Raw genomic sequence first — 142,055 nt, 5'->3', positions numbered from 1 at the left:
TCCTCCCAGAGGCCTTCCCAGACTAAGCCCCACTTTTCCTTATCTCCCATTCCCTTCTGCGTCCCCCTGAAGTTGCTCCCTTTACTCTTCCCCCCTCCCAGTCCCTTAGCACTTATGTTCACATCGGTAATTTTATTAATTTGTGTTGTTGTCTGTCTCCCCTACTCTGGACTATAAGCCCGTCGTGGGCAGGAAATGTGACTGTTTATTGCTATATTGTAATAATAATAATGATGGTATTTGTTAAGCGCTTACTATGTGCAAAGCACTGCTCTAAGTGCTGGGGAGGTTACAAGGTGATCAGCTTGTCCCACGGGGGGCTCACAGTTTTCATCCCCATTTTACAGATGGGGTAACTGAGGCCCAGAGAAGTGAAGTGACTTGCCCAAAGTCACACAGCTGACAGCTGGCGGAGCCGGAATTTGAACCCATGACCTCTGACTCCAAAGCCCAGGCTCTTTCCACTGAGCCACGCTACTCTCCCCAGCGCTTAGTCATCATCATCATCATCAATCGTATTTATTGAGCGCTTACTGTGTGCAGAGCACTGGACTAAGCGCTTGGGAAGTACAAATTGGCAACATCTAGAGACAGTCCCTACCCAACAGTCTAAAAGGGGGAGACAGAGAACAAAACCAAACATACTAACAGAATAAAATAAATAAAATAGATATGTACAAGTAAAATAAATAAATAGAGTAATAAATAGGTACAAACATATATACATATATACAGGTGCTGTGGGGAAGGGAAGGAGGTAAGATGGAAGGAGGTAGTCCAGTGCTCTGCACCCAGTAAGCGCTCAATAAATACGATTGAGTGAATGAATGAATGAACTGTAAGCCCTGAGAGGGCCAGGGACTACTGCGCCTGAGGTTATTGGGATTTATCCCCATCCCAACACGGTGAGTGGGGTCAGAGGTGGGGGTGTCCGGGATCTGACCGGAGACACCCTCTAGGTTTGGACCAACTTGGTGCATTTCTGCGAAATTTCCCGTGTTGTGACATCCTATCACGCCGCACGCCGGACGTAAGGGTGTGATGATGGCATTACACACACCAGTCAGGTGTTCTCAAGCTCCACCAGTGAAGCAGCGTGACCTAATGGATGGAGCTCCAGCCTGAGAGTCAGAAGACCTGGGTTCTAATCCCGGCTCCACCACTGACCTGCCATGTGACCTAAGGCAAGTCACTTCATTTCTTCTTTGCCTCAGTTACCTCAACTGCAAAATAGGGATTCAACACCTGTTTCCCCCTCCTTCTTAGACTGCGGGGCTTTTGGGGGACCTGATTCTTTTGTATCTAGCCCAGCACTTAGTACAGTGCTCTGCACACAGTAAGCGCTCAATAAATATGATTGAATGAATGAATAATTGTGGTGTTAAGCGCTTACTATGTGCCAGGCACTGTACTAAGCGTTGGGATGGACACAAGCCAATCGTGTTGGCTCAATATATACGATAGAATGAATGAATGACGCAGTCCCAGCCCCACCTGGGGCTCACATTCTGAATCCCCATTTTACAGATGAGGTAACTGAGGCACAGAGAAGTGAAGTGACTTGTCCAACGGCAGGCAAGTGGCGGAACCAGGATTAGAACCCAGGTCCTTCTGACTGTCTGGCCCATGCTCTAGCCACTAGGCTATGCTGCTCCTCAATCATTACGACCAGTGGTCATTCTAGGGGCCAATTTCACCCTGGCTGAGGACCACAGAGAATCAATCAATCAATCGTATTTATTGAGCGCTTACTGTGTGCAGAGCACTGTACTAAGCGCTTGGGAAGTACAAGTTGGCAACATACAGAGATGGTCCCTACCCAAACAGTGGGCTCACAGGCTAGAAGGAAGAAGAGAAGCTTCTGGAGAAGCCAGGAAGGCGAGCCGAGAGGAAGGAAGTGGATGATGAATCGGAGATGGGAGAATGCTGAGAGATGGGAAATATGAAAGAGAGGCCCTTGCAGGACGGGAAACCTCATAAAATAATCCAAGGGCTCTCCACGTATGACATTGTGAAGTACTTACAAGGCTCAGTAATAATTATGATATCTAGCAAGCACTTACTATGTGCCAAGCACCATACTAAACCCTGGAGCTCAGCAAATATGACAGTAGTTATTGTTGATCAATCACATTTATTGAGCACTTACTGGGTGCAGAGTAGGAAAGAAGGAAGAGGAAACAAGAGAACACTAAGGACAAGCAGCATGGCTCAGTGGAAAGAGCCCGGGCTTTGGAGTCCGTGGTCATGGGTTCAAATCCCACCTCCGCCAGTTGTCAGCTGTGTGACCTTGGGCAAGTCACTTACCTTCTCTGTGCCTCAGTTACCTCATCTGTAAAATGGGGATTGACTGTGAGCTCCGCGTGGGACAAGCTGATCACCTTGTATTCCCCCCAGCGCTTAGAACAGTGCTTTGCGCATAGTAAGCGCTTAATAAATGCCATCATTATTATTATTATAAGCCCTCCTGGACCTTGGTTAATTTCGATCGTCAGGGGAGGGGACTTTGGGTGTGGAGACTAAATGGGGAACGATGACTTCAGAAAATTGGATGGGGTCCAAGGACTGAGACACAGAGAGAAGCAGGAAAGAGGAGAAAACAAGAGGACGTTGAGGAAATAAGCCCTCCTGGGTTCAAAAATGTGCTCGATACTCAATCCTCTGAGTCAGGGCCCGCTCCCCTGAAGCTCCACTTTTGCAACCCGTGATGCCGGAGAGTTTCACTGCTTCACATACCACTCATGCTAACACATACACGTCACACACATACACATATGCATGCAGTCACAGAGAGAGACACAATCATAGGGAGTCACTGAGAGACAGCGGCAGAGACAGGAGCAGATACGTGGACCCACGCAGTCAGAGAGGCAGAAACGGGGAGACTGAGCCAGAGAATCAGACTCCATAGAGAGTGGGGAACAAGAAGAGATGGATTAAAATAGACACGAAGAAAGATACCGAGTTGGGGACACAAAGAGGAAGAGATGGAGCGGCAGACAAAATCCCCTCACCCTGAGCAGAGCGCTGTGGCCTAGTCGAAAGAGTCCAAACCTGGGAGTCAAAAGACCTAGATTCTAATCCCGGCTCCTCCACTTGTCTGCTGTGTGACTTTGGGCAATAATAATTATAATAATTATAGTATTTAAGTGCTTATTATGTGCCAGGCACTGTTCTAAGCACTGGGATATATACAAGGTAATCAAGTCGGACACAGTCCCTATCCCTCACGGCGTTTACAGTCTCAATCTCCATTTTATACATGAGGTAACCGAGACACAGAGAAGTTAAGTGACTTGCCCAACATCACACAGCAGACAAGTGGCGGAGCTGGGATTAGAACTCATGACCTCCGACTCTCAAGCCCGGGCTCTTAATGATGATATCTATTAAGCGCTTACTATGTGCAAAGCACTGTTCTAAGCGCTGGGGAGGTAACAAGGTGATCAGGTTGTCCCATGGGGGGGCTCACAGTCTTATACCCATTTTACAGATGAGGTAACTGGGGCACAGAGAAGTGAAGTGACTTGCCCAACGTCACACAGCAGACAAGTGGCGGAGCCGGGATTAGAACTCATGACCTCTGACTCTCAAGCCCGGGCTCTTGCCACTAGGCACACTGCTTTTCATGTCACTTCGCTTCTCCGCACTTCAATTCCCTCATCTGCAAAATTTGGATTCAATCCCCTTTCTTCCTCCCCTTTAGGCCCTGAGTCCCATGCGGGACTTGATCATCTTGTCCAGTGCATAGTACAGCGCTTGGCACAGAGTAGGCATTTAGCCAATACCACAATTATTATTAAGAGAAAGCTATGGGATCGGAGAGGGAGACACATAAAGAGAGACGGAGCGGGAGACAGAGGCAGAGAGAGTTCCCAAAGCCAGGACTCTGGGCCAAACTAGTGCAGGGGCTGGAGGAGCCGAATCCATCAATAAATCAATCAATTGGATGCAGAGAACTGTAGTAAGTGCTTGGGAGAGAACTGTATAGCCCGCAGACTTTGCTTCTCTAATGTTAACCTTCTCACTCTGCCTCCATCTCATCTTTCTCACCACCGACCCCTAGCCCACATCAATTAATCAATCAATCAATCATATTTATTGAGCGCTTACTGTGTGCAGAGCACTGTATTAAGCGCTTGGGAAGTACAAGTTGGCAACGTATAGAGACAGTCCCTACCCAACAGTGGGCTCACAGTCTAAAAGGGGGAGACAGAGAACAAAACCAAACATACTAACAAAATAAAATAAATAGAATAGATATGTACAGGTAAAATAAATAAATAAATAGATAGATAGATAGATAGATAGATAAATAGAGTAATAAATATGTACAAACATATATACATATATACAGGTGCTGTGGGGAAGGGAAAGAGGTAAGATGGGGGATGGAGAGGGGGACGAGGGGGAGAGGAAGGAAGGGGCTCAGTCTGGGAAGGCCTCCTGGAGGAGGTGAGCTCCCAGTAGGGCCTTGAAGGGAGGAAGAGTGCTATTTTGGCGGATGGGCAGAGGGAGGGCATTCCAGGCCCGGGGGAGGACGTGGGCTGGGGGTTGATGGCGGAACAGGCGAGAACGAGGCCTAAAGGTGAGGAGATTAGCGGCAGAGGAGCGGAGGGTGCGGGGTGGGCTGGAGAAGGACAGAAGGGAGGTGAGGTAGGAGGGGGCGAGGGGATGGACAGCCTTGAAGCCCAGGGTGAGGAGTCTCTGCCTGATGCGCAGATTGATTGGTAGCCACCAGAGATTTTTGAGGAGGGGAGTAATCCTGCCCCTGTCCTGCCCCACATCCTGCCCACATCCTGCCCCTGTCCTGGAACGCCCTCCCTCCTCATATCCAACAGACAACGACTCTTCCCCATTTCAAAGCCTTACTGAAGGCACATCTTTTCCAGGAGGCCTCCCCAGACTAAGCCCCCCTTTTCCTCATCTCCCACTCCCTCCTGCATCCCCCTGACTTGCTCCCTTTACCCTTTCTAGACTGTGAGCCCACTGTTGGGTAGGGACCGTCTCTATATGTTGCCAACTTGTACTTCCCAAGCACTTAGTACAGTGCTCTGCACACAGTAAGCGCTCAATAAATACGATGGACTGATTGACTGATTCCCCACCACCCAGCCCCAAAACACTTACATCCATATCTAGTAAGTAATAATAATGATAATGGTATTTGTTAAGTGCTTACTATGTGTGCAGCGTGGCTCAGTGGAAAGAGCCCGGGCTTGGGAGTCAGAGGTCGTGAGTTCTAATTCCGCCTCTGCCTCTTGTCAGCTGTGTGACTTTGGGCAAGTCACTTAACTTCTCTGGGCCTCAGTTACCTCATCTGTAAAATGGGGATTGAGACTGTGAGCCCCACGTGGGACAACCTGATAACCTTGTATCCCCCGCACCGTGCTCAGAACACTGCTTGGCACATAGTAAGCGCTCAACAAACACTATTATTATTATTATTATTATTATTATCATTATTAGGAGAAGCAGCATGGCTTAGTGAAAAGAGCCCGGGCTTGGGAGTCAAAAGTCGTGAGTTATAATCCCGACTCCCCCACACATCTGCTGTGTGACCTTGGGCAAGTCACTTCGCTTCTCTGGGCCTCAGTTCCCTCGTCTGTAAAATGGAGATTAAGGTTGTGAGCCCCACGTGGGACAACCTGATTAACTTGCATCCCCCACCAAGTGCTTAGAACAGTGCCTGGCACATAGCGCTTAACAAATGCCATTATTATTATTATTATCATTTTATTTATTTGAATTGATGTCTGTCTCCCCCCTCTACACTGTGAGCGCATTGTAGGCAGGGAAAGTCGCTGTTTATTGTTGTATTGTAGTTTCCAGCAGCGTGGCTCAGTGGAAAGAGCTCGGGCTTTGGAGTCAGAGGTCATGGGTTCAAATGCCGACTCCGCCACTTAGCTGTGTGACTTTGGGCAAGTCACTTCACTTCTCTGGGCCTCAGTTCCCTCAGCTGGAAAACGGGGATTAAGTCTGTGAGCCCCACGTGGGACAACTTGATTACCTTGTATCTACCCCAGCGCTTAGAACAGTGCTTTGCACATAGTAAGCGCTTAATAAATGCCATTATTATTAGTAGTAGTAGTAGTACAGTGTTCTGCACACAGTAAGCACTCAATACATACTATTGAATGAATAACAGACACATTCCCTAATCACAATGAGTTTACAATCTAGAGGGGGCCCAGGGGCTCCAGACTGAACATCTCCCAACACCCTTCCCTCCAAGAGGTGCTTTTAAAGACAGCCGACGGTGTACATTTCCCTCCCTCTACTTCCCCCACCCACTACAGAGCTCCCTCCCTGCTCTGTTGCCCTGGGCTGTGGCTGGAATCTGTTCTGGTGACCCTCACTCAATCATTGGTATTTACTGAGCACTTACAGTGTACACAGCGCTGTACTAGGCGCTTGGGAGAGTATAATACAACAGAGTTGGTAGACACATCCTTTGTCCTTCTAGACTGTGAGCCCACTGTTGGGTAGGGACTGTCTCTATATGTTGCCAACTTGTACTTCCTAAGCGCTTAGTACAGTGCTCTGCACACAGTAAGCGCTCAGTAAATACAATTGATTGATTGATTGATTGATTGACTGATTGATTGTCCACAGTATAGAAGCAGCGTGGCTTAGTGGATAGAGCCCAGGCCTGGAAATCAAAAGGACCTGTGTTCTAATACCGGCTCCATCCCATGTCTGCTGTGTGACCTTGGCCAAGTCACAGCACTTCTCTGGGCCTCAGTTATCTCATCTGTAAAATGAGGATTAAACGCGTGAGTCCTATGTGGGACAGGGACTGTGTCCAACCTTGTATCTACCCCCGTGCTTAGAAAAGCGCTTGGCACATAAAGAGTGTTTAACAAGTACCGTAATTATTATTATGAGCTTTGCGGTCTAGGGGGAACTTATTCATTCATTCATTCATTCAATCGTATTTATTGAGCGCTTACTGTGTGCAGAGCACTGGACTAAGCGCTTGGGAAGTACAAGTTGGCAACACATAGAGACGGTCCCTACCCAACAGTGGGCTCACAGTCTAGGAGGGGGAGACAGAGAACAAAACAAAACATATTAACAAAATAAAATAGACTAAATATGTACAAATAAAATAAATAAATAGAGTAATAAATACATACAAACATATATACATACATACAGGTGCTGTGGGGAGGGGAAGGAAGTAAGGCGAAGGGGATGGGGAGGGGGCTCAGTCTGGGAAGGCCTCCAGTTTAGAGTTAAACTTATAGTTTAGAGGGGAACTAAACTCCTGGCCCAGCCACCTCAGAAGACCCCAGCTCAGTTTTGGAAAATGGGAAATAATAATAATAATAATAATGTTGGTATTTGTTAAGCGCTTACTATGTGCAAAGCACTGTTCTAAGCGCTGGGGAGGTTACAAGGTGATCAGGTTGTCCCACGGGGGGCTCACAGACTTAATCCCCATTTTACAGATGAGGTGACTGAGGCACAGAGAAGTTAAGTGACTTGCCCAAAGTCCCACAGCTGACAGTTGGCAGAGCTGGGATTTGAACCCATGACCTCTGACTTCAAAACCCAGGCTCTTTCCACTGAGCCACATCTGCAAGGAGGAGAGCAGAGCTTTTTTTTGACTGGGGTAGATACAAGCTGCCCCTCTCAGGGTCGCACCTGGAGAGTTTCCAGTCCTCTACCAGTCTCAACTACGGGAGGGAGAGTCAAGTAGAGGCCTGCCCACTCCATTCCTAGCTTGGGCAGTGGCTAGCGAGTGGAAGGCAATCTGCTACAAGTTAAAACCCCCCTGTGCTGGGCAGCAGCGGCACGGGAGAGAGTCCAGGGGAGAGACTCATTTACTGCGCGGAAGGAGGCAGTGGTAAACCACTTCCAGATTTTTACCAAGAAAACTCTCTGGATCCACTACTAGAACGACTGCAGATGGAGATGGGGTTTTTCTGGGAGAGATGTGCCCACGGTGTCGCTATGGGTCGGAGACGACTCGACAACATAAGACAAGATCAGGCTGGATACTCGGGGGCCCACAGTTTTAATCCCCATTTTACAGATGAGGTAACCGAGGCCCAGAGAATCGACTCTTCCGAAGTCAAGTGGCAGAACTGGAATTAAAACCTAGGTCATTTAGAGAACACACCCTCACCTGTTCTCTCCTCCCCTTCCCCTGACCCCAAAACCCTTGGCTGCAAAGGAACGGACTTAAAACCACAAGTGCTGACAGCCCCGTTTGCAGTCACTAATTAGCAAGTGCAGGAGAGCTATGATTCATCATCATCATCATCATCAATCGTATTTATTGAGCGCTTACTATGTGCAGAGCACTGTACTAAGCGCTTAGGAAGTACAAATTGGCAACATATAGAGACAGTCCCTACCCAACAGTGGGCTCACAGGCTAAAAGGGGGAGACAGAGAACAAAACCAAACATACTAACAAAATAAAATAAATAGAATAGATATGTACAAATAAATTAAATAAATAAATAAATAGAGTAAAAAAAATGTACCAACATATATACATATATACAGGTGCTGTGGGGAAGGGAGGGAGGTAAGATGGGGGGATGGAGGGGGGACGAGGGGGAGAGGAAGGAAGGGGCTCAGTCTGGGAAGGCCTCCTGGAGGAGGTGAGCTCTCAGTAGGGCCTTGAAGGGAGGAAGAGAGCTAGCTGGGTGGTTGGGCAGAGGGAGGGCATTCCAGGCCCGGGGGATGACGTGGGCCGGGGCTCGATGGCGGGACAGGCGAGAGCGAGGTACGGTGAGGAGATCAGCGGTGGAGGAGCGGAGGGTGCGGGCTGGGCTGGAGAAGGAGAGAAGGGAGGTGAGGTAGGAGGGGGTGAGGGGATGGCCAGCCTGGAAGCCCAGGGTGAGGAGTTTCTGCCTGATGCGCAGATTGATTGGTAGCCACTGGAGAGTTTTGAGGATTCAGAGAAGTGAAGTTTGGGATAGACGCTGAGCTCTATTAGAACAGTGCTCAGTGCTTAGAACGGTGCTTTGCACATATAAGCGCTTGACAAATGCTATTATTATTATTATTATGTGGCAAGATGGGAGAGAGAGGTGTACGGGGGAGCTAATTTGGTATCAGGGGAGACTCCACGTCAAAGAGCAGATCGGTTCAGCCCAGGAGTCAGCTCTAATCAGAAGTATTTGTTGAGCGCTTACTGTGTGAAGAGCATCATACTAAGCGCTAGGAGAGTTCAACACAATATAACAGACCCCTTCCTTGCCCACAGTAATAGTAATAATAATTGGCATTTGTTAAGCGCTTACTATGTGCAAAGCACTGTTCTAAGCGCTGGGGAGGATACAGGGTGATCAGGTTGTCCCATGTGGGGCCCACAGTCTGTCTATTCACAGACAATATCCTCTGTCTCCCCCTTCTTGACCGTGAGCCCACTGTTGGGTAGGGACCGTCTCTAGATGTTGCCAACTTGGACTTCCCAAGCGCCCAGTCCAGTGCTCCGCACACAGCAAGCGCTCAATAAATACGATTGATTGATTCTCCGTGCCTCAGTTCCCTCATCTGTAAAATGGGGATTAAGACCGAGAGCCCCAAGTGGGACACCGTGATCACCAATGAGCTTACGGTCTAGAGAATGTGGTCATACACGGGGTAATGTAATGGTGTCACACATCACGCGGAGACCTACGAAAATAAAGCAGCTACAGTCCCACAGAGAAGTAAATATGGTCCTGCCTGGGAAAAAAACTGGGTGTTCAAAACCCCTAATTTGGGAGGTGAGACATCTGATAGAGAGGAGTTGAGAGTTAAGTTCCTTATTTAAGGGTTTCCTCCACTTCCCATTTTTGTAATCCTTTACACACTGACTTCCTGTAACTTCACTAGCCTCAGCTGGTCCTCCCCTAGCAACGGGCCTCTCCGATCAACAAGGATGGGAAGAAGAAAGCGGCCCCTTGGCCATGTTCTGGGCATGGGGCTCCATCCGTGACCTCCTTCGCCTTCCCTGGCACTTTGGCAGGTGGAGGGGTGGGAGGGTGAGGGTTCAGGAGGCCTTTCCGGGCTCTTCTTGGCCTGGCTCACATCTGGAGCGCTCACCATTTCCTGGACGGGAAGTGAACTCAGTGATTAGCAGCTGATGGGCTTGGGGGGATGAATCAGGGGGACTGAGTGGCCATAAAATCCAAATTGAAAGACCGTAAGCCCGGGCCAGGAGTCGACACAGGCAAAAAGCCTAAATTTGCCTCTGGCCGCCCGAGCCTCCATTTCCCCTTGTGCAATACAGATTTGATTTGAGACTTGTTTTGCCTCCCCAGTTACACACTTGCGAAATTATTCCTACCCCACTCCCCTACACTGATAATACTGAGAGGCGGCGTGACTTAGTGGCTAGAGCCCAGGCCTGAGAGTCGGAAGGACCTGGTTTCTACTCCTGGCTCTGCCACATGCCTGCTGGGTGATCTTGGGTGAGTCACTTCAGTTCTTTGTGCCTCAGTAACCTCATCTGTAAAATGGGGATGAAGACTGTGAGCCCTAGGTGGGACAGGGACTGTGTCCACCTGATTAACTTGTAACTACCCCAGTACGGAGAACAGTGCTTGGCACACAGTAAGCGCTTGACAAATGCCACAATTATTATTATTAGGCTCAACTCCTCCAGGAGGCCTTCCCAGATTAAGCCCCCCTTTTCCTCAGCTCCCCCTCCCCTCCCCATCGCCCAGACTAGCTCCCTTTGCTCTACCCCGCCTCCGGCCCCACGGCACTTGTGCACATATGTACAGCTTTATAATTCTATTTATTTATATTAATGATGTGGGCAGCATGGCTAGAGAAGCAGCATGGCTCAGTGGAAAGAGCCCGGGCTTTGGAGTCAGAAGTCATGGGTTCAAATTCTGGCTCCGCCAATTGTCAGCTGTGTGACTTTGGGCAAGTCACTTCACTTCTCTGGGCCTCAGTTACCTCATCTGTAAAATGGGGATTAAGACTGTGAGCCCCCCGTGGGACAACCTGATCACCTTGTAACCTCCCCAGCGCTTAGAACAGTGCTTTGCGTATAGTAAGCTCTTAATAAATGCCATCATTATTATATCTATCATTGTATTTTTTTTATATTGATGCTACTGTTGCCTGTTTACTTGTTTTGATGTCTCTCTCCCCGCTTCTAAACCGTGAGCCCGTTATAGACAGGGATTGTCTCTGTTGCTGAATTGTACTTTCCAAGCGCTTAGTACAGTGCTCTGCACACAGTGAGCGCCCAATAAATACAATTGAACAGGAGAAGCAGTGTGGCTCAGTGGAAAGAACCCGGGCTTTGGAGTCAGAGGTCACCCTTTTAGACTGTGAGCCCACTGTTGGATAGGGACTGTCTCTATATGTTGCCAACTTGTACTTCCCAAGCGCTTAGTACAGTGCTCTGCACACAGTAAGCGCTCAATAAATACGATTGATGATGATGATGATGGGTTCAATTCCCGGCTCCGCCAATTATCAGCTGTGCGACTTTGGGCAAGTCACTTCACTTCTCTGGGCCTCAGTGACCTCATCTGTAAAATGGGGATTAAGACTGTGAGCCCCCCGTGGGACTACATGATCACCTTGTAACCTCCCCAGCGCTTAGAACAGTGCTTTGCACATAGTAAGCGCTTAGCAAATGCCATTATTATTATTATTATTATTGTTATTATTATTATAAGGATGCCAGAAAAATCCGGGGAGAACCTGGCTGAAGAGAGCGCTGTGGGCCAGTAGGTGGCGCCGTTGGAGAGAAGATCACACCTTACTGAACCGAAAACCAGCTATAATAATAATAATAATAATAATAATAATGTCGTTTATTAAGCGCTTACTATGTGCAAAGCACTGTTCTAAGCGCTGGGGAGGATTCAAGGTGATCAGGTTGTCCCTCGGGGGGCTCACAGTCTTAATCCCCATTTTACAGATGAGTTAACTGAGGCCCAGAGAAGTGAAGTGACTTGCCCAAAGTCACACAGCTGACAATTGGCAGAACCGGGGTTTGAACTCATGACCTCTGACTCCGAAGCCCGTGCTCTTTCCATTGAGTCACGCTGCTTCTAATAATAATGGCATTTGTTAAGCGCTTACTATGTGCAAAGCACTGTTCTAAGCGCTGGGGAGGATTCAAGATGATCAGGTTGCCCCACGTGGGGCTCACAGTTTTCATCCCTATTTTACAGATGAGGTCACTGAGACACAGAGAATAATAGTAATAATAATAATAATGGCATTTATTAAGCGCTTACTATGTGCAAAGCACTGTTCTAAGCGCTGGGGATGATACAAGGTGATCAGGTTGTCCCACGGGGGCCTCACAGTCTTCATCCCCATTTTACAGATGAGGTCACTGAAACACAGAGAAGTGAAGTGACTTGCCCAAAGTCACCCAGCTGACAAGCGGTGGAGCAGGGATTTGAACCCATGACCTCTGACTCCAAAGCCCGAGCTCTTTCCACTGAGCCACGCTGCTTCTCAGATGGATTAAAGGGTCTGCAGAGGAGGCCGGAGGGCGTGAAGAAAGTGGGGCCATGGGCCCGAATTAGCTGGCAGTGAGAGATGCAGTGAAAGCAGAAGAGATTAATCCTGCCAAGGAGTGCCTATGTCCTGTTCAACAGCACTTAGAACAGTGCTTGGCACATAGGAAGCGCTTAACAAATACCATTATTATTATTCTTTAGTGGTGCCATGGAGTGACAATTATAATAATAACAATGATGGTATTTGTTAAGCTCTTCCTAAGTGCCAAGCACCGTTCTAAGCACTGGGGTAGATATAAGGCAATCAGGTTGTCCCACGTGGGGCTCACAGTCTTAATCCCCATTTTACAGATGAGGGAACTGAGACACAGAGAAGTGAAGTGGCTTGCCCAAGGTCACCCAGCAGAGTCGAAATTAGAACCCATGCCCTCTGACTTCCAAGCCCATGCTCTTTCCACTAAGCCTCGCTGCTTCTCATGATACTCAGTAAGGTGCTGCGTGACCTTGGGCAAGCCACTTAACTTCTCTATAATAATAACTGTGGTCTTCGTTAAGCGCTTACTATGTGCCAAGCACTGTACTAAGTGCTGAGTTGGATACAAGCAATTAATAATTAATTAATTAATTAGTAATGATAGAGACAGAAACAAAAATTGACAGAGAGGCAGCGAGAAGGCAAAGATGGGACATAGAAAGGAAAAAGAGAAGGGAATTAATGATGAATATGGGGATAGGTAAGATACCCCAGAATGTCATCTCCCACAAAAGCCCGTTCCTGGGCTTCCTAGAGTCAGGGGAGAATCCAACTTTCCACTGTAAACTAAATAATCCTCTTCCTTATTTTGCTTCTCTCCCCTCCTTAGCTCCCTTTTTTCTCCTTTTTTCCTTTGTCCCATTACTTATTTCTTCAATTTGCCACTGGCTTCCTCGGGCACCATTTAAGTTCACTAATGGCCCTCGGGGCAAAGAAAGCCAACCCTTCCAAGAAAATCTACCAAACCAAAATAAATTGATTCAAAATAGAATGCAGTTCAAACCAGCTGCTGGTTTCCAAATAACCAGATGATTTTCTTATTCTTCAGTATCAATATTGAATGATAAAAACTCAAGGGCAAGCGGCATGGTCTTCTGGAAGAAGCAACGGGCTGGGAGTTGGGAGACCTGGTTTTCTAGTGCAATCTGTCGATGACCTCCTCGGTGACCTCTGGAAAATTACTCAGACTGCCTGTTGTCTTCGCTCATCTGTAAAATGAGGATTATAATACCACGCCCTGCGCCTGCTAACCTCGTGTTGGGTTGTGAGAGTGAAATGAGGTAAATGGTGTGAAAGTGGTTTGGAAAATTTTTGAGTGCGCTACGCATTCAAGGATATTATGTAGTTAATTCTAAGGGCTTTTATTTCTGATCCTGTGATCTCATTAATGAGGTTTCACTAAACAGGTGTCAGGATGCAGCCACGATGTGTTCTTTGAAAACGTGTATCGAGGAAATGATTTCCCAAAGACACGCAAAGTGTTAATTGGGATCTATTCCAAAACCCCCCGGAAACAAATACGAAATGTCTTTATGTGTCATAAACTCTTACCTTGAGCATCACTAAATTATTGTTTAATCCTTGTTAAAGTCATTCAAACCATCACATCACAGCATTAACTAATGAGGGGCGGTGACACGATTATGAATCTTTGCGGGAGGCTGTGAAAATAGAAGCTTGCTTAGCTGACTGGGGTAATCGTTTTTCAACTTTTGGGAAAAAAGACTGAACAACAGGCATCTTCTTAGTCTTCATAAAATACTTAAAAAGTAAACATAAAATACATTAAAAAAGGAGCCAACCAGCTCCTTTTTCATACCTCTTCAAGCCTTTGAACTCTCTCTTCAAAGACTGGAGAAACAGCGTGACCTAGCAGACAGTGCACGGCCTGGGAGTTAAAAGGACCTGGGTTCTAATCCTGCACTTGTCTGCTGTGTGACCTTGGGCAAGTCACTTACTTCTCTGGACCTCAGTGAGGTAAAATGGGAATTAAGACTGTGAGCCCCATGTGACCTATCCGATTTGCTTGTATCCACCCCAATGCTTAGTACAGTGCCTGACACATAGTAAGCACTGAACAAATACCACAATTATTATTATTATTATTATATGCAGAGCACATAGTAAGCACTGAACAAATACCACAATTATTATTATTATTATTATTATTATTATTGTTATATGCAGAGCACTTGGAAAAGTATAATACAACAGAATCAATCAATCAATCAATCATATTTATTGAGTGCTTACGGTGTGCAGAGCACTGTACTAAGCGCTTGGAAAGTCCAAGTTGGCAACATATAGAGACGGTCCCTACCCAACAGTGGGCTCACAGTCTAGAACAGAATGTCACACTATTAATAATAATAACAACTCTGTAAATCATCTGTAAAATGGGGATTAAGACTGTGAGCTTCATGTGGGACAGGGGCTGTGTCCAATCCGATTTATTTATACCCTCCCCAACACTTAGTACAGTGCCTGGTACATAGTAAGCACTAAACAAATACCACAATTATTATTATATGCCTAGCCCTTGGGAAAGTATAATACAACAGAATTAGCAGATATATTAATAATATTCTCTGTGCCTCAATTACCTCATCTGTAAAATGGGGGTCAAGGCTGGGTGCCCCTTGCGAAGATACCCTTCAGTCATTTTTATAAATTCATTTGCTTTCTTTAAAAGGGATATAACTTCTCAGATCCCAAATTTTAAATGGTGGTAGAGAGAGCATCATTTCTTCATCCGTTTGGTCATTTCACAATGATGCACTGAATTCGCGGTATCAAACCCAGAGGTTTTATCACTAGGATTATACATGTCGTGGTCTGGCTGTAACCCGAGGTATACCTGTATGTCTTGTTGAGTAATTTGAATAGCAAGCACTTTTAGTCATCTATATTTTCCTCATAAGTAATGTAGATTCCTTCAGATTAGGAAGAGATCATTTACAGGGCAACTATTTTATCATCTGTGTGCGTGAGGGATTACTACAAATGAAAAATGATCTCCGGACTCCTGCCTTGTGGGGCATAAACTCTTACCTTGAGCATCACTAAATTATTGTTTAATCCTTGTTAAAGTCATTCAAACCATCACATCATAGCATTAACTAATGAGGGGCGGTGACACGATTATGAATCTTTGCAGGAGGCTGTGAAAATAGAAGCTTGCTTAGCTGACTGGGGTAATCGTTTTTCAACTTTTGGGAAAAAAGACTGAAGAACAGGCATCTTCTTAGTCTTCATAAAATACTTCGTAGCCAACCAGCTCCTTTTTCAGCTCTGATGGAAAACCTGGAAAACACAGAAACAATCCAAAGATAAAAGAGGCAAAGCCTCAAGAGGATAATGCTAGAAATCTAAAGCCCAAATTACAGTGATTATACACAAGCGCTGGGGTATGGGACAGATGATAGGAGTTGAGAAGAGAGTAGGAAAAGGATTTTATTGTGGAGAGGCTTTGCCTGGATTACTGCATCAGCCTTCTTGCTGACCTCCCGGACTTCTGCCTCTTCCCACTCCAGTTCAGACTTCACTCTGCTGCCCGGATCATTTTTCTACAGAAACGTTCAGGACATGTCACCCCAATCCTCAAAATACTCCAGTGATGGCCCATCCACCTTCGCATCAAACAAAAACTCCTCACCGTTGGCTTTAAAGCACTCTACCACCTTGGCCTCTCCATCACCTCTCTTCTCTCTTTCTACAACTCTGCCTGCACACTTTGCTCCTCTATTGCCAATTTTATCACTGTGCCTTGATCTTGCCTCTCTCGCTGCTACCCCTAGCCCACCCCTCGCCCACATAATAATAATAATGATAGCATTTATTAAGCGCTTACTACATGCAAAGCACTTTTCTAAGCGCTGGGGAGGTTAACAAGGTGATCAGGTTGTCCCACGGGGGGCTCACAGTCTTCATCCGCATTTTACAGATGAGGTAACAGAGGCCCAGAGAATCAATCAATCGTATTTATTGAGCACTTACTGTGTGCAGAGCACTGTACTAAGCGCTTGGGAAGTACAAGTTGGCAACATATAGAGACAGTCCCTACCCAACAGTGGGCTCACAGTCTAAAAGGGGGAGACGGAGAACAAAACCAAACATACTAACAAAATAAAATAAATAGAATAGATATGTACAAGTAAGATAAATAAATAGAGTAATAAATATGTACAAACATATATACATACATACAGGTGCTGTGGGGAAGGGAAGACGGGGGGGTTGGAGAGGGGGACGAGGGGGATAGCTATGATAATAGTATTTATTGTTATATAATATAATCATTATTTGTTATTGCTATATCGTTATACTATCTTTAATATAGAATATATAATAATTATATGATATCAATATTATAATATAGTATATTATATTATAATTATTGGTAATTGTAATAATAACACTATTTTTTATAAAAATGTGATAATAATAATGATATAACTATGATAATATCATCATCATCGTCAATCGTATTTATTGAGCGCTTACTATGTGCAGAGCACTGTACTAAGCGCTTGGGAAGTACAAATTGGCAACATATAGAGACAGTCCCTACCCAACAGTGGGCTCACATCATCATCATCATCATCAATCGTATTTATTGAGCGCTTACTGTGTAGTATATTATATTACAATTATTGGCAATTGTAATAACACTATTTTTTATAAAAATGTGATAATTATAATGATATAACTATGATAATATCATCATCATCATCATCATCAATCGTATTTATTGAGCGCTTACTATGTGCAGAGCACTGCACTAAGCGCTTGGGAAGTACAAATTGGCAACATATAGAGACAGTCCCTACCCAACAGGGGGCTCACAGTCTAAAAGGGGGAATAATAATAGTTATTATTGTTGTTGGTGTTATTATTATTATTATATCCTCGACTGGCCGTGGGGTTGGGCCCTCCACGCCCCCTTCAGAGCCCTCAGAGGAGCGGGAAGCGGCCGGTAGGGGGAGCGCGCGCACCGCGGTGGTTTCCCGCGCTTTCTTGGGGGCGCGCGCCCCGCGCCGTCCGCCCCTCCTCGCCCCTGAACTTCGAATAGCCCGCGCGCGCGGGAAGGCCGGCTCGCCTCCTCATTGGTCGAGAGGACCTCGGACCCCCCCGCCCCCCCCATGGTCGTTTGAATTCCGTGAGGGCGGGGGGGGGGGACGGAAGGGCTCATGTGGATGGACTGGCGGGGGGGGACGGAAGGGCTCATGTGGAAGGACTGGCGGGGGGGGCGGGGCTGAAAAAGGGCGGGAGACAGAGCACATGTGTGCGAGAGAGACGTGGCTCGGTGGCAAGAGCCCGGGCTTTGGAGTCAGAGGTCATGGGTTCCAATCCCGGCCCCCCCCCCCTTGTCAGCTGGGTGACTTTGGGCAAGTCACTTCCCTTCCCTGGGCCTCAGTTCCCTCATCTGTCAAATGGGGATGAAGACTGGGAGCCCCCTGTGGGACAACCTGATCACCTTGTTTCCCCCCATTGCTTAGAACATATAGTAAGCGCTTAGCAAATACCATAATTATGTTCCCCCCAGCGCTTAGGACAGTGCTCTGCACACAGTAAGCGCTTAGCAAATACCATCATTATGTTTTGTTTTGTTGTCTGTCTCCCCCTTCTAGCTTGTGAGCCCGCTGTTGGGTAGGGACCGTCCCTAGATGTTGTCAACTGGGACTTCCCAAGCGCTTAGTACAGTGCTCTGCACACAGTAAGCGCTCAATAAATACGATTGAATGAACGAATTATTATTATTATTCTCTGGGCCTCAGTGACCTCCTCTGTAAAATGGGGATGAAGACTGTGAGCCCCCCGTGGGACAACCTGATCCCACGGTTGTCACTTAACTTCTCTGTGCCTCAGTGACCTCATCCCAGGCTGAGCCCCCTCCTTCCTCTCGCCCTCCTCCCCCTCCCCATCCCCCCCCACCTTACCTCATTCATTCATTCATTCAATCGTATTTATTGAGCGCTTACTGTGTGCAGAGCACTGGACTAAGCACTTGGGAAGTACAAGTTGGCAACATATAGAGACGGTCCCTACCCAACATTGGGCTCACAGTCTCCTTCCCCTCCCCACAGCACCTGTATATACGTATATATGCTTGTACATATTTATTACTCATTTATTTTACTTGTACATATTTATTCTATTTATTTTATTTTGTTAATATGTTTTGTTTTCTTGTCTGTCTCCCCCTTCTAGACTGTGAGCCCGCTGTTGGGTAGGGACAGCAGACATGTGGCAAAGCTGGGATTAGAACCCCTGACCTTCTAACTCCCAGGCCCGCGCTCTAGCCACTAAGCCATGCTGCTTCAACTTAATCAATCAATCAATCAATCAATCAATTGTATTTATTGAGCACTTACTGTGTGCAGAGCACTGTACCAAGCGCTTGGGAAGTACAAGTTGGCAACATATAGAGACAGTCCCTACCCAACAGTGGGCTCACAGTCTAAAAGGTGGAGACAGAGAACAAAACCAAAGATACTAACAAAATAAAATAAATAGAATAGATATGTACAAGATAAATAAATAAATAAATAAATAAATAAATAAATAAATAAATAAGCAACTTCTCTGGGCCTCAGTTCCCTCATCTGCTCACAAATGGGAATGGGGAATGTTAGCCCTACTTGGGACTGGGCCTCTGTCCAACCTGATTATCTTGTATCTACCCCAGCGCTTAGTACAATGTCTGGTACATGGTAAGCACTTAATAAATGCTTTATTAATATTATTATTACTAAGGCTGACTAATTCATCAGTCAATCAGTTGTATTTTTTGAGAGCTTACTGTATGCAGAGCACTGACTAAGCGATTGGGAGAGGACAATATAACAGTATAACAGACACGTTCCCTGCTTACAGTCTAGAGGGGGAGACGGTCATTAATAGAAATAAATAAATTACAGATATGGGCATAAGTGCTGTGGGGCTTGGAGGGGGGAGGAATACAGTGAGCAAGTCAAGACCGATCAATCAATCAATCAATCGTATTTATTGAGCGCTTACTGTGTGCAGAGCACTGTACTAAGCGCTTGGGAAGTACAAGATGGCAACATATAGACGACCCAGAAGGGAATGGGAGAAGAGGATGGGGGGCTTAGTCAGGGAAGGCCTCTTGGCCTATGTTGCCAACTTGTACTTCCCAAGCGCTTAGTACAGTGCTCTGCACATAGTAAGTGCTCAATAAATACGATTGATTGATTGATTGATTGGAAAAGATGTGCCTTCAATAAGGCTTTGAATGGGGGGAGAGTCATTGTCAGATACAAAGAGGGAGGGCGTGCCAGTCCAGAGGCAGGATGTGGGCAAGAGGTTGGCGACGAGGTAGCGAGATCGAGGTACAGCGAGAAGGTTGGCATTAGAGAAGCAGCGTGGCTCAGTGGAAAGAACACAGGCTTTGGAGTCAGAGGTCATGGGTTCAAACCCCGGCTCCGCCAGTTGTCAGCTGTGTGACCTCGGGCAAGTCACTTCACTTCTCTGGGTCTCAGTTCCCTCATCTATAAAATGGGGATTAAGACCGTGAGCCCTTCATGGGACGACCCAATCACCTTGTAACCTCCCCAGTGCTTAGAACAGTGCTTTGCACATAGGAAGTGCTTAATAAATGCCATCATTATTATTATTATTAGAGGAGCAAAGTGTGAGGGCTGGGTTGGAATAAGAGAGTGGTGAGGCGAGGTGGGAGGGGGTGAGGTGATTGAGTGCTTTAAGATGAGGAGTTTCTGTTCGATGAGGAGATGGATGGGCAACCACTGGAGGTTCTTAAGGAGTGGAGAAACGTGGCCTATACGCTTTTGTAGAATTAGGCCTGGGGCTCAACCTCCCCACCTTTAAATGCCCTCCCTCTGCCCATCCGCCAAGCTAGCTCCCTTCCTCCCTTCAAGGCCCTACTGAGAGCTCACCTCCTCCAGGAGGCCTTCCCAGACTGAGCCCCTTCCTTCCTCTCCCCCTCGTCCCCCTCTCCATCCCCCCATCTTGCCTCCTTCCCTTCCCCACAGCACCTGTACATATGTATATATGTTTGTACATATTTATTACTCTATTTATCTTACTTGTACATATCTATTTATTTTATTTTGTTAAAATATGTTTGGTTTTGTTCTCTGTCTCCCCCTTCTAGACCGTGAGCCCACTGTTGGGTAGGGACTGTCTCTATGTGTTGCCAACTTGGACTTCCCAAGCGCTTAGTCCAGTGCTCTGCACACAGTAAGCGCTCAATAAATACCATTGATTGATTGATTTAAAGAAAGTATACGGATCCACCGAAGGGTCCCTAGGCCGGGCCTCGGTCTGGTCCATCCCCCGGCTGAGGGGGGACGTCATCGCTCCCCCAATGCAGTCAGTGGTCCCTCCCACAAGCCACCACCTCCTTATCTCCAAGGGGCCAAGCTGGGCGAGGCTCAGCAGATGGACCAGAAGATGACAGAGGGTTCGGTGGGATGAAGGGCCAGGCCACTCCTCTCCCCCGCAGCGCTACTGACGGCCAAGGGCCGGGGGCATCCAGACCCTGAGGGATGCCCGGTCTCGTCCCCAGCACTGCCAGCTCCAGGCACCTCGCCAGACAGAGCCTTGGAACCGGAGGAAGCCCGGTCAATGGACTCCACCCCAAACCCAGCTGCATCCGTTGGAAAAGAGAAGCCGTGACCTCTGGACTCCAACCGGGGCTGGAGGATGCAGGGGCCCTTGAACCAACAGCTTCCCGGAGGCGACCGAATCCCTAGACAGCTGAGCCAATTGGACCTTCCCCGCCCTGATGGGTTTGGCAAAGCCCCTGGGTAAAGGACTGATGCCAGCCAAGCGAGAATGACCCCTTGGCAATCAATCAATCAATCAATCAATCAATCGTATTTATTGAGCGCTTACTGTGTGCAGAGCACTGTACTAAGCGCTTGGGAAGTACAAGTTGGAAGGTGGGGGGGGAGCGAGACGGCCACTCAAAGCCCCCAGGATGTCGGGGAGGGTGAGGTGAGGAAGAAAAAAAAGAAATCCTGTCCAGTTCCCTGGTCCCTTCTCCCCCAAGGATCAATCAATCAATCAATCGTATTTATTGAGTGCTTACTGTGTGTAGAGCACTGCACTAAGCGCTTGGGAAGTACAAGTTGGAAGGTGGTGGGGGGAGAGAGACGTCCACTCAAAGCCCTCAGGATGTCGGGAGGGTGAGGTGAGGAAGAAAAAAAAGAAATCCTGTCCAGTTCCCTGGTCCCTTCTCCCCCAAGGATCAATCTATCAATCAATCGTATTTATTGAGCGCTTACTGTGTTCAGAGCACTGCACTAAGCGCTTGGCAAGTACAAGTTGGAAGGTGGGGGGGAGAGAGGCGTCCACTCAAAGCCCTCAGGACTACCCCACTTCTGGCTCTTAGCATCGTGTCAGGTGCAAATGGGCACTTCCAAAATGCTGATCTGATTCCAAATTGGGTTTCCCTTCTGAGGCCAAATCCCTGCCAACGGCGCAAAGTGGAGAACTCTGTAGTGTTATGCCGTCCCAAGGGCTTAGTACAGTTCTCTGCCCAAGTAGGCACTCAGTAAATATAAGGGTAATTGACTTCTTTAGATTAATGTCTGTCTCCCCTCCTCTAGACTGTAAGCTCATTGTGGGCAGGAAATGTGTCTTGTACTCTCCCAAGCTCATAGTACAGTGCTCTGCACACAGTAAGTTCTCAATAAATAATAATAATAATAACGGCATTTATTAAGCGCTTACTATGTGCCAAGCCCTGTTCTAAGCGCTGGGGAGGTTACAAGGTGATCAGGTTGTCCCACGGGGGGGCTCGCAGTCTTCATTCCCATTTTACAGATGAGGGAACTGAGGCCCAGAGAAGTGAAGTGATTTGCCCAAAGTCACACAGCTGACAATTGGCAGAGTGGGGATTTGAACCCATGACCTCCGACTCCAAAGCCCGGGTTTTTTCCGCCGAGCCACGCTGCTTCTCCAATACGACTGAACAAATGAATGAATGAATGAATAAATATCATTGACTGATAGAAGAACAGAATCAAGATTCCACCTCTTTCAAGCAGAGTCTTTAAGGGCAGGCATTCTGCCTTGGGGTGCAGCTAGTCAGCGCTTAGAACAGTGCTTTGCACATAGTAAGCGCTTAAGAAATACCATCATTATTATTATTATTAGAAGCAGTGTGGTCTAGTGGAAAGAGCATGGGCCTGGAGTCAGAGGAACTGGGTTCTAATCCCGACTCTGCCACTTACTGCCGTTTCTCCTTAAACTCTCTCTGCCTCAGATCCCTCATATGAAAGGGGGTTCTTTTATAAAGGGGACCTGATTAGCTTCCATCTACTCCAGCACTTAGTATAGTGCTTGACACGCAGTAAGCGCTTAATAAATACCATAATTATTACTTTCCCAAGCGGCTCTGCACACAGTAAGCGCTCAATAAATACCACTGGCTGATCGAATGATTGTTCTGTGCCCTGTCAGTCAATTCTTTCTGATTGACAGCCCACTTTCAGACCCCACTGGTGATAGGGGAATAAAGTGACCTATTGGGTTTTTCAAGATTAAGCTGCTCACCTGGCTCTAGAGAAGCATATTATAAACTCTTTGGCAGTGTCCTCAATAATAATAAGAATAACGGCATTTATTAAGCGCTTACTATGTGCAAAGCACTGTTCTAAGCGCTGGGGAAGTTACAAGGTGATCAGGTTGTCCCACATTGGGTTTATGGTCTTAATCCCCATTTTACAGATGAGGTAACTGAGGCCCGGAGAAGTGAAGTGACTTGCCCAAAGTCACCCAGCTGACAATCGGCAGGGCCGGGATGTGAACCCATGACCTCTGACTCCAAAGCCCGGGCTCTTTCCACTGGGCCACACTGCTTCTCCATACGCCCGTGGGACTTTTTTTAATAAATGCTCATCTCCTGGATCTCTAGCCCCAAACCTTTCATCTTGGAGATAACTGTGAGTGGGGGATAAAATAAAATAAAAGGGCCTCCCAGATGAAATAAAAGCCTCCAAGGGAAGCCGCTTGGCTGGGGAAAGGACAAATGAAAGGGACAGAGTGGAGAAGTATGAGACGGTGAGTAAGCAGGGCTGTGTCTAGGATGTGGTGTGTGTGGTATTGGCCACAGGGACTCCCATTCGGGGGGCACCCCCGCCCCCCCGGGCCCCCTAAACCACAGCTGCAGGATTTCACCGCCCTCCCCTCTCTTTGCCCATCTGGGGCTTAGGTGTGGCAGCGGAGAGGAGGAGCCCCCCTTCTCCAGCGGTTGCGACCCACCTAGGGCTGGAGATGACTGTGGGCAGGGAGGGGAAAGTGGGGGAGGGAGAAGAGATTCATTCATTCCATCGTACTTATTGAGCGCTTACTGTGTGCGGAGCACTGGACTAAGCGCTTGGGAAGTCCAAGTTGGCACCATCTAGAGACGGTCCCTACCCAACAGCGGGCTCACAGTCTAGAAGGGGGAGACAGAGAACAAAACAAAACATATTAACAAAATAAAATAAATAGAATAAATATGTACAAATAAAATAGAGTAATAAATACGTACAAACATATATACGTATATACAGGTCATGGGTTCTAAGGCCGGCTCCGCCGCTTGCCTGCTGTGGGACCTTGGGCTAATCACTTCACTTCTCTGTGCCTCAGGTACCTCATCTATAAAATGGGGATTAAGACCGTGAGCGCTTGGGAAGTCCAAGTTGGCAACATATAGAGACGGTCCCTACCCAACAGCGGGCTCACAGTCTAGAAGGGGGAGACAGAGAACAAAACCAAACATATTAACAAAATAAAATAAATAGAATAAATATGTACAAATAAAATAGAGTAATAAGTACGTACAAACATATATATGTATATACAGGTCATGGGTTCTAACGCCGGCTCCGCCGCTTGCCTGCTGTGTGACCTTGGGCTAATAATAATAATAATAATAATATTGGCATTTATTAAGCGCTTACTATGTGCAAAGCACTGTTCTAAGCGCTGGGGTAGATACAAGGTAATCAAGTTGTCCCACGTGGGGCTCACAGACTTAATCCCCATTTTACAGATGAGGTAACTGAGGCACAGAGAAGTTAAGTGACTTGCCCAAAGTCACACAGCTGACGTGGCAGAGCTGGGATCACTTCACTTCACTTCACTTCTCTGTGCCTCAGGTACCTCATCTATAAAATGGGGATTAAGACCATGAGCCCCATGTGGGACAGGGACTGTGTCCAACCTGATTTGCTTGTATCCACCTCAGCGTTTAGTACAGTGCCTGGCACCTAGTAAGTGCTTAACGAACAGCACAATAATAATAGTTATTATGCCTCCCCCTTACCCCTGTAGTGTGGCCTAGTGGAAAGAGGCCGGGCCTGGGTTCTAATCCTGGATGCCCCTCTTGCCCGAGGGGTGACCGAGGGCAAATCACTTAAGTTTTCCAGGCCTCGGTTTCTTCGTCTGTTCAGATAGGGATTCGACGTCTGTTGTCCCACCCCATTAGATGGTGAGGGGGGTCCAGGGGGAATGATCAATCAATCAATCAATCAATTGTATTTATTGAGCGCTTACTATGTGCAGAGCACTGTACTAAGCGCTTGGGAAGTACAAATTGGCAACATATAGAGACAGTCCCTACCCAACAGTGGGCTCACAGTCTAAAAGGGGGAGACAGAGAACAAAACCAAACCTACTAACAAAATAAAATAAATAGAATAGATATGTACAAGTAAAATAAATAAATAAATAGAGTGATAAATATGTACAAACATATATACATATATACAGGTGCTGCGGGGAAGGGAAGGAGGTAAGATGGGGGGATGGAGAGGGGGACGAGGGGGAGAGGAAGGAAGGGGCTTGATCATCTTGATCTTCTTGTAGATCTGCTCCAGGGTTTAGTACAGTACTTAGCACATAGTAAACACCTAACATATACTATAATTATTACAATCAATCAATCAATTGTATTTATTGAGCGCTTACTGTGTGCAGAGCACCGGACTAAGTGCTTGGGAAGTACAAGTTGGCAACAACAACAACAATTACAGAGACGAGTCTTTCGAAATTTAAGCACGGGGATCTACGCCTACATTTCGGGGAGCAGGGGAATGCTCCCAGATGCTAAAAAAAACCCTCAAAAATTGCTGGTGTGGGGTTTCGCCCTCCTCTCCACCACCACCATTGTCCAGGAGAAAGGCTGCCTCACCTTTGCCTGCTTTCTCCAGATTTAGTGCTGTTTTGTCAGTGCTCTGCACATAGTAAGCGCTCAATAAATACGATTGATGATGATGATGGGAAATCTTCCTGGAGGTAGTTGGCAAGATGGAGCCTGGGCCTGCGAGTTGAGGTGGAAGATAATAATAATAACTGTGGTATTTGTTAGGCACTTACTATGTGCCAGACACGGTACTAAGCACTGGGGCTTATAGAAGCAAATTGGGTGGGGGACAGTCCCTGTCCCACGTGGGGCTCACAGTCTCAATCGGTTTCCTCATTTTACAGAGGAGGGAACTGAGGCCCAGAGAAGTGAAGTGATTCGCCCAACATCACACAGCAGATAAGTGGCAGAGCAGGGATTAGAACCCAGGTCCCAGTCCCAGGCGGTATCCACTATGCCATGCTACATGCGGTTGTTTAACCGAGGAGGCCCTGGGACCCTTATAGGAAAGTCTAAAACCCCAAATCAGCCCCAGGACCAGCTCAGAATCCTCTGGGTCCTTTGGCCTGCAGAAGTGGAGGAGGACACCCCAGGTTTCACTCAGCTAATCTGTGGTATTTATTGAACGCTTACTGCAGAGCACTATACTGAGCACTTAAGGAAAGTACAACGCAACAGAGCTGGTAGACACGATCCCTTGCCTCCAAGGAGAAGCAGTATGGCCTAGTGGATAGGGCACAGACTCGGGAGTCAGAAGGACCTGGGTTCTAATCCCCGCTCCACCACTTGTCCGCCAAGTGACCTTGGACAAGTCACTTAACTTCACTGGGCCTCAGTTCCCTCATCTGTAAAATGGGGATAGGGACTGTGTCAAACCTGATTAGCTCGTAACTGCCTCAGTACAGTAGTTTGGCACATAGTAAGCACTTAACAAATACCATTTTAGAGAAAGGATCTGGCAATCTAACAAGCAGAAACACACCCAGAGCTTTGTTTCGCTGACCAGGATGGTGCCAAGTTGCTGTGCCACTGCTGGGTGTGGCAGATCATAAGACCCAGCCCCTCTGGGGTTGCCATTTCAGGAGATAAAAAAAAAAAAGAATAAAACCTAAATTTTAGTTTGAGCACCCACTGGGTGAAATGCTCTCTGCTTAGCCCTTGAGAAGGAACAATAATAATCAATCAATCAAAGATATTGATTGAGTGCTTACTCCTACGGGCTTGGGAGAGTACAGTGCAAACAGAGTTGGTAGACACGTTGCTATTTCTTTTTCGTGGTATTTTTTCAGCACTTATTCAGCACTGGGGTAAATACAAGCTAATCAGGTTGGACACAGTCCCTGTCCCACGTGGAGCTCACAGTCCACATCCTCCTTCTACAGATGAGATAACCGAGGCACAGAGAAGTGAAACGACTTGCTCAGGATCACACAGCAGACAAGTGGAGGGATGGGATTAGAAGCCAGGCCCTCTGACTCCCTGGATCCAGGCTCCTTCTACTAGGCTATATTGCTCTAACCCACTTATTACTTATTTATTTATTGAATTATTTATTCTCGACCATTGCAATACCAATACAATTACAACCACTTCTCTGGGCCTCAGTTTCCTCATCTGGAAAATGGGAATTCAACCCCTGTTCTCCCTCTCTCTAAAACCGTGAGCTTCATGTGGGACAGTAATCGTGCCCAACCTGATTAGTTTGTTATCTACTCCAAAACCCAGAACAGTGCCTGGCACATAGTAAGCGCTTAACAAATACCATTTTTTTTTAAATGGAAAAATAAATACGATTGTTTGATTGATTCCAAAGAACATTCTTGCTTTGAAGGAATTTACAGTTGCATTTTACAAGAGTTCGCCCACCTATTATGCACTTACGATAAACCTAAGCTCTTAGGGTTTTCTTTAGTACTTCACGTGTTTATCCTTTTCCATCGGGAATTTGGATTTCTGGAATTCTAGAGGGTATCCAGGCAGTGGTCGGGAAGATGCAAATAGGAGCCGTTCTTCCTTCTCGAAAAAGACGGCGGTGGTTGAGTAAAACGTGATTAATCTTCCCTGATTGTTCCTGTCAGAAAAATCTGGAAGTTGATGAGTGAAACAACTGTAGAAAGCAGCTTTTTGGCTCAGCTCCTTGTGGTTTTGTGCCACTTGCCTGCATCCGTGTCACGCCCTATTTTTCCAAACCCTGGAAGAAGTGAGAGAAGAGGAAAAATAGCTGGTGACTCAGGCGATATTTATTCCTGTGGTCCACAGGGTGTACTCCCTGTGATCTAGCGCTTAGAACAGTGCTTTGCACATAGTAAGTGTCTCCATCCCGTCTCCCCCTCTCCATCCCCCCGTCTTACCTCCTTCCCTTCCCCACAGCACCTGTATATATGTATATATGGTTGTACATATTTATTACTCTATTTATTTATTTATTTATTTATTTTGCTTGTACATTTCTATCCTACTTATTTTATTTTGTTGGTATGTTTGGTTCTGTTCTCTGTCTCCCCCTTTTAGACTGTGAGCCCACTGTTGGGTAGGGACTGTCTCTATGTGATGCCAATTTGTACTTCCCAAGCGCTTAGTACAGTGCTCTGCACATAGTAAGCGCTCAATAAATACGATTGATTGATTGATTGATTGATTAACAAATGCCATCATTATTATTACCCCCCTTACTGATCCTGCCACCCCTCCTGCCGCTGTCCCTCTGTGCCCGCCACTGTCCGGCTAAGCAGAGGGCCTTGATGGATGATGGGCAAAACTGAAGGACCAAGGGAGAGAGGGGAATGTGTCTGCTATATTGTCATACTGTACCCTCCTGAGCGCTTAGTACAGTGTTCTGCACAAAGTAAATGCTTTAATAAACACCACCGACTGACTGACCCTTGCGCTTTAAGGCAGACTGACTGAGCCCCTTCCTCCCAGACTGAGCCCCTTCCTTCCTCTCCCCCTCGTCCCCCGCTTCATCCCCCCATCTTACCTCCTTCCCTTCCCCACGCACCTGTATATATGTATATATGATTGTACATATTAATTACTCTATTTATTTATTTATTTTACTTGTACATATCTATTCTATCTATTTTATTTTGTTAGTATGTTTGGTTTTGTTCTCTGTCTCCCCCTTTTAGACTGTGAGCCCAGTGTTGGGTAGGGACTGTCTCTATATGTTGCCAATTTGTACTTCCCAAGCGCTTAGTACAGTGCTCTGCACATAGTAAGTGCTCAATAAATACGATTGATGATTGATGATGATGAAGGCAGGGTCTTAGTTGTCAAAGCCCAGGCCAATCCCAGCTCTGCCACTTGTCATCTGTGTGACCTTGGGCCATTCACTTCACTTCTTTGGGCCTCAGTTATCTCACCTGTCAAATTCATTCATTCAGTTGCATTTATTGAGCGCTTACTGTGTGCAGAGCACTGTACTAAGCGCTTGGGAAGTACAGGTTGGCAACATCTAGAGACGGAAATGGGGTTTAAGACTGTGAGCCCCATGTGGGACAGGGACTGTGTCCGACCAGATTAACTTGTATCTCTCCTAGCACATATAACAGTGCTTGGCACATTCATTCATTCATTCAGTCGTACTTATTGAGCGCTTACTGTGTGCCGAGCACTGTACTAAGTGCTTGGGAAGTACAAGTCGGCAACAGATAGGGACGGTCCCTAACCAACAATGGGCTCAGAATCTAGAAGGGGGAGACAGACAACAAAACAAAACATGTAGACAGCCGTCAAAATCGTCAAAATAAATAGAATTATAGCTATATGCACATCATTAACAAAATAAGTAGAATAGTAAATATGTACAAGTAAAATAAAGTAAGTACTTAAGTACCACAATAATTATTATTATATTACTATCATAATTATTGCCTAAAACCCACTTCCCCAATCCTACAAATTCTGGGACATGACAGTGGCAGAGGCACACCACTTATGTACGTATCTGTAATTGTATTTATTATTTATTTTATTTATTTATTCATTTATATTCATTCAATCGTATTTATTGAGTGATTACCGTGTGCAGAGCACTGTACTAAGCGCTTGGGAAGTGTATTGATGTCTGCCTCCCTGACTCCAGACTGTAAACCCAATTTGGACAGGGAATGTGACTGTTTATTGCTGTATTGTACTCTCCCAAGCATTTAGTACAGTGCTCTGCACATAGTAAGCGCTCAATAAATACGATTGAATGAATGAGTGACTCTTTCCTGGCATATCTTTCCAGCGGCAGCTTCGCAACTGGTGAACAGAGCCTTGACGCGGTGCTGATAATTATAATCATTTAATAATAACTGTAGTATTTGTTAAGCGCTTTCTATGCGCACTGTTCTGCGCACTGGGGTAGGTATGAGGTAACCAAGTTGGACACAGTCATTCATTCATTCCATCGTATTTATTGAGCGCTTACTGTGTGCAGAGCACCGTACTAAGCGCTCGGGAAGTAACATATAGAGACGGTCCCTACCCAACAACGGGCTCACAGTCTAGAGGGGGGAGACAGACAACAGTCCCTGTCTCACAATCTTAATCCCCATTTTACAGATGAGGGAACTGAGATATAGAGAGGTGAAGTGACTTGTCCAAAGTCACACATCAGACAAACGGTGGAGCCGGGATTCGAACCTAGGTCCTGACTCCCGGTGCCCTGCTCTCTCCACGTTGCTTCAGTCCGGTTCTGGGGCTGGCCCGGGGCTGACTCTCGGGAGAGATGTAGTTTTCTTTTAAATAAGTGAGCAGACAGGCGAAGATTAAACCCACAGCTAATCACCTCAGGAGCCGGCAGTAAAATAAAGCAAGTCGCTTAAACACACTCGGTTGGCTCATTATTTTCTCCTCTAGTGAAATCATTTGGCTTTTCGCTTCATTTCTGCTTAATGGCCTGGGCTCATCGCTGGCTCAGTGGCGAGACCACAGACTGGGAGTCAGAAGGACCTGGATTCTAATCCTGACTCCTCCATGTCTGCTGTGTGACCCTGGGCAAGTCACTTCACTTCTCTGGGCCTCAGTTCCCCCATCTGTAAAATCAATCAATCAATCAATCGTATTTATTGAGCGCTTACTATGTGCAGAGCACTGTACTAAGCGCTTGGGAAGTACAAATTGGCAACACATAGAGACAGTCCCTACCCAACAGTGGGCTCACAGTCTAAAAGAGGGAGACAGAGAACAGAACCAAACATACCAACAAAATAAAATAAATAGGATAGAAATGTACAAGTAAAATAAATAAATAAATAAATAGAGTAATAAATATGTACAACCATATAAAATGGGGATTAAGATTTATTTTATTTTGTTAGTATGTTCGGTTTTGTTCTCTGTCTCCCCCTTTGAGCCCACTGTTGGGTAGGGACTGTCTCTAGATGTTGCCAACTTGGACTTCCCAAGCGCTTAGTACGTGCTCTGCACACAGTAAGTGCTCACTAAGTACGATTGATGATGATGATGATGACGAGTGTGAGTCCCATGTGGGACAGGGACTATGTCCAACCTGATTAACTTGTATCGATCCCGGTGCTTAGAACAGTGCCTGGCACATAGTAAGCGCTTAACCAGTACCATAATTAATAGTAGTAGTAGTACAGAGGTGAGCGGCTCTCTGTCTTTTAGGGTCGTGCCTCCCGTCCGGTGACTTTGGGAAGGCACCCGGTGTGCCCTGGAATCCTGCCGTGCCACCGTTTTTATTTTCACCCCCCAGGCCCAACTCCACTCCCAAGGGCGGGGACACACCCGAGCAGGGGCGTGGGCGTCCAAGTGAGACGTGCTGCCCTCCGGAAAGGGCTGGGGCACAGTTCCCTGAGTCACGGAGCCTGTGCCCAAGGAGGGAGGGAAATCGCCCGGGGTCCCACGGTGAATTCGGAGCCACGGTAGATCAATCAATCAATCATCATCGTCATCATCAATCGTATTTATTGAGCGCTTACTATGTGCAGAGCACTGGACTAAGCGCTTGGGAAGTACAATTGGCAACATATAGAGACAGTCCCTACCCAACAGTGGGCTCACAGTCTAAGAGGGGGAAACAGAGAACAAAACCAAACATACTAACAGAATAACTAACAAAACAAAATCAATCAATCAATTGTATTTATTGAGCACTTACTGTGTGCAGAGCACTGGACTAAGCGCTTGGGAAGTACAAATTGGCAACATATAGAGACAGTCCCTACCCAACAGTGGGCTCATAGTCTAAGAGGGGGAGACAGAGAACAAAACCAAACATACTAACAAAACAAAATCAATCAATCAATCGTATTTATTGAGCGCTTACTGTGTGCAGAGCACTGGACTAAGCGCTTGGGAAGTACAATTGGCAACATATAGAGACAGTCCCTACCCAACAGTGGGCTCACAGTCTAAGAGGGGGAAACAGAGAACAAAACCAAACATACCAACAGAATAACTAACAAAACAAAATCAATCAATCAATCGTATTTATTGAGCGCTTACTGTGTGCAGAGCACTGGACTAAGCGCTTGGGAAGTACTATTGGCAACATATAGAGACAGTCCCTACCCAACAGTGGGCTCACAGTCTAAGAGGGGGAGACAGAGAACAAAACCAAACATACTAACAGAATAACTAACAAAACAAAATCAATCAATCAATCGTATTTATTGAGCGCTTACTGTGTGCAGAGCACTGGACTAAGCGCTTGGGAAGTACAAATTGGCAACATATAGAGTCGGTCCCTACCCAACAGTGGGCTCACAGTCTAAGAGGGGGAGACAGAGAACAAAACCAAACATACTAACAAAACAAAATCAATCAATCAATCGTATTTATTGAGCGCTTACTGTGTGCAGAGCACTGGACTAAGCGCTTGGGAAGTACAAGTTGGCAACATATAGAGATGGTCCCTACCCACCAGTGGGCTCGCAGTCTAAAAGATCTGCAAGCCGGGCTGCCCACCCCTTTCCAACTCTGCGGTTCAGCCAGCCGGAGAGGAATCTGGGAGCTCCTCCCTCCTCGCTCCAGGAGGAAACTCCTCCGGGAAACTCCTCAGCTTCGTGGGCTGGCAAAAGCTCCCTCCTGGAGCCTCCGCCCAAGGCCAGGTGCGTTATAGTCCCGGGGCGAACTGTCCGACCCCGTCGTGGAATCGCCAACAGTCCCGGGGCACCAAGGAAGGCTGCGCTTGTTGACCGGGCCTTCACTAGGTCATCAATCAAGCCATCCACTAATGGTGGGAGACCCGGTGCGTTATAGTCCCGGGGCGAACTGTCCGACCCCGTCGTGGAATCGCCAACAGTCCCGGGGCACCAAGGAAGGCCCCGCTTGTTGACCGGGCCTTCACTAGGTCATCAATCAATCAATCAATCAATCAATCAAGCCATCCACTATTGGTGGGTCGTTGGTTTTTTATTGTTGAGCCCTTACTGTGCCTCAGCACCCGACAACTACATCCACCTCTTCGCTGACCTCCCGGCCTCCTGCCTCTCCCCACTCCAGTCCATACTTCACTCTGCTGCCCGGCTCATTTAATAATAATAATAATGGCATTTATTAAGCGCCTACTATGGACAAAGCACTGTTCTAAGCGCTGGAGATGTTACGAGGTGATCAGGTTGTCTCACAGGGGGCTCACAGTCTTAATCCCCCATGTGGCCAACTTGTACTTCCCAAGCGCTTAGTACAGTGCTCTGCACACAGTAAGCGCTCAATAAATACGATTGATGATTTTACAGGTGAGGTAACTGAGGCACAGAGAAGATAAGTGACTTGCCCAGAGTCACACAGCTGACCTCCGGCTCCCAAACCCATGCTCCTTCCACTGAGCCACGCTGCCTCTCTAGCAACAGGAACGTTCAGTCCACGCCTTCCCACCTCTCAAGAATCTCCAACGGCTGCTATCTATTCTATTTATTTTCTTTTGTTAGTGCCTAGAACAGTGCTCCAGTGCCTAGAACAGTGCTTTGCACATAGTAAGCGCTTAATAAATGCCATTATTGTTTTGTTAGTATGTTTGGTTTTGTTCTCTGTCTCCCCCTTCTAGACTGTGAGCCCACTGTTGGGTAGGGACTGTCTCTATATGTTGCCAACTTGGACTTCCCACGTGCTTAGTACAGTGTTCTGCACACAGTAAGTGCTCAATAAATACGATTGATTGATTGATCCACCTCCGCATCCAGCAGAAACTCCTTCCCATCGGCTTTAAAACACTCAAGCAGCTGTCCCCATCCTTCCTCACCTCACTGATCCCCTCCTACAGCCCAGCCCCGCACACTCCGCTCCACTGTGCCCCTATCTTGTCTAATTCCCCGCCGACCCTTTTCCCTCATCCCCTCCCTATCCCGAAACTCCCTTCCTCTCCATATATTCCAGACCCCCGGTCTCTCCACCTTCAAACCATTATTAAAGTCACATCTCCTCCAAGAGCCTTCCCCAATTTAAGCCTCTTTTTTCCTGCTCGTTCCCTTCTGTGTCCTCCATGCACTTGGATCTGTGACCTTCAGGCATTTGATATTTGCCTCACCCCCAACCCCACAGCACTTAGTTACACATCTTTTAATTAGAGATTATAAATTACTTATTCACAGTAAGCGCTCAATAAATACGATTGATTGTAACCTCCCCAGCGCTTAGAACAGTGCTTTGCACATAGTGAGTGCTTAATAAATGCCAATATTATTATTATTATTATTCATATTTATGTCTGTGTTCCCCTCTAGCCTGTGGGCTTGTTATGGGTAGGGAACATGTCTGCTAATTCTTTTGTATTGTACTCTCCCAAGAGCTTGGTACAGTGCTCTATATGTTGCCAACTTGTATTTCCCAAGCGCTTAGTACAGTGCTCTGCACACAGTAAGCGCTCAATAAATATGATTGATTGATTGATTGATTGCTGTGCGCAGAGTAAGCGCTTAATAAATACCATTGATTGATTGACACACGTCAAACACTGTTCTAAGCGCTGGGATAGATACGAATGAATCTCGTAATTAATGGGCCTTAGAGTAAAATGTGCCAACGAGAAGCAGCGTGGCCTAGTGGAAAAAGTGTGGGCCTGGGTGTCAGAAGACTTGAGTTCTAATCCCAGACTCTGCCAATGGCTTGCTGTGTGACCTTGGGCAAGTCATTTCACTTCTCTGTGCCTCAGTTCCCTCAAATGCAGAATGGAGATTCAATACCTGTTCTCCTTCCTCCTTAGACTGGGAGTCCTATGCTGTGGAAGGAAGACCCATTCTAATCTAATTAACATTAGATCCCAGCTTCTTAGAACAGTGTTTGACACACTAATAATAATAATAATAATATACTGGTATTTGTTAAGTGCTGACTATGTGCCAAGCACTGTTCTAAGCGCTGGGGTAGATATAAGGTGATCAGGTTGTCCCACGTGGGGCTCACAGTCTTAATCCCCATTTTACAGATGAGGTAACTGAGGCACAGAGAAGTTAAGTGACTTGCCCCAAGTCACACAGCTGACAAGTGGCAGAGCGGGATTAGAACCCACGACCTCTGACTCCCAAGCCCGTGCTCTTTCCACTATTCCACACTGCTAGGCTGTAAGCTCATTGTGGGTGGGGAATGTGACTGTTTATTGTTGCACTGTACTCGCCCAAGCGCTTAGTACAGTGCTCTGTACACAGTAAGTGCTCAATAAATATGATTGAATGATTAAATGAATGTAGTAAGTGCTTAACAAATTGTATAAAAATGGGAGAGTTGGGAATTTGTTGCAGTCAGGAGGTGAGCTTTGAACGAGCTGAGAAAGAGCTGAAGGGAGGAGACGGGATATATATACCAGGGACTGTACTATGTGCCAGGAACTGTAATAATAATAATGATGGCATTTGTTAAGCGCTTACTATGTGTCAGGCACCGTACTAAGCACTGGGGTGATTACAAGCAAGTTGAGTTGGACACACTTCCTGTCCCGTCTGGGGCTTGGTCTCAATCCCCATTTTACAGATGAGGTAACTGAGCCACAGAGAAGTAAAATAATAATAATAATAATAATGTTGGTATTTGTTAAGCGCTTACTATGTGCAAAGCACTGTTCTAAGCGCTGGGGGGAACACAAGGAGATGAGGTTGTCCCATGTGGGGCTCACAGTCTTAATCCCCATTTTACGGATGAGGGAACTGAGGCACAGAGAAGTAAAATGACTTGCCCGAGGTCACACAGTAGACATGTAGCGGAGTCAGGATTAGAACTCATGACCTTCTAACTCCCAGACCCGTGCTCTGTCCACAGTGCCTGGTAGCCCGAAGCGAGGGAAGTCAGTGGAGGCGGGAGGCCGGGTCCCGTCATCCTGCTGACATTAATTTTCCCTCTCCCGTTCTCTCCAAGAACCATGCCATGCTGCTTCTGTGAGCACTAGAATAGATACAAGTTTGGACATAATCCCTGTTCCACACGAGGTTTACAATCTTAATCCCCACTTTGTGAATGAGCTAACTGAGGCACAGAGAAGTTAAGTGACTTGCCCAAGGTCACACAGCAGAAAGTGGAGGAGCCGCTATTAGAACCCAGGTCCTAGGGAGTGGCTTGGGGCGGGGGGGGGTGGACAACTGAGTCATCCTGTGCACAGCCTGAAATCATCATCATCATCATCAATCGTATTTATTGAGCGCTTACGGTGTGCAGAGCACTGGACTAAGCGCTTGGGAAGTACAAGTTGGTAACATATAGAGACAGTCCCTACCCAGCAGTGGGTTCACAGTCTAAAAGGGGGAGACAGAGAACAAAACCAAACATACTAACAAAATAAAATAAATAGAATAGATATGGACAAGTAAAATAAATAGAGTAATAAATATGTACAAACATATATACATATATACAGGTGCTGTGGGGAAGGGAAGGAGGTAAGATGATGGTTCAGGGTCTCTTCTCTTTATTGCACAGAGCAATAGGGAGCCGTTGGAAGTTTTTGAGAAGGGGAGCAATGCATAAAGGGGATTTGAAGAAGATTTCCTTTCCTCTCGGAATGACAGGGCAGCTCCTCAGAGATCCCTCCTTTCCTGCGGAGAACAAGGAGGTTTTTGAGAAGGGGAGCGATGCGTTCTGAAGAGTTTTTGAAAAAGATGCGGTATTCCTCTCCGAGAGACAGGACAGCTCGTCGGAGGCCCGGTAGCCCGAAGCAAGGGAAGCCAGTGGAGGCGGGAGGCCGGGTCCCGTCATCCAGCTGACATTAATTTTCCCTCTCCCGTTCTCTCCAACAACCAGTTATCTCTCTGTTTTCAGTCTGGTTCCTAGGAACAAAGCCGCCTGAGGAAATAACTTTGGCCCCTGCCCAATAAGCCCGTCAGTTTATGACCTATTTTTAATTGGCTTCCCGTCTAGCAGGATATTTCTGCCCTGAAACCGCCTCATCATGGCCTGGGGACTCCCCTCCCGTTACGCACCTTCTCCGCGAGGTGATTTAACAAATGACCAAAACCATGAGGGACCCATTGGGGAACCACCGCTTTCCTGCCCCGTTCCCGGTGGCCGAGGTTGACAGGGAGGGAGGGAGAGCCTGGCCTCACTCAGGAATTGGCATTGGCTTCTTGTGGCACCCGGGAGGCCGAGTAAGGAGAGGTCTCCCCATTCCCACCTCCTCCTCCTCTTAGCCGGGGAGAGATCCCTGGATCCTTCTCCCGCCCCCCATAGCTGTGGAGACAGAGACACAGGGAGGAAAAGGGGGTCTTCTCTCCGAGCCCCAGGAAGCCGAACCAAACGTAGCTGAAATTCCCAGACTTCCCACTTCCCACCTCTGGTTGGGCCAGTTTCTGGTGGTGAGACACGGGCCGATTCCCCAGGGCACGCTTCCCCCTCCCGGACCTCTCCCCTCTGCAAGGCCTCAGCCCCCAAGGACTTGGAACGGGATGTGATAATAATAATAATAATAATGAAGGCATCTGCTAAGTGCTTACTATGTGCAAAGCACTGTTCTAAGCGCTGGGGAGGTTACAAGGTGATCAGGTTGTACCACGTGGGGCTCACAGTCTTCATCCCCAGTTTACAGATGAGGGAACTGAGGCACGGAGAAGTTAATCAATCAATCAATCAATCAATCGTATTTATTGAGCGCTTACTGTGTGCAGAGCACTGTACTAAGTGCTTGGGACGTACAAGTTGGCAACATATAGAGACGGTCCCTACCCAACAGTGGGCTCACAGTCTAGAAGGGGGAGGCAGAGAACAAGACCAAACATATTAACAAAATAAAATAAATAGAATAGATATGTACAAGTAAAATAAATAAATAAATAGAGTAATAAATATGTACAAACATATATACAGGTGCTGTGGGGAAGGGAAGGAGGTGAGACGGGGGGAAGTGATTTGCCCAAGGTCACACAGCTGACAATTGGCGGAGCCGGGATTTGAACCCATGACCTCTGACTCCCAAGCCCGTGCTCTTTCCATCGAACCACGTTGCTCCCAGGATGGGCAACTTGGCCTAGTTCCTTCATTCATTCATTAAATCAATCATATTTACTGAGCACTTACTGTGTGCAGAGCACTGTGCTAAGCGCTTGGGAAAGTACATTGCAACAATAAACAGTGACATTCCCTGCCCACAATAAGTTCACTGTCCGCTTAGTGGTAAGAGCACGGACTTGGGAGGCAGAGGACATGGGTTCTAATCCCGACTCTGCCACTTGTCTGCTGCGGGACCTTGGGCAGGTCACTTGACTCCTCTGTGCTTCAGTTGCCTCATCTGTAAAATGGGGATTAAGAGTGTGAGTCCCACGTGGGACAGGGACTGTGTCCAACCTGATTACCTTTATCTACCCCAATGGTTAGAGCAGTGCTTGACACATAGTAAGTACTTAATAAATACCATAATTATTATTATTATTATTATTATTATTAGCCCCTGTCATCATTACCATCTCTGAACAGTTGAATTTGATGTGATACCATATTTTTTTTTTACTGATATTTGCTAAGCACTTTCTATGTGCCACGGACTATATTAAGTGTAGGATAGATACAACATCATCAGGTTGGACGCAGTTCATGTCCCACAAGGGGCTCACATCTTAATCCCCATTTTACAGAGGAAGTAACTGAGGCACAGAAAAGTGAAGTGACCTGCCCAAGGTCACACAGCAAACAGGCGGCAGAACCAGGATTAGAGCCCGGGTCCTCTGAATCGCAGGTCTGGGCTCTTTCCCACTAGGCCCCGCTGCTTTGATCTAGGATTTCAACTTTGTAATAATAATAATAACGATCATTCAATCAGCCAGTGATATTTATTAAGTGTTTACTGTGTGCAGAGCACTGGACTGAGCGCTTGGGAGAAGGCAAGCAACAGAGGCGGTAGACATCTTCCCTGCCCACCAGGAGTTTCCAGTCTTAGAGGGGGAAGCAGACATTCAAATCAATTACGGATGCGGACGTAAGTGCGGTGGAGCTGAGGATGGACCGAATGACAAGCGTTAAAACAGGTTCACACTCAATCAGTATGAGTGCTGTGTTCATTCATTCAGTCAGTCAGTCGTATTTATTGTGGGCTTACTGCGTGCAGAGCATTGAATAAGCGTATGGGAGAATACAATAATAAACAGCCACATTCCCTGCCCACAGCTAGCTTACAGACTGCAGCAGGGGAGACAGACATTAATAGAAATCAATAAATGACAGATGTGGACATAAGTCTCAGGGGGCTGGGAGAGGGGATAATAATAATAATAATAATAATGATGATGATGGCATTTATTAAGTGCTTACTATGTGCAAAGCACTGTTCTAAGCGTTGAAGGGAGCAAGTCAAGGCGACCCAGAAGGGATTTGGAGAAGAGGAAATGGGGGCTCAGTCAGGAAAGGCCTCTTGGAGGAGATGTGCCCTCAATAAGGCTTTGAAAGGGGAGAGAGTCACTGCCTGTCGGATTTGGGGAGGGAGGGTATTCCGGGCCAGAGGCGGGACGTTGGGGAGAGTTCGGTGGCAAGATAGATGAGAGCCAAGCACAGGGAGGATAGCATTAGAAAGTTACCACAGCCAACCAGCGTGCTAAATACTGGGACAGACACGGGATAATCAGGTCGGATACGGTCCCTCTCCCACATGGGGTTTCCAGGCTAAGAGGGAGAGAGAAAATAGGTAGGCTATCCCCATTTCACAGTGGAGGAAATTAAGGCCCAGAAGGGTTCGGCGACTTGCCCAAAGTCACCCGGCCCAATCTGTGTCCACCAGGGTGTGAATTCTGCCCTTGACTCCTCCACGAAACCTGCTCTGGGTGCACAGTGCCAGATCAAGTGTAAGGGCAGACGTTCTCCGGCCCGGGGCTGCCAGGGTCCTCAGAAGCTTAACCTAACCCTAACGGCTAACTTTTATGGGTCTTTTTCCTCATCCATAAAATGTTCAAGCGCTTAGTACAGTTCTCGGCACACAGTAAGCGCTCAATAAATACGATTGATTGATTGATTGATTCTCCCGTTCTCCCTCCCGCTTAGACAGTGAGTCCCAAGACGGACAGGGCCTGGGTCCAACCTGATGATCTTGTATGTCCCCCCAAGTGCTCGGCACGGAGTAAGCACTTAACCACTACTCACTTCCTTTGCTTCCTCCCTTTCTGACTGGGCCTCAGAATCCCAGGCAGCCTGTCACCCCCCCACCTCTTCTCTTTCACGCCCCTCCCCACCCTCCCCAGATCTCTCTCCCCTCTCCAATGAAGCCAAAGACGGCTCAAGGACTTCCGCTTGCCCCACAACACTCTGGGTACGGTGGCATCTGCGTGCCCCGCGGCACTGAGGGTCCCCACCCGGCCCACAGCCCACTGGGTCTTTGGTGAGCATCCAGCCGGCCTCCTAAGCCAGCCAGCCAGCCAGCTCTCCCCGCTACGGTCCACCAGCCCGCCCGGTTAACCAGAAGTGAGGTCAACCCCCGGGGGCTTTGTTGGGAGCGGGGACCCCCAGGTCTGACACGAGCCAATCGGTATCCAGGCCCCATTGTGCCGGCCCTAGCAACCGGGGGTGGGGCGGGGAGGTGGATGGGGCCTGCTGCAGGGAGGCGAGCCGGGGCGGGGGGCAACACGGCTGGGGGGGCGTCTGAGGGAGTCCCCGCAGGCCTGACGAGGCCGAGGAAGCCGGGGCCTAGCTGAGGCGGAGAAGGCCGGAGGAGCTCTCGCCGCCCGGGCCCCTCCGAGAGCCCGTTCCGCCACCTCGGCACTCGCCTGCCCACCCACCCCAACCGCCCACCCACCCCCGGCCCCGGCGGTCCCGAGCGGGGCCATGGCATCGCGGACGGGGTCCCGGGCAACCTCCCCCGGCGGGGAAGAGGACGGCTCCGTCCTGCTGACCAAGGAGGAGCTGGAGGCCCTGCGCTCGGCCTTCGAGGCCGGGGACCTGCCCCAGGCGGCCTCCAAGCTGCGGGAGCTGCTGGCCCCGGCCGAGCCGGGCCAGCTGCACGTGGGGGTGACGGGGGAGTCGGGGGCGGGCAAGTCCTCCCTGATCAACGCCCTGCGGGGGCTGGGGGCCGAGGACCCCGGGGCGGCCCGCACCGGGGTGATCGAGACCACGGTCCAGCCGACGCCCTACCCCCACCCGCAGCTGCCGGGGCTGACCCTGTGGGACCTGCCAGGGGCCGGGACGCCGGGCTGCCCGGCCGACTGCTACCTGAAGCGGGTGGACTTCGGCCGCTACGACTTCTTCCTGCTGGTGTCCCCGCGGCGGTGCGGGGCGGTGGAGACGCGGCTGGCGGGCGAGGTCCTGCGCCAGGGCAAGCGCTTCTACTTCATCCGCACCAAGGTGGACGAGGACCTGGCCGCCTCGCGCAGCCAGCGGCCGTCCGGCTACTGCGAGGGCGCGGTCCTGCAGGAGATCCGGGACCACTGCTCCGAGCGCCTGCGCCTGGCCGGGGTGGCCGAGCCCCGCGTCTTCCTGGTGTCCAACCTGGCGCCGGCCCGCTTCGACTTCCCGCTGCTGGTGGCCACCTGGGAGCGGGAGCTGCCCGCCCACCGGCGCCACGCCGGCCTGCTCTCCCTGCCGGACGTCAGCCTGCGGGCCCTGCAGGAGAAGAAGGACGCCCTGCAGGACCAGGTGCTCAAGGCGGCCCTGGTGTCCGGCGTGATCCAGGCCCTGCCCGTGCCGGGCCTGGCCGCCGCCTACGACGACGCCCTGCTGGTCCGCTCCCTGCGGGGCTACCACCGCAGCTTCGGCCTGGACGACGACTCCCTGGCCCGGCTGGCCGAGCAGGTGGGCAAGTCGGCCGGGGACCTGCGGGCCGTCATCCGCTCGCCCCTGGCCGCCGAGGTCTCCTCGGACGCCGTCCTGCGCCTCTACTCCCAGGCCTCGTCCGGGGCCATGCGGGTGGCCCGGGCCTTCGAGAGGGGCGTCCCCGTGTTCGGGACCCTGGTGGCCGGGGGCATCTCCTTCGGGACCATCTACACCATGCTGCAGGGCTGTCTGAACGAGATGGCCGAGGACGCCCGCCGCGTACGGGTCAAGGCCCTGGAGGACGCCACCGCAGAGCGCGAGCCCGGGGCCGGCCCGGACGAGGAGTCCGGGGCCGGATCCGACCGGGACCCCGGGGCCGCCGACGCCTGGGCCCTGGGCCTCGACGGCCGGGGGGCGGGGGGCGCCGGCGGAGAGGGCCGGGGGGGGCCCCCGCTCACCATGCGGAGGAAGCTCGGCCTCATGCTCAAGTACTTGCTGGAGGCCTGGAAGAGGAGGGACGCGGCGGATGAGAAATAAAAGAGAGAGCAAGAGAGAGAGAGAGAGACGGCCACAGCCGCGTCCGTGTCCGTGCCTGCCGCCGGCGGGGCCCGTGGGGGTGGGGGACGGGACCGAACCCGGGGGGACAACAACGGGGGCGGGCTCCGGGCTGGGAATGGGGAGAGGAGAGCGTCTGACCCAGGCATCCGGGTCCCCGGCAACCTTTTCTTTCCCATCAAGCCATCCGTCGGTGGTATTTATTGAGTGCCTACCGTGGGCTGAGCGTTCGGGAGAGGAGAACACAACAGAGCTGCCGACGATAAGCTTACAATTTAGAAACTAGGCTTCCCAGCCTCCTTTTTCTTGCAGGCCCTTCCAGCTCAACCCTCCCCACTCCCCTCCCAGCTGTCTCTCCCTCTGCCCCTCTTCCCCTCCCTCTCCCAACCCCTTCCCTGCCAACGTTTTCATTTTTTTATGGTATGTGTTAAGTGCATATTATGTACCCGCCACTATACTAAGAAGCAGCGTGGCTCAGTGGAAAGAGTCAGAGGTCATGGGTTCAAATCCCAACTCCGCCAACTGTCGGCTGTGCGACTTTGGGCAAGTCACTTAACTTCTCCGTGCCTCACTTACCTCATCTGTAAAAATGGGGATTAAAACTGTGAGCCCCCCGTGGGACAACCCGACCACCTTGTAACCTCCCCAGTACTTAGAACAGTGCTTTGCACAGAGTAAGCGCTTCATAAATGCCATCATTATTATACTAAGTGATGGCAGTAGATACAAGCTAATCAGGTTGGACACAGTCCACGTCCCACAGTGCGCCTACGGTCTTAATCCCCGTTTTATAGATGGGGAAACTGAGGCACAGAGGAAGCAAAGTGATTTTCCCAAGGTCAAACAGTCCACAGGTGGTGGAGCTGGGATTTAGAGTCCTTTGACTCCAGGGCCCGTCTAGCCACCCTGTCACCTGCCTACAGTGGGGCTTCCCAGCTAATAATGGTGACCGCTCCCTCTTCTGTAAAGTGGGAATTGAGACTGTGAGCCCCAAGTGGAAAAAAGACTGTGTCCAACCTGGTTTGCTTTTAATAATAATAATAATGATGGCATTTATTAAGCGCTTACTATGTGCAAAGCACTGTTCTAAGCGCTGGGGAGGTTATAAGGTGATCAGGTTGTCCCATGGGGGCTCACAGTTTTAATCCCCATTTTTACAGATGAGGGAACTGAGGCACAGAGAAGTTAAGTGACTTGCCCAAACTCACACAGCTGACAATTGGCGGAGCCGGGATTTGAACACACGGCCCCTGACTCCAAAGCCCGGGCTCTTTCCACTGAGCCACACTGCTTAGTACAGTGCCTGGAACAAAGCAAGGGCTTATCAAATGCCATAATTATTATTTTCATTGTTATTCTTAGTAAACACTTAACAACAGAGCAGCGTGGCCTTGTGGAAAGGTCTCGGGCCTGAGAGTAGCTCTTACGCCGCTTCCGCCAACCTGTCTGCTGTGTGACCTTGAGAAAGTCAATTACCTTCTCTTTGCCTCAGTTACCTCACCTGTAAAATCGGATGAAGTCTGTGAGCCCTATCGTGAGCCTGTCTGTTTCTGACTTGATTATCTGGTATCTACTCCGGCCCTTAGTACAGTGCGAGGCACATCGTAATCCCTTTCATTCATTCATACATTCAATTCAATCATTTATTGCGCGCTTACTGTGTGCAGAGCACTGTACTAAGCGCTTGGGAAGTCCAAGTTGGCAACATATAGAGACGGTCCCTATCCAACAACGGGCTCACAGTCTAGAAGGGGGAGACAGCCAACAAAACAAAACATATTAACAAAATAAAATCAATAGAATGGTAAATATGTACAAGTAAAATAGAGTAATAAATCTGTACAAACATATATACAGGTGCTGTGGGGAGGGGAAGGAGGTAGGGCCGGGGGGGGAGAGGAAGGAGGGGGCTCAGTCTGGGAAGCCTCCTAAAGGGCATCTACTATGTGTACAGTAGAATTGGTGGACATGTTCTCTGTCTTCGAGGAGCTTACAGTGGACAGGTGTGAGGGAGAGGTGGACAGGTGTGACTACCCAAGTGCTTGGTTGACGTGGAAGGGCCAAAGAGACAATTGTGGGGCTGAAGGCATTTGTGGCATTTGTTTTGCACTTACTATGTGCCAAGCACTGTACTAAGCCCTGGGGCAGATGAAAGATAATCAATTCCCCCATGGGGCTCACAGTGAAATAGCATTAAAAAAAACCCTACGGGCTGAGCACAGTGCCAAACCCCGAAGTAGATGGGAGATCATCAGGTCGGACAGAATCCCTGTCCCACATGGGGTTCACAGTCTAAGGAGGAGGGAGAACCGAGATCTCATCCCCATTTCTGACGAGGAAACCGAGGCCCAGAGAAATGAAGTGATTTGCCCACGGTCACACGGCAGGATTGTGGCAGAGCCCGGATTAGGTCCCAGGACCTCTGACTCTCAGGCCGGGCTGCTTCTCCCACCTCAGGGGTCTTAGCTGAGGTCAACCCTTCTGCCTCCCCCCCTTCAGCCCCCCCCCAAAATTGGCTGATGACCCCTGGGGGGGACAGCTGACCAATCAGCATCCGGTCCCATTGTACCCGGCCTTAGCAACGGGGAGGGGGGAGAGGGTGGGGGGCCCTGGGGAGGGGGATCCCGGAATTAAACCAAACCGGCTCAATCCCTGGGGGAGCCCGAGGGACCTGGGCCCAGAGAGAGGCCTGCCACACGTGAGTTACAGGGCTGGGCCAAGGCGGGAGGACAGGGGGGACTTGTGAACCACCCCCTTGGCCTCTGAGATGATTCGTCCCTCAGGGCCCGACCCTGGGCACCCACCACCCACCCTGAGGGGCCGAACTCTGAACTCAGTTTTGGGGAGGGGCCGGATTCCCGTGGAGGCAGGGAGGGAGGTGGTGGTGAAGGAGGCTGGGATCAGGGAGCCGTGGCCTGCATTCGGACTGACCGGAGCCGGCCCGGGTGGGTTGCGGAGGGGAGACTTCCACGTTTGAGCGGGGAGCTCAACCTGAGGTGTGAGGGCATGTCTCGTTCTTCATCCATGGCTCTTCCGTGGGCGCTGCTCCTCAGCCGGCACGGAGAAGGCCTGCCCTCCACCCCACAGTCTAAACTTGTATGGGGTGGGAGACGGATTCACGGACGCTGACCCCGACCCCTGCCACGCTCCCTTGACCGCGTCCACCCTCTTTTCTAGCCCTGGACCGGGCGAGGACCCGGCCAGCTCTCTTGGTTCATTTCTAACCACGCTGAGGGCCGGATGGCCAGCAGACCGGCCGCCGAATTTGGAAGAAGTCACCCGACCTGTGTCACTTGAAACGGTGTGGATCAGTGGCTAGAGCACGGGCATGAGAATCAGAAGGACCTAGTTTCTGGCTCCCCACATGTCTGCTGTGTGACCTTGGGCAAGTCGCTTCACTTCTCAGTTCCCTCATCTTTAAATGGGGATTAAGAGTGTGAGCCCCATGTGGGACAGGGACTGTGTCTGACCTAACTACCTTGTATCCACCCCAGAGCTTAGAACAGTGCTTGACACATAGCAAGTGCTTAACAAATACCATAATAATTAGAATAATATTTATGGAGTGCTGACTAGTATGTTTGGTTTTGTTCTCTGTCTCCCCCTTTTAGACTGTGAGCCCACTGTTGGGTAGGGACTGTCTCTATATGATGCCAATTTGTACTTCCCAAGCGCTTAGTACAGTGCTCTGCACACAGTAAGTGCTCAATAAATACGATTGATGATGATGACTAGGCATAGAGCAGTGTACTTAGCGCTTGGGTGAGTGCAATAGAGGAGTAGGTAGACATGATCCCTTCCCACAGGAACTTACAGTCACCTGCCTCCGTCACCTCCAATAATTTATACTTAAATTCTGCTTCCACTGAACTATCCATCAATAGTATTTATTGGGCGCTAACTCTGTGCAGAGCACTGTACTAATGGCTTGGTCTAGCAGAAAGAGAACAAGTCTGGGAGTCAGAGGACCTGGGTTCTAATCCCAGCTCTGCCATGTGTCTGCTGGGTGACCTTGGGCAAGTCACTTGTGCCTCACTTCCCTCATCTTTATAATGGGGATTAAATTCTACTCCCTCCTACATAGACTGTGTGAGCTCCATGTGAGACAGGGACTGGGTCCTACCTGATTAACCTATCTCTACCTCAGCACTTAGAATAGTGCTTGTCGCACAGTAAGCGCTTAACAAGTACCGTAATTATTATTATTATTACAGGAGAGATAGCAGGCACGATGCCATCGCAGTCCCGTGGTTTCCCTGGGCCCCATGGGGATTTAAATTTGAGCATGAATTTGTTTTCTCCTCCCTTCGCCACCTTCCTAAAAATTGCAGCATTTATGAAGCTCTTACTCTATGCCAAGCACTGTGCTAAGCTCTAAAGGAGATATACTACAGGTGGTGGATGGAACAGAGTTCCTGCCCCAAACAGGGTGGGAGTGAGAATGGGCGCTTCATCCCATTTGACAGAGGAGGAAACCGAGGGCCGGAGAAGTGAAGCGACTTGCCCAAGGACAGCCAACGGGCTTGAGGCGGAGTCGGGATTCGAATACGAATCCCTCGACTCCCGGGCCGGTGCCCCGGTGCCCAGCACCCCGCGTTGGGAGTCGGGTGGCCGGGAGAGCGGGCGTGATCTCCGGCTCCCAACTGGGAGAGCTCCATGATGTCAACAGTAGCCCACGCCACTGTGCCCTAGCCCACAGAATGAGTTTTGTAGAAGGAGCTCGGAGTGAGGATTTAGGAATGGCGGGGTAGTCTTCCTCTTGCTCACCAGAGAATAATAATAATAATAATGGTGTTTTTTCATAATAATAATAATGTTGGTATTTGTTAAGCGCTTACTATGTGCAAAGCACTGTTCTAAGAGCTGTGGTAGATACAAGGTAATCAGGTTGTCCCACATAGTAAGCGCTTACTATGTGCCAGGCACTGTACTAAGGACTGGAGTGGATACAAGCAGACTGAGTTGGACACAGTCTTTGTCCCATGTGGGGTTTACAATCTCAATCCCCATTTTACAGACAAGGTGACTGAGGCACGGGGAAATCAAATAATAGTAATAATGTTGGTATTTAAGTGCTTACTATGTGCCAAGCACTGTTCTAAGCACTGAGGCGGGGGCGGGGGGGGGCAAGGTAATCAAGGTTGTCCCACGTGGGGCTCACAGTCTTCATCCCCATTTTACAGATGAGGGAACTGAGGCCCAGAGAAGTTGAGTGACTTGCCCAAAGTCACCCAGCTGACAAGCGGTGGAGCCGGGATTAGAACCCATGACCTCTGATTCCCAAGCCCGGGCTCTTTCCACTGAGCCACGCTGCTTGACTTGCCCGAGGTCACACAGCAGACGAGTGGGGGAGCCAGGATTAGAATCCATGACCTTCTGACTCCCAGGTTCAAGCTCTATCCATGATGCCAAGCTGCTTCTCAGAAGAAATGAACAGCAAAACAAAGAGCAACAGGCACATCAGAAAATAATAATTCACAATTGTGGTATCTGTCAAGTGCTTACTATGTTCCAAGCAGTGTATTAAGTGCTGGGGTAGATACAAAATGACCAGGTCCCACACGGCGCTCGCAATCTTCGTAGGAGGGAGGACAGGGACTGAATTTCCGTTTTAGATATGAGGAAACTGAGGCACAGAGAAGTGGAGTGACTTGCCTAAGGTCACAGAGCAGACATGTGATGGAGCTGGGATGAGAACCCAGGTTCTCCGACTCCCAAGCCCAGGCTTTTTCCACTCGGCCACTCTGCTACCCAAAATATCCAGTTGCCTGCGGCCCGACCGGAGAGACCCAAACTGGGAAAGTGGCAGGAGGCAGCAGGAGCACTGGCTCCATCACTCATCTGGTGCGGGACCTGGGGAAACTTACTTTGCCTCCGTGGGCCTCAGTTTCCTCATCTGTAAAATGGGGATCCGATCTCTCTTCTCCCTCCCTCTTAGACTGTGAACGCCGCGAGTAATAATGATGGTATTTGTTAAGCGCTTACTATGTGCCTAGCACTGTTCTAAGCACTGGGGTAGATAGAAGGGAATAATAATAATAATGGCATTTATTAAGCGCTTACTATGTGCAAAGCACTGTTCCAAGCTCTGGGGAGGTTACAAGGTGATGAATGAATGAATGATGGCATTTGTTAAGGGATTACTATGTGCAAAGCACTGTTCTAAGCTCTGGGGAGGTTACAAGGTGATCAGGTTGTCCCACGGGGGGGCTCACAGTCTTAATCCCCATTTTAAAGATGAGGTAACTGAGGCACAAAGTCACACAGCTGACAATTGGCGGAGCTGGGATTTGAACCCACAAACTCTGACTCCAAAGCCCGTGCTCTTTCCACTGAGCCACGCTCCTTCAGGCCCTGTCCCACGTGGGGCTCACGATCTTAATCTCCATTTTACAGATGAGGTAACTGAGGCCCAGAGAGGTGAAATGACTGTCCCAGGGTCCCGCGGCAGAGAAGTGGCGGCGCTGGGATTAGAACCCACGTCCTCTGACGCCCAAGCGGGTGTTCTTGCCACTAGGCCATGCTGCTTCTCGAGTGTTAGGGACGGGAGCCGGTCTGACGATCTCCTATCTAACCCAGGGCTCGGTACAATGCGCGGCACAGAGTGAGCGCTCCCCAGACACCACAGTTATTCCTGTTATCCTTATTACCCCCTCACCGCCACCTGCCCCCACCACCGACGGCCCGGGCCGGTTCGAACCCCCATCTCCACGCGCACCCCCATCTCCGTGACCGGCCGGAACCGGATGACCACGGCCGGACACGGGGAGGCCTAAGGATGGAGGCGGGGCAGGAGGGAAGGAGGAGGAGAAGGGGCCTGTGGGAGGTGATCGGGGCCACAGACGGCGGGGCGGGGGCGAAGGCGGGCCGCCCGGGACCGGGGGGAAGCGGGGAGTGGAGAGGATTCTAGGAAAATGACGGTGGCCCTGTGTCCCCCTTCCCCTCCCGGCAAGGCCCCCGCCGGCTGGCCACCCACCCCACCTCCTAGGCAAGCCAGCATGGCGGCCAAGGGCAAGGCCAAGGCCCCCAAGGGCTCCGGGGCCTCCGCCGGAGCGGGGCCGGAGGAGAAGGACTTCCTGCAGCTGTCGGCGGAGGAGCTGGGGGCCCTGAGGGAAGCCTTCGAGGACGGCAACCTGAGCGCGGCGGCCCGCAAGCTGCAGGCCACCCTCCAGTCCCTGGAGAACGTGCGCCTGGACGTGGCCGTCACGGGAGAGACCGGCTCGGGCAAGTCCACCTTCGTCAACGCCATCCGGGGCCTGGGCGACGAGGAGCCCCGCTCGGCCAAGACCGGGGTGGTGGAGACGACCCTGGACCCGACTCCGTACCCCCACCCCAAGTACCCCAACGTGACCATCTGGGACCTGCCGGGCATCGGCACGCCGGCCTTCCAGGCGAGCCGCTACCTGGAGCGGGTCCAGTTCGGCCGCTACGACTTCTTCATCCTCATCGCCTCGGAGCGCTTCACGGCCCACCACGCCCAGCTGGCCTGCGAGATCCAGCGCCTGGGCAAGCGCTTCTACTTCATCCGCTCCAAGGTGGACGTCGACCTGGCCGCCTCGCGCCAGCGCCGCCCGACCTCCTTCTCCGAGGAGGGGGTCCTGAACGAGATCCGCGCCCACTGCCGGGACCGGCTGCGGGCCGAGGGGGTGGCCGAGCCCCCGGTCTTCCTGCTGTCCATGTTCGAGCTGGGCAAGTACGACTTCCACCTGCTGGGCGAGACCCTGGAGCGGGAGCTGGAGGGCCACAAGCGCCACGCCCTCCTGCTGGCCCTGCCCAACGTGTCCCGCCAGATCCTGGACAAGAAGCGGGCCTCCCTGCAGCGGCACGTCTGGCTCATCGCCGCCATCTCCTGCGGGCTGGATCCCAAGCCCGTCCCCCAGGTGCCCGGCCTCTTCTGCGACCTCAAGCTGCTGGTCGACGCCTTCCAGGGCTACTTCCGCAACTTCGGCCTGGATCGGGCCTCCCTGGCCACGCTGGCCGACCAGGTGGGCAAGCCGGCCGAGGCGCTGCGGGCCGTGCTGCGGAGCCCCGACCAGGTGGACGAGGCCCTGGTTGTGGAGCTCCTGGGCAGGGTGGCCGGGGGCGTCGCCGGCTTCACCCAGCAGCTGGAGACCGTGCCCATCCTGGGGGCCTTGGCCAGCAGCGGCGTCTCCTTCGCCATCGTCTACAAGGCGCTCCGCCTCTTCCTCTCCATGGTCGAGGAGGACTGCCAGCGCGTGCTCCTCAAGGCCTTCGAGGAGGAGCCCGGGCTGTGACCTCCTCCGGAGGGGGGCTGGGGACACCGAGGCGCGCGTGGGGAAGGGGGCTCTGCTGCCCATCCCCAGGGCATCACTCGCGGGAGGAGCTCGGATGACCCTGAATATCAGTGAGCTGAGCCATGCCACCCTCTCCTTTCCTCTTCTGTCCGGTCACCTGGTAGGGCCGGACTCTGGAGGCCACCGGGCCCCGGCTCTTCCTCCAACCGCGGGCCCACCCCCCCGGGTCCCCAGGGCATCGGAATCCAGTCTCCCCCCACCACCAGGGAATCGAGCCGTCCCTCCGGGGGTGGGAGATGTGATGGGACACCGGGCCCCTGGGTATCCAGCTGTCTTTCCTTCCAGCTGCCCAACCCTCCCCCAAGCTCCGGGCCAGCAACCGGAGTCTCCCGGGAGCCAAAGATCATCGGTCGGGGGACAACATGTCCTCCACCCCCCGCCCGCCCTCTGCCCAAATCCTCTGTCAGAGGCAGAGGTTCAAGGCGGGATGAGGTGGTGACAGGGAGGGGGATTCAGGGACCAGAGGGCCCGTGGGATGCACGGGCCAGGAGAAGTCCCAGAAAAGGGCTAACGCCAGCAGCAGAGACGACAGTGACGCCGAAAGGACACAGGCAGGGGTACCCGAACCACAGTGTCAGGGGAGGGGTCCGGACAGGCTGGCTGGGGTGTGGGGAGGTAAGGCCCTCAGGAGCTGGGGCAGAAGTGGGGTGTTCCAATGGTTGGCGATGCTGAGCGTGAGGGAGCCGGGGGGCCGGCGGAGAGAAGGAGCAGGAGGGCGGCAGGGGATGGGGAGCTCAGCACAGATTCGGAAAACAGGAACTCGGGGAAAGGCAGGACCTCCCGCTTCACCCTCCCCAGTGGTTGGACCCCTCCAAGCCGGGGGTGGGGAGGGAGGAGTCGTCACCCGATCCCTGAGGGCCAATGGGCCCCCTAAACGCCCAGAAGGGAAATCAGGGCCTACCCTGGATCCTGCCCGGGTTGGGAGGGCGAGGGCGGGGAGAGAGTGGAGACCCGAGGATAGATGGAGGCGATCCTCCGGGGCTACCCCAGGGTTCCCCAGTCGGGACTCTTCCCTGCAGGAACCCTCCCCATCCATCCAAAAGCAGAGAACGTGCCCCCTGCGGTCGCAACCTGCTCCCCCTACCCCCAGGATGCCCGCCCAACCCGAGTGGGGCCTGCCCGTTGCCAGAGCCATTCCAAAGCCTCCACGGGTCATCGTCCGTGCCCTCTGAGGGGCCGCCGAGAGATGGGAAGAGTCGCATTTCTGACAGAAGCGATTTGGGTTGGATACCCAGAAGGAGTTCCCAACTTCCTGGGCATCTCCAGCGTCTCTGGCACTGACAGGGCTTCTCTGAAGGAGATTTGGGGCCCCCTAAGACCGTGGCCCAGGTCGGGGGGTCCAGACCCACCGCCCGGGGGGTCCAGCACCGGGCGGGGCCTTGGCCGAGACCGTCCCCACCCCTCCTGGTCACCCATTTCAAAACAGCTTTGCCCCACAGCCGGTCACTGCCAAGTTCTGCAGGCCACCTGGCCGGGCCACTTCCCCATTAGGCTGGTGGCCAAACACCCAGCCCTCCCCCAGTGGAACTGGAGGTGGGGAGGGGGAATCCGACCCAGCTCTTCAGTCTTTAGCTGAACTCCTCCTCCAGAACCCAAGGGGCAGCTCAGGAAAGTACAAATTGAGGGCCCTCTCTCGTACGAAGCCTTCCAGAGGGACGGGAATCACGTTCGGAAAGATCTGCGGGGAAGGACTGCCAGAGGCGGCAGAAATCCAGAGAAATCCACCCTCAGTCCTGCCTGCTGCTGTTCATCCCAAGGCTTAGTGCCTTAATTATAATACTAATGGCATTTATTAAGCGCTTACTATGTGCTAAGCACTGTTCTAAGCGCTGGGGAGGTTACAAGGTGATCAGGTTGTCCCACGGGGGGCTCACAGTCTTCATCCCCATTTTACAGATGAGGGAACTGAGGCCCAGAGAAGTTAAGTGACTTGCCCAAAGTCACACAGCTGACAATTGGCAGAGCCGGGATTTGAACCCCTGACCTCTGACTCCAAAGCCCAGGCTCTTTCCACTGAGCCACGCATTTACCACATGCCAAGCACTGTATTAAGTGCTGGGGTGGTCACAGGCAAATTGGGTCGGACGCAAACACTTTCCCACATGGGGGTCACACTCTCAATCCCCATTTTCCAGGTAAGGGAACTAATAATAATAATAATAATGTTGGCATTTGTTAAGCGCTTACTATATGCAAAGCACTGTTCTAAGCGCTGGGGGGGATACAAAGTGATCAGGTTGTCCCACGGGGAGCTCACAGTCTTAATCCCATTTTACAGATGAGGTAACTGAGGCTCAGAGAAGTTAAGTGACTTGCCCAAGGTCACACAGCAGACATGTGGTGGAGCCGGGAATCGAACCCATGACCCCTGACTCCAAAGCCCGGGCTCTTTCCACTGAGCCACGCTGCTTCTTTAGGGCCCAGGGAAGTGAAGTAACTTGTCCAAGATCACGCAGCAGAGAAGTGGCAGAGCCGGGATTCGAACCCAGGTCTTCCTGACCCCCAGATCTGTGCTCCACCCACTAGGCCAGGCTGCTTCCCTCTCCGTTCCTGCCATCTCTCACCACCTTACGGGTAGCGAGCCACAGCCCTCACCACCGGCCAACGGCGTTTACTGAACGTTGGGTGTTTTGGGAAGAAGTAATAATAATAATAAGAAGAAGAAGAATAATGGCATTTATTAAGCACTTACTATGTGCAAAGCACTGCTCTAAGCGCTGGGGAGGTTACAAGGTGATCAGGTTGTCCCATGGGGGGCTCACAGTCTCCATCCCCATTTTACAGATGAGGTAACTGAGGCCCAGAGAAGTGAAGTGACTTGCCCAAAGTCACACAGCTGACAATTGGCAGGACAGTTGACAGCTCTAACTCCAAAGCCCGGGCTCTGTCCACTGAGCCACGCTGCTTCTCCGCTTAAAGTCTCAGTTTAGGGGTAGCCCCTGCCCCGCGAGGAGCTTACACTCTAATAGAAAAGACAGACATACACGGGCAAACCTCCAGGAGTCAAAAAAACCCCACTAGATTAAAAACAACAAAACAGAGGAGAGTGGAGGAGTGGATGATGAACAGATGGGGACCAGGACCTGGGTTCTAATCCCGGATCTATAGCTTGACTGTTGCCTGCCTTCTAGACTGTGAGCCCACTGTTGGGTAGGGACCGTCTCTATATGTTGCCAACTTGTACTTCCCAAGCGCTTAGTACAGTGCTCTGACAAGTGGCGGAGCCGGGATTAGAACCCACGACCTCCAGCTCCCAAGCCCGGGCTCTGGAAGCCATCCAAAATGGCATCAAGGTTGCCAATTTGTCGGGGTGGCAGTCGATCAGTCAGTCAATCCTATGTATTGAGCGCTTACCGTGTGCAGAACACCAGATTAAGCTCTTGGGAGAGAGCAATAGAACAATATAATAGACGCATTCCCTGCCGGCAATAAGCTTAAAGACTAGAGGGGGAGGCGGACATTTATAGAAATAAATTGCAGATATGGATAGAAGTGCTGTGGAGCTGGATAATGGGAACAGTGATGGGACACCTGGGAAAAGCAGAGAATTCAGGAACGATAACTTGATTAATAATAATAATTTTGGTATTTGTTAAGCGCTTACTATGTGCCAAACACTGTTCTAAGCGCTGGGTAGATACAAGGCAATCAGGTTGTCCCACAAGGGGCTCACAGTCTTGACCCCCACTCTCCAGATGAGGTCACCGAGGCCCAGAGAAGTGAATAATAATAATTTTGGTATTTGTTAAGCGCTTACTATGTGCCAAACACTGTTCTAAGCACTGGGGAGGGTACGAGGCGAGCAGGTTGTCCCACAGGTGGCTCCCAGGCTTCATCCCCATTTTACAGATGAGGTCACTGAGGCCCAGAGAAGTGAAGTGACTTGCCCAAAGTCACATAGGGGATAGTGGCGGAGGGGGGATTAGGACCCGCGACCTCCGACTTCCAAGCCTGGGCTCTTTTCACTGAGCCGTCTAAGAGGGTAAATTTAAGGAACCCGTGGGTCTTCTGGAGGGAGATGAGGCAGGAAGAAAGATTATTTATGGGTTTAATTCATTCAATCATTCCATCGTATTTATTGTACTAAGCACTGTACTAAGCGCTTGGGAAAATATGATACAACTGACGATGACATTCCCTGCCCACAACGAGCTCACAGTCTGTTCAGTGAAACTGTAAACTGTAAGCTCCTTGTGGGCAGGGATAGTATCTACCGACTATGATATTGTAGTATCCCAAGAGCTTAGTGTAGTGCTCTGCATTCATTCATTTAATCAATCATATTTATTCATTCATTCATTCAATCGTATTTATTGAGCGCTTACTGTGTGCAGAGCACTGTACTAAGCGCTTGGGAAGTACGAGTCGGCAACATATAGAGACGGTCCCTATCCAACAGTGGGCTCACAGTCTAGAAGGGGGGGGACAGAGAACAAAACAAAACATATTAACAAAATAAGGAGAATAAAAATGTACAAGTAAAATAAATAAATAAGCACTTTGAGCACTATTGAGCACTTACTGGGTGCAGAGCACTGTATTAAGCACTTGGAAAGTAAATTCAGCAAGAAATAGAGACAATCCCTACCCAACAACGGGCCCACAGTCTTGAAGGGGGGAGACAGACATCAAGACAAGTAAACAGGCATTAATAGCATCAATATAATAGAATTATAGATATAGATATATATATCTATATAGATCTATATATATAGATCTATATAGATATATATGAATATGTATATATATATACACATTTATTTTTATTTCTATTTAATGAAATAAATAGAATAATAAATATGTACATATTTAGACAAGTGCTGTGGGGTGGGGAGGAGGAGCAGAGAAAACGGGGGGCTTAGTCCAGGAAGGCCTCCTGGAGGAGGTGAGCTTTCAGTAGGGCTTCGAGGTGGGGAAAGTGTGCTAGTTACTCTGCACACAGTAAACACTCAGTACCACTGATTGTTTAGGTGTGGAGCCCTGTGCTAAATGCTGGGGTAGATCCAAGGTCGTTAGATCAGTCCCCCTCACGATCAGAGCAGCGAGGAGAGTGGGAATCGCATCTCCTATTAACAGGCACGGAGGAAACTGAGGCCCCAAAGAGATTCATTCAATTCATTCATTCTTTCGTATTTATTGAGCACTTACTGTGGGCAGAGCACTGTACTAAGCGCTTAGTACGATGTGACGTGTGATGACGTGACTTGCCCGAGACCATCCCCGGACAAGCTGGGATTAGAACCCAGGGGCCCCGACTCCCAGCCGTGGTGGCTTTCCCATTCGGCCACGCTGCAGCGTGGCTCAGTGGAAAGAGCCCGGGCTTTGGAGTCAGAGCTCATGGGTTCAAATCCCAGCCCCACCAATTGTCATCATCATCATCATCAATCGTATTTATTGAGCGCTTACTGTGTGCAGAGCACTGTACTAAGTGCTTGGGAAGTACAAACTGGCAACATATAGAGACAGCCCCTACCCAACAGTGGGCTCACAGCCTAAAAGGGGGAGACAGAGAACAAAACCAAACGTGTCAGCTGTGTGACCTTGGACAAGTCACTTCACTTCCCTGGGCCTCAGTTACCTCATCTGTAAAATGGGGATGAAGACTGTGAGCCCCCCATGGGACAACCTGATCACCTTGTAACCTCCCCAGTGCTTAGAACAGAGCTTTGCACATAGTAAGCGCTTAATAAATACCATTATTATTATTAGGGACCGTCTCTATATGTTGCCGACTTGTACTTCCCAAGCGCTTAGCACAGCGCTCTGCACACAGTAAGCGCTCAATAAATACGACTGAATGAACGACGGCGGAGCAGGTACGCGGTCAAAGCTGGAGATGGAGGGGAGGGATGCTACTCAAGGCCCCCTGGCCGGTGCGGGTTCAGTCTGGGGGTGGAGGGGAGACCCCCGGGGGTGCTCAGGAAGCTTCCGGAGAATTTTGACTGAACGAGGATCCTCCCATAAACTCCTGGGCCCAGAAATTTCCCACTCTCCACCCCCACGACAGGCACTGGGACTCCAGGATCCCAGCAGCCTTCCATTTGACATCGGCCCCCACTGCTTCAGCGAGAGACCCCCTCCACCCTCCATGCTGGGGTCGTCCCCGGAGCCATCAGCTGAGGTCACTCTGGCTTTGTTGGGGGTGGAACCCCTCTCACGCCCCCCACCCCCGACGGGCCGGCCAATCAGCACCGGGCCCCATTGTACCGGCTCTTAGCAACGGGGTTGGGGGACCAGAGCGGGGCCTAGCGCTGGGGGTCCGGGGGAGCTCGAGCGGCGTGAGAAGACCGAGAGGCCCCGCTGCCACCCCCGCATGTGAGTGATGGCCCCGGGAAAGGGGACGAGGATGGTGACCTTATCATTCAGTCGTATTTATTGAGCGCTTACTGTGTGCAGAGCACTGGACTGAGCGCTTGGAAGTCCAAGTCGGCAACATAGAGAGAGATGGTGAAAACGGGCTCACAGTCTGGAAGCCAAACAGAGGAGAGGTGGATGAGGAGCGGACAGAGAATGGGTGGGACGCCCAAGTCGCTGCTCCCCTCCCTCGTTAAGGACCAACTTCCCAGAATTCGGTTTTTTTCCCCAGGATCCCCCAAACCATCAGGGGGGAGACCCTTGGGGCTCTGACTCGGAACCCAAGCCAGGCTGGTCTCCCCGAGGTGGCCGAAAGAAAGGCCTAAAGAAGAGGAAGTGTGGTATTTGTCGCGCGCTTACTGTGGGCAGAACACCTCGCTGCGCGCGGGGGGAGATGCCAAAAGCGCAGATCGGCCGTGGTTCCCTTCCCCCTCGGGGCTCCCGGTCTGAAGGGGAGGGAGAATGGGGATATCCTCCTCCATTTGACAGATAAGCACGGTGGAGTGGATACAGCCCGGGCTTGGGGGTCGGAAAGTCACGGGTTCTAATCCCCGCTCTGCCTCTTGTCTGCTGTGTGACCTTGGGCAATCACTTCACTTCTCCGGGTCTCAGTTACCTCATCTGGAAAATGGGCAGCGGGACTGTGAGCCTCATGTGGGACGAGGACCGATTTGCTCGTGTCCACCCCAGCGCTTAGAACGGTACCCGCCACACGGTAAGCGCTTAACGGATACCGCAGCTGTTACTGTCGGATGAGGAAACTGAGGCCCGAAGAAGGTAGGTGACTTGCCCAAGGTCCCGCAGCTGGCGAGAGGCAGGGCTGGGATTAGAACTCAGGTCCTCCACGCCTCCCCTTCCCCGGCCGGCCCCCCGCCCACACCCGCCTCTCCCCCTCACCCCTCCAGGCCCCGCCTGCCAACCGGGTCTCGGCGGCGGGCGGGGAGATGGAGACCCAGGACTCCCAGTCTCCGGGCAACCAGCCCCCGCCCCTGAACCCGGACGCCATCCGCGAGTTCACCGAGGTCCTGGGCTCCGGCAACATGCCCAGCGTGGCCCGCAAGCTGATGGAGGCCTTGAAGACGGCCACCTACGCCAAACTGGACGTGGCCGTGGCCGGAGAGCCGGGGGCCGGCAAGTCCACCTTCATCAACGCCATGCGCCAGGTGGGGGACGAGGACCCCGGGGCCGCCCCGACCGGGGTGGTCGACACCACGCTGGACCCCACTCCGTACCCGCACCCCAGGTACCCCAACATCACCCTGTGGGACCTGCCGGGCGTCGGCAGCCCCGAGTTCCAGGCCGAGGGCTACCTGGAGCGGGTGGCCTTCGACCGCTACGACTTCTTCATCCTGCTGGCCTCCCAGCGCCTCACCTACAACCTGGCCCAGCTGGCTCGTGCCATCCAGCGCCAGGGCAAGAAGTTCTACCTGGTCCGCTGCAAGGTGGACGTGGACCTGGAGGCCTCCCGCCGCCGCCGCCCCGGCTCCTTCGACGCGGAGCGGGTCCTGGGGGAGATCCGCCGCGACTGCCAGGACCAGCTGAGCCGCCAGGGCCTGAGCGTCCCCCGGGTCTTCGCCCTGTCCAACTTCGAGCGGAGCCTCTACGACTTCCCCCTGCTGGAGGAGACCCTGGAGGAGGAGCTGCCCGGCCACAAGCGCCAGGCCTTCCTCCTGGCCCGCCCCAACAACTCCCTGGAGGTCCTGGAGAAGAAGAAGGCCGCCCTGGAGGAGCAGATCTGGAAGCTGGCCCTGGCCGCCTGCACCGTCAACAGCGTGCCCGTGCCCGGCCTGCCGGGCCTGCCCACCGCCTGCGAGGTGGCCATCCTGGCCGATTCCCTGAGCGACTACTGCCGCAGCTTCGGGCTGGAGCGCGGGGCCCTGGAGGAGCTGGCTCGGGAGCTGGGCCTGCCCCAGGAGGAGGTGCAGGCGCTCATCCGGTCCCCGCTGGCCCAGGACATCACCAGGGGACTGGTCCTGCAGCTCCTGGCCAGCGGCTCCCAGAGCGCCCAGCTCCTCTTCCAGTACTTCCGCCGGGCCGTGCCCACCTTCGGGACCCTGGCCGCCGCCGGCATCTCCTTCGCCGCCATCTACCTGACCCTGCGGACCTTCCTGCAGCACGTGGCCGAGGACGCCCGGCGCATCGTGCTCCTGGCCCAGCGCCAGCGCGGCCAGAGGGCCGGGGGGCCTCCCCGACACCCCCCACCCGAGCCCCGGGGCCCGGCCAAGGCCTCGGCCCCGCTCCCCCCCGCCGCCGCCCCGGCTCCTCCTCCGCCGGGCCCGTCAATAAGTCCTTCCTGAGCGCCCGAGGAGACCGTTCTGTTGGCCGCCGGAGTTCGTCAGTTTGTCCAAGCTATTGGTTAAGCGCTTGACCCGCGCCGGGCGCCGTTCTGAGCGCCGAGCTGATCAGGTTGGACGGAGTCCCCCGTCCCCCGTGGGGCTCACGGTCTTCGTCCCCATTTCCCAGATGAGGTCACTGAAGTACAGCAGTGATTCGACCGAGGTCACACGGCTGATAAGTGGCAGGGCCGGGATTGGAACCCGGATCCTTCCCATTCCCAGGTCCCATCCACTAGGTCGCTTGTCAGGCGTTAGCTGGAGAGACAAGCCCTCAGGGGACCGCTCTGGGGGAAGACAAACCAGACTCCCATATCGTTTTCAGCACCACTTGTCCGTGGGTGAAATAGTTAGGAGCAGTGGGGTGGGGGTGAGGGTTGGGGGAAGGTGGAGGAGGATGTGAGACAAGAGAGGCTCATGAGGTCACTGGAGAATTCATTCAATCGTATTTATTGAGTGCTTACTGTGTGCAGAGCACTGTACTAAGCGTTTGGGATCTACAAGTTGGCACCAGAATGGCCAACTTGCGCCTGGCGTGGCCCATGAGGAAGGGGTGACGCTTTGTCACCACCCAGGCAGAAGGAGTAAAGTTGCCACCACCCAACCCGGGCCCGGGCAGCCCCCGGGGGAGGAGCTGCCCTCTTGCCCTACTGCGGCTTGAATGCCCATCGTTCCGACCCCAGGAGCATACGCACGTTTGCCACCGCCCCCAAGATCCCGGCTCCCCGTCTTTTCCCCAACTCTCTGCCCCACGCCACCCGAATTTAAACTCCAAAACGCCTAGGAGCTCAAGGGGAACGTGGGAGAATGTGGGGGAGCCCCTGGGAGAAGGGAAGGTTTGAGTCGCTGTGGGCTTCGCCGGGAAACCCGGAGTGGCCGCCTTGCTCGGCCCTGACTCGCGTGGCCGGCCTGCCGTCGGGCGGCCTGGGGGTGGCTACCCCGGCCCTTCGGAGGCCGGCTGACAACCCTTCCGAACCGGCGCCAACGAAAAGATGACCTTCCCCGCAGCTCGGCGTAGGAGCTGGCAGAGGGAGAGGGGGTGCTCGGAGGCCAAATAAGCTCATGAGAAGGGCGGGAGACTTTGCCGAATTTATTGACCGCCACACCTGCCCCCGTACCCACAATCTCCCAGTGCCCCGGTGGGCGGGCTACGCCACCCGGGCAACTTAGACTGTGGGCTGGTAGAGGCCTGTGGATCCTGCGTGGCTGCCCCCTGCTCATCGCAGCCACCATCCACCCTGCTGAAGCGACATCGGTGGGCCGTGGGTGGGTGGGGGGAGCCTGGCAACCACCACCGCGGCCCCTTCCTCCTCCACGCAGGGGCCAGGAATCACCATCCTCCTTCCACACACAACCCCGCCTTCCTCCCGCGGTGGCCAGGCCCCGAACCTGACGCTTCTCCAGCTCCGGCTGCCCTCCCGGGAGGCACCGGAACGGGGTGCCTCCTCCCCCAGACCACCTCTCCACACTGCGGCTCTCTGAAGGGGCGGGCCGGGCCCTCCCTCGGGTCCGTCCGGGGGCCGTCGTCCTCCAGGAAACCCAGGAGCGCCTCTTCCCCCTCAGGCCAGCAGCCGGCTGTATTCGGCCAGAGCCGACGATTTCTTGACCCCATCCCAGATGCGGGCGGCATAGTGGAACCTGGGGTGGGGAGGGGGTCCAGGAGGGGGGAAAGGGGTCATCACACGGGTTGGCTGCCGCTCGGGGACGAGGCTACTGCCACCAAAATGGCCAATGCCAGGCAGCAGTGGGCAGGGGCCGGCTGGGACGTCACAGTCCACACCGTCACACTCAGGGCCCGCCGGGCTCAGAGACGCTCCCACAGCTGACCGGCTCACCGGCTGACCCGGGGGCATCCCTGATTAACAGAGGTCATACTAAAGCCCTGAGCTCAGCCCGGGGGGCTCTCGAGGAGGTGGGAGGATGGGAAAGGCAGAAGACCACAAGGATGACAACCAGATAGGCGGACAGGGTGGGCGCGGAGGAGAGGGACCAGCAATCCACGGGGTGAGCAGCATCCATGTGGGTAGCCCAGGGCGGATTGGCCCAAAACCGGAATTTTCTATGGGACGATTCTTTCCCAGACCGGCATGGGCAACGAGTATAATAATAATAATGACGATATTTGCTAAGCACTGTTCTAAGCGCTCTTCTATGCGCTGGGGTGGATAGTAATAATAATAATAATGATGGCATTTATAAAGTGCTTACTATGTGCAAAGCACTGTTCTAAGCGCTGGGGAGGTTGCAAGGTTGTCCCACGGGGGGGCTCACAGTCTTAATCCCCATTTTACAGATGAGGTAACTGAGGCCCAGAGAAGTGACTTGCCTAAAGTCACAGAGCTGACAATTGGCGGAGCCGGGATTTGAACCCATGAACTCTGACTCCGAAGCCCGGGCTCTTTCCACCGAGCCACGCTGCTTCCCCCAAGATACAAGTGAATCCGGCTGAACACAATCCCTGTCCCATGTGAGGCTCGCAGTCTCGATCCTCATTTTACAGAAGAGGTAACTGAGGCCCATGTAATAACAATGGTATCTGTTAAGCGCTTACTATGTGCCAAGCACTTTTCAAAGCGCTGATAATAATGGTGGTATTTGCTAAACGCTGACTTTGTGCCAAGAACCGTTCTAAGCGTTGGGGAATTACAAGGTAATCAGGTTGTCCCACGTGGGGCTCACAGTCTTCATCCCCGTTTTACAGATGAGGGAACTGAGGCACAGAGAAGTGAAGTGACTTGCCCAAATTCACACAGCCGACAGGTAGCGCAGCCGGGATTAGAACCCAGGTCCTTGTGACTCCCAAGCCCCGGGCTCTAGTCTCATGACGCAGTTGTCCCGGCGCTGGCTCCCCCGTGATCAGTTCCCCGGCCCTCCCCAGTCTGCGATCCGTCCCCGCCGGACCTCCCTTGCCCCTTACCAATTTTTCTCGGTGAGGATGGTGTGGGAGAGTTGCGGCCGCGCCATGGACATCACCTGGCTTCGGAGTTTGTTCACCAGCGACTGGAAGCTGGGGTGGCCCCGGTAGCCGGGCAGCAGGGAAAAAAGGGGGCCGGAACCCGGGCCTGTGGACACGGAGGCGGGTGGCCCCGAGACGGGGAGGCCGAGGGGTCAGGGGCCACCTCCTGGCTTCGTGCACCAAACCCGGTGGGCCTAGTCTCGGGCCCCCTGCCTGTCCGGCTCGCCCTCGGCCCTACCTGCCCGGGGGAGGCTCTCGCCGTCCCCGTCACTCTCCATGAACGGCACCAAGAAGAGGTTGACCTCTGAGTCCAGGAAATCAGGGGGCAGCCCTGGGAACACGTTGCACTCCAGCATGGACAGTGTCCCTGCAGGGGCAGGAGGAGGGGAGGCCACAGAAATCGGGGGAGACAGGACGACATGAGCCTGGGGGCAGCGATGAAGAGAGGAGTCGGGGTGGGGAGGCGGGAGGAGGAGGAAAAGGAGAGGGGAGGAGATGACTGGGATGCGGGGTGGGGGGACAGGAAAAGAGAGGAGACAGGGATGGTGCTGATGCCAGAGTCCAAGGCAGGGTGCGGGGGGGAGCTGGGCGTCGCCGGAGGTGGACTGGGAGGAGGGGTGGTCCTGAGGGTCTTACCCACCTTTGTAGCGCAGGTGAGAGTGGGCCATGAGCTGGTCGATCACCAGGTGCATCTGGCGAAGCTTCCGGGGGCAAAAGTCTTCTCGGCGGGCTTTGTTCTGCAGGAACACTGGGTGGCGGGGGGACCCTGAGCCAAGCGAGACCACCCACCCCCACTCCAGGGGACCTCCCTCCCTCCCAACCCCCAGGACGGCCCCCCACAACAATCGCCAGCTAGGCCTCTCCCGTACCCAGGTGGGGGTAATACTCGGTCCCTTCGTCAGAGCCCGGGGAGCCGCTGGCCTCGTGGCTGGGGGACGGGGTGGACGGCTTCACCATCTCCGCCGTCTGCAGAAACCTGTCGGGGGGTGGCGGGGAGGGGACGGACGACACGGGCTCCTGAGCGACCTCGGCCGGGCCGGCCCCCCCAACCACCACTCTCCCCGATCCCCCACGGCCCTCACCTGTAAAGGCTCAGGTCGGTGAACCAGTCCTGCACCACGATGACCACGTGGCAGACCGTGAACAGGAAAGCTGCGATCTGCAGGGACTGGGACGGGAAGGACCGGGGCGGCCGCGGTCAGCCGCCGCCCCCTCCCCGCCCCCCCCGCTCGGCCCCCCGCGGTGCCCCGGCTCGGGCCCCCCACCTGCATCTCCACGTAGGTGTGAGGCAGGTTGTATTCTGGAGGCAGCTTGCGGTCGTTGTTGATGAGGTGGTCCAGGATGGAGGGGCTGAGGATCGGCTGCGGGGGGACGGGGGACGGCCAGTGAGGGAGAGGACCGAGTCCGGGGGACTCGGGCCTCCCCTGAAACTTGGTGGTCGTGGCAAGATCCACATCCTGAACCTGAGCGGGGGGGAATTAGAGGAAGGGGCGGGATCACCTGGGTGTCCAGGAAGACGATGCGCTCCTGCGTGATGAAGAAATCGATGCCGCTGGTCTGGTTGCCTCCCCGCTCCTTCATCTCGGGGCTCTGGGCCCGGAACACGTAGGCCCTGGGGACGGGGCGGCGAGGAGGTCGCGGGTCACCGCCCGGCCCGGCTGTGGCCTCTTCCTCCCCGGGAGCGGCCCGGACCCACCCCCCCCACCACCACCGCCCGGCGTGGGCAGAGCAGTCGGGGCCCGGTTCGGCCCCTCCCCGGCCACGATCGCCCTCCCAAACCCCCCGGGGCGGCCCTCACCTCTGGTCCTCCTCAGGGGTGTTGGCGGACAGCAGGGACATGACCATGGACTTCCCCGTGCCCTGCAGCCCCAGGACGCCCACCACCAGCACGTCCGTCTGGTCCAACAGGTACTGCGGGGGGCCGGACGGGGACAGTGGGGTTTAGGGGGGGAACGTGTGGACTGCGGCAGGCCCAGAAGGGGCTCCCCATCAGGAGTGGGGGGCAGGGGGAGGCTCCGCCGGTTACCTCAATGGCGCTGTCACACCAGTTCATCTGGTCGTCCACCAGCTTGATGCTGTGCTTCATCCGCTCAGGGGGCAGCAGCTTGGCCTGGCCCACCACGGCTTGGGGGCGCGGAGGAGAAGACGAGAGAGTACGCGCGGCCTATCCCGGCTCCTCCTGCCCCTGGCCCCCAACAGCCCCCAACCCGGGCGCCGCTCCCCTGCCCCGCTCCCTCCCCCCGCCTGGGACTCACGGTCCATGGCAGCAGGAGCGGCGGTCCCCATGCCCCGGTTCTGGATCTGGTAGACGGGCTGGGTGGGCCTCTGCCCTTCCTTCTCCCCCTTGGGGGGCACGGGGGCTGCCGGGGGCGTGGGGGCGGAGCCCTCCGCGGGCGCGACCCCCGCTCCGGGCCCCTTCCCTTCCTCCCGAGGCTTCATGAGGACGATGGGCTTCTCTAACGGGGGGGCCGGGGCGGCAGGGGCAGCGGGGGCGGCCGCGGGAGCCAAGAGCTTGGACTGTGGGATACAGGGTGGGCGGTTGTGGGGGGGGGGGGGTCACTCCGTCCGCGCAAATCCGCATCCCCTCTCTGGGCCCTGCCACCTTTCCCCCACCAATACCAGTCAATAAGGCAAGGGGCCCTGCCACACGTCAAGGAGGTCAGTTCTGCCCAGACCCAGGCCCTGAGAGCCACCCCCACCCCCCCTCTGCCCCACCCTGCCCCTAAGGGCCCTCACCCGCTCAGCCGGGGGTTTCGAGAGGATGATGGGGGTCTTCTGCATGACGGAAGTCCCTGGTTCTTCGCTTCCATCCTGGGGGCGACGGGAGGTGAGAGAGTGAGGGGGTGGTCCCACTGTGAGCCCACTGTTGGGTAGGGACTGTCTCTCTATGTTGCCAACTTGTACTTCCCAAGCGCTTAGTATAGTGCTCTGCACACAGTAAGCGCTCAGTAAATCAATCAATCGTATTTATTGAGCGCTTACTGTGTGCAGAGCACTGTACTAAGCGCTGGGGAAGTACAAGTTGGCAACGTATAGAGACAGTCCCTACCCAACAGTGGGCTCACAGTCTAAAAGGGGGCGACAGAGAACAAAACCAAACATACTAACAAAATAAAATAAGTAGAACAGATATGGACAAGTAAAATGAATAGAGTAATAAATATGTACAAACATATATACATATATACAGGTGCTGTGGGGAAGAGGAGGATGTAAGATGGGGCGGATGGAGAGGGGGACGAGGGGGAGAGGAAGGAAGGAGCTCAGTGCGGGAAGGCCTCCTGGAGGAGGTGAGCTCTCAGTAGGGCCTTGAAGGGAGGAAGAGAGCTAGCTTGGCGGACGGGCAGAGGGAGGGCATTCCGGGCCAGGGGGAGGACGTGGGCCGGGGGTCGATGGCGGGACAATACTCTATTATTATTACTCTATTTATTTATTTATTTTACTTGTACATATCTCTTCTATTTATTTTATTTTGTTAGCATGTTTGGTTTTGTTCTCTGTCTCCCCCTTTTAGACTGTGAGCCCACTGTTGGGTAGGGACTGTCTCTATATGTTGCCAATTTGTACTTCCCAAGCGCTTAGGACAGTGCTCTGCACATAGTAAGAGCTCAATAAATACGATTGATGATGATGATGACAATACGACTGATTGATTGGTCACCAGGTCGGGACCCCCCGCCCCTCCCCATCACCACCGCCTTCCCCCCTCTCCTCTCCCAGGGTCAAACCCCTTTCCAACCACCTCCCTCGCCCGTGGCCCAGTCCCCTTCCCCAAGGAGGTGGGAAAGAGCCTTTTCCCTCTCCCAACCCCAAGGGAGGGTTGTCCCCCTTCCTAGAACCCTTCCCCGCTGAAAATCAATCAATCGTATTTACTGAGCGCTTCCTGCGTGCAGAGCACCGGACTGAGCGCTTGGGAAGTACAAGTTGGCAACACAGAGAGACGGTCCCGACCCAACAGTGGGCTCACGGTCTAGAAGGGGGAGACGGAGAACAAAACCAAACATACTAACAAAATAAAATAGAATAGATGTGTACAAGTAAAATAAATAAATAGAGTAATAAATATGTACAAACATATATACAGGTGCTGTGGGGAAGGGAAGGTGAAAAGCCACCTGTCCCCTTGGTCCCTTCCCAAATCGCCCCTCCAGCCCCCCGGGGGTCTTCAGCCGGTCCCCACCTCCTTGGGGGGACCCAGGAGGGCCCACTCACCCGCCTCTCCCGCTCTCGATCCCACGGAGCATAATCCCTCTCCCGTCCCCCGGGCCCCGACAGGTTCTGGGGCCCGCCCGCTCCCGGTTCTTTCCAACGTCGCCGCCGCTCCGGCCCGTACAGCCCCGGCTGGCTGTGCCCGGACTCCGACATGGCCGTCACGCCTGGAGGGAGAGAATACCGTGTGAGCACGTATGTACACGCGTGAGGGGCGGGGGGGGGGGGGGGGGTCGCACACAGATGCTCCTCTCCCTTCTGCCTAGGAGAGGGAAGCTGGGAGGAGCAAGAGTGTGGCGGCTGGGGGGCTCTACCCCTTCATCATCATCATCAATCGTATTTATTGAGCGCTTACTATGTGCAGAGCACTGCACTAAGCGCTTGGGAAGTACAAATTGGCAACACAGAGAGACAGTCCCTACCCAACAGCGGGCTCACAGTCTACCCCTTGTCTGCTGCGTGACCTGGGACAAGTCACTTCCCTTCTCTGGGCTTCAATCAATCAATCAATCAATCGTATTTATTGAGCGCTTACTGTGTGCAGAGCACTGTACTAAGCGCTTGGGAAGTACAAATTGGCAACACATAGAGACAGTCCCTACCCGGCTTCAGTTACCTCATCTGTAAAATGGGGATTAAGACTGGTGACCCCCCATGTGGGTCAGGGACTGTGTCCAACCTCACAAAGTTTTATCTACCCCAGCGCTTAGTACAGTGGCTGGGCTATAGTTAGCGCTTAACAAATACCATTTTTTAAAAAATGAGTTTACCGTGTAGAGGGGGAGACAGATATTAATATAACTAATTTATAACGTGTAATTGAAAGATTATGTACATAAATGGTGGGGGGTGGAAGGGCAAAAGAAAGTCTAGATGCCTTGTGGTGGGCAGGGAATGCGTCTACCAATGCTGTTGTAAGCGCTTAGTCCAGTGCTCTGCACAAAGTAAGCTGTGTGGCCTAGTGGACAGAGAATGAGCCTGGGCGTCTGGAGGACTTGGGTTCTAATCCCGGCTCTGCCACTTAATAACGTTGGCATTCGTTAAGCGCTTACTATGTGCAAAGCACTGTTCTAAGCGCCGGAGGGGATACAAAGCAGCGTGGCTCAGAAACAGCGTGGCTCAGTGGAAAGAGCCCGGGCTTTGGAGTCAGTCAAAGGTCATGGGTTCAAATCCAACTGTCAGCTGTGCGACTTTGGGCAAGTCACTTCACTTCCCTGGGCCTCAGTTCCCTCCTCTGTAAAATGGGGATTAAGACTGAGCCCTACGTGGGACAACCTGATCACCTTGTACCCCCCCAGAGCTTAGAACAGTGCTATGCACATAGTAAGCGCTTAACAAATACCATCATTATTATTATTATTATTATTATTATTTTTACAAAGTGATCAGGTTGTCCCACGTGGGGCTCACAGTCTTAATCCCCATTTTACAGATGAGGGAACTGAGGCTCACAGAAGTTAAGTGACTTGCCCAAGGTCACAGAGCAGACATGTGGCGGAGCCGGGATTCGAACCCCTGACCTCTGACTCCAAATCCCGGGCTCTTTCCACTGAATGAAGAGCTGAGCAGAGCGCTCTGCACACAGTCGGCGCTCACTACAGACTGAATAAAGTGCTGAGCAGGAATAATCATCATTATCATTATTATGAAGCTCTGAGCAGAGCGCTCTGCACACCGTAGGCGCTCATGAAGCGCTGAGCAGAGCGCTCTGCACACAGTAGGCGCTCACTACAGATGACTGAATGAATGAAGCGCTGAGCAGGGCGCTCTACACACAGGATGCGCTCACTACGGACGACTGAATGAATGAAGCACTGAACAAAGCGCTCTGCACACAATAGGCGCTCACTATGGACGACTGAATGAACGAAGCGCTGAGCAGAGCGTTCTGCACACAGGAGGCGCTCACTACGGATGACTGAATGAATGAAGCGCTGAGCAGAGCGCTCTGCACACAGGAGGCGCTCACTACAGACTGAATAAAGTGCTGAGCAGAGTGCTCTGCACACAGTAGGCGCTCACTACAGACTGAATAAAGCGCTGAGCAGAGCGCTCTACACACAGTAGGCGCTCACTACGGACGACTGAATGAAGTGCTGAGCAGAGCGCTCTGCACACAGGAGGCACTCACTATGGATGACTGAATGAATGAAGGCTGAGCAGAGCGCTCTGCACAGAGTAGGCGCTCACTACAGACTGAATAAAGTGCTGAGCAGAGCACTCTGCACGCAGGAGGCGCTCACTACGGACGACTGAATGAATGAAGCACTGGGCAGAGCGCTCTGCACGCAGGAGGCGCTCACTACGGACTGAATGAATGAAGCTCTGAGCAGAGCGTTCTGCACACAATAGGCGCTCACTACGAATGACTGAATGAATGAAGCGCTGAGCAGAGCGCTCTGCACACAGTAGGCGCTCACTACGGACGACTGAATGAACGAAGCGCTGGGCAGAGCGCTCTGCACACAGTAGGCGTTCACTACAGACTGAATAAAGCGCTGAGCAGAGCGCTCTGCACACAGTAGGCGCTCACTACGGACGACTGAATGAACGAAGCGCTGGGCAGAGCGCTCTGCACGCAGGAGGCGCTCACTACGGACGACTGAATGAATGAAGCACTGAGCAGAGCGCTCTGCACGCAGGAGGCGCTCATTACGGACGACTGAATGAATGAAGCGCTGAGCAGAGCGCTCTGCACACAGAAGGCGCTCACTACAGACTGAATGAATGAAGCTCTGAGCAGAGCGTTCTGCACACAATAGGCGCTCACTACGAATGACAATGAATGAAGCGCTGAGCAGAGCGCTCTGCACACAGTAGGCGCTCACTACGGACGACTGAATGAACGAAGCGCTGGGCAGAGCGCTCTGCACACAGTAGGCGTTCACTACAGACTGAATAAAGCGCTGAGCAGAGCGCTCTGCACACAGTAGGCGCTCACTACGGACGACTGAATGAACGAAGCGCTGGGCAGAGCGCTCTGCACACAGGAGGCGCTCACTACGGACGACTGAATGAATGAAGCACTGAGCAGAGCGCTCTGCACGCAGGAGGCGCTCATTACGGACGACTGAATGAATGAAGCGCTGAGCAGAGCGTTCTGCACTGAGTAGGCGCTCACTACGGACTGAATAAAGCGCTGAGCAGGGCGCTCTACACACAGTAGGCGCTCACTACGGACGACTGAGTGAAGCGCTGAGCAGAGCGCTCTGCACACAGTCGGCGCTCACTACGGACGACTGAATGAAGCGTTGAGCAGAGCGCTCTGCACAAAGGAGGCGCTCACTACGGACGACTGAATGAATGAAGCGCTGAGCAGAGTGCTCTGCACACAGTAGGTGCTCACTACAGACTGAGTGAAGCGCTGAGCAGAGCGCTCTGCACCCTGGAGGCGCTCACTACGGACGACTGAATGAATGAAGGCTGAGCAGAGCGCTCTACACACAGTAGGCGCTCACTACAGACTGAATAAAGCGCTGAGCTGAGCGCTCTACACACAGTCGGCGCTCACTACAGCTTGAATAAAGTGCTGAGCAGGGCGCTCTACACACAGTAGGCGCTCACTACGGATGACTGAATGAAGCGCTGAGCAGAGCGCTCTGCACACAATAGGCGCTCACTATGAATGAATGAAGGCTGAGCAGAGTGCTCTGCACACAGTAGGCGCTCACTACGGACGACTGAATGAAGTGCTGGGCAGAGCGCTCTGCACACAGTAGGCGCTCACTACGGACTGAATGAAGCGCTGAGCAGAGCGCTCTGCACACAGGAGGCGCTCACTACAGACTGAAAAAGGGCTGAACAGAGCGCTCTGCACACAGTAGGGGCTCACTACGGACGACTGAATGAATGAAGCACTGGGCAGAGCGCTCTACACACAGTAGGCGCTCACTACAGCTTGAATAAAGCGCTGGGCAGAGCGCTCTGCACACAGGAGGCGCTCACTACGGATGACTGAATGAAGCGCTGAGCAGAGCGCTCTGCACACAATAGGCGCTCACTATGAATGAATGAAGGCTGAGCAGAGTGCTCTGCACACAGTAGGCGCTCACTACGGACGACTGAATGAAGTGCTGGGCAGAGCGCTCTGCACACAGTAGGCGCTCACTACGGACTGAATGAAGCGCTGAGCAGAGCGCTCTGCACACAGGAGGCGCTCACTACAGACTGAAAAAGGGCTGAACAGAGCGCTCTGCACACAGTAGGGGCTCACTACGGACGACTGAATGAATGAAGCACTGGGCAGAGCGCTCTACACACAGTAGGCGCTCACTACAGCTTGAATAAAGTGCTGAGCAGGGCGCTCTACACACAGTAGGCGCTCACTACGGATGACTGAATGAAGCGCTGAGCAGAGCGCTCTGCACACAATAGGCGCTCACTATGAATGAATGAAGGCTGAGCAGAGTGCTCTGCACACAGTAGGCGCTCACTACGGACGACTGAATGAAGTGCTGGGCAGAGCGCTCTGCACACAGTAGGCGCTCACTACGGACTGAATGAAGCGCTGAGCAGAGCGCTCTGCACACAGGAGGCACTCACTACAGACTGAAAAAGGGCTGAACAGAGCGCTCTGCACACAGTAGGGGCTCACTACGGACGACTGAATGAATGAAGCACTGGGCAGAGCGCTCTACACACAGTAGGCGCTCACTACAGACGACTGAATGAACGAAGTGCTGGGCAGAGCGCTCTGCACACAGGAGGCGCTCACTACGGACGACTGAATGAACGAAGCGCTGAGCAGAGCGCTCTGCACACAGTAGGCGCTCACTACAAACTGAATAAAGCGCTGAGCAGAGCGCTCTGCACACAGTAGGTGCTCACTACAGACTGAATAAAGCGCTGAGCAGAGCGCTCTGCACACAATAGGCGCTCACTACGAATGCCTGAATGAATGAAGGCTGAGCAGAGCGCTCTGCACACAGGAGGCGCTCAGTACAGATGACTGAATGAATGAAGGCTGAGCAGAGCGCTCTGCACACAGGAGGCGCTCACTATGGACGACTGAATGAATGAAGCGCTGAGTAGAGCGCTCTGCCCACAGGAGGCGCTCAGTACAGATGACTGAATGAACGAAGCACTGAGCAGAGCGCTCTGCACACAGTCGGTGCTCAGTACAGATGAATGAATGAAGTGCTGAGCAGAGCGCTCTGCACAGAGTAGGCGCTCACTACAGACTGAATAAAGCGCTGGGCAGAGCGCTCTGCACACAGGAGGCGCTCACTATGGACGACTGAACGAATGAAGGCTGAGCAGAGCGCTCTGCACAGAGTAGGCGCTCACTACAGACGACTGAATGAATGAAGTGCTGAGCAGAGCGCTCTACACACAGTAGGTGCTCACTACATACTGAAAAAGGGCTGAACAGAGCGCTCTGCACACAGTAGGCGCTCACTACAGACTCAATAAAGCGCTGAGCAGGGCGCTCTACACACAGTAGGCGCTCACTACGGATGACTGAATGAAGCGCTGAGCAGAGCGCTCTGCACACAGTAGGTGCTCACTACGAATGACTGAATGAATGAAGGCTGAGCAGAGCGCTCTGAACACAGGAGGCGCTCACTACAGACTGAATAAAGCGCTGAGCAGAGCGCTCTGCACACAGTCGGCGCTCACTACGGACGACTGAATGAATGAAGCGCTGAGCAGAGCGCTCTGCACACAGGAGGCGCTCACTACAGACTGAAAAAACGCTGAGCAGAGCGCTCTGCACACAGTCGGTGCTCACTACGGACGACTGAATGAAGCGCTGAGCAGAGCGCTCTGCCCACAGTAAGCGCTCACTACAGACTGAATAAAGCGCTGAGCAGGGCGCTCTGCACACAGGAGGCGCTCACTACGGACGACTGAATGAATGAAGCACTAAGCAGAGCACTCTGCACACAATAGGCGCTCACTACGGACGACTCAACGAATGAAGTGCTGAGCAGAGCGCTCTGCACACAGTCGGCGCTCAGTACAGATGACTGAATGAATGCAGCGCTGAGCAGAGCGCTCTGCACACAGTAGGTGCTCACTACAGACTGAATAAAGCGCTGAGTAGAGCGCTCTACACACAATAGGCGCTCACTACAGACGACTGAATGAATGAAGCGCTGAGCAGAGCGCTCTGCACACAGTAGGCGCTCACTACGAATGACTGAATGAATGAAGGCTGAGCAGCGCACTCTGCACACAACAGGCGCTCACTACGAATGAATGAATGAAGGCTGAGCAGAGCGCTCTGCACACAGTAGGCGCTCACTACAGACTGAATAAAGCGCTGAGCAGAGCGCTCTGCACGCAGGAGGCGCTCACTACGGACGACTGAATGAATGAAGCGCTGAGCAGAGCGCTCTGCACACAGTCGGTGCTCAGTACAGATGAATGAATGAATGAAGTGCTGAGCAGAGCGCTCTGCACACAGGAGGCGCTCACTACAGACTGAATAAAGCGCTGGGCAGAGCGCTCTGCACGCAGGAGGCGCTCACTACGGACGACTGAATGAATGAAGGCTGAGCAGAGCGCTCTGCACAGAGTAGGCGCTCACTACAGGCGATTGATTAAACAGCTATCAATCAATTTAAGGCGGTATTAATGAATTGATGGTTGAGGCCGCGCAGGCCCCAGGCCTTACCTGAGGGAGCTGGGGGCGTAAAGGGAGCGCCTCAGCCCGCACGCGCATGCGCGGCGCCCACGACGAACGTCCAGCCCCTTAGGAGCCCATTCCGGTGCCCCGGATGTGACTCCGCGCATGCGTACCAGAGAGGGCGCTCTCGCGCTGGAGCCGCCCCGCGGTGAGCGCGCACGCGCCGATGAGAACCCAGTGCCCGCCGCTCCGCCTCGACTTCAGGGCGCATGCGCCGTGGGAAGATCAATCAATCGTATTTATTGAGCGCTTACTATGTGCAGAGCATTGGACTAAGCGCTCGGGAAGTACAAATTGGCAACACAAAGAGACAGTCCCTACCCAACAGTGGGCTCGCAGTCTAAAAGGGGGAGACAGAGAACAGAACCAAACATACCAACAAAATAAAATAAATAGGATAGAAATGTACAAGTAAAATAAATAAATAAATAAACAGGGTAATAAATATGTACAACCATATATACATATATACAGGTGCTGTGGGGAAGGGAAGGAGGTAAGATGGGGGATGGAGAGGGGGACGAGGGGAAGAGGCGGGAGTCAAGGCGGCAGGGAGAAGTCTGGGCGGGTTGTGGGTTCGAATCCCACCGCGAACTGGGCCGCGTAATTGTCATTCATTTCCGTCGGACTGTGTCCAACTCGATCTGCTTGTGTACACCCCAGCGCTTAGTACAGTGCCTGGCACGTAGTTACGTGAATAATAATGATAATAAAGTGTTGTCTACCAGCAAACTTGGCTTGACTGACTCCATCTTGTCCTAGACCAACAGTAACCCTTTGTTTTGTGCAACCCAAAAGCACTCCAGTGTTTGTAAAGTAACATGAACGTCGTGTCTCTCCCCACTTCAGTCCATACTTCATGCTGCTGCCCGGATTGTCTTTGTCCAGAAACGCTCTGGGCATGTTACTCCCCTCCTCAAAAATCTCCAGTGGCTACCAATCAATCTGCGCATCAGGCAGAAACTCCTCGCCCTCGGCTTCAAGGCTGTCCATCCCCTCGCCCCCTCCTACCTCACCTCCCTTCTGCCCTTCTCCAGCCCAGCCCGCACCCTCCGCTCCTCTGCCGCTAACCTCCTCAGCGTGCCTCGTTCTCGCCCGTCCTGCCATCGACCCCCGGCCCACGTCATCCCCCGGGCCCGGAGTGCCCTCCCTCTGCCCATCCATCCGCCAAGCTAGCTCTCTTCCTCCCTTCAAGGCCCTACTGAGAGCTCACCTCCTCCAGGAGGCCTTCCCAGACTGAGCCCCTTCCTTCCTCTCCCCCTCGTCCCCCTCTCCATCCCCCTCATCTTACCTCCTTCCCTTCCCCACAGCACCTGTATATATGTATATATATATATATTTGTACTTATTTATTACTCTATTTATTTATTTATTTATTTTACCTGTACATATCTATTCTATTTATTTTATTTTGTTAGTATGTTTGGTTTTGTTCTCTGTCTCCCCCTTTTAGACTGTGAGCCCACTGTTGGGTAGGGACCGTCTCTAGATGTGCCGACTTGTACTTCCCAAGCGCTTAGTACAGTGCTCTGCACACAGTAAGCGCTCAATAAATACGATTGATTGATTGATTGATTAACCAAAGTGTCTCCTCTCTGTCTGGAATGTCCCCATCCTGTGTTGACCGTTATCTCCTGATAACATCTTGTGAACAGGGATTTTAACACTAATCAAATCATGACCAGTTACCTCATCTGTAAAATGGGGAATAAGACTGTGAGCCCCCACCGTGGGACAACCTGATCACTTTGTAACCTCCCCAGCGCTTAGAACAGTGCTTTGCACATAGTAAACGCTTAATAAATGCCATTATTATTATGACCAACAAACGGTTGTACTTTAACTTAGGATCTAGGAATGCCAAGGCCTCACGTACGGCACTACTCTCGGGAATCCTTTGTGTAGCTCGGATTTGAAACCCAATAAAAGAGGAAGATGTGGCTGGGATCGGGCTTGCTTGTACTTCCCAAGCATTTAGTACAGTGCTCTGCACACAGTAAGCGCTCAATAAATACGATTGATTGATTGATTGTCACTTGTACCTCTCCCGGGAGGTGAACGGGCAGGTAGCCACTTTCCTTCTTTACTGCTGTAACTGAACTCATGTCTCTGAGTCATTTTTCCTATCTGCGTCACCACCTTGGGTACATGAACCCTGAGGCCGATTTACACCGATTAACCTATTTTGCACCCTACTTGTCGATAACATAAAGACGTTTGTTAAGCGCTTACTATGTGCAAAGCACTGTTCTAAGCGCGGGGGAGGATACAAGGTGATCAGATCATCCCACGGGGGGGCTCACAGTCTTCATCCCCATTTTACAGATGAGGTAACTGAGGCCCAGAGAAGTGAATTGCCCAAGGTCACACAGCTGACAATGGGCAGGGTCGGGATTTGAACCAATGACCTCCGACTTCCAAGCCCTTTACATTGAGCCACGCTGCTTCTCAAATACCATTTTATTATTACTGAGCACTTACTGTGTGCGAAGCATTCATGCATTCATTCAATCGTATTTATTGAGCACTTACTGTGTGCAGAGCACTGTACTAAGCGCTTAGGAAGTACAAGTTGGCAACATATAGAGACGGTCCCTACCCAACAACGGGCTAAGCGCTTGGGAGAGTACCATACAACAACACACACATTCCCACAACGAGCTCATAGAATAATAATATTGTACTTATTAATAATAATACAGTATTAATAATTGATTAAGTAATCATTATTTAAATAATTGATAATAATTATTGGTGATTGTACTTAGTAATAATTGATTAAATAATTATTAATTAAATAATTGATCATAATTATTGGTGATAATGGCATTTGTTAAGGGCTTACTATGTGCCAGGCACTGTACGAAGCACTGGGGTGGATAGAAGCAAATCGGGTTGGACAAAGTCCCTGTTCCACGTGGGGCTCACAGCCTCAATCCCCATTTTACAGATGAGGTAACTGAGGCTCAGAGAAGTGGCTTGCCCAAGGTCACGCAACAGGCAGGTGGCAGAGAGGGGTTTCGAACCCATGACCTTCCGACTTCCCAGGCCCATGCTCTTTCCACTAGGCCATGCTGCTTCTCTGCTTCTCTGTTAAGCGCTTACTACGCGCCAGGCACTATACTAAGCGCTGGGGTCAATACAAGCAAATCGGGCTGGACACAGTCCCTGCCCCGCGTGGGGCTCACGGTTTCAATCCCCATTTTACTGATGAGGTAACTAAGACCCAGAGAAGGGAAGTGACTTACCCAAGGTCACAGCCGACAAGACGGGATAAAAATAGTCCCGGATTTTAAGCTCCGCAGAGGCACAGGAGAACATCTTGACATGCGATTAAAAAATAAAAAACCTCCCCGCTCCCCCGGGTTCCTGTGCCAAAGCGGGATGAGGAACCTGAAGTAGAGTCACCGTGGAAAAGCAGTGAGTTGAAACCACCATCCGATCACCCTTACAGGCCGGAAACGTGATAGGGAGCGGGGAGCGCTTTGGCCCGAGAGATTCGGGGTCACCGCTTCTGCCGCTCAAACCCCCCGGAACTGCTTTAATTTAGCTTTAATAATAATAATAATAATGATGGCATTTATTAAGCGCTTACTATGTGCAAAGCACTGTTCTAAGCGCTGGAATTCTATTTGTTCTGACGACTTGACACCTGTCCACATGTTTTGTTTTGCTGTCTGTCCCCCCCCCTTCTAGACTGTGAGCCCGCTGTTGGGTAGGGACCGTCTTATGTTGCCAACTTGTACTTAGTACAGTGCTCTGCGCACAATAAGCGCTCAATAAATACGATTGAATGAATGAGTGAATGCTCAGTCTCACCTCGCCTGGGATGGGACACCTGTCCACATGTTTTGTTTTGTTGTCTGTCCCCCCCCCTTCTAGACTGTGAGCCCACTGTTGGGTAGGGACCGTCTTATGTTGCCAACTTGTACTTAGTACAGTGCTCTGCGCACAATAAGCGCTCAATAAATACGATTGAATGAATGAGTGAATGCTCAGTCTCACCTCGCCTGGGATGGGACATTCGCTGCCTTTCCTTAAATCCTCCTCATCGGTTTGGCGAAAGAAATTTAACTGCTCAGATCTCTGGTGTTTCCTCTCTCATTCCGTTCCCATCCTCTTATATTGCGCATCCGTGTATGAGCACCCATCTGGATATTTACACTGATTCATTCCTATTAATATCTATCTCCCTGTATATATGTATATATACGTAAACCTGTATATATGTATACCTGTATATATGGATATATGTTTGTACATATTTATTACTCTATTTATTTATTTATTTTATTTGTATATATCTATTCTATTTATTTTATTCTGTTAGTATGTTTGGTTTTGTTCTCCGTCTCCCACTTCTAGATTGTGAGCCCACTGTTGGGTAGGGACTGTCTCTATATGTTGCCAATTTGTACTTCCCTCTATATGTTGCCAATTTGTACTTCCCAAGCGCTTAGTCCAGTGCTCTGCACATAGTAAGCGCTCAATAAATACGATTGATGATGATGATCTCCCCTTCTAGACCGTAGGCTGGTTATGGGCAGAAACTTGTCTGCTTGTTCTGCAGTATTGTATTCTCCCGAGCGCTTAGTACAGTGCTCTGCACATAGTACGCACTTAATCATACCACTGGTTGATTTCTCTACTTGTAAATATTTCTATCTCCGTCTCCCCCAATGCCGTTAAAGACTGTGAGCCTGTTGTTGGGTAGGGACTGTCTCCATATGTTGCTGATTTGTACTTCCCAGGCGCTTAGTACAGTTCTCTGCACACAGTAAGCACTCAATAAATACGATTGAATGAACGAATGATGAATGGAAGCTCTTTATGGGCTGGGAAGCAGCGTGGCCAACTAGACAGAGCCCAGGCCTGGGAGCCGGAGGACTTGGGTTCCATTGGCGACCCCACCGCCTACCTGCTGTGTGGCTTTGGGCGAGTCACTTCACGTCTCTGTGCCTCCATTCCCTCATCTGCAAAATGGATACCTATTTTCCCTCCTACCTTACTGTAAGACCCATGTGGGACCTGATTATTTCGTATCTACCCCAGTGCTGAGAAGCAGCGTGGCTCAGTGGAAAGAGCCCGGGCTCGGGAGTCAGAGGTTCTAATCCCGGCTCCACCACATCAATCTATCAATCAATTGTATTTGTTGAGCGCTTACTGTGTGCAGAGCACTGTACTAAGCGCTTGGGAAGTACAAGTTGGCAACATATAGAGACAGTCCCTACCCAACAGTGGGCTCACAGTCTAGAAGGGGGAGACAGAGAACAAAACCAAACATATTAACAAAATAAAATAAATAGAATAAATATGTACAAGTAAAATAAATAGAGTAATAAATACATACAAACATGTATACATATATGCAGGTGCTGTGGGGAAGGGAAGGAGGTGGGGGGGAGGATGGAGAGGGGGACAAGGGGGAGAGAAAGGAAGGGGCTCAGTGTGGGAAGGCCTCCTGGAGGAGGTGAGCTCTCAGCAGGGCCTTGAAGGGAGGAAGAGAGCTAGCTTGGCGGATGTGAGGAGGGAGGGCATTCCAGGCTAGGGGAATGACGTGGACTTGGGGTCGACGGCTGGGCAGGCGAGAACGAGGCACGTCTGCTGTGTGACCTTGAGCAAGTCACTTCACTTCTCTGGGCCTCAGTTCCCTCATCTGTAAAATGGGGATGAAAACTGTCAGCCCCACGTGGGACAACCTGATGACCTTGTATCCCCCCCAGCGCTTAGAACAGTGCTTCGCACATAGTAAGCGCTTAACAAATGCCATTATTATTATTATGATCATTACAGTGCTTGACACAAAGGAAGCGCTTACCAAATATCCCAATCATTATTGTTATTATCATCGGTTGGGACCCGGATGGAAGGAGACCAGACTGTCACGGGAATAAATCTCTTTATTGGTCCAAAAGTGTCAGGAATCATTGGCCGTTAAAAAAAACAAACTACAAAACAACCCACTCCCGGCTCCGATGATTTCTCTTGTCTTACAAATAAAAATATTTACAAGGGCCCGCGTGGGCCCCGGGGAGGTCGGCGGTTCCCGGATCTCCCCACCAGGGGGCGCTCCGCAGGGAAGGGGTGGGAAGGGGGTGGGAAATGGGAAGGGGGAGGGAATTTCGGGGGGGGGGGCGCAACTCGAATCCCAGACCCAGGCTTCCAGCTCCCACAGGTCCCGCTACCCGCCCGGAACTCTGACCTCTCAAATCCCAGCCCACCCAAGGCTAAGCATCTCTCCCCCTGCCTGCAAATCTCCTTGCTCTGCCAGACTCTGAGCTTCCTTCTACTGTAAGGTGGGGGTCCTCCCTCCCTCCCCACCCCACACACCCCCTATTTATAGCAGCTTCAAGCCCCCCGCGCTGACATGGGGGGGGTGTCTCTCCTGCAAGAGAGGTCTCCCCCTTCCCTAGCCGGTTCGCCGTTGCAGCTGGTGAGGTGGGGATGAGGGAGAGGTGGGGTGGTCCCAGGGCTTGCCCCCCTGACGCCCGCGGTGGAGGGCCCCGTCCCCGGGCCGAATAGCTCTAGCAGCTCCCTGAGGGCAGTGTCCGACTGTATTCTGGTCAGGGGCGGCGTCCCAGTCATCCCAGGGCCTGGGACTGGAATCCCCCGCTGCACAACCTGGGGGGGAGAGAGAGAGGAGGGGGTGGCCGTCAAGGAGGGAAGGGGTAGAGCTGGGAGAGGGATGGGGGGAGAGGGAAGAGCTGGGAGAGGGATGGGGGGAGAGGGAAGAGCTGGGAGAGGGATGGGGGAGAGGGAAGAGCTGGGAGAGGGATGGGGGAGAGGGAAGAGCTGGGAGAGGGATGGGGGAGAGGGAAGAGCTGGGAGAGGGATGGGGGAGAGGGAAGAGCTGGGAGAGGGATGGGGAGAGGGAAGAGCTGGGAGAGGGATGGGGGAGAGGGAAGAGCTCGGAGAGGGATGGGGGAGAGGGAAGAGCTGGGAGAGGGATGGGGGAGAGGGAAGAGCTGGGAGAGAGGGCAGGAGGAGGAGGAGCTGGGCTGGTTCATTCATTCATTCATTCAATCGTATTTATTGAGCGCTTACTGTGTGCAGAGCACAGTACTAAGCGCTTGGGAAGTACCAGTTGGATTGAGGGTCCCCTCACCAGCTATGTGGTGTCCGTGGGGGCAGGGGGCGGTCCCAGCTCCAGGGCGGCATTGAGGAGCCGGGTGAGGGTGTCCAGTTTTCCTCCCAGGGCATCGATCCGCTTCTCCAGGTCACGGTGAGAGTTGCTGAGGCCGGACTGGAGGTCGCATAGGATCATGTGCATCTGGGGAGGTGAAGGGCAGGGCTTGACTGGGACCCCAGCCTCCTCCCAGATCCCGCTTCCCTCCCCACAACTCGGCCACCCCTCCTTCCCCCCCCCCCGCCCCCCAACATACACACACTCCTGGATTTTTAAGCGCTTAGTACAGTGCCTGACACACAGAAACTGCTTAACAAATGCCCATTATTATTAATTGTTGTTTTTGTTAAGTGCTTGCTACGTGCCAAGCACAGTGGCAGGTATAAGATCATCAGATTGGACAAAGTCCCCCTCCCACATGGGGCTCACAGACTAAGTAGGAGGGAGAGCAAGTACTGAATCCACATTTTATAGAGTAGGAAACCAAGGCACAGGAAACTGAAGTGACTTGACCGAGGCCACACAGTAAGCGAGTAGCAGAGTCAGGATTAGAACCCAGGTCTTCCTAACACCCAGGCCCAGGTTTCTTCCCCTAGAAAATGCCACTTTGCTGATTCTCTTTCTCCTCAATCTCCCCCTTGGATATTATCATTACTGTTATTATTATTATTATGTATTTATTATTTTATTATTATTTATATATATAATTTATATATAATAATATTTATTATTATTATGTATTTATTAAGCACTTACTATGTACCAGGCACTATATTAAGCACTGGGATGAATACAAGTTAATCATCAGGTTGGACACAGTCCATGTCCCACGTGAGCTCACAGTCTTAATCCCTGTTTCACAAATAAGGTAACTGAGTCACAGAGAAGGAGCATGGCCTAGTGGATAGAGCCAAGGCCTGGGAGTTATAAGGACCTGGATCTAATCCCAGCTCCACCACTTATCTGCTGTGTGACCTTGGGCAAGTCACTTAACTTCTGTGTGCATCAGTTGCCCCATCTGTAAAATGGGGATTAAATCTGTGAGCCTCATGTAGGACACGGACTGCACCCAACCTGATTATCTCGAATCTACCCCAGTGCTTAGTACAGTGCCGGGCACACAGTAAGCGCTTAACAAATCCCATTAAAATAAAAAGGGAAGTGACTTGCACAAGGTCACCCACAGACATGGGGCAGGGGCAGCATTAGAACCCAGATCCTTTGGACTCCCAAATCCGTGCTCTATCAATCAATCAACCAATCAATTGTATTTATTGAGCGCTTACTGTGTGCAGAGCACTGTACTAAGCGCTTGGGAAGTACAAGTTGGCAACATATAGAGACAGTCCCTACCCAACAGTGGGCTCACAGTCTAAAAGGGGGAGACAGAGAACAAAACCAAACATACTAACAAAATAAGTAGAATAGATATGTACAAGTAAAACAAATAAATAAATAAATAGAGTAATAAATATGTACAATCATATCTACATATATACAGGTGCTGTGGGGAAGGGAAGGAGGTAAGATGGGGCCCCCCGGCTTCCCTGTGAGGGGAGATCTTTACCTTGGAAATGTCCACCAAGGAGTTCACCTGTTCCCTCAGCTTCCGGTGTTTCAATCGCACCTGGCGGAATCTAGAGGGAGGAAAGGAAAGGGGGTAGGCAGGTCCCGCTAACCCCGGCCGTAATAATAATAATGATGAGATGGTACTTGTTAAGCGCTTGCTATGTGCCAAGCACTGTTCTAAGCGCTGGGGTAGATACAAAGTGATCAGGTTGTCCCACATGGGGCTCACAGTCAACCCCCGCTTTGCACATGAGGTCACTGAGGCCCAGAGAAGTGAAGTGACTTGCCTAAAGTCACCCAGCTGACAGGTGGCGGAGTCGGGATTAGAACCCACGACCTCTGATTCCCAAGCCCGGGCTCTTTCCACTAGGCCACGCTGTCCCCCCGTAAGCCGTGGGCGGCGGCCAGCAGGCGGCGCTGGTGAGTCCGAGCGCCCCCCCCGCCCGGGCCCTACACATGGATGGCGGCCAGCAGGCGGCGCTGGCGCGTCCTAGCGCCCCCCGGGCCCTACACGTGGGCGGCGGCCAGCAGGCGGCGCTGGCGCGTCCTAGCGCCCCCCGGGCCCTACACGTGGGCGGCGGCCAGCAGGCGGCGCTGGCGCGTCCTAGCGCCCCCCGGGCCCTACACGTGGACGGTGGCCAGCAGGCGGCGCGGGTGCGCCCGAGCGGCCTCCGGGCCCTATACATGGACGGCGGCCAGCAGGCGGCGCCAGTGCGTCCGAGCGCCCCCCGGGCCCTATACGTGGATGGCGGCCTGCAGGCGGCGCTAGTGCGTCCGAGCGGCCCCCGCCTCCTTCCGTCCCCACCCCCGGCCTCACGCCTCGGGCCTTACACGTGCACGGCGGCCAGCAGGCGGCGCTAGTGCGTCCGAGCGGCCCCCGGGCTCCATACATGGACGGCGGCCAGCAGGCGGCGCTAGTGCGCCCGAGCGGCCCCCGGGCCCTACACGTGGATGGCGGCCAGCAGGCGGCGCTAGTGCGTCCTAGCGGCCCCCACCTCCTTCGTTGCCCACCCCGGGCCTCGCGCCTCGGGCCTTACACGTGGACGGCGGCCAGCAGGCGGCACTAATGCTTCCGAGCGGCCCCGGCCTCCTTCATCCCCAAAGCCGGGCCTCGCGCCTCAGGCCTTACACCTGGATGGCGGCCAGCAGGCGGCGCTACCGCGTCCGAGCGGCCCCCGGGCCCTACACTTAGACGGCAGCCAGCAGGCGGCGCTAGTGCGCCCAAGCGGCCCCCGGGCCCTATACGTGGACAGCGGCCAGCAGGCGGCGCTAGCGCGTCCGAGCGGCCTCCGCCTCCTTCCGTCCCCACCCCCGGCCTCACGCCTCGGGTCTTACACGTGGACGGCGGCCAGCAGGCGGCGCTACTGCGTCCGAGCGGCCCCCGGGCCCTACACGTGAACGGCGGCCAGCAGGCGGCGCTAGTGCGTCCGAGCGGCCCCCGGGCCCTACACGTGGACGGCGGCCAGCAGGCGGCGCTAGTGCGTCCGAGCGGCCCCCGGGCCCTACACGTGAACGGCGGCCAGCAGGCGGCGCTAGTGCGTCCGAGCGGTCCCCGGGCCCTACACGTGAACGGCGGCCAGCAGGCGGCGCTAGTGCGTCCGAGTGGCCCCCGGGCCCTACACGTGGACGGCGGCCAGCAGGCGGCGCTAATGCGTCCGAACTGGCCCCGCCTCCTTCGGTTCCCATCCCGGGCCTCGCGCCTTGGGCCTTACACGTGGACGGCGGCCAGCAGGCGGCGCTAGTGAATCCGAGCGGCCCCCGGGCCCTACACGTGGACGGTGGCCAGCAGATGGCGCTAGTGAGTCCGAGCGGCCCCCGGGCCCTACACGTAGACGGCGGCCAGCAGGCGGCGCTAGTGCATCCGAGCGGCCCCCGGGCCCTACCCGTGGACGGCGGCCAGCAGGCGGCGCTGGTGCGTCCGAGCGGCCCCGCCTCCTTGGGTCCCCACCCCGGGCCTCGCGCCTCGGGCCTTACACGTGGATGGCGGCCAGCAGGCGGCGCTGGTGCGTCCGAGCGGCCCCCGCCTCCTTCCGGCGCCCGTACTTGAAAAACTGCCAGGCCTCCTGCAGCACCCGGGCGGCCGACTCCTTCATCTGCGCGGGGGGAAGGAACCAGACCGGACCGGACCGGACCGGACCGGACGGTCAGCGGCACCTCGGACCCCAGCCGACGCCCCCCAACCCCGAGGACCTTCCAGGGGGTGGGGGTGAGGCCCTGGGGAGGGGTGCTGGGGCCTGCGGGACGGGGGATGACGGCGGGCGCCCCCCACCTCTTTGGCACATTGGATGTCCATCATGAAGTTGTGGACGTGTTTCTCAGCCTTGTTGAATTCCAGTTTACGAGCCACCACGGCCACCAGCAGCGCGGTGCAGCACACGCCCTGGCCAGAAGGGGGAGTCCGCATGAGGGCTGGGAACCGTCTCTCCCTCCTTTTCCTCCTCCTCCTCCTCCTCCTCCGGCTCCAATCCTCCCTTAAATGACTTGCCCAAAGTCCCACAGCAGGCAACTGGCAGAGAGCCCAGGTCCTCTGACTCCCAGGCCCGGGCGCTTTCCACTGGGCCACACTGCTTCTTCCTCTCCACCCCCTTCCTTCCCTGCCCGCTTCTAAGGGTCCCACCTGCCTGGTCAGTCCTCAACTGCCACCAGCCTTCGGCCATTCAAGGCCCTCCCCTCCGCCTGCCCCACGCGGGTTGGCACACTCAACTGAGCTAAGCCCCGCCCCCTCCTCCTGCCCCACCCGGATTGGTCCACTCGGCTGAGCTAGGCTCCGCCCCCTCCTCCTGCCCCACCCGGATTGGCCCACTTGGCTGAGGTAAGCCCCACCCCTTCCTCCTGCCCCACCCGGATTGGTCCATTCGGCTGTGCTAGGCTCCGCCCCCTCCTCCTGCCCCACCCGGATTGGCCCACTCGACGGTGCTAGGACTTGCCCCCTCCTGCCCCACCCGGATTGGCCCGCACATCTGAGCTAGGCCCCGCCCCCTCCTCCTGCCCCACCCGGATTGGCCCACTCGGCTGAGCTATACCCCACCCCCTCCTCCTGCCCCACCCGGATTGGCCCACTCGGCTGAGGTAAGCCCCATCCCCTCCTCCTGCCCCACCCGGATTGGTCCACTCGGCTGTGCTAGGCTCCGCCCCTCCTCCTGCCCCACCCGGTTGGCCCACTCGATGGTGCTAGGCCCCGCCCCCTCCAGCCTCACCCGGATTGGCCCGCACATCTGAGCTAGGCCCCGCCCCCTCCTCCTGCCCCACCCGGATTGGCCCAGTCAGCTGTGCTAGGCCCCGCCCCCTCCTCCTGCCCCACCCGGATTGGTCCACTCGGCGGCGTTAGGCCCCACCCCCTCTCAGGATCGCTAAGCCCCGCCCTCTCCTCCTGCCCCACCCAGATTGGCTCTATCATCTGAGCTACGCCCCGCCCTCTCCTCCTGCCACACCCGGATTGGCCCACTCGGTGGTGTTAGGCCCCGCCCCCTCTCAGGATCGCTAAGCCCCGCCCTCTCCTCCTGCCCCACCCGGATTGGCTCTATCATCTGAGTTAGGACCCGCCCCTTCTCCAGCTCCACCTGGATTGGTCCCCTTGGCTGAGCTAGGCCCCACCCCCTCTCAGCCTCACTAGGCACTGCCCCCTCCTGCCCCACCCGAATTGGCCCACTCGGCGGTGCTAGGCCCCGCCCCCTCCACCTGCCCCTCCCGGATTGGTCCACTTGGCTGAGCTATGCCCCGCCCCCTCCTCCTGCCCCACCCGGATTGGCCCGCTCATCTGAGCTAGGCCCTGCCCCCCTCAGCCTCACTAGGCCCCACCCCCTCCTCCTGCCCCACCCGGCTGAACTAGGCCCCGCCCCCTCCATCTGCCCCACCCGGATTGGTCCACTCCGTGGTGCTAGGCCCCGCCCCCTCCTCCTGCCCCACCCGGATTGGTCCACTCCGCGGCGCTAGGCCCCACCCCCTCCTCTGGTCCAATTGACCGCGGGCCCTAGAGGTCGCCTGACCTTACCACCCTCCCACAGCGCTTAGTCCAGTGCTCTGCACACAGTAAGCGCTCAATAAATACGATTGAATGAATGAATGAATGAATGAATGAATGAATGGCCCAGCCCGGAATCGGGGTGGGGAGGGGGAGGAATGGGGTCCTCGGCGCTCACCATGACCCCAGTGCAGAGACACACGATCTTGCCCCAGAAAGTGCCAGGCACCACGTCTCCGTAGCCGATGGTCAGGAAGGTGATGGGGATGAGCCACAGCGTATCGGTCAGCTGCCCCGTGTTGTTGGCCGTCTGCCTGCGTATAGGGGAGGGGTGGGAGCCCGGTCAGGGGGGTTCCACACCTCCCTATCCCTGGAGAAGGGGAGAGGAGGCCCCTCTTCCCATCCTCTCCAGAGAATGAGGCCTCTCCATCTTCCCCCCTACCCCCGTGCCAGGGGCACTGAGTTCCCCCACTTTCTCTCAGAACTCTAGGAAATACCCTATTTCTGATTTCCCCCCCCCCCCGCTAGACTGTAAACTCCTTGAGGTCTGTGATCGTGTTTATTCTGCCTATTGTGTTCTGCCAAGCATTTAACAACAACAGTAGCGGTGGCTTTTATGTACACATAATACAATCAGACGGGACCCAGGCCCTGTCCCACACGGGGATTACAGTCTAAGGAGAAGGGAGAACAGGCACCGAATCACCATTTTTATAAGAAGAGGAAACCGAGGCGCATGGCAATTAAGTGACTCGATCCAAATCACACAGCCAAGTGGAGGAACTGGGATTAGGACTCAGGGCTCCTGACTCTCCATCCTGAGCTTTTTCCTCTACGTCATTCAGCTTCTCCAAACACAATGCCCTATACACAGTAAACATTCAATAAGTACCACTGATTGGTTGAATTCCAGACTGGAATTCGGGAAGCCTGGGTTTAAGTCCTGCCTCTGTGCTGACCCTGGGAAAAGCTCTCTAACTTTATGGACTTCAGCTCCTCTTCTGCCCCAACACTTTATAATAGTCAACCGTTATTACTGTCTTTGTTGAGCACTTATAAGCACTGTAGTAGATGCAAGACAATCACAGCTCATTAGCAATCAGGGTGACAGATTAATCGATTCATTGGACAGTCCCTGTCCCACATGGGGCTCACAGCCCAAGGAGAGAGAACAGGGAATGAATCCCCATTTTACATATGGGGAAACTGAGGCTCAGGGTGACGAAGTGGCTTGCCCTAAGGTCACCCAGGGGGCAGGAGGCGGAGTTGGGGTCTGAGGAATCGCATGCCCATTTTACAGATGGGGAAACTGAGGCTCAGGGTGACAAAGTAGCTTGCCCTAAGGTCACACAGCAGGCAGGTGATGGAGCTGGGATGTGGTGAAATTGAATGCCCTTTTTACAGATGGGGAAAACTGAGGCTCGGGGCGACGAAGTGGCTTGCCCTAAGATCACAAAGTGGGCAGATGGCAGAGTTGGGATCTGAGGAATCTCATGCCCATTTTACAGATGGATAAAACTGAAGCTCAGGGCGACGAAGTGGCAGGGGGCGGAGATGGGATCTGAGGAATCGCATGCCCATTTTACAGACGGGAAAACTGAGGCTTGGGGCAGCAAAGTGGCTTGTCCTAAGGTCACCCAGCGGGCAGGGGGTGGAGTTGGGATCTGAGGAATCGCATGCCCATTGTACAGATGGGGAAACTGAGGCTCGGGGCGACGAAGTGGCTTGCCCTAAGGTCACCCAGCGGGCAGGGGGTGGAGCTGGGATCTGAGGAATCGCGTGCCCATTATACAGGTGGGGAAACTGAGGCTCGGGGCGACAAAGTGGCTTGCCCTAAGGTTACAAAGTGAGCAGGTGGCAGAGTTGGGATCTAAGGAATCGCATGCTCATTTTACAGATGGGGAAACCACGGCTCGGGGCAACGAAGTGGCTTGTCCTAAGGTCACAAAGTGGGCAGGGGGCGGAGCTGGGATCTGAGGAATCGCGTGCCCATCGTACAGACGGGGAAACCGAGGGTTGGGGTGACAAAATGGCTTGCCCTCAGGTCACCGAGCGGGCAGGGGTCGGAGGCGGATGAAGGCTTAGGGGCCCGCCCGGCCGTGTGCCCGTCCGTCCGTCGGTCGGTCGGTCGGTGGGTCCGTGGGTCCGTCCGATGGCTCACCTCTCGGCGACGGAGAGCACCCAGGCGGTGGTGAGCCAGAGGCCCAGGGTGAGCCCGAGCAGCAGCCGTCCGGGGTGGGTGTTCATGTAGAGCTTGGCGACGAACCAGTATCGGAAGCGGACCTGGTTGAGGGCTCCGATGCTCTGGTAGGAGGCGTTGAGCAGGACGCCGCTCCGCAGCAGCAGGGCCCGGGGCACCAGGTAGAGGCGCAGCAGCATGGCCAGCGACAGCAGCGTCTCCGACTCGGACAGGAAGACGCGCCAGCCGCGCCGGGACGGGTCCGGGGCCGGGACCGCGGGCTGCCCCTGCTGCTGCTGCCCCTGGGCCTGGGCCTGCTGCTGCCCCTGGGCCTGGGCCTGCTGCCCCTGGGCCTGGGCCTGGACGTGGACCTGCTGCCGCTGCCCCTGGGCCTGGGCCTGCCCCTGCTGCTGCCCCTGCTGCGGCTGGGCCTGCTGGGCCGGATCCCGGTCCCGCTGGCAGGCCGGCCCGCCGGGCGCCGGGTGCAGGCTGCACACCACCAGCTCCAGCGCCATCAGCACCACCTGACGCCGCCTCAGCGCCACCCGCCAGTCCCGCAGACCGTTGTCCGTCATGAACAGCTGCGGGGAGATGCCCGAGGAGGACAGGACAGGAAGTACAAGTTGCCAACTTGGACTTCCCAGGCGCTCAGTCCAGTGCTCTGCACACAGTAAGCGCTCAATAAATACGATTGATGATGATGATGACCGAACGGTCGGTCCCTCCCCCCCCTCCACGAGGCCCCGCCCCCCGCGCAGCCGCACTAGGCCCCTCCCCGGCTCCGCAGCTGTAGGCCCCGCCCCCTCCCGCTTGGCCCCGCCCACGCGCAGCCAGACTAGGCCCCGCCCATGCTCAGCACCACTAGGCCCCGCCCCGGCTCAGCAGCTGTAGGCCCCGCCCCCACGCCGCCTCACTAGGCCCCGCCCACGCTCAGCAGGTATTGGCCCCGCCCCCGGCTCAGCAGCTGTAGGCCCCGCCCCCTCCCGCTTGGCCCCGCCCACGCGCAACTAGACTAGGCCCCGCCCCCTAGGCCCCTGCCCCACGCAGCCCCACTAGGCCACGCCTATGCTCAGCAGCTATTGGCCCCGCCCCTCCCTCTTGGCCCCGCCCACGCGCAGCCGCGCAAGGCCCCGCCCCTCCATCTAGGCCTCGCCCCCGCGCAGCCGAATTAGCCCCCCCCACACTGCCCCACTAGGCCCCGCCCCGGCTCAGCAGCTGTAGGCCCCGCCCCGGCTCAGCAGCTGTAGGCCCCGCCCCCGCACGGCAGCACTAGGCCCCGCCCCGACTCAACAACTCTGACCCCGCCCCTCCCACTAGGCCCCGCCCCCGCGCAGCCGCATTAGGTCCCGCCCACGCTCAGCAGCTATTGGCCTGGCCCCGGCTCAGCAACTGTATGCCCCGCCCCCGGCTCAGCAGCTCTGGCCCCGCCCCACGCGGCCGCACGAGGCCCCGCCCCCCGCTCAGCCTCACTAGGCCCCGCCCCCTCCCGCTCAGCAGCTATTGGCCCCGCCCACGCGCAACCGCACTGGTCCCCGCCCCCGCTAGGCCCCGCCCCCTCTTAGCAGCTGTAGGCTCTGCCCCCTGTCAGTCCCGCTAGGCCCCGCCCCGTCTTAGCAGCTGTAGGCCCCGCCCCTCCCGCTAGGCCCCGCCCCCGCTCAGCCCCGCTGGGCCCCGCCCCCTCTAAGCAGCTGTAGGCTCTCCCCCGTCAGTCACGCTAGGCCCCACCCCCTCTTAGCAGCCGCAGGCCCCGCCCCTTCCAGCTAGGCCCCGCCCCGCGCAGCCGCACTAGGCCCCGCCCCTGCGCGGGCCCGGTCCCGCCCAGCCGCACTAGGCCCCGCCCACTCTTAGCAGCTGTAGTCCCCGCCCCTCCCGCTAGGGGGTCCCCCTCCACGCAGCCGCACTAGGCTCCGCCCCCTGTCAGTCCCGCTAGGCCCCGCCCCCGGTCCCTCCCTCCCTCCCTCCCCATCATCTCCCCATCTCCCCATCTCCCCATCCCGCCCTTGGTCCCCCTGCCCCCCGTCCTCCTGGTCCGATAAGGAGCGCTTGGCCTCGTTCTGCTGTTTATCGCAGAAGCCACGAGGCCTGCCAGGCTTCACCAGATCCAGGGGGAGGGGACTGGGGATGTGGGGGACAGGATGCCTGGGTCACGGCGGGAGAGGGTGTGGAGGGGTCAGAGGTGAGGCGGGATCTGGGGGACCAGAGGCCTGGAGATCCTGGAGGAAGATGGGGTGCTAGAGGGGGACCCCCATGGTGGGGGGCGGGGAAGGGGACTGAGGAACTGGGGCGCCTCTCTGGAGTGGGAGCTGGGTCCCATGGCTCCTCCAGGGGCCCAGCCTGCTTCCCACAGCCTGGCTGGGGTGTGGTGAGATGCCAGGGTGGAGATTGCTCCGCTGACACCATTACTCAGCCCCCGTCAGCGGAAAACCGCCAGGGAGCCGGAGGGGGGAGGAGGAGGAGGAGGAGGACCACGATGTCGAGGAGGAGGAGGAGGAAGATGGAAAGGTTGACCGGGTGACCATAGGCGGGGGGGGAGGCGCAGAGAACAGGGAGAGAGAAGAGCTGCGAGGGTCTGGGCCAATGCAGTCTACCTGGACCTCCTTGGCGTGGAAGGCCAGGATGAGGATGAGGAGGAAGAAGGTGGAGATGCTGATGGCACATTTCACCAGTAAGAAGTAGGTATCCCACTGCAAGGAGGAGAAGGGCGGAATGAGGAGACAGCTTGGTTCCCTCTCCCTGTTTCCGGCCCTCCCCGGACCCGCCCCACACTGAGAGGTGTCAACTCCCCCGTCTGCAGGACCTCCTGATCCGGGCCATCTGCCGGACCCGGTGACCTCCGGGAGTTCCCCTCCCACCCACCCCCAGGATTGCTGACCCAGGGGTGAGGACCCCCTCCTCACCCCCACCCCAGGCATTTTGAGGAGATGCCCCATCCAGATGCAGGGGGGCCCCCAGCCCACCCCGTTCCCCAACTCCCGCCGCCCCACATCCTCTGGTCAGTCCCTTGAACTCCGTCCTCCTGCCTGTTCTTTCCTCCTGGCCCGGCTCCCAGCCCAGGGAGGGAAGGGGGCGGAAGTTGCGGTCTTGGGACAAGCCACAACTGAGATTTTTCCTTTGTCTGCTGACACCTTCAGCAAACACGGAAAAGCCAAGAAATCCCAGGGGGAGTTGGGGGAGAAACGAGGGGGAGGGAACGGGCCCGTGTGGTGGGGAACGAGACCCGGGGGTGTTGGGGGGGAAACGGGACCCTAGGGGAACGGGCCCCGGGGATCTGGGGGAGACAGAGCTGAAGCTGGGGGTGGGCGGTGGAACCCAGGGTTGGGGGGGATGAGAAGGAGGGATTGGGTGGTAGGGCTGGGAGGTGGAAGGCCTGAAGTCTAGAGGGGAGTTGTGAGGAGGGGCTGGGGGGGGCAAGAAGAGGGGTGGAGGCTGGAGGGGCAGGAGCTGGAATTGGGGGCTGGGGGAGGCAGGAAGAGGGGCAGTGACTGGGGTGGGGGGGGAGGGAGAGATAGGCCCTGATGTCCGGGTTCAGTTTGGGTCTGCCCGCACCTGTTTGTCAGTTGGCAGCACTGGGGGCCCTCGGAAGCTGGGGGTGAATTCCAGCCCCTCCCTTGGCCCAGGGGCAAAGGGGGAACAGGAGTCAATGATCTGCCAGCTTCCTGTCCCCCTCCCTCCCTCCCTTCCTTTTCCCCCCTCAGGGGAACAAAGGAACCTATGTCTTGGGGATGGGTTCCTGCCCCCTCCGGCTATGCCCTTGCTCCCTCCTTTGTAGGTCATCCTGATCCGCTCCGATCTCTTCTCCTCACCTTTAAGAATTGCGCTATTTGTTAAGCTCTTACTTTGTGCCAGACACTGTACTACGCTGTACTTCCCCAGACACTGGGGAAGCAGCGTGGCTCAGTGGAAAGAGTGTGTGACTTTGGGCAAGTCACAACTTCTCTGTGCTTCAGTTACCTCATCTGTAAAATGGGGGTTAAGACTGTGAGCCCCCCGTGGGACAACCTGATCACTCTGTAACCTCCCCAGCGCTTAGAACAGTGCTTCGCACATAGTAAGCGCTTAATAAATGTCATCATCATCATGATTATTATTATTACTAAGCGCTGTGGTGGATACAGCCAAATCAGGTTGGGTACAGTCCCTGTCCCACCCTGAGCTCGCAGTCCTAATTCCCATTTTACAGATGAAAGAACTGAGGCCCGGAGAAGTGAAGTGACTTGCCCAAGGTCACACAGCAGATGAGTGGCAGAGCCGGGATTAGAACCCACGGCCTCCTGAATCCCAGGCCTCTGCTCTACCCACTAGGCCACGCGCGGTTTCTCTCCAGCTCGCTTTTGATCACTTCAGCTCCCCTCTGATCTCTCCCCCCCATTGCTCATCTCTGATTCCTCAGGCTCCCCTCTCACCACCCCTCTCTGATGGCTGCATCTCTGATCACTCCCTTCTGCTCACTCCCCTCCCGATTACTCCTGCTCACCTTTGATCACTCCCTCTATTGAGTCTTGGCTCTTTCTTGTCCCTTCCATTTCACCCTTTTCCCCTCTTCACCCCCTTCTACTTATCTCCTCCATTCCCCTCTTCTACTCTCACCCTTTTCCCCTCTTCACCCCCTTCTAGTTATCTCCTCCATTCCCCTCTTCTACTCTCCCTTCACCATCCCGCCTCTCAAACCTTCCTACCTCTTGTCTCCAAAAGCTCCCCTTTCTCCTTCCAGCCCACCTATTTCTAGTAATAATAATCATTTTCATGGTACTTCTTAAGCCCTTACTATGAGCCAAGCACTGTTCTAAGCACTGGGATAGATACAGGTTAATCAGGTTGGGCACAGTCCCTGTCCCACACAGGGCTCACGCTCTTCATCCCCAACGACGTGGCTCAGTGGAAAGAGCCTGGGCTTTGGAGTCAGAGGTCATGGGTTCAAAACCCGGCTCTGCCAATTGTCAGCTGTGTGACAATTGGGCAAGTCACTTAACTTCTCTGGGCTTCAGTTACCTCATCTGTAAAATGGGGATTAAGACCGTGAGCCTTCCGTGGGACAACCTGATCACCTTGTAACCTCCCCAGCGGTTTGAACAGTGCTCTGCACATAGTAAGTGCTTAATAAATGTCATCATTATTATTATTATTATTATTATGAGGTAACTGAGGCCCAGAGAAGTGAAGTGACTTCCCCAAGGTTATGCAGCAGACATGTGGCGGAGCCGGGATTAGAACCCAGCTCCTTCTGACTCCCAAGCCCGGGCTCTATCCACTAAGCCAAGCTACCACACTGCTTCTATCCTGCCATTTCCTTCACCCTAGATTCCTGGAGGGTTTAGCTTGAGGAGGGCGGAGACCCCCCCACCTTTACCTCCTTGCCCTCCATGTCCCCCTGGAGTGGGGAGTTCTCTTATTTTACCTGGGGTCCTGGACCGCCCCCCCCCCCCCCAAGGAAGCCCCTCTTCCTGAACCCTAAGGATCTAGATTAACCCCAGGGGAACCCCTAATTTCAAGTCTGAGTATGACCCCCGACACACACACACCCTGTGGACATCACCCCAGGCCCAGAACCAGAACAGAAACCAGAACCAGAAGGCTCAGGAGAGGGGAGGGGGTGGAATTGGAACTACTACTTCAGATCACCCCACCAGAGGAGCCCCAGATTGGATGGGTTCAGTCATCTCTGAAGCCCATCATCATCATCATCATCAATCGTATTTATTGAGCGCTTACTGTGTGCAAGCCCTGTGGTTCTGTCATATCTGAATCTCTTGCACGGCTGCAGAGAGGGAGGCTGCTTCTTTCCAATTTTCAGCACTGCCCCTCATTCCCTCGCCTCAGTGGTACCACCAAGGCCTCGAGGTGGGAGTGGGGCAGGGGGCATGAAGATCCCCCTGGTTTTTACGGGGACTGGGGGTAAAGGGAGGCTGGAAGGGAATGGGAATGAGGGCAGGACTTGGGGGTGGGGGGGAAGAGAGGGAATATCTCCTCCAAGAGGCCTTCCCCAATTAAGCCATTTCCCCTTCTCTCACTCCTTTCTACGCTGACCTTTGCACTTGGATTTGCATCTTTTATTCTCCCCTTTCCTCAGCTCCAAGGCATTTATGTAACTGTAACTGTAACTGTAATCTGTAACCGGTAACTTATTTGTTTCTATTAAGGTTGGTCTCCCCCCTCTAGACTGTGTAAGTTCATTTTGGGCAAAGAACATGTCTTCTAACTCTCTTCTATTGTACTCTCCGGAGCGCTGAGTCCAGTGCTCTGCCCATAGTAATAGCTGAATAAATACGATTGATTGACTGAGGAGGCAGGGGAGTCTGGGAAGAGGGGAGGGATGGGGTTGGAAGGACACTTGAGAAGGACCTGGGGAGAAAGCGGCACTTAAAGGGGAGACCGCTGACAGACCACCATTCTCTCCATCTTCAAGTAACAATAATAATAACTGTAGCATTTGTTAAGGGTTACTATGTGCCAAGCACTGTATTAAGCACTGGGGTAGATACAAGATAATCAGGTCCCACGTGGGACTCAGAGTCTAAGTCTTGAGTCTAAGTCTAAGTCTTGAGAAGCAGCGTGGCTCAATGGAAAGAGCACGGGCTTTGAAGTCAGAGGTCATGGGTTCAAATCCCAGCTCCTCCAAATGTCAGCTGTGTGACTTTGGGCAAGTCACTTCACTTCTCTGTGCCTCAGTGACCTCATCTGTAAAGTGGGGATGAAGACTGTGAGCCCCCCGTGGGACAGCCTGATCACCTTGTAACCTCCCCAGCGCTTAGAACGGTGCTTTGCACACAGTAAGTGCTTAATAAATGCCATTATAAAATAAAATAAATAAATAATGATGCTCTGCCCAAAGAAAGCACTCAATAAATGCCTTTGATTGATCGGTTGGGAGCTGTGGAGGGAGGATAGTCCAAAGCGGCTGATGGCACATGAAGAGGGGCTGGGAGAGGGAATCAGTCAGTCAATGGTATTTACTGAGAACTTACTACGTGCAGAGCACTGTACTGAGCACGGGGGAGAGAACAATACAATAATAAAAAGACACATACCCTGCCCACAGCAAGCTTACAGTCTAGAGGGGGAGATGTAAATAAATAAATGAGGGATACGGACATAAGTGCTGTGGGGCTGGGAGGGGGGATGAGTAAAGGGAGCGAGTCAGGGCAACATGGAAGGGAGTGGGAAAAGAGGAAAGGAGGGCTTAGCCGGGGAAGGCCTCTTAATAATAATAATAATAATGATGGCATTTATTAAGCACTTACTATGTGCAGAGCACTGTTCTAAGCGCTGGGGAGGTACAAGGTGATCAGGTTGTCCCACGGGGGGCTCACAGTCTTAATCCCCATTTTACAGATGAGGTAACTGAGGCCCAGAAAGTGACTTGCCCAAAGTCACACAGCTGACAATTGGCGGAGCTGGGATTTGAACCCATGCATGACCTGTGACCCCAAAGCCCGGGCTCTTTCCACTGAGCCACGCTGCTTCTCTTGGAGGAGATGGGCCTTCGGTAAGGCTTTGAATGGAGGGGAGAGCCACTGTCTGAGAGATATGAGGAGGGAGGGCCTTCCAGGCCAGAGGCAGGATGTGGGCGAGGGGTCGCCAGGGGTAGATGGCGAGATAGGCCACATCGAGGTCCAGTGAGAAGGTTGGCATTTAGAGGAGCGAAGTATGAGGGTTGGGTTGGAGTAGGAGAGCAGTTAAGTGAGGGAGGATGGGGCAGGGACAGGCCCAGAGTGGCTGATGGCTCTCGAAAGGGAGCTGGGGTGGGAGGACGGGCCCTATTAATGTCTGTCTCCCCCTCTAGACTGTAAGCTCCTCGAGGGCAGAGAATGTGTCCGTTAGTTTATTGTTGTATTGTACTCTCCCAAGTGCTTACTACAGTGCTTTGCCTACAGTAAGCAGTCAATCAGTACAGACTGAATATTGTTCTACCGTACTCTCCCAAGTGCTTAGTACGACTGAATGCATGAATAGTACAGTGCTCTGCACATAGTAAACGCTCATTAAATACGACTGACTGACCAACAGAAGAGGGTGAGTCTTGCAGATTGGCAATCCGGGGCAGGGCTAGCCCGACCCCCTCTGCCCCCTGCTCCCGCCCATATGCCCAAGCCAGGATCGAACCTGCCCGTGCCTTCCCAGCTTGGCCTGGTACAGGCCCCCGGGGCCACAAGACGAGCACAGCCACAGTTGTGGCACACAGCCCTGCCTTCCAGCTGTGCGCTCCGTGGCGCCAACCTGCCAGTGTGCCAACGTGTACCACCCACTGTTCCCTAACCACCAGACGTGCCTAGCCGCACCTAAGGCAGCGCTCAATAAATATCATTGATTGTTTGATTGATTGATTACTACCTTGTCCCCCAAACCCCGCTGGCTACACAGCTGCTCCCCACACTACGGGGCACCCACAACCACAACTGCCCGCACCCGCTTCCACTCCCAACAGCAACTGCTACCTACGACACTGGGCACACACATTCGCAACTTCTCCCTACACTCCCACTCACACGCAACCACAACTGCTCCCCACACCAGCACGTAAACCCAACAGCAGCTCTTTGCTACACCACCATGCCCACACAAGCACCACTGCTTCCCACAGCACCATGCCCACACGATTGCAACAGCTTCCTACACCACTGTGCAGGCGTAATGGTTCCTCAAGCCACTGAGCAGGCACAGCTTGCAGCCCGAGCTCAGTAGCCACTGGGCCACTGCCTCGTGGGCAGCCTCCCCTCGGGAGGGACTTTGGGGACAATTCCTCCCTGGCCTGGTCCACCTGTGGCTCCACAGTTCCCCGACCCCTGCCTGGAAAGGGGACTGCAGAGGCCCTGCGCAGGTAGTCGGCCCCTCCGGCTAATCTCAGCCAGCCCCCTCCCAGCCGATAATAATAACAATAATGATGGTGTTTGTTAAGCGCTTACTATGTGTGAAGCGCTGTTCTAAGCGCTGGGAGGGATACAATCATAATAATAATAATAATGGCATTCATTAAGCGCTTACTATGTGCAAAGCACCGTTCTAAGCACTGGAGAGCTTCCAAGGTGATCAGGTTGCCCCACATGGGGCTCACAGTCTTCATCCCCATTTTACAGATGAGGCAACTGATGTACAGAGAAGTTACGTGACTTGCCCAAAGTCACACAGCTGACAACTGGTGGAGCCGGGATTTGAACCCATGACCTCTGACTCCAAAGCCCGGGCTCTTTCCCACTGAGCCACGCTGCCTCTCTGATACAAGGTAATCAGGTTGTCCTACACGGGGCTCACAGTCTTAATCCCCATTTTACAGATGAGGGAACTGAGGCCCAGAGAAGTGAAGGGACTTGCTCCAAGTCACACAGCAGACAAGTGGCGGAGCCGGGATTTGAACCCATGACCTCTGACTCCCAAGCCCGTGCTCCTTCCGCTGAGCCACGCTGCTTCTCTATAATAATAATGATGATGGTATCTGTTAAGCACTTACTATGTGCCAAGCACTGTTTTAATACCAGCCAACCCCCCAGGGGTTCAGGAGCTGGTGCAGGGCTGGAGGTGGGAAGGGAGGGAGTGGAGAAGGGGGCCTGGAGACCCCTGGCAGCCCCAGGGGTAGGTGGGCCCAGATTCTTTGGGGGGATCTGAAGGTGACCCAGTGGGGTCCTTAGTGGGGAGACAAATGGTTCCCCTATAAGCTGTTTCTGGGCTCTGGGACCCCTGAGCATCTTTCGGGAGAAGCTGGAGGCAAGAGAACCTCGGCAGTGACATCCGAGTAGAGTGGAGGAATCCTGCAGGCCGCTGAGAGCGCTGGGCGGAGAGAAGCAGAGGCTGGGACCACTGAGAGGGAAGAAGAGCGGGTCTGGGAGCACTGGGCGAAGAGAAGCAGAGGGTAGGACCACTGGGAGGCACCTGTCTACACGTTTGGTTTTGTTGTCTGTCTTCCCCTTCTAGACTGTGAGCCCGTTGTTGGGTAGGGACCGTCTCTAGATGTTACCGACTTGTACTTCCCAAGCGCTTAGTATAGTGCTCTGCACACAGTAAGCGCTCAATAAATACGACTGAATGAATGAACGAATGAAAGAGCAGGTCTGGGAGCACTGCTGGGGAGAGGAACAGAGCTGGGAGCATGGGGGGAAGAGGAGCTGGGCTGGGAGCCCTGGGGAGAGAGGAGGAGGAACTGGGAGCATGGTGGGGCAAGGAGTAGGGTTGGGAGCACAGTGGGGGAGAGGAGCAGGGGCTGGGAGCACTGGGGGAGAGCAGCAGGGTTGGGAGCACTGTGCCGGGGGGGCGGGAGAGGAAAGAGGCAGAGAGGGGAGGGTTTGGTGCGGACTGGGCGGCTTGGCAGGAGTCTGGGCCCTGCCAGTTCAGGTCGGAGTCCCCCCCACCTGCTCGGGGCCAGGTCCCTGGGGGGCTGGGGGCCTGGGGGGAGGGGGCGGCTGGCAGTGCCCAGTGGAGCGTGAGAGGGCAGTCGGCTGGACGGCCGGGAGGGCGGCTCTCAGCGCCGCTTCCTGTTGGCGCCCGCTTCCCCGGGCCTGGCCCGCCTCGGCTCCGGCCCAGGCCCGGGCCCCGGCCCCACTCCCCCCTCCTCACCACCAGCTCCACCGCTGGGGAAATTCCACCAGACCCCATTCAGGTCAGTCCCCAGGGCCAGGGGTCTCTCCTGGTTCGGCCCCTCTCCTTCCCCTACCCCTTGGCCCCCTGTCCTCCCCCCTCCCCTGGGTCTCTAGGCAGGGCCCTTTCTCCAGTGGGACCCAGGGCCAGTCCTCTTCGCTCCATCTTCACCCCTAGGGACCCCCAAGACCCCAAATCCCCCCATCCCCCATCCCTCCCTTCTCCCTGGGCCCCAGGACCATCTCCCCTACTCTATCCTCCAGCTCCACTTCTCCCTTCAGGGACGCCCGAAGCCTGCCCTCTGCCCCCAGCCCGTAGACCCAAGCCCTTGGATATCCCCTGCCATCCGTGCCTTCCCACTTCTCCTCCGTGGGCCCCCTAGCCCTTCCCCGCCCATGGGATTTTTCACACTTAAAATCCATACTGAAAAGCCCAAAGTTGGGACTTCTGCCTTATCAATCAATCAATCAATCAATCGTATTTATTGAGCGCTTACTATGTGCAGAGCACTGTACTAAGCGCTTGGGAAGTACAAATTGGCATCACATGCCTTATGAGTGAGCAAGGTGCGAAAAGCTTTGTTCTCCCCTCTCATTGACCAACTCCTTCTTTCTAATTGTTTTTTTTCCTCCTCTGCCCTTCACCAGCACAAAACCTGCCCTCATTTCTGGGACGGTGGCTTATTTGGTGGAGCAGGAGCCCTCCTGCCTCGTGCCCCGCTGACCCCGAGGTTCTGCAGCATCAGAGAAACAGCGTGGCTCTGTGGAAAGAGCCCGGCCTTGGGAGTCAGAGGTCATGGATTCTAATCCCAGCTCCTCCACCTGTCAGCTGGGTGACTTTGGGCAAGTCACTTCACTTCTCCGGGCCTCAGTGACCTCATCTGGAAAATGGGGATTGACTGTGAGCCCCCCCGTGGAACAACCTGATCACACTGTAGCCTCTCCAGCACTTAGAACAGTGTTTTGCACGTAGTAAGCACTTAAATGCCATTATTATTATTATTACTTCACTTCTTCAGTTCCCTCATCTGTTAAATGGGGATGAAGACTGTGAGCCCCACATGGGACAAGCTGATCAGCTTGTAACGCCCCCAGAGCTCAGTGCTTCACATGTAGTAAGCACTTAACAAATGCTCTCATTATTATTATTATTATTGTTATTATTATTATTATTATTATTATTATTATCCGGGCAGCCTGCAGAGGCCTGCCCTGACCCCCCACCTGCTCTGCACCCAGACATCGGAGCCTCCGGCCCCCAGCTGAGCCCGTCCCTCCCCTCCCTCAGAGCCAACGAGTCCGGCTCCACCGATTCAGCCCCCACCCACCGAGCCCCTCCCCCGCTCCCGGGGCACGGTGCCCTGGGGGGAGGTCGGGGGACCCCCCCCCCGCCCCGCCCCCCGGGGCCCTGGCTTAGGGCGGGACCCCGCTTCTGGTCAGCCCGGAGCGGCCGCCCCTCCCAGCGACGGTTAGATAAGGGAGCCGGAGTTGGCTGGGATAACTTATTCCAGGACGGGCTGCCCCTCTGCTCCCCCCACGCAAAGCAAAGTTCCTCAGCTCTGCCTCCACCTCCAACTCTTTCTCCCCCCCCCCCCCCCCCCCCCCCCCGCCACCGCCTCCAGCCTCCAACTCTTCCCCCTTCCCCTCGGTTTCCAGCCTCCAGTTCTTCCCCTTCTGCTTCCAGCTCTTCCCTGCCTCTGCCTCCAGCTCTCCCCCTCCCCTCTGCCTCCAGCTCTCCCCGCCTCAGTTTCCAGCCTCCAGTTCTTCCCTCCTCCCTTCAGTTTCCAGCCTCCAGTTCTTCCCCTTCTGCTTCCAGCTCTCCCCTGCCTCTGCCTCCAGCTCTCCCCCTCCCCTCTGCCTCCAGCTCTCCCCGCCTCAGTTTCCAGCCTCCAGTTCTTCCCTCCTCCCTTCAGTTTCCAGCCTCCAGTTCTTCCCCTTCTGCTTCCAGCTTTCCCCCGCCTCTGCCTCCAGCTCTCCCCTGCCTCAGTTTCCAGCCTCCAGTTCTTCCCTCCTCCCTTCAGTTTCCAGCCTCCAGTTCTTCCCCTTCTGCTTCCAGCTCTCCCCCGCCTCTGCCTCCAGCTCTCCCCCTCCCCTCTGCCTCCAGCTCTCCCCCGCCTCAGTTTCCAGCCTCCAGTTCTTCCCTCCTCCCTTCACTTTCCAAGCCTCCAGTTCTCCCCCCCCGCCGCCTCCAACTGTCCCCCGTCCCCACTCCCCCCAGCCTCCAGCTCTCCCCACTCCCCCCAGCCTCCAGCTCTCCCCCGTCCCCTCTGCCTCCAGCCTCCAGCTCTCCCCCGTCCCCTCTGCCTCCTGCCTCCAGCTCTCCCCCGTCCCCTCTGCCTCCAGCTCTCCCCCCGTCCCCTCTGCCTCCAGCCTCCAGCTCTCCCCGTCCCCTCTGCCTCCAGCCTCCAGCTCTCCCCCATCCCATCTGGCTCCAGCCTCCGGCTCTTCCCCTCCCCTCTGCCTCCAGCCTCCAGCTCTCCCCCCTCCCCCTGCCTCCAGCATCCAGCTCTCCCCCCTCCCCTCTGCCTCCAGCCTCCAGCTCCTCTCCTTCCACACTGCCTCCAGCCTCCAGCTCTCCCCCACCTCCCTGGTTCCAGCCTCCAGCTCTTCCCTGCTCGGCCTCTAATCTCTGGCTCCTCTCCTCTCTGCTCTGCCTCCAGGTCCGGCTCTTCCCCCTCCACTCTACCTCCAGATCCAGTTTTCCCTCTGCTCTGCCTCTGGCCTTCAGCTCCCGGCAACACACAACCTCCGGCCTGCAGCTCCAACTCTTGCCCCTCCGGCCCTCTGGCCTCCACCTCCAGCTGTCCGCCACCTCTCCTCCGCCTCTGGCCTCCCTGCCTCCTGTCAGCCTCTTCACTCCGCACAAACTCGGGGAGTCCCCAAGCCTTCAAGTCTACTTTCCCTCCGCACTTCTTCTCTCCCCAGGTCCAAGATCCTGCCCGGGCCCCGGCTTCCAGCGCCCTCCCAGTGCCTGGCCACCTGCGCAGCCCCCCTGGCCCAGCCCCGGAGACCCTCCCAACCCTCCCTGGCCCCCCGCCCCGTCCTCCGCCCCTCTCCCACTGGCGGGGACCCCTTCCCCCGACGGCCCCGGCCCCCGGGCTCACCTCACACTGGCCAAACCAGAGCATCTCGGCGTGCAGGACCATGAGGGCCACCCCGGCCAGGGCCAGGGCCAGCGTCCAGCCGGCCAGCTCCTTCTCCTGCTCCAGCAGCCTCTTCCTGCGCCTCAGGCCCCCCAGGCCGGGCACCCTGGGCCCCTCCAGCTGGGCCATGGCCCCGGGCGGCTTGGCCCCCGGCGGGGCGGGCCGGCCCCCGCTCCCCACGTCCCGTCCCCCCCAGCTCCTCGAGGCCCTCGAGCGCCGCAGGACCCAAAAGGCAGCCAGGGCTGGGGGGGGGGGCACCAGCGGCTCCTGGCGGGACAGGGGACTGGCACAGGGACGGGCACCGACCCCTCCCTGCCAAGGCGGCCCTCGGGGAGCGGGACGGGGGGCGGGGGGGTCTCCCGGCCGGTCCCCCTCTCCCTCCCTCCCTCGGTCGGTCCGTCCCGCCCTCGCAGCAAGACGGACTGTGGCCCCCGCACTGGGCCGGCCGCCCTCCGGCCGGCCGGGGTGATGTCACAGCCCCGGGGAGGGGCCGGGACAGGGGGAGCCCCCCCACCCCCCTCACCCACCCCCCACCCCCCCAAGGGGGTGTGTCCCACGGAGAAGACGGGACACACACTCCCAGAAACATGAGACGGCCGCTCATAGTCATACATACACAGAAACGGAATACAGTTACTCACACACGCACTGAATACAGTTACACACACACGCACTGAATACAGCCACACACACACACACACACACACACACACACACACACACACTGAATACAGTTACACACACACACGGAAACGTGCACAAGGCAAACACTCAAAACTAGAGACCCTCCCAAGCGCCTCCCCCATCTCCATCCCCTACAGAAAACCCAAGGACTGAAACATGCATAATGCCCAAACACACACACACGTGCGCGCAAACACACACACACACCTACACACACACACACACACGGAAACTGAATACATTTACACACACACACACACACACACACGGAAACGTACACGAGGCAAACACTTAAAACTAGAGACCCTCCCAAGCGCCTCCCCCATCTCCATCCCCTACGGAAAACCCAAACACTAAAACATGCATAATGCTCAAACACACACACGTGCGCGTAAACACACACACACACATATATACCTACACACACGGAAACTGAATACATTTACACACACACACACACACACAGAAACGTACACTAGGCAAACACTCAAAACTAGAGACCCTCCCAAGCGCCTCCCCCATCTCCATCCCCTACGGAAAACCCAAACACTGAAACATGCATAATGCCCAAACACACACACGTGCGCGTAAACACACACACACATATATACCTACACACAGACACGGAAACTGAATACATTTACACACACACACACACACAAACGAACACAAGGCAAACACTCAAAACTAGAGAGCCTCCCAAGAGCCTCCCCCATCTCCATCCCCTACGGAAAACCCAAAGACTGATACATGCATAATGCCCAAACACACACACACACACACACACACACACACACACACACACACACACACACACCCCGTCTCAGGAACACCGTGACACACATATGCACATACGCAGATACCCAGGCGCCTCCTCTTGGGCAAAAATACGTGAAGGCAAGGTTGGGAGGACGGCGAGGATGGGGAAGAGGAGAGTTGGGGTGTGAAGAAGTACAAGAGGGGTACAAGAGGGGAATCTGCTGAGGAGGGGGTGACAAGGCATTTTCAAGGGTTCATTCCCCAAGGGGGTGCGGCTTTCCGTCCCCTGTCCGGTGAAGGAGAGGGGGTGTAATCGCCTAGGTGGGGAGAGAGGAGACTGTGAGCCCACTGTTGGGTAGGGACCGTCTCTATATGTTGCCAACTTGTACTTCCCAAGCGCTTAGTACAGTGTTCTGCACACAGTAAGCGCTCGATAAATACGATTGATGATGATGATGATGATGATGATGATGAGACAGGAAGCTGCGTCTCCCCAGTTTCCAGGCCTCCTCCTGCCCCGGCCACAGTTGAGAGGCTGAGGCAGGAGTTACAGGGAGATGCTCTCATGGCCCTGAGTTGCAGCTGCTTCTGGGGAGTAGCAGAGACCGCAACCAGGTCTCCAGATGTTGCCAGCTTGCACTTCCCAAGCGCTTAGTCCAGTGCTCTGCACACAGTAAGCGCTCAATAAATACGAATGAATGAATGAATTTATCCTCCCCCTCCCCATCCCCCCCGCCTTACCTCCTTCCCCTCCCCACAGCACCTGTATATCTGTTTGTACGTATTTATTACTCTATTTTATTTGTACATATTCATTCTATTGATTTTATTTTGTTAATATGTTTAGTTTTGTTGTCCGTCTCCCCCCCCAGATTGTGAGCCCACGGTTGGGTAGGGACCGTCTCTAGATGTTGCCAAGACTGTGAGCCCACTGTTGGGTAGGGACCGTCTCTATACGTTGCCAACTTGTACTTCCCAAGCGCTTAGTCCAGTGCTCTGCACACAGTAAGCACTCAATAAATACGATTGATTGATTGATTGATTGATTGTACTTCCCAAGCACTTAGTACAGTGCTCTGCACACAGTAAGCGCTCAATAAATACGAATGAATGAAAGGCCAGGAAAAACGGTTCTCCGCGCGCCCCCCACGCCCCCCCAGCAGCCGGTCCTAAGGCGAGGAGACTGAGGCCTAATTCAGACCTAGACCCCTCCACCAGCCTCCCTGGGGTCCTACGACCCTGCGTGGGCCGGGATCCCAATCCGGAGAGGACTTTTAGACTGTGAGCCCACTATTGGGTAGGGACTGTCTCTAGATGATGCCAACTTGTACTTCCCAAGCGCTTAGTCCAGTGCTCTGCACACAGTAAGCGCTCAATAAATACGATTGATGATGATGATGATGATGACTGAGCGTCAGTGAGGCTGGGGCCCACCGGACCAAGGAAGCCCCTTGCTGGGCAGGGCAGGAAATGATTTGGGGGGGGGGGGGGTTGGTGCTGATTCAGGCCTAGTGTCTCCCCCCCATCCGTGAGTCACCCCCCGGCCTCGCCTTGGGGGCTGGGGGCTCCAGAGGAAACAGGATGAGTCAGGATGGGGCTCGTGAGTCAGAGGCCGAGGCCGTGAGGGGCAGAGGAGGGGTTCTTCTCTGTTTTAGGCTAAAGATAGAGGGGTGGGTGGGACGGGAGGAGGGGACCAGAAGATTGGGGAAACAGATCTGAATCCTGGCTTGATGTACTTCTATTAATGTCCGTCTCCCTCTCTTCTAGACTGTAAGCTCGTTGTGGGCAGGGAATGTATCTGTTCGTTGCATCGTCCTCTCCCAAGCGCCTACTACAGCGCTCTGCACACAGGAAGCACTCAATAAATACAACTGATTGATTGAGGGGGCAACTGGGAGGAGTAAAATGACTAGATTCTCGAGGCTGGGTGGGGGTGGGGACAGAACTCCGGGGTCCTGGGGAAGGAGCAGGGGCTGGAAGCCCCACAGTGAGGCAGTGACCCAGTGCCTCGCCCCAGAATTAGCTGCATCTCCGGGGCTGGATGGAGCCCAGATACCGGGTTCGACCTCGAAGGGGAGGGGGTGGGGGGGGACGGACAAAGGTGTCTTTGATAGGTTGGGAAGGATGGGGTGGGGCAAGACGGGGAATGCCAGGCGGAAAGGTCATCCCATGCCAGGGGCTGTTCACAAGCTTCGGGGGTGGGGTGGGAGTGAATCCCGAAGAACCAACCAAGTGAGAATGGTGTCTGGCCATCCCTCCCTCCCTTCATCCATCCCTCCACCGACGCAGCCGGCCTCCTTCCTCCAGGACCTCTCTCCTCCTCCGCCTCTATTTGTCTATTGTTATATCGTCCTCTCCCAAGAGCTTAGTATAGTGCTCTGCCCACAACAGAGCTCTCAATAGAGCAGCGGTGTGGCCTAGTGGATGGAGCCCGGGCTTGGAAGTCAGCAGGTCACGGGGCTCTAATCCCGGCCCCGCCACTCGTCAGCTGCGTGACTTTGGGCAAGTCACTTCCACTTCTCTGTATCTCAGTTCCCTCATCTGTAAAACGGGGGTGGAGACAGTGAGCCCCGCATGGGACAGGGACTGTGTCCAACCCGATTTGCTTGTATCCACTTTGCTTGTATGCACAGGCTTTGGAGTCAGAGGTCACGGGTTCAAACCCCGGCTCCGCCAATTGTCAGCTGTGTGACTTTGGGCAAGTCACTTAACTTCTCTGTGCCTCAGTTGTAAAATGGGGATTAAGACTGTGAGCCCCCCAAGGGGCAGCCTGATTACCTTGTAAAATCCCCAGCGCTTAGAACAGTGCTTTGCACATAGTAAGCGCTTAATAAATGCCATCATTATTATTATTATTATACACCCTAACGCTTAATTCATTCATTCATTCATTCAATCGTATTTATTGAGCGCTTACTGTGTGCAGAGCACTGGACTAAGCGCTTGGGAAGTCCAAGTTGGCAACATATAGAGACGGTCCCTACCCAACAACGGGCTCACAGTCTAGAAGGGGGGAGACGGACAACAAAACAAAACATGTGGACAGGTGTCAAGTCGTCAGAACAAATAGAATTAAAGCTAAATACAGTGCCTGGCACAGGGTAAGCGCTTAACAAATACTATTATTATTCACTTATATGAGTGATTATTAATGATGTATTGTCACGGTTATTAATAATAATAATGATGATAATAATAAATACAATTGACTCTGACTCCGCCCGCTCCTCGCAGCCGAGGGCCGGGGAGAGGGCGACGCTGTGTGGCTGTGCCTGGTACTGCCGCCGCTTAACCATCCATCCATCAATCAATCAATCAATCAATCGTATTTATTGAGCACTTACTGTGTGCAGAGCACTGTACTAAGCGCTTGGGAGGTACAAGTTGGCAATCAATCGATAATAATAATAATAATTGTGGTATTTGTTCAGCGCTTACTAGGCGCCAGAGCTTGCACTAGACGCTGGGGTGGATACAAGCAAATCGGATTGGACACGGTCCCTGTCCTACATAGGGACCCAAATCAATCCCAATTTTACAGATGAGGTAACTGAGGCCCAGAAAAAGGAAGTGACTTGCCCAAAGTTACACAGCAGACAAGGGGCGGAGATTAGAACCCTTGACCTTCTGAAACCCAGCCCCATGCTCTGTCCACTATGCCATGCTGTGTCGCACTACGCCATGCTCCTTCTTGAATGCTTACTCTACATTAATGCCTGTTTTATTTGTTCTGATATATATATATATCTAATTCTATTTATTTATATTGATGCTATTGATGTCAGTTTACTTGTTTTGAAGTCTGTCTCCCCCCTTCTCGACTGTGAGCCCGTTGTGGGCAGGGATTTTCTCTCTTTGTTGCTGCATTGTACTTTTGAAGAGCTTAGTACAGTGCTCTGCACACAGTAAGCACTCAACAAATAATAATAATAATAATGGCATTTATTAAGTTCTTACTATGTGCAGAGCACTGTTCTAAGCACTGGGAGGTTACAAGGTGATCAGGTTGTCCCTCGGGGGCCTCACACTCTTAATCCCTATTTTACAGATGAGGTAACTGAGGCACAGAGAATCAATCAATCAATCAATCGTATTTATTGAGCGCTTACTGTGTGCAGAGCACTGTACTAAGTGCTTGGGAATCAATCAATCAATCAATCAATCGTATTTATTGAGCGCTTACTGTGTGCAGAGCACTGTACTAAGCGCTTGGGAAGTACAAGTTGGCAACATATAGAGACGCTCCCTACCCAACAGTGGGCTCACAGTCTAGAAGGGGGCGACAGAGAACAAAACAAAACATATTAACAAAATAAAATAAATAGAATAGATATGTACAAGTAAAATAAATAAATAAATAGAGTAATAAATATGTACAAACATCTATACATATATACAGGTGCTGTGGGGAAGGGAAGGAGGTAAGTGGGAGAGGAAGGAGGGGGCTCAGTCTGGGAAGGCCTCAACAGAGAAGTTAAGTTACTTGCCCAAAGTCACACAGCTGACAATTGGCGGAGCTGGGATTTGAACCCATGACTTCTGACTCCAAAGCCCATGCTCTTTCTACTGAGCCACGCTGCTTCTCTACGATCGGATGAATGAAAGAGCACTGTACTAAGCACTTAGGAGAGTACAACATATAACAGAATTGGCAGACACGATCCCTACTCCACATACACACATGCACGAACACCCACCCACCATCATCATCATCATCATCAATCGTATTTATTGAGCGCTTACTGTGTGCAGAGCACTGTACTAAGCGCTTGGGAAGTACAAGTTGGCAACATATAGAGACAGTCCCTACCCAACCCAACCACCACGGTCCCCCTCACTCTTCGCGGGTCTGGGGGTCTCTCTCTGCGAGGGACCCGGGGGGTCTCCGGGGGACCCACAAGAGACAGGAGCAGCCTAGCACCGAGGCCTCCCCGGGACTCCCATCCTCGGGGAGATGGCTTGTCCCCGGGCTGCTTGGGGCGGGGGTCCGGGACCCGGGGCAGGGGAGAATTTGGAAAGGAAAAATCCAGCTCCTTCCAGATATTCCGGCCCCTGTCAATCAATCAATCAATCGTATGTATTGAGCGCTTACTATGTGCAGAGCACTGTACTAAGCGCTTGGGAAGTACAAATTGGCAACACTTAGAGACAGTCCCTACCCAACAGTGGGCTCACAGTCTAACAGTCTGTCGCCCAACTCCAGTACCCCCGGCTCCTGACCCCCTCTCCTCATATCTCTGATAATAATAATAATGTTGGTATTTGTTAAGCGCTTACTATATGCAAAGCACTGTTCTAAGCGCTGGGGTAGATACAAGGTAATCAGGTTGTCCCACAAGGGGCTCACCGTCTTCATCCCCATTTTATAGATGAGGGAACTGAGGCCCAGAGAAGTGAAGTGACTTGCCCAACGTCACACAGCTGACAAGTGGCGGAGCTGGGATTTGAACCCGCGACCTCCGACTCCAAAGCCCGGGCTCTTTCCACTGAGCCACGCTGCTTCCCCTGATCTTCACACCAGCTTTCCCCCCAAAACTGTGACCCCTTTATCTCTCCCCCAATAATTCCAGCCCCTTCTCCCTCCCCAAAGACTCCACCCCTTGTCCCCCTTCTCCTCCGCTCCCGTTAAGGACTTCCGAATCCCGCTCTATTCCAAGAATACAGTTTTGGATTTAAGGGTGCTTCTCTTTCCGACACACCTAAAAGGTCACCCCTTCAGTCAATCAATCAATCAATGGTATTCATTGAGCACTTACTGTGTGCATTGGTCACACACACACACACCTTCCCGGTGACCGTACTATCCCTCTCCACCATTTACCTGCTGTGTGGCCTCGGGCAAGTCGCTTCACTTCTCTGTGCCTCAGTGACCTCATCTGTAAAAGGGGGATGGAGACTGTGAGCCCCACGTGGGACAGGGACTGTAACCAACCTGATTTGCTTGCATCCACCCCAGCGCTTACTACAGTGCCTGGCACATCGTAAGCACTTAATAAATAGCACAATTCTTACTATTAATTATTATTTAAACATATTAGCAAACCTAGTCATATTTATGAGTTTCTTATTTACCAATTTATGCAGCTGGTGCTTTGGCTGTCCTTCATTCAATTCATTCAATCATATTTATTGAGCGTTCACTGTGTGCAGAGCACTGTACTAAGCGCTTGGGAAGTATAAGTCGGCAACATATAGAGACGGTCCCGACCCAACAACGGGCTTATCCTTTCTCAGGGGCTTTCACGGGTCTGTCTTCTGAGGTGTTGTCTAATCAATCAATCAATCGTATTTATTGAGCGCTTACTGTGTGCAGAGCACTGTACTAAGCGCTTGGGAAGTACAAGTTGGCAACATATAGAGGCAGTCCCTACCCAACAGTGGGCTCACAGTCTAGAAGGGGGAGACAGAGAACAAAACCAAACATACTAACAAAATAAAATAAATAGATATGTACAAGTAAAATAAATAAATAAATAGAGTAATAAATATGTACAAACATATATACATATATACAGGTGCTGTGGGGAAGGGAAGGAGGTAAGATGGGGGGATGGAGAGGGGGAGAGGAAGGAAGGGGCTCAGTCTGGGAAGGCCTCCTGGAGGAGGTGAGCTCCAGTAGGGCCTTGAAGGGAGGAAGAGAGCTAGCTTGGCGGATGGGCAGAGGGAGGGCATTCCGGGCCCGGGGGATGATGTGGGCCGGGGGTCGATGGCGGTGATCACCTTGGATCGATTCTAGTGCTTTGAACAGTGCTTGACACATAGCAAACACTTAACAAATACCATTATTATTATTATTATTATTATTATTATTAATTTATATCGACCTCAGTGCTTAGAACAGTCCTTGGCACATAGTAAGTGCTTAACAAGTACCATAATTTGAGGTCCTGTATTCCCTTTAGACCAACTGAATCCCTTTGGCTCCTCTGTTCTAGGGCTCGTTGTCTTATAGCTTTGCAAACTGAGAAGCAGGTGGCCCAAGTGAAATGAGCCCAGGACTTGGAGTTAGAGGCCCTGGGTTCTAATGTCGCCTCCATCATTCGCCTGCTTTGAGACTTTAGGCAGGTCGCGTCACTTCTCTGGGCTTCAGTTCCCTCATCTGTAAAATAGAGATTAAAACTGTGAGCCCCATGTGGGACGGGGACTGTGTCCAACCTGATTAGCTTGTATCTACACCAGCGCCTAGTACGCTGACTGGCATGAAGTAAGCACTTAACGAATTCCGTAAATAATAATAATAATAATAAATAAACTCCTGTTCTCCCACCTACTTAGACTGTGAGCTCTATGTGGGACGTGAACTGCATTTGATCTGCTCCTTTTGTGTCTACCCCAGCGCTACCTACAGTGCCTAGCATGTAGTAAGCACAAAACAAATACCATAGAAATTATCATCATCATCATCATCATCAGTCGTATTTATTGAGCGCTTACTATGTGCAGAGCACTGTACTAAGCGCTTGGGAAGTACAAATTGGCAACACATAGAGACAGTCCCTACCCAACAGTGGGCTCATAGTCTAAAAGGGGGAGACAGAGAACAAAACCAAACAAAACCAAACATGCTAACAAAACAAAATAAATAGATAAATAGAATAGATATTTATTATAATTATAATATTTATTATAATTATGATAAATAAATTCCTGTTCTCCCACCTATTTAGACTCTGAGCTCCATATGGGGCCTGGACTCTGTCCAATCTGCTTATCTTGCATCTGCCCCATTACTAAGTACAGGGTCTGGAACATAGTAAACACAAAACAAATACCAGGAAAAATAAGAAATAAATTCCTGTTCTCTGTGGATACACTACCAGAATGATTGGAAATGGAGGTGGAGCGTTCTGGAAGAGATGTATCCATAGAGTCACTATGGGTCGGAGATGTCTCGACGGCATAAGATGAGTCTCCCAACTATTTAGACCGTGAGCTCCATGTCCAATCTATTTATCCGGCATCTGTCCCAGTGCTAAATACATTGCCTCGCACATAATAAGTGCAAAACAAACACCATAAAAATATAAATAAATATCTGTTCTCCCACCTACTTAGACTGTGAGCTCCTAGTGAAGTGACTCGCCCAAGGTCACCCAGCTGGAGTCAGAAGACCCTGGGTTCTAATCCCTCCTCTGCTACTTGTGTGCTGTGTGACCTTGGGCATGTCGCTTTATTTCTCTGGGCCTCAGTTCCCTCATCTGTAAAATGAGGATTAAGACTGTGAGCCCCAGCGTGGCTCAGTGGCAAGAGCCCAGGCTTGGGAGTCAGAGGTCGTGGGTTCTAAACCCAGCTCCACCACTGATCAGCTGTGTGACTTTGGACAAGTCACTTGACTTCTCTGGGCCTCAGTCACCTCATCTGTAAAATGGGGATGAAGACTGTGAGCCCCAGCGTGGCTCAGTGGCAAGAGCCCGGGCTTGGGAGTCAGAGGTCGTGGGTTCTAAACCGGGCTCCACCACTGATCAGCTGTGTGACTTTGGACAAGTCACTTGACTTCTCTGGGCCTCAGTCACCTCATCTGTAAAATGGGGATGAAGACTGTGAGCCCCACGTGGGACTACCTGATGACCTTGTGTCATTCCCAGTGCTTAGAACAGTACTTGGCACATAGTAAGTGCTTAACAAATGCCATCATTATTATTATTATTATGTGGGTCAGGGATTGTGACCAACCTAGTTAGCTTGTATCTACCTCAACGTTTAGAGCAGTGCTTGACGCATAGTAAGCACTTAATAAATATTATTATTATGTGGTGGAGGCGAGATCAGAACCAGGGATTCCTGACACCCAAGACTGGGCTCTTTCCACTAGCCCCCGTGGCTTCTCTGTACTGCTACGGATTGTTTCCCCCTCTCCCTCTCCCCTGTCTTTCCCTGGAGGGAACCAAGGTAAGTGCTCTGCCCTGAGAGGGTTTAATGGGTGCCGCCTTTGATGATGATGAGGAGGAGGAGGAGAAGAAGGAAGAGGATGGGTGTTAGCTTTGCCGTCTGGGCCAGTGGAAAAAGCACGACTGGGGCTCTAGCCCCGTCCCTACTCTCTGTCATCTAGTGCACATAGTAAGCGCTCAATAAATACGATTGATGATGATAATAATAATAATAATAATAATGATTTTTATAGTATTTGTCAAGCACTCGGGCAATAGGAGACGTCAGGAGACCTGGGTTCTAGCCCCAGTCCCTACTTTCCATCATCTAGTGGTGAAGATTTAATAATAATAATAATTATTATTATTATGGTATTTTAAGTGCCCTGGCTAAGGGAGATCTCGGGAAACCCGGCTTCTAGCCCCAGCCCTTATTTTGCACTACCTAGTGGTGAGGATTTTCTGTTTTATTATTATTATTATTATTATTATTATTATTGTTATTGTTATTATTATTATTATTATTTATTTTAAGCACTCTGGCAATCAGGAGAACTCAGAAGACCTCATTTCGAGCCCCAGTCCCTACTCTGAGCCATCTGGCGATGAAGTTTCTTACTGCTATTGTTATTATTATTGTAAGAGAGCTAGCTCTCTTCCTCCCTTCAAGACCCTACTGAGAGCTCACCTCCTCCAGGAGGCCTTCCCAGACTGAGGCCCCTCCTTCCTCTCCCCCTCCCCTCCATCTTACCTCCTTCCCTTCCCCATAGCACCTGTGTATATGTATATATGTTTGTACAGATATATTACTCCATTTATTTATTTATTTATTTTACTTGTACATATCTATTCTATTTATTTTATTTTGTTAGTATGTTTGGTTTTGTTCTCTGTCTCCCCCTTCTAGACTGTGAGCCCACTATTGGGTAGGGCCTGTCTCTATAAGTTGCCAACTTGTACTTCCCAAGCGCTTAGTACAGTGCTCTGCACACAGTAAGCGCTCAATAAATACGATTAGATGATGATGATGATGATGTTGCTGTTATTGTTATTATGAATGACAATTATTAATCATTGCTTAATTAATAATTATTAATATTCTTAATTATTTGTACTTTAGAGCTTAGTACAGTGCTCTGCACACGGTAAGTGCTCGATAAATACAATTGAAATACGATTGAATGATAATAATAATAATAATAATAATAATATTTTAAGCGCTTCCTAGAGGCATTTTCCAATTAAGCCCTCTTTTTTCTCGGCTCCCTCTCCCTTCTGAATCATCAGTGTACTTGGATCTGTGACCTTGGGGCATTTGACATTCACCCCACCCTCAGTCCCCCAGCACTTATCTCCATATCTATAAATTTATTATAAATTATTTATGTAAATTAACGCCCATCTCCCTCTCTAGACTGTAAACTCGCAGTGGGCAGGGAACTCTTTTGCATTGTACTCTCCCAAGCACTTAGTATGGTATTTGTTAAGTGCTTACTATGTGCAAAGCACTGTTCTAAGCGCTTGGGGGATACAAGGTGATCAGGTTGTTCCACGTGGGGCTGACAGTCTTAATCCCCAGGTAACTGAAGCACAGAGAAGTTAAGTGGCTTGCCCAAAGTCACACAGCTAAGTGGCAGAGCCGGGATTCGAACCCATGGCCTCTGACTCCTAAGCCCGTGTTCTTCCCACTGAGCCACGCTGCTTCTCGTGGCATCATTATTAGTACGATAAGCATCATCTCCATCCCCCCCATCTTACCTCCTTCCCTTCCCCACAGCACCTGTATACATGTATATATGTTTGTACATATTTATTACTCTTTATTTATTTATTTATTTTACTTGTACATAACTATTCTATTTATTTTATTTTGTTAGTATGTTTGGTTTTTTTTTCTCTGTCTCCCCCTTTTAGACTGTGAGCCCAATGTTGGGTAGGGACTGTCTCTGTATGTTGCCAATTTGTACTTCCCAAGCGCTTAGTACAGTGCTCTGCACACAGTAAGCGCTCAATAAATATGATTGATTGATTGATTGATCATTATCATTATTAGTATGGCATCGTTATTGCATTACTGCATCAGCCTCCTTGCTGACCTCCCTGCCTCCTGTCTCTCCCCACTCCAGTCCAGATGTCACTCTGCTGCCAGGATAATTTTTCTACAAAAACGTTCAGGACATGTCACCCCACTCCTCAGATAACTCCAGTGGTGGTCCCTCCACCTCCGGATCAAACAAAAACTCCTCACCATTGACTCGAAAGCAGTCAATCACTTTGCCCCCTCCTACCTCCTCTCCTACTACAAACCAGCCAGCACATTTCACATTTTTGGTTCCCCTCGGCTCCTGCGTTCATTCACATTTTTATCATTTCTGTCTGTCTTCCCAGTAAGGGTAGAAGCTCTTTTTTGGGCCTTGTGCCCAAACGCAGCATGGCTTAGTGGAAAGAGCATGAGCTTGGGGGTCAGAGGACATGGGTTCTAATCCCAGTTCCACCATTTGTCTGCTCTGTGACCTTGGGCAAGTTACTTAACTTCTCTATACCTCAGTTCCCTCATCTGTAAAATGGGGATTAAAAGTGTGAGCCCCACGTGGGACACCCTGATTACCCTGTATCTACCCCTGTGCTTGGAACACTGCTTGGCACATAGTAAGTGCTTAACAAATATCATAATTATTATTCTTATTATCCGCCAAATCACCAGGAACTTAATACAGTACCCCGTCCTCAATCAATCGATGGCATTTATTGAGCACTGTGGGTACTATAGCATGTGCTTGGGAGAGTATGATGCAACAGAGTTGGTAAACACATTCCCTGCCCACAAGGAACTTATAGTCTAGAGGGGGAGAATAAGGATCATCATCATCATCAATCGTATTTATTGAGCGCTTACTATGTGCAGAGCACTGGACTAAGCGCTTGGGAAGTCCAAGTTGGCAACATATAGAGACAGTCCCTACCCAACAGTGGGCTCACAGTCTAAAAGGGGGAGACAGAGAACAGAACCAAACATACTAACAAAATAAAATAAATAGAATAGATAGGTACAAGTAAAATAAATAAATAAATAAATAGAGTAATAAATATGTACAAACATGTATACATATATACAGGTGCTGTGGGGAAGGGAAGGAGGTAAGATGGGGGGATGGAGAGGGGGGTGAGGGGGAGAGGAAGGAAGGGGCTCAGTCTGGGAAGGCCTCCCACAGCACCTGTATATATGTATATATGGTTGTACATATTTATTACTCTGTTTATTTATTTATTTATTTATTTTACTTGTACATTTCTATCCTACTTATTTTATTTTGTTGGTATGTTTGGTTCTGTTCTCTGTCTCCCCCTTTTAGACTGTGAGCCCACTATCGGGTAGGGACTGTCTCTATGTGATGCCAATTTGTACTTCCCAAGCGCTTAGTACAGTGCTCTGCACATAGTAAGCGCTCAATAAATACGATTGATTGATTGATTGATTGATTGAGGTGAGCTCTCAGTAGGGCCATAGTAAGTGCTTAACAAATACCATAATTATTATTCTTATTATCTGCCAAATCACCAGGAACTTAGTACAGTACCCCTTCTTCAATCAATCGATGGCATTTATTGAGCACTTACTGTGGGCACTATAGCATGTGCTTGGGAGAGTACAATGCAACAGAGTTGGTAAACACATTCCCTGCCCACAAGGAGCTTATAGTCTAGAGGGGGAGAATAAGGATATGTACACAACTGCTGTGGGGTGAGGGTGGGGTGAATATCAAGTGCTTAATGGGTAGAGAGTTGGGTTCTAGACTGTAACCTCATTGTGGTCTGGGAATGATGATGATAATGGTATTTGTTAAGCACTTACTATGTGCCAAGCACTGTTCTAAGCACTGAATAATAATGATGGCATTTGTTAAGTGCTTACTATGTGCAAAGCACAGCTCTCGGTGCTGGGGAGGATACAAGGTGATCAGGTTATCCCACGTGAGGCTCACAGTCTTAATCCCCATTTCACAGATGAGGTATCCGAGGCACAGAGAATCAATCAATCAATCAATCGTATTTATTGAGCACTTACTGTGTGCAGAGCACTGTACTAAGCGCTTGGGAAGTACAAGTTGGCAACATAAAGAGACGGTCCCTACCCAACAGTGGGCTCACGGTCTAGAAGTGAAGCGACTTGCCCAAGGTCACACAGCTGACAATTGGCAGAGTTGGGATTTGAACCCATGACCTCTGACTCCCATGGCCGTGCTCTTTCCATTGAGCCACCCTGCTTCTCAATGTGTCTGTTTGATGTTCTTTTGAACTCTCCCAAGTGCTTAATACACTCATCACACACAGTGAGTGCTCAATAAATACCACTGATTGATTGATCGATTGATTCAGACCCCAGAGAGACTCCCCTACCACTCTCTCAGACTCAGCAGACAGGTCCAGCTGGGAGTGGGGGGAAGTTGAGACCCCCTCGGTCCCCTTTAGACCGTAAGCTTGTCGTAGGCACAGAACAGGTCTACCAACTCTCTGTATCCTGACCTCTTAGTTCAGTGTTCTGCACACAAGAAGCACTCAATAAATACCACTGATTGACAGATGAAGCAGCATGGCCTAGTGGCTAGAGCACAAACCTGGCAGTCAGACGGTCATGGGTTCTAATCCCGGCTCCGCCACGTGTCTGCTGTATGACCTCGGGAAAATCACTGCACTTCTCTGTGCCCCGTTCCTTCATCTGTAAAATGGAGATTGAGACTGTGAGCCCATGTGGGACAGGGACTGTGTCCAACCTGATTTGCTCGTATCCACTCCAGCGCTTAGTAGAGGGACAAAGTACATGCTTAATACCACTGTTATTATTATTATTATTACTATTATAGAGAAGCAGCATGGCCCAGTGGATAGAGCACAGGCCTAGAAGTCAGAGGTCATGGGTTCTACTCCAGGCTCCGCCACTTTCATTCATACATTCAATCGTATTTATTGAGCGCTTACTGTGCTCAGAGCACCGTACTAAGCGCTTGGGAAGGACAAATTGGCAACATATAGAGACGGTCCCTACCCAACAACGGGCTACTTGTCTGCTGAGTGACCTTGGGAAAGTCACTTCACTTCTCTGGGCCTGTTACCTCATAGTAATAATAACAGTAATAATAACGATGGTATTAGTTAAGCACTTGCTATGTGCCAGGCACTGTTCTAAGCACTGGGGTAGATACACGGTAATCAGATTGTCTCGCGTGGGGCTCGCAGTCAATCCCCATTTCACAGATGATGTGACTGAGGCACAGAGAAGTTAAGTGGCTTGCCCAGAGTCACACAGCAGATAAGTGGCAGAGCCAGGATTAGAACCCACGTCCTCTGACTCCCAAACCCGGGTTCTTTCCACTGAGCCACGCTGCTTCTTATCTGTAAAATGGGGATCGAGACTGTGAACCCCACGTGGGACAGTGTCCAGCCCGATTTGCTTGTACTAAGCCCCAGCGCTTAGTGCAGTGCATGGCACACAGTAAGCGTTTAACAAGTACCATTATTTTTATTATTATGCAGCATGGCTCAGTGGAAAGAGGCCGGGCTTTGGGGTCAGAGGTCATGGGTTCAAACCCCGGCTCCGCCACTTGTCAGCTGGGTGACTTTGGGCAAGTCACTTGACTTCTCTGGGCCTCAGGTCCCTCATCCGTAAAATGGGGATGAAGACTGTGAGCCTCCCGTGGGACAACCCTGATTACCTTGTATCCCCCCAGTGCTTAGAACAGTGCTTGGCACATAGTAAGCGCTTAACAAATACCATCATTATTATTATTATTACCATTATTTTTTATTATTATGCAGCGTGGCTCAGTAGAAAGAGCCCGGGCTTTGGCGTCAGAGGTCATGGGTTCAAACCCCGGCTCCGCCACTTGTCAGCTGGGTGACTTTGGGCAAGTCATTTCACTTCTCTCCCCCTCGTCCCCCTCTCCATCCCCCCCATCTTACCTCCTTCCCTTCCCCACAGCACCTGTAAATATGTATATATGTTTGTACATATTTATTACTCTATTTATTTATTTATTTATTTTACTTGTACACATCTATTCTATTTATTTTATTTTGTTAGTATGTTTGGTTTTGTTCTCCGTCTCCCCCTTCTAGACTGCGAGCCCCCTGTTGGGTAGGGACTGTCTCTACATGTTGCCAACTTGGACTTCCCAAGCGCTTAGTCCAGTGCTCTGCACACAGTGAGCGCTCAATAAATGCGATTGATTGATTGATTGATTCTCTGTGGCTCAGTTCCCTCATCTGTAAAATGGGGATGAAGACTGGGAGGCCCCCGTGGGGCAACCTGATCACCTTGGAACCTCCCCAGCGCTGAGAACGGTGCTTTGCACAGAGTAAGCGCTTAATAAATGCCATTATTATTATCATTATTATCATTATTATCATTATTATTATTGCTGTTATAATTATTATTCTCCCACAGCTAAGGAGAATGTAGTAAAGAGGCCCTGTCCCTGGTGCTGACGGCGGGGCTGGGGGAAGGGGAGGGGGCGAGGTCTGTCCTTGGTCCTGAACCGAGCCCGCCTCTAGCCCTCCCCTGCCTCCGGCCCCCACCCCCCCCGCGGAATCATTCATTCATTCATTCATTCATTCATTCATCCATTCATTCAATCAATCGTATTTATTGAGCGCTTACTGTGTGCAGAGCACTGGACTAAGCGCTTGGGGAGTCCAAGTTGGCAACATCTAGAGACGGTCCCTACCCAACAGCGGGCTCACAGGCTAGCAGGGGGAGACAGACAACGAAACAAAACCTATTAACAAAATAAAATAAATAGAATAAATATGCACAAATAAATAAATAGAGTAATAAATCCGTACAAACATATATACATATAAACAGGTGCTGTGGGGAGGGGAAGGAGGTAAGGCGGGGGGATGGGGAGGGGGAGAGGAAGGAAGGGGCTGAGTGTGGGAAGGCCTCCTGGAGGAGGTGAGCTCCCAGTAGGGCCTTGAAGGGAGGAAGAGAGCTAGCTTGGCGGATGGGCAGAGGGATTGGGGGCATTCCAGGCCAGGGGGAGGACGTGGGCCGGGGGTCGATGGTGAGACAGGCGAGAACGAGGCCTAACGGTGAGGAGATTAGCAGCAGAGGAGCGGAGGGTGCGGGCTGGGCTGGAGAAGGAATCCCGGAATCGTGCCCGTGGGCAGCAGTTACCCTCCCCGCCAGGCCGGGAGAGGATGGTCATCGTAAGCAGCCTGGCTCTGTGGAAAGAGCCCGGGCTTGGGAGTCAGAGGTCGTCGGTTCTAATCCCGGCTCCGCCACTTGTCGGCTGGGTGACTTTGGACAAGTCACTTCATCATCATCACCAATCGTATTTATTGAGCGCTTACTGTGTGCAGAGCACTGGACTAAGCGCTTGGGAAGTGCAAGTTGGCAACATATAGAGACAGTCCCTACCCAATAGTGGGCTCACAGTCTAAAAGAGTGGGCTCACAGTCTAAAAGGAGTCTAAAGGAACTTCACTTCTCCGGGCCTCAGTTCCCTCATCTATAAAATGGGGATTAAGACTGTGAGCCCCCCGTGGGACAACCTGATCACTTTGTATCTCCCCCAGTGCTTAGAACAGTGCTTGGCACATAGTAAGCGCTTAACAAATACCATTATTATTATTAACAATAACTATTATTATTATTATTATAGCTCATGGAAGAAACGATTCACACCCCACCTACCACCCTAACTGGGGGAAGAGGATGGGAGCAGAGATTTCTTCTGTATTCCTTCAGTTGGGATTGTGCCTGTCAGGCATTAGCCTCTAATAATAACAATAATAATAATAATAATGGCATTTGTTAAGTGCTTACTATGTGCAAAGCACTGTTCTAAGCGCTGGAGAGGATACAGGGTGATCAGGTTGCCCCACGTGGGGGCTCACCGTCATCCCCATTTTACAGATGAAGTAACTGAGGCATAGAGAAGTTAAGTGACTTGCCCAAAGTCACACAGCTGACAAGCGGCAGAATCGGGATTTGAACCCACGACCTCTGGCTCCCAAGCCCGTGCTCTTTCCACTGGCCACGCTGCTTCAAAGGATGCTTTACTAGCAGACTTGGATACAGCATGGCCTAGTGGATAGAGCACAATTCTGGGAGTCAGAAAGACCTGGGTTCTAATCCCAGCTCCACCGCTTGTCTGCTGTGTGACCTTGGGCAAGTCATTTCACTTCTCTGGGCCTCAGTTACCTCATCTGTAAAAAGGGGATTGAGACTCTGAGCCCCACATGGGACAGGGACTCTGTTTAACCCGATTTGCTTGTATCCACCCCAGCGCTTAGTACATTGTGAGGCACATAATAAGGGCTTGACAAATGCCATAATTTTTATTAAAGAAACGTCAGCTTCCTGGTAGTGTCCCTATTGCTCTTTCAGTAAATACTACTGTATTTATTAAATGACTATTGTGTTTTTTAATACTAAGTGCTTGGGAGAGTACACTAGAACAATAAAACAGAGTTGGTAGATTCATTTCCTGCCCACAACGAACTTATAAAGTACAGGGTGAGACACACATTAATAGAAATAAATAAATTACACATATGTACGTAAGTGCTGTGGGGCTGAGGGAGAGGTGAATAAAGGGAGGAAATCCAAGTGCAAAGGTGACGCAGAAGGGAGTGGGAGAAGAATAAATGAGAACTTAGTTAGGGAAGGCTTCTTAGAGGAGGTGGGCCTTCAATAAGGCCTTGAAGGTGGGGAGAGTGATTGCCTGTTGGATATGAAGAGGAAGAATTTTCCAGGCCAGAGGCAGGACATGGGCGAAAGGTCGGCGGTGAGATGAGTAGGTTGGCATTAGAGGACCGCAGTGTAGTAGAAGACAAAAAAAAAAATCGGGGGAGAACAGGGTTTGGTTGGAAAGACGAGGAATTCTGTTTTGGACATATTAAGTTTGATATGTCAGCACGACATCCAAGTAGAGATGTCCCAAAGGCAGGAGGAAATGCGAGGCTGCAGAGAGAGAGAGAGAGAGAGAGAGAGAGAGAGAGAGAGAGAGAGAGAGAGAGAGAGAGAGAGAGAGAGATCAAGGATGGAGACGTAGAAGTGTTTAATCCATTGTGCTGCACACAGTTAGCACTCAATAAATACCATTGATTGATGGATTGATTAGGACCAGAGCTGAGCCCGCGCCTGTCTTGACGGGGGTTCCAGACGGCAAAAGCAGCAGCTGGCTGGAAAGTCGAGTTTTCCGGTCCCTTCCTCATCCTGGGCTCGCAGCAAGTGGAAGGATTTTGTGCAAAAGTCAGAGGAAGTGGATTTGGGGCGGGGGTTGGCAGTGAATGACTAAAGCAGACCCCACAGGGAGATGCTGGAGGCTGAGGTCCCAATTCTTCACCATGTGTTTTCCCTCAGAATTCAAATCCCCTTACCCACTCCCCCCCCGCCCCCACCAACCCTCCCAAAATCCGGCTCCCACAGAGAAATCACCCAGATTCTAAACTGGGGCCTTTCCCCCTGCAGAGAGATCTCCCCGATTCTCCTCCTCCCACGGCCACGGAGAGATCTCCCAGATTCCCCCCGTCCTTACCGCTGCAGACATATTGGCCAGATTGGGGCTGAGACTTTGCCCCACTCTGTTCTCCTCGGAGGAGGCCGGGGCCCAGCTAAGGCGGGGGCTTTTGCAAAGCCCATACCACGGCCAACTCAGAGGGGCACCCGCCCACCCTCCTAATAATAAAAACTGCCCTCACCAGTTGTTCCAGGTGTTTAACTCCCTCCTCAAACCCCCTGTCCCCCTGCTTCCCCCATCCCTTGCCCCTAATGACCTGGCCACTTACTTTAGTGAGAAAATTAAATCCATCAGGCGTGATCTTCTGAAAATCTCCCCTGGCCCTCCCCAGTCAACTCCCCCCTCCTGCCCCTTCTTCGACTCTCCCATCTTTCCCAGCAGTATCTCTAGAGGAGATCCCCTGCCTTCTCTCAAAATCCACCCCCTCCACCTGTGCATACAAGCCCATCCCTTCTCACCTCCTCAAAACGCTTTCCTCCCCTCCCTTCTTCCCCGCCATCTGCCATCTGCAACTGTTCACTCCGGTGACTTCTTCCCCACTGCTTTCAAACATGCCCGTGTCTCCCCTCCTAAAAAACCCTCCCTTGAAACTACAGCTCGCCCCAGTTATCGCTACATCTCCCTCCTAACATTCCTCTCCAAACTCTTTGAATGAGTTGTCTACATCCACTCTCTTAAATTCTGCTCCTCCAATTCTCTTCTTGACATCTTCCAATCTGGTTTCCATCCCCTTCACTCCGTAGAAACCGCCCTCTCATAGGTCACCGGCGATCTTCTTTCCAAAACCAACGGTTTCTACTCCTCCCTAATTCTCCTCGACCACTCAATTTCTTTCAACACTGTCAACCACCCCTTCTCCTGGAAACAATATCCAGCCTCAGATCCACTGACTCTGTCCTCTCCTGGTTCTCCCCGTAGCTCTCTGGCTGCTCATTCTCACTCTCTTTCATGGGCTTCTCCTCTGCCTCCCACTTCCTAACTGTGAGAGTCTCTCAAAGTTCAATTCTGGGTCCCCTTCAATTCTTTTTTTTTATTGTATTTGTTAAGCACTTACTATATGCCCAGGAGCTGTTCTAAGTGCTTAGGGTAGGTACAAGATATTCAGGTTGGATACAGTCCATGTCCCACATGGGGTTCACGGTCTTTATCCCTATTTTACAGATGAGGTAACTGAGGCAAAGAGAAGTGAAGTGACTTGTCCAAGGTCACACAGCAGATTAGTGGCAGGGCAGGGATTAGAACCCAGATCCTTCCGACTCCCAGGCCCGTGCTCTATCCACTAGACCACATTGCTTCTCTCTCCATCCACACCCACTCCCTTGCTAAACTCATCCAACTGCCATGGCTTCAACTCCTACCTCTACGAAGATGATTTCCAAATCTCCATCTCCAGCCCTGATCTCTCTCCCTCTCTGCAGTCTCACATTTCCTCCTGCCTTCAAGACAGCTCTACTTGAATGTCCTGCCATCACCGCAAACTTAACATGTCTAAAGCAGAATTCCTTGTCTTCCCACCCAAGCGTGCCCTTCCCTTGACTTTCCCATCACTGTAGCTGGCACCCCCATCCTTCCTTTCTTACAAGCCTGTAACCTTGGCGTTATCCTTGGCTCCTCTCATTCAACCTACATATTCATCCCATCACTACATCCTGTCGGTCCCACCTTCACAACATCGCTAAAATCCACCTTTTCCTCTCCATCCAAACTGCTACAGTGTCACTCCAATCACTTATCCTGTCCCGCCTTGATTACTGTATCAGCCTCCTTGCTGACCTCTCTGCCTCCTGTCTCTACCTGCTCCAGTTCATACTTCACTCTGTTACCCAGATCATTTTTCTATGAAAGCACTGAGGTCATGTTTCCCCGTTCCTCAAGAACTTCCAGTGGTTGCCCATCCATCTCATCATCAAGGAGAAACTCCTCCCCATTGCCTTTAAAGCATTCAATCACCTCGCTCCCTTCTACCTCATCTCACTACTCTCCTACTCCAACCCAGCCCACCCACTTCTCTCCTCTCGTGCTAACCTTCTCACTGTCCCTCTCTCTCATCAATCTCACCGCCAACCTCTCGCCCACATCCTGCCTCTGCCCTGGAACCCCCTCCCTCCTCATATCCAACAGACAATGACTCACCCCACCTTCAAAGCCTCACCAAAGGCCCATCTCCTCCAAGATGCCTTCCCTGACTAAACCCTCCTTTTCTCTTCTCCCGTTCCCTTCTGCATCGCCCTGACTTGCTCCCATTATATCAGCCCTTAGAACAGTGCCTTACACATAGTAAGCATTTAATAAATGCCATCATTATCATTATTATTATTATACATCCCCCCTCCCAGCCCCACAGCACTTATGTCCGTGCCTGTCATTTATCGATTTATATCAATGTCTTTCTCCCCCTCTAGACCATCAGTTCGTTGTGGGTAGGAGAGGTGTCTGCTAGATAGTTACAGTGCACTCCCCCAAGTGCTCAGTACAGTTTTCTGCACGTGGTAAGCGCTCAATAAATATCCTCTAGACTGTGAGCTCGTTGTGGGCAGGGATTGTCTCTCTTTATTGCTGTATTGTGCTTTCTCAAGCGTTTAGTACAGTGTTGTGCACACAGTAAGCGCTCAATGAATGAATGAAAGATTGGCTAGCTACTGGATTCCCCGGGCAACTCCGAGGTGTGAAATCTGAGCCCGCAGGGGGCGCTCTCTCCCCAGCCGGGATTTACTTCGATTCCTTGGGAAATTAGGAAATTCAGGGAATTTCCTTGGATTCCCAGAACAGGGGCGGCATCAGGCCTCACGTGGGTCGTTTCTCGTGGGCCGAATAGTCCTTCGGGAGGGAGCTACCGGGAATAGAGCCGGAGGCTTGATAACATCATTTCCTTGTCTTCGATGGGCTCCCGAAGCCGTTGGGATGGAGGCCCCATACTGGATTTGGAGAAAGTGTCCTACATTGTGGCTGGAAACTTTTAATTCCCCGCTGTGTGCTTCCCAGTAGAACCCACCCCCACACAGGGACAGCATGGCTTAGTGGATAGAGCATGGGCGTGAGAGTCAGAAGGACCTGGGTTCGAATCCCAGTTCCCGTACATCTCTGCCATGCGACCTCGGGCAAATCACTTCACTTCTCTGGTCCTCAGTTCTCTCAACTGCAAAATCAATCAATCAATCAATCAATCAATCAATCGTATTTATTGAGCGCTTACTTTGTGCAGAGCACTGTACTAAGCGCTTGGGAAGTACAAGTTGGGGACAAGTACAAGTACAAAATGGGGATTAAGAGTGTGAGACTCATGTGGGACAGGGACTGTGTCCAACCTGATTAACTAGTATCTACCACAGCGTTTGGCACATAGTAAGCGCTTTTAACAAGTATCATAATTTTTATTATTATTGTTGTTACAGGGAACCACTGGACGAGCAATGGATTCCACGTCTGACTGGCTCATATCAAGGCACTTAATAGCTGAGCAAATAGCCGTCTCAGGACAGGTTTTTTTCAGGGGGAGGGTTTAATGGACTTGTTAAATGCTTACTGTGTGCAAGACACCATGGGCTAAACTTCGCTGTTAAATACGTTTCCTGTTAATCAAGGGGTTCAGTCTTTAATTCTGGTTCCGTCCCTCAACCTGTTGCGTTCTTGGTGAACTCTCTGAGTGACTTTGGGCAAGTCAGCATGGCCTAGTGCTTGGGAGTGTACAGTATAACAGAGTCGGTGGATATGTTCCTTGCCCACGATGAGCTTATAGTCCAGTAGGGCAGACAGGCAATAATATAAACAAATAAATTGTGGATATGGAGCAAAGGGCTGTGGGGCTGCAAATCCAAGTGCAAAGGTGACACAGAAGAGAGTGGGAGAAGGGGAAATAAGAGCTTAGTCAGGAAAGGCCTCTTTTAGACTGTGAGCCCACTGTTGGGTAGGAACTGTCTCTATATGTTTCCAACTTGTACTTCCCAAGCGCTTAGTACAGTGCTCTGCACACAGTAAGCGCTCAATAAATATGATTGATGATTGATGATGATGACACTGTTCTAAGCCCGAGGTAGATGCAACCTAATCAATTTGGATCCAGCCCAGGTCTCACGTGGGGCTCACAATCCTAACCCTCATTTTCCAGATGAGGGTACTGAAGCACAGAGAAGTGAAGGCAGTGACTTGCCCAAGGTCACACAGCGGACAAGCGGCGGAGCCAGGATTAGGACACGGGTCCTTCTCACTCCCAGGCCTTGGCGCTATCCACTAGGCCTCTCTGCTTCTCTTGCCATAATTACCACCTACTGATCCACTCCGATATGAACCAGATCCCCAACTGATCCGGGAAGCTCTGCCCTGGAGGAGCTGAGGGAACCAAGAGTTACGCAAGTGGGAGAGGAACAGAACATTAAAAAAGACTCAGAACACAACTAAAAAAGATATACAGAAGCATCATGGCCTAAAGAATACAGCCCGGGCCCGGGAGTCAGAAGGAGCTGGGTTCTAATCCCTCTCCGCCACCTTTTTGCTGTGTGACCTCGGGAAGGCACTTCACTTTTCTGTGCCTCAGTCACTTCACGTGTAAAATGGGGATTAAGACTTTGAGTCCCATGCGGGACGTGGACTGTGTCCAACCTCATTAGCTTTTATCTACCCCAGCGCTTAGCACATAGTAAGTGCTTAACAAACGCCACTATAAAAAATAAATTAATAAATACCACTGGATCGGATATTTTTCAGCCTCCTGAGAGTATTTAAGTTGCCTCCCGCACCGGACCCCAGTTTGAAACAGAAAATTCCAACTGGGCCCTTAGCTACCTTTCTATTATGATGAAGATGATTACTGTGGTATTTGTTCAGCACTTAGCAATCAATCGGTTGTATTTACTGAGCTCTTACTGCGCAGAGTGCGGTACTAATCACTTGAAAAAGTACACTATGACAGAATTCCCAGACACAGTCCCTACCCATAGTGAGCTTTCTGTCTACAGGGCAAGACAGACGTTAATATAAATGTCATATATAACATGCAATTTAAAGATCTGTACATAAGAGCTGTTGGGTTGAGGGTGGAGTGAATATCTAATGCCCTAATGCTTACTATGTGTCAAGTACTTTCCTAAACACTGGGGTTATTATACAATAATAATAATAATAATGGCATTTATTAAGCACTTTCTATGTGCAAAGCACTGTTCTAAACACTGGGGAGGTTACAAGGTGATCAGGTTGTCCCACGGGGGGCACTCAGTCTTAATCCCCATTTTACAGATGAGGTCACTGAGGCACAGAGAAGTTAAGTAACTTGCCCAAAGTCACACAGCTGACAATTGGTGGAGCCAAGATTTGAACCCAAGACCTCTGACTCCAAAGCCCGCGCTCTTTCCACTGAGCCACGCTGCTTCTCGTTTCCGATTCATAGAGCCTCTATGGATATACTTTCTCCAGAACGCCCTGTCCTGTCTTCTGCCGTAATCCATAACCTTTCTCACGGTACTTCCATTAACACCGTTACGGTCTCTATCCATCTAGCTGCTGTTCAGCCTCTTCCACATTTTCCCTGGACTTTTCCTAGCATTAGTGTCTTCTCCAGGGAATTAGTCTTCCTGATTATGTGTCCAAAACATGCTAATCTAAATCGAGTCATTTAGTCTTCCAAAGCCCACTTTCTTCGGCCCGGAGCAGATGCAAATTAATCAGGTTGGACACAGTCCATATCTCCCGTGGGGCTCGCGGTCTTAAATCCCATTTTACAGATGAGGGAGCTGGGGCACAGAGAAGTGAAGTGACTTGCCCAAGGTCAAACATCAGACAAGTGGTGGAGAGATACAGGACTCACACCTAAGTATTATTATGGAGTTTGTTAAGCGCTTACTAAGTGTCGAACACTGGGGACTCACACCTAAGCATTACTAGGGAATTTGTTAAGCGCTTACTGTCGAGCACTGTACTAAGCGCTGGGTTAGTCTAAGCAATATCACAGTCTAAGTATTATCATGGTATTTATTACACACTTTCGACGTATTGGCACTGTTCTAAGCGTAGATACAAGTTAATCAGGTTGGACACCGTCCCTGTCCCACATGGGGCTCCCGTTGAAGTAGAAGGAATCTCTAAAGGCTGAATCCAAAAGTGCTCCTTTCTCCTTAAATGTAAAGCCAGCAATCAGGAGCAGCATGGCCTAGTGGATAGATCATAAGCCTGGAAGTCAGAAGGACCTGGGTTCGAATCCTGGCTCCGCCAACGTGGCTGCTGTGTGAACTTGGGTAAGTCACTTCACTTCCCTGGGCCTCAGCCACCTCATCTGCAAAATGGGGATTAAGACTGTGAAGACTGTGTCCAACCTGATTACCTTTTATCTACCCCAGCGCTTAGTACCGTGCTCGACACTTAGTAAGCGCTTAACAAATACCATCGCTATTTTTTATTACACAGGATGGAGAAGATTCCTCTTTTTAACCGTGTTTAAATTCACAAGCACGGCAAGCAAATGGTCCGGGGAGGGAGAGTTTTTCGTGGGTTCAACGGCCGGGCAGCTGAGTTGTTCTGTCCTTTAGTGAATTGGAACGAGGGCTGGTTCTGAAACCCCCAAACCCAGCAGAGTACACACCTCTGCCTCAATTACTTCATCTGTAAAATGGGGACTCAATGCTTGTTCCCCCCCTACTTATAAGCCCTGTGTGGGACGGGAATTGGTTCTGACCTGATTTACTTGTATCTTCCCCTGCACTTACAACAGTGCTTGACAGCTAGTAAGTTCTTAACAAATGCCACACTTTATTATTGTTATAATTATCATTACTATTATATTATTATCTGATTGGGAGGGGGCAATCCCCAGAAGCCCGAGAAGCAGTGTGGCCTTGTGGAAAAAGCCCCTGCCTGGGAGTCAGAGGACCTGGGTTCTAATCCTATCCCCACCATTTTTTTGCTGTGTGACCTTGGGTAAATCACTTCACTTCCTCTAGGCCTCAGTTCCCTCATCTATAAAATGGGAATTAAGTCTGAGAGCCCCATTTAGGACATGAACTGTATCCTTGTGGAAAAAGCCCCTGCCTGGGAGTCAGAGGACCTGGGTTCTAATCCTATCTCCACCACTTTTTTGCTGTGTGACCTTGGGTAAATCACTTCACTTCCTCTAGGCCTCAGTTCCCTCATCTATAAAATAGGAATTAAGTCTGAGAGCCCCATCATGAACTGTATCCTTGTGGAAAAAGCCCCTGCCTGGGAGTCAGAGGACCTGTGTTCGAATCCTATCTCCACCACTTTTTTGCTGTGTGACCTTGGGTAAATCACTTCACTTCCTCTAGGCCTCAGTTCCCTCATCTATAAAATAGGAATTAAGTCTGAGACCCCCATTTAGGATATGAACCTGATTACCTCGTATCTAACCCAGTGCTTAGAACCATAAGCTTGTATGTAGTACAGGAGCACATACTAAGCACTTATAAAATACCATTAAAAAAAAAACCTGGTTAGCTGGGGCGGACGAACGCACAATTTTGCTCATGAACCGAAGGTTTATTTGGGTTTTCACTCTCCGAGAGAACTCGGTTTGGGCAACTGGTTAGTGTGATAATAGGCTTCCTCCTGTCTATGGCGATAAATAGTACGTCCCGTTCTGAGGAGTAAAACAGGGTGGAGAATGGGGATTGGGACAGAAATAGGGACCCAAACCCAGTTCTGTGAGGAATTCATTCATTCATTCATTCAATCGTATTTATTGAGCGCTTACTGTGTGCAGAGCACTGTACTAAGTGCTTGGGAAGTACAAGTTGGCAACATATAGAGACAGTCCCTACCCACAGTGGGCTCACAGTCTAGAAGGGGGAGGCAGACAACAAGACAGAACATATTAACAAAATAAAATAAATAGAATAAATATGTACAAATAAAATAGAGTACAAATAAAATAAACAAATAAAAAGAGTACAAATAAAAGTGCCATCATTACTACTGTCCAGGGCCCAAGTAGGACCATCTGATCACCTTGTATCTATGCCGGCGCTTAGAACAGTGCTTGGCACATAGTAAACGCTTAACAAATGCCATCATTATTATTGTCCAGCGCCCAAGGAGGACCATCTGGTCACCTCATATCTATCTTAGCGCTTAACAAATACCACACTTATTATGATGATCAATCAATCAATCAATCAATCGTATTTATTGAGCACTTACTGTGTGCACAGCACTGTATTAAGCACTTGGGAAGTACAAGCTGGCAACATATAGAGACAGTCCCTACCCAACAGTGGGCTCACAGTCTAAAAGGGGGAGACAGAGAACAAAACCAAACATACTCACAAAATAAAATAAATAGAATAGATATGTACAAGTAAATTAAATAAATAAATAGAGTAATAAATACGTACAAACATATATACATATATACAGGTGCTGTGGGGAAGGGAAGGAGGTAAGATGGGGGGGACGGAGAGGGGGACAAGGGGGAGATTCCTTCTCCCGTGGGTATAAACCCCGCACCTGGGTGGATCTTATTCATTTGCCCCTCGAAACCTTCAGGGAGGAGATCCGGGGAGCACCTGGCCACAGTTCCGACCCTGCTACATCTTCCCTCATATTAAAAGCTCTTTGTGTCCAATGTGGGGTAGGGGGGCTACTACCAAACCCCACCTCAACATCCCCCCTTAGTATAAAATGACTATCCTAGTAGACCAGGGAAAGGGAAAGGCCTGGGAAAGCTGGGGGCAGAAGTAGTCACGGAAAAGAAGTCATGGAAAGTCATGGAAGGGGAAGAAATAATTACTGTGGTACTCGTTAAGCAGGTTTTGGGGTTATTTTTTAAATGGCGTTTGTTTAGCACTTACCGTGTGCCGGGCACTGTACTAAGCTCTGGGGTAGATACAAGCTGATCAGGTTGGACTCAATTCATGTCCTACTTGAGGCTCACAGTCTTAATCCCCATTTTTCCGATGAGGCAACCGAGGCACAGAATGAAGCGACTTGCCCAAGGTCACCCAGCAGACAAGTGGTGGAGCCGGGATTAGAACCTAGTTCCTCTTGACTCCCGGGACGATGCTCTAGCCATTAGGCTGCACTGCTTCTCGGTTACTTTGTGCCGAAACCTGTACTTAGTGCTGGGTCAGCCAGTCAGTCAATCGCATTTATTGAGCGCTTACTGTGTGATGATCAGGGTATATATGTATATATGTTTGTACATATTTATTACTCTATTTATTTATTTATTTTACTTGTACATACCTATTCTATTTATTTTATTTTGTTAGTATGTTTGGTTTTGTTCTCTGTCTCCCCCTTTTAGACTGTGAGCCCACTATTGGGTAGGGACTGTCTCTATGTGTTGCCAACTTGTCCTTCCCAAGCGCTTAGTACAGTGCTCTGTACACAGTAAGTGCTCAATAAATACGATTGATGATGATGATGATGATGATGATGATGATCAGGGCCCTGACCCACATGGGACTCACAGTCTAAATTGGAGAGAGAACGGAGATTGGATCCCCCCATTTGACAGATGAAGAAACTGAGGTCCGGAGTGAAGTGGCTTGCCACGATCACCCAGCAAGTAAGCGACAGAGCAGGGATTAGAACCCAGGTCCCCTGACTCCCAGCCCTAGGCTCTTTCCACTAGGCTATACTGTTCCCCGAGGGTGCAGACTAAGGGTTAGATTCGAGGCTGGGCATCGGGATCTTCGGGAGGGGATGGGGAGACTGAGGGCAAGGAGGGAGGCCAGGAGACAGGGAGGCCAAAGCATAGTATAGTGGATAGAACGCGAGCCTGGGAGCAAGAAGGTTGTGGGTTCTAATCCCGGCTCTGTCACTTGTCTGCTGTGTGACCTTGAGAAAGTCACTTCATTTCTCTAGGCCTCAGTTCCCTCATCTGTAAAATGGGGTTTGAGACTATGAGCCCATGTGGGACAGGGACCGTGTCCAGCTGTATTTGCTTGTATCCATCCCAATGCTTAGTACAGTGCCCGGCACACAGTCAGCGCTTAACGAATACTACAATGATTATTTCTATTAGGGAGGCCGGGGGCGGGGAGAGGCCGGAGGCAGGGAGACTGGGTCACCCGTGCCCAGGGAGGAGGCTAAGGGGAAAGTCGCACTGGCTTGGGCTGAATAAAGCTGTTTTTCTGGCTCCGGGTCTGTGAGTCAGCGTTTCCCGGCCCCATTGTTCACCCTAATCCCAGACGGAGCAGGAACACCCAGCCTCTGTGTGCCAGAGCCCGTGGGGGCGGGGGTAGAGGGTGGACCGGGCAGGAGAGGGGCAGTACGGGGCAGCCAAGGCCAGGGGCCGGGGAAGGGGCCTGGCGGGTTGAGGAGGAGGGATAATGAGGGGTGTTCCCCGGCTTTCCAGGAGGGGAACCAGGCTGGGGGCCCTGGGAGGGGTGGGGAGGCGGAAAAGAGGTACCCAGTACCCACAACTAGCCTCCACCAGGATCCACCTCCGGCCGTGGGGCCCGGGATGCTTTTTCTTCCCAGCGGGGTCCTCGTCCCAGGCCGGGGCCCGCTCCCTCTCTCCCTGCCTCCCTCCCTCCTTCCGTCCCCCTTGACCCACGACTTCCGCCATCGTTCCACAGATGACACGGTCTCAAGTGCCGCTTTCTCCAAAGGGGCCTCATCTTCTCCCACCCAGCCAGCCTCACTGGGAAAGGCGGAGGTGTCAGCTTCCTTCTCACTCCCCAATGCCGCTTTCTCACCATTCCGCCTCCCTCTTCCCTCCCTTCCCCTTCTTCTCTCGAAGTCCATATCATCCGCCCCAACCACCCACTCCAGATATTACTCACGGTCATCCGTCCCCCACCCCCAGGCCTCAACTCCAACTTTTCGAACCTTTTCGATCCCTTTCGCACATTCCTTCTCTCTTTCTCCATCCCTACACTGATCCTTGGGGACCTCAATATCCACATGAATGTTCCCGATGACCCTTCCGTTGACCGCTTTCTAACACTCCTCAACTCTGCTGACCTCCCGCTCCAGCTCAGCTCGCCCACTCGCCACCTAGGACACACACTCGATCTCCTCATCTCTAGTCACTGCCCGATCCCAACTCTGAAATCCCTCTATCTTACCACAACTTCCTCACCTGCCTTCTCTCCCACACTCCCCCTCTGGCAAATTTTTCCTGTTCTGCCACCGAGATCTCTAATCTTTTGACCCCACCCAAATTTTCTCAACTCATCTTGCCCCATTTAGCCTCCATGCCTAAATTACTTTCCCTTGACGACCAAATTAATGCCCTCAACATGACCCTCTCTCCTGAACTCAGCTCACTCGCTCCCCTATCCCTTTGTTGATCTCATAATAATAATAATGGCATTTATTAAGCACTTACTACGTGCAAAGCACTGTCCTAAGCGCTGGGGAGGTTACAAGGTGATCAGGTTGCCCCACGTGGGGCTCACAGTCTTACTCCCCATTTTGCAGATGCGGTAACTGAGGCACAGAGAAGTTAAGTGACTTGCCCAAAGTCACACAGCTGATAAGCGGCGGAGCTGGGATTTGAACCTCTGACTCCAAAGCCCGGGCTATTTCCACTGAGCCACGCTGCAACCCCTGGACCTGGAAGACCTTCAAAGCTCATGAGCCGCAGTGCGCTGCTGACAGAAATCTAGATATCGGGCCGACCTCATCCACCTCAAGTCCTACTCTATCCTAATCCTCCTCAACCTCTCAGCTGCCTTCGACACTGTGGACCACCCCCTTCTCCTCAACACGCTATCCAACCTTGGCTTCACAGACTTTGTCCTCTCCTGGTTCTCCTCTTATCTCTCCGGCCGTTCATTCTCAGTCTCTTTTGCGGGCTCCTCCTCCCCCTCCCATTCCCTTACTGTAGGGTTTCCTCAAGGGTCAGTTCTTGGTCCCCTTCTGTTCTCTATCTACACTCACTCCCTCGGTGAACTCATTTGCTCCCACAGCTTCAACTATCATCTCTACGCTGATGACACCCAAATCTACACCTCTGCCCCTGCTCTCTCTCCGTCCCTTCTGGCTCGTGTCTACTCCTGACTTCAAGACATCTCCATCTGGATGTCTGCCCGCCATCTAAAACTCAATATGTCCACGACTGAACTCCTTATCTTCCCTCCCAAACCCTGCCCTCTCCCTGACTTTCCCATCACTGTTGACGGCACTACCATCCTTCCCATCTCACAAGCCCGCAACCTTGGTGTCATCCTCGACTCTGCTCTCTCGTTCACCCCTCACATCCAATCCATCACCAAAACCTGCCAGTTTCACCTCCGCAACATCGCCAAGATCCTCCCTTTCCTCTCCATCCAAACCGCTACCCTGCTGGTTCAATCTCTCATCCTATCCCGACTGGATTACTGCATCAGCCTCCTCTCTGATCTCTCATCCTCCTGTCTCTCCCCACTTCAGTCTATACTTCACACCACTGTCCGGATCATCTTTGTGCAGAAATGCTCTGGGCATGTTACTCCCCTCCTCAAAAATCTCCAGTGGTTACCAGTCAACCTACGCATCAGGCAAAAACTCCTCACTCTCGGCTGCAAGGCTGTCCATCACCTTGCCCCCTCCTACTTCACCTCCCTTCTCTCTTTCTACAGCCCAGCCCGCACCCTCCGCTCCTCTGCCGCCACTAACCTCCTCACTGGGCCTCGTTCTTGCCCATCCCGCCGTCAACCCCCGGCCCACGTCCTCTCCCTGGCCTGGAATGCCCTCCCTCCGCACATCTGCCAAGCTAGCTCTCTTCCTCCCTACTGAGAGCTCACCTCCTCCAGGAGGCCTTTCCAGACTGAGCCCCTTCCTTCCTCTCCCCCTCCCCATCCCCCCGCCCTACCTCCTTCCCCTCCCCACAGCACCTGTATATATGGTTGTACAGATTTAGTACTCTATTTTACTTGTACATATTTACTATTCTATTTTATTTTGTTAATATGTTTTGTTGTCTGTCTCCCCCTTCTAGACTGTGAGACCGCTGTTGGGTAGAGACCGTCTCTATATGTTGCCAACTTGTACTTCCCGAGCGCTTAGTACAGTGCTCTGCACACAGTAAGCTCTCAATAAATACGATTGAATGAATGAATGAATGAAAGTTCATTCTGGTGTGCTTTTAACTTTGCCCTCTCTTCTGCCTGGCAAAACAAATTTCTCCCACCTGATGGACTCCCATACTCATGGCCCTCCACAGTTGTTTCAGTTGTTTAACTCCTTCCTCGAACGCCCAGTCCCCTGCCTCCCCCATTTCTTGCCCCTAATGACCTGGCCACCTACTTTATAAGGCCTCAATGCCATCCTAATCCTCCTCCTCAAACCCTCTGCTGCCTTCAACCCTCTCAACCACCCCCTTCTCCTGGAAATATTATCCAACCTCAGCTTCACCGACACTGTCCTCTCTTGCTTCTTCTCCCACCTCTCTGGACGCTCATTCTCCGTCTCTTCTGTGGTCTCCTCCTCTGCCTCCCACCTCCTAAATGTTCAGTTTGGGGGCCCTTCTATTCTCCATCTACACCCACTCCCTTGGAGAACTCATTCACTGCCACGGCTTCAACTTCCACCTTTATGCAAATAATTTCCAAATCTACACCTCCGGCCCTGATCGCTCTCCCTCTCTGCAGCCTCGTATTTCCTCCTGCTTTGAGGACAATGCCACTTAGATGTCCTGTTGTCACTTCAAACTTAACATGTCTAAAACAGATCTATTTATCTTCCCGCCTAAACCCTGTCTTCCCTCTGACTTTCCCACAGATGTAGACGGCACCACCATAACCTTGGCTTTATCCTTGACTCATCTCTCTTATTCAATGCACATATTCAATCTGTCACCAAATCTGGTCAATTCAACCTTCACAGCATTGCTAAAATCTGCCCTTTCCTCTCCATCCAAACTATTAACACATTAATCCAAGCATTTATTTCATCCCGCTTTGATTACTGTATCAGCCTGCTTGCCGATGTTCCTGCCTCCTGTCTCTTCCCACTCCGGGTCATACTTTACTCTGCTGCCCAGATCATTTTTCTACGAAAGCGTTCAGTCCACATTTCCCCATTTCCTCTTCCACTTCTGCAACAAACAGAAACTCCTTAAAGCCGACTGGCTTTAAAGCACTCTATCATCTGGTTCCCTCCTACCTCACCTTGCTATTCTACTCCACCTAGCTTGCATACTTTGTTCGTCTAATGCCAATCTACTCCCTGTACCTCGATCTCCTCTATCACACCACCGACCTTTCGCTCATGTCCTGCTCTGGCCTGGAACACGCTACTTCTTCTTATCCGACAGACGATCACTCTCCCCACCTCCAAAGCCTTAATAAAGGCCCATCTCCTCCAGCTAGGCCCTCATTTCCTCTTCTTCCACTCCCTTCTCCATCACCTTTACACTTGGATTTGCGCCCATTATTCATCCCTCCCTCAGCCCCACAGCACTTATTTCATTTATTTAATATTAATGTCTGTCTCCCCCTCTAGACTGTAAGTTCTTTGTGGGCAGATAATGTGTCTACCAACTCTGTTATAGTATCCTCTCCCCAGCGCTTAGTGCAGTACTCCGCACCCAGTAAGCCCTCAATAAGTACAATTGATTGATTGATTCTGCCAAGCTAGCTCTCTTCCTCCCTTCAAGGCCCTGCTGAGAGCTCACCTCCTCCAGGAGGCCTTCCCAGACTGAGCCCCTTCCTTCCTCTCCCCCTCGTCCCCCTCTCCATCCCCCCCATCTTACCTCCTTCCCTTCCCCACAGCACCTGTATATATGTATACATGTTTGTACATATTTTTTACTCTATTTATTTATTTATTTTATTTGTACATATCTATTCTATTTATTTTATTTTGTTAGTATGTTTGGTTTTGTTCTCTGTCTCCCCCTTTTAGACTGTGAGCCCACTGTTGGGTAGGGACTGTCTCTATATGTTGCAAATTTGTACTTCCCAAGCGCTTAGTACAGTGCTCTGCACATAGTAAGTGCTCAATAAATACGATTGATGATGATGATGATGATTCTGCACTCACCTGCCCACCCCTAGGCACCCTCCCTGCCCTGGCTCTCCCCCTCTCCTGGCCCACTGATGACGATGCCAGCGCTTTGTATAGTGCTACCCAACGGTGCTTTGCGCATAGTAAGTGCTTAATAAATGCCATTATTATTATAACAAAACAAGTAGACGGGCATCAATAGCACTGATATAAATAATAGTATAATAGCTATAGATACATCATTAATAAAATAAATAGAATAATAAATATGTACATATATACACAAGTACAGTGGGGAGGGAATGACGACTACACAGCCCCATCGCCCTGGGCCCGTTGCCCCGTCTGGGCTGATGGCAGGGGACGCCCTTTGAAGGGGAGTGATGGGGGGGACCTCCCGGCTCTCCAACTTGAATGAATGAATGAACGAATGGATATCATCATCAATCGCATTTATTGAGCGCTTACTGTGTGCAGAGCACTGTACTAAGCGCTTGGGAAGTCCAAGTTGGCAACATATAGAGACAGTCCCTACCCCACAGTGGGCTCACAGTCTAAAAGGGGGGAGACGGAGAACAAAACCCCGGGCCCCGCTGCCCAGTCGCGGCCGCAGGCAGGGGGCGCCCTTTCAAGGGAAGTTGGGCGGGACCTCCTGGCTCGCCAACTCGATTGAATGAATGAATGAATGAATGAATGAACGAATGCATGAATGAATGAACGAATGAATGAATGAATGGATGAACGAACGAACGAATGGATGGGGGGGCCCGTTGCCCTGTCCCAGAGGCCGGCAGGGGGCACCCTTTCAAGAGGCATGGGGGGACGGACCTCCCTGCTCTCTAACTTGGTTGAATGAATGAATGAATGAATGAATGAATGAATGGACATCGGTCAGGCCCGTTGCCCTGTCCCGGCGTCCGGCAGGGGGCGCCCTTTGGAGGGGAGTGATGGGGGGAACCCATCTCCAACTCGAATGAATGAATGAGCGAACGAATGAATGAACGAGCGAATGAATGAATGAATAATAAAGGAAGGGAGGAAGGAACGAAGGAAGGAGGGAACGAACGAACGTCTCGTGGTCAGACCGGTTGAAGGCTGAAGGCCGGGGCCCGGGACCCTGTGCCGGCGTCCGGCAGGGGGCGCCCTTTGGAGGGGAGTGACGGGGTGGGGGGGGAACTTCCCGGCTCTCCAACTCGAATGAATGAATGAATGAATGAATGAGCGAATGAATTAACGAGTGAATGAATGAATGAATAAGGAAGGAAGGAAGGAAGGAAGGAAGGAAGGAAGGAAGGAAGGAAGGAAGGAGGCAAGGAAGCAAGGAAGAAAGGAACGAACGAACATCTCGTGGTCAGGCCGGTTGCAGCCGGGGCCCGGGGCCCTGTGCCGGCGTCCGGCAGGGGGCGCCCTTTGGAGGAGAGTGACCGGGGGTGGGGGGGGGGGGGGACCTCCCAGCTTTCCAACTCGGATGGATGAATGAATGAACGAGCGAATGAATGAATGAATAATGAAGGAAGGAAGGAAGGAAGAAGAAAGGAAGGAAGGAAGGAAGGAAGGAACGAACGAACGAATGAACGAACGTACGTCTCGTGGTCGGGCCGGTTACGGCCGGGGCCCGGGGTCCTGTGCCGGTGTCCGGCACGGGGCGCCCTTTGAAGGGGAGAACCTCACGGCTCTCCAACTCGGATGAAAGAATGAATGAATGAAGGAAGGAAGGAAGGAAGGAAGGAAGGAAGGAAGGAAGGAACGAACGAACGAACGAACGAATGAACGAACGTCTTTTGGTCAGGCTGGCTGCGGCCGGGGCCCGGGGTCCTGTGCCGGCGTTCGGCAGGGGGCGCCCTTTGGAGGGGAGTGACGGGGGGAACCTCCTGGCTCTCCAACTCGGATGGATGAATGGATGGATGGATGGATGAATGAATGAACGAACGAATGAATGAATGAGTGAATGAATGAAGAAGGAAGGAAGGAAGGAAGGAAGGAAGGAAGGAAGGAAGGAAGGAAGGAACGTATCTGTGGTCAGGCCGGTTATGGCCAGGGCCCGGGGTCCTTTGCCGGCGTCCGGCAGGGGGCGCCCCTTGGAGGGGAGTGACAGGGGGAACCTCCCAGCTCTCCAACTCGGGTGGATGGGTGAATGAATGAATGAACGAGCGAATGAATGAATGAATAAGGAAGGAAGGAACGAACGAACGAACATCTCGTGGTCAGGCTGGTTATGCCGGGGCCCGGGGTTCTGTGGCGGCGTCTGGCAGGGGGCGCCCTTTGAAGGGGAGAACCTCCCCGCTCTCCAACTCGGATGAATGAATGAATGAGTGAACGAATGGATGAATGAACGAACGAATGAATGAATGAACGAATGGATGAATGAACGAACGAATGAATGAATGAAGGAAGGAAGGAACGAAGGTCTCGTGGTCAGGCCGGTTGCGGCCGGGGCCTGGGGTCCTGCGCCGGCGTCCGGCAGGGGGCGCCCTCTGAAGGGGAGAACCTCACGGCTCTCCAATTTGGATGGATGGATGAATGAAGAATGAATGAATGAACGAACGAAAGAACGAACGAATGAAGAAGGAAGGAAGGAACGAACGAACGAATGAAGAAGGAAGGAAGGAACGAACGTCTCGTGGTCAGGCCGGTTGCGGCCGGGGCCTGGGGTCCTGCGCCGGCGTCCGGCAGGGGGCGCCCTCTGAAGGGGAGAACCTCACGGCTCTCCAATTTGGATGGATGGATGGATGAATGAATGAATGAATGAATGAATGAATGAACGAACAAACGAACGAATGAAGAAGGAAGGAAGGAAGGAAGGAAGGAAGGAAGGAAGGAAGGAGGGAACGTCTCGTGGTCAGGCCGGTTATGGCCGGGGCCGGGGTCCTGCGGTGGCGTCCGGCAGGGGGCGCCCTTTGAAGGGGAGCACCTCCCGGCTCTCCAACTCGGATGGATTAATGAATGAATGAATGAATGAATGATCGAACGAACGAATGAATGAAGGAAGTGGTCAGGCCGGTTGCAGCGGGGGCCCGGGTCCCTGTGGCAGCGTCCGGCAGGGGGCGCCCTTTGAAGGGGAGAACCTCCCGGCTCTCCAACTCGGATGGATTAATGAATGAATGAATAAATGAATGAACAAACGAATGAATGAAGGAAGGAACGAATGTATCGTGATCAGGCCGGTTACGGCTGGGCCCCGGGGTCCTGCGCCGGCGTCCGGCAGGGGGCGCCCTTTGAAGGGGAGAACCTCCCGGCTCTCCAACTCGGATGGATGGATGAATGAATGAATGAATGAATGAATGAATGAATGAACAAGCGTATGAATGAATGAAGGAAGGAAGGAAGGAACGAACGGATCGTGGTCAGGCCGGTTGCGGCGGGGGCCCGGGGCCCTGTGCCGACGTCCGGCAGGGGGCGCCCTTTGAAGGGGAGAACCTCACGGCTCTCCAACTCGGATGGATGAATGAATGAATGAATGAATGAACAAGCGTATGAATGAATGAAGGAAGGAAGGAAGGAACGAACGGATCGTGGTCAGGCCGGTTGCGGCGGGGGCCCGGGGCCCTGTGCCGGCGCCCGGCAGGGGGCGCCCTTTGGAGGGGAGAGCCTCCCGGCTCTCCGCCTCGGATGGATGGATGGATGGATGGATGGATGGATGGATGGATGAATGAATGAATGAAGGCAGGCAGGCAGGCAGGACCGGATCGTGGTCAGGCCGGTTGCGGCGGGGGTCCGGGTCCCTGTGCCGGCGTCCGGCAGGGGGCGCCCTTTGAAGGGGAGAACCTCCCGGCTCTCCAACTCGGATGGATGAATGAATGAATGAATGAATGAATGAACAAGCGAATGAATGAATGAAGGCAGGCAGGCAGGCAGGACCGGATCGCGGTCAGGCCGGTTGCGGCGGGGGTCCGGGTCCCTGTGCTGGCGTCCGGCAGGGGGCGCCCTTTGAAGGGGAGAACCTCCCGGCTCTCCAACTCGGATGGATGAATGAATGAATGAATGAATGAATGAATGAATGAATGAACAAGCGTATGAATGAATGAAGGAAGGAAGGAAGGAACGAACGGATCGTGGTCAGGCCGGTTGCGGCGGGGGCCCGGGTCCCTGTGCCGGCGTCCGGCAGGGGGCGCCCTCTGGAGGGGAGAACCTCCCGGCTCTCCAACTCGGATTGATGGATGGATGGATGGATGGATGAATGAATGAATGAAGGCAGGCAGGCAGGCAGGACCGGATCGTGGTCAGGCCGGTTGCGGCGGGGGCCCGGGTCCCTGTGCCGGCGTCCGGCAGGGGGCGCCCTCTGGAGGGGAGAACCTCCCGGCTCTCCAACTCGGATTGATGGATGGATGGATGGATGGATGAATGAATGAATGAAGGCAGGCAGGCAGGCAGGACCGGATCGTGGTCAGGCCGGTTGCGGCGGGGGCCCGGGGCCCTGTGCCGGCGCCCGGCAGGGGGCGCCCTTTGGAGGGGAGAGCCTCCCGGCTCTCCACCTCGGATGGATGAATGAATGAATGAACGAACGAATGAATGAATGAACGAATGAATGAAGGCAGGCAGGCAGGCAGGACCGGATCGCGGTCAGGCCGGTTGCGGCGGGGGCCCGGGTCCCTGTGCCGGCGTCCGGCAGGGGGCGCCCTTTGAAGGGGAGAACCTCCCGGCTCTCCAACTCGGATGGATGAATGAATGAATGAATGAATGAATGAACAAGCGAATGAATGAATGAAGGCAGGCAGGCAGGCAGGACCGGATCGCGGTCAGGCCGGTTGCGGCGGGGGCCCGGGTCCCTGTACCGGCGTCCGGCAGGGGGCGCCCCTTGGAGCGGAGGGGAGGGGCGGGGAGGGGCGGGGAGGGGGCGGGTCCCGGAGGGTCGGGGGGCGGGGCCCGGGGCGGCGCAGGTGCCGGAGGACGGAGCCCGGGGGGGGTCGGGGGGGGGACCGGAGGGGACCGGAGGGGACCGGAGGAGGACCGGAGCGGGGAGCGGAGGATCGGCGTTGGGCCGGAGGCGGGCCATGGGTCGGGCCCCGCGCTGCCCGTGGCCGCTGCTGCTCATCTGCGCGGCGGCCGCCGCCGGGACAGGTAAGGCCCCCCCCCCCCCCACCCCTCGGCCCGTCCCCCCGGGGCACCGGGGACAACCCGCCGGACCCCACCCCACCCCACCCGACCGCTCCCATCCCCCGATCCCTCTCTCCATCTCCCCCGCACCGGGACAAAGCAGCGGGCAGCCGGGATGGACGGACCTCCCCCTTTGCCCCTTTGTTCGGGCCGGGGGCACGGAGGGAGGGAGGGAGGGAGGGAGGGAGGGAGAGAGGGAGAGGAGCCCCCCTCCCCCCTCCCCCCCCCCACCAGCACCCCGACACTCCGCTAGGCCCCGGTTCCACCCGGGGAGGGGGGCAGAGGAGACCCCCCCCCCATACACCCCTCCATCCCCTCCATCCCTCCCGCCCCCTGCCCCGGGACCGGCCCCCTCCCCCCTTTCCCTCCCTTCCAGCTTCCCTGACCGTAATAATCGTAATGATGGTATTTGGGAAGCCTTTACTGGACGCCAGGCACTGTACTGAGCGCTGGGGTGGAGCCCCATCCATCCCATCCATCCGTCCGTCCGTCCGTCCGTCCGTCCGTCCGTCCCCCGGCCTGGCCGGGCTCAGCTCCTGGGGAGAGAGAAAACGGACCCGGTTTGGGTACGAGAGGGGTGGCCGGGGGCCCAGGGAGTCTATTAGATAGGAGGGCTTCCCGGTGGAGGAGCGGAGATGGAGAGGGGCCCGGGGACGGC

At 52.7% G+C, this 142,055-nt stretch overlaps 6 protein-coding genes and 1 non-coding gene across 7 annotated transcripts in view; 5 read left to right on the top strand and 2 right to left on the bottom strand.

Annotated features, from left to right (window-relative positions):
- The first annotated feature begins 7,632 nt into the window (after positions 1-7,632).
- Positions 7,633-7,770, top strand: LOC119946301. Its single transcript, XR_005456407.1, has one exon. It is a non-coding gene; the product is annotated as a small nucleolar RNA SNORA7 (small nucleolar RNA).
- Positions 7,771-40,595: 32,825 nt separating this feature from the next.
- Positions 40,596-42,258, top strand: LOC119946063 (interferon-inducible GTPase 5-like). The gene has a single exon (XM_038767447.1). It carries the CDS (start codon positions 40,771-40,773, stop codon positions 42,229-42,231), a length of 1,461 nt encoding a protein of 486 aa, XP_038623375.1. The 5' UTR covers positions 40,596-40,770; the 3' UTR covers positions 42,232-42,258.
- A 2,615-nt stretch (positions 42,259-44,873) lies between these two features.
- On the top strand, positions 44,874-50,619 carry LOC119946107 (interferon-inducible GTPase 5-like). Its single transcript, XM_038767515.1, has 2 exons — positions 44,874-44,947; positions 49,203-50,619. Exon 2 carries the CDS (start codon positions 49,248-49,250, stop codon positions 50,502-50,504), a length of 1,257 nt encoding a protein of 418 aa, XP_038623443.1. The 5' UTR covers positions 44,874-44,947; positions 49,203-49,247; the 3' UTR covers positions 50,505-50,619.
- A 6,179-nt stretch (positions 50,620-56,798) lies between these two features.
- On the top strand, positions 56,799-59,221 carry LOC119946093 (interferon-inducible GTPase 5-like). Its single transcript, XM_038767493.1, has 2 exons — positions 56,799-56,879; positions 57,824-59,221. The coding sequence occupies exon 2, from the start codon at positions 57,863-57,865 to the stop codon at positions 59,213-59,215; it is 1,353 nt and encodes a 450-aa protein (XP_038623421.1). The 5' UTR covers positions 56,799-56,879; positions 57,824-57,862; the 3' UTR covers positions 59,216-59,221.
- A 1,100-nt stretch (positions 59,222-60,321) lies between these two features.
- SMG9 (SMG9 nonsense mediated mRNA decay factor) lies at positions 60,322-73,110 on the bottom strand. The gene is made up of 14 exons (XM_038767139.1): positions 73,036-73,110; positions 66,420-66,583; positions 64,944-65,018; positions 64,463-64,724; positions 64,234-64,331; positions 64,006-64,118; positions 63,708-63,819; positions 63,473-63,568; positions 63,290-63,375; positions 63,077-63,183; positions 62,848-62,955; positions 62,446-62,574; positions 62,169-62,313; positions 60,322-60,889 (listed from the first exon to the last, which is right to left on the bottom strand). The coding sequence occupies exons 2-14, from the start codon at positions 66,570-66,572 to the stop codon at positions 60,811-60,813; spliced, it is 1,563 nt and encodes a 520-aa protein (XP_038623067.1). The 5' UTR covers positions 66,573-66,583; positions 73,036-73,110; the 3' UTR covers positions 60,322-60,810.
- Positions 73,111-78,969: 5,859 nt separating this feature from the next.
- Positions 78,970-131,936, bottom strand: KCNN4 (potassium calcium-activated channel subfamily N member 4). The gene is made up of 11 exons (XM_038766975.1): positions 131,778-131,936; positions 101,549-101,854; positions 90,471-90,566; positions 88,308-88,463; positions 87,865-88,130; positions 85,882-86,017; positions 84,012-84,122; positions 83,717-83,835; positions 81,741-81,810; positions 80,153-80,317; positions 78,970-79,668 (listed from the first exon to the last, which is right to left on the bottom strand). The coding sequence occupies exons 1-10, from the start codon at positions 131,934-131,936 to the stop codon at positions 80,156-80,158; spliced, it is 1,581 nt and encodes a 526-aa protein (XP_038622903.1). The 3' UTR covers positions 78,970-79,668; positions 80,153-80,155.
- A 9,331-nt stretch (positions 131,937-141,267) lies between these two features.
- Positions 141,268-142,055, top strand: part of CADM4 (cell adhesion molecule 4) — a 12,328-nt gene continuing 11,540 nt past the window's right edge. The window contains exon 1 of the mRNA XM_038767346.1: positions 141,268-141,361. Within this exon, the coding sequence (XP_038623274.1) occupies positions 141,295-141,361 (67 nt within the window). The 5' untranslated portion in view covers positions 141,268-141,294. The remainder of the gene's footprint in view (positions 141,362-142,055) is intronic.

This window comes from Tachyglossus aculeatus, chromosome 26, assembly GCF_015852505.1.
Source record: "Tachyglossus aculeatus isolate mTacAcu1 chromosome 26, mTacAcu1.pri, whole genome shotgun sequence".
Lineage (NCBI taxonomy): Eukaryota > Metazoa > Chordata > Mammalia > Monotremata > Tachyglossidae > Tachyglossus > Tachyglossus aculeatus.
Note: the sequence above shows the minus strand (reverse complement) of the source record. Positions and strands in the feature narration are given on the sequence as shown.

Coding starts and splice junctions, on each gene's coding strand:
- KCNN4 (XM_038766975.1), bottom strand. CDS start 131,936: ATGGCGGAAGTCGTGGGTCAAGGGGGACGGAAGGAGGGAGGGAGGCAG. Junction 90,567..101,548: donor TCTGGTTTGGCCAGTGTGAG/GTGAGCCCGGGG, acceptor TCCTCCTTGCAG/TGGGATACCTACTTCTTACT. Junction 88,464..90,470: donor TCCACGCCAAGGAGGTCCAG/GTAGACTGCATT, acceptor ATCTCCCCGCAG/CTGTTCATGACGGACAACGG.
- LOC119946063 (XM_038767447.1), top strand. CDS start 40,771: ATGGCATCGCGGACGGGGTCCCGGGCAACCTCCCCCGGCGGGGAAGAG.
- LOC119946093 (XM_038767493.1), top strand. CDS start 57,863: ATGGAGACCCAGGACTCCCAGTCTCCGGGCAACCAGCCCCCGCCCCTG.
- SMG9 (XM_038767139.1), bottom strand. CDS start 66,572: ATGTCGGAGTCCGGGCACAGCCAGCCGGGGCTGTACGGGCCGGAGCGG. Junction 65,019..66,419: donor ATCGAGAGCGGGAGAGGCGG/GTGAGTGGGCCC, acceptor CGTCGCCCCCAG/GATGGAAGCGAAGAACCAGG. Junction 64,119..64,233: donor GGTGTGACAGCGCCATTGAG/GTAACCGGCGGA, acceptor GGCCCCCCGCAG/TACCTGTTGGACCAGACGGA.
- LOC119946107 (XM_038767515.1), top strand. CDS start 49,248: ATGGCGGCCAAGGGCAAGGCCAAGGCCCCCAAGGGCTCCGGGGCCTCC.